The sequence below is a fragment of the Antennarius striatus genome, chromosome 6 (assembly GCF_040054535.1).
Source record: "Antennarius striatus isolate MH-2024 chromosome 6, ASM4005453v1, whole genome shotgun sequence".
NCBI lineage: Eukaryota > Metazoa > Chordata > Actinopteri > Lophiiformes > Antennariidae > Antennarius > Antennarius striatus.
Window position 1 is genome coordinate 24,210,763 of NC_090781.1, and position 121,896 is coordinate 24,332,658.

General features: G+C 41.0%; 3 protein-coding genes and 1 non-coding gene across 7 annotated transcripts; 1 reads left to right on the forward strand and 3 right to left on the reverse strand.

The window, feature by feature from the left end:
- Positions 1-2,529: 2,529 nt before the first annotated feature.
- On the reverse strand, positions 2,530-2,601 carry trnad-guc (transfer RNA aspartic acid (anticodon GUC)). The gene has a single exon. It is a non-coding gene; the product is annotated as a tRNA-Asp (tRNA).
- A 42,270-nt stretch (positions 2,602-44,871) lies between these two features.
- Positions 44,872-89,178, reverse strand: zgc:153039. Of its 2 annotated transcripts, none has more exons than XM_068317202.1 (14): positions 89,090-89,178; positions 88,692-88,923; positions 84,827-84,961; positions 83,986-84,123; positions 83,569-83,889; positions 82,144-82,251; positions 81,934-82,045; positions 68,305-68,462; positions 67,020-67,102; positions 62,800-62,924; positions 54,495-54,687; positions 49,905-50,079; positions 48,675-48,821; positions 44,872-48,258 (listed from the first exon to the last, which is right to left on the reverse strand). In XM_068317202.1, the coding sequence occupies exons 2-14, from the start codon at positions 88,909-88,911 to the stop codon at positions 47,321-47,323; spliced, it is 2,853 nt and encodes a 950-aa protein (XP_068173303.1). In that variant the 5' UTR covers positions 88,912-88,923; positions 89,090-89,178; the 3' UTR covers positions 44,872-47,320. The 2 variants fall into 2 exon arrangements, with proteins under 2 accessions (XP_068173303.1, XP_068173304.1); XM_068317203.1 differs by having other exon boundaries at positions 88,692-88,919; positions 89,090-89,167.
- Positions 89,179-89,396: 218 nt separating this feature from the next.
- thpo (thrombopoietin) lies at positions 89,397-94,716 on the reverse strand. 3 transcript variants are annotated; one of them, XM_068317887.1, is made up of 5 exons: positions 94,511-94,716; positions 93,900-94,045; positions 93,703-93,789; positions 92,072-92,236; positions 89,397-91,355 (listed from the first exon to the last, which is right to left on the reverse strand). In XM_068317887.1, the coding sequence occupies exons 1-5, from the start codon at positions 94,521-94,523 to the stop codon at positions 91,206-91,208; spliced, it is 561 nt and encodes a 186-aa protein (XP_068173988.1). In that variant the 5' UTR covers positions 94,524-94,716; the 3' UTR covers positions 89,397-91,205. The 3 variants fall into 3 exon arrangements, with proteins under 3 accessions (XP_068173988.1, XP_068173987.1, XP_068173986.1); XM_068317886.1 differs by lacking the exon at positions 94,511-94,716 and having other exon boundaries at positions 93,912-94,094; XM_068317885.1 differs by lacking the exon at positions 94,511-94,716 and having other exon boundaries at positions 93,900-94,094.
- An 11,800-nt stretch (positions 94,717-106,516) lies between these two features.
- Positions 106,517-121,557, forward strand: chrd (chordin). The gene is made up of 21 exons (XM_068318114.1): positions 106,517-106,911; positions 108,325-108,428; positions 108,522-108,648; positions 110,312-110,464; positions 110,728-110,845; positions 111,310-111,397; positions 112,247-112,388; positions 112,692-112,829; positions 112,939-113,021; positions 114,418-114,565; positions 115,805-115,911; positions 116,658-116,937; positions 117,073-117,314; positions 117,406-117,519; positions 118,444-118,632; positions 118,727-118,820; positions 118,964-119,020; positions 119,232-119,335; positions 119,567-119,830; positions 120,377-120,470; positions 120,625-121,557. The coding sequence occupies exons 1-21, from the start codon at positions 106,770-106,772 to the stop codon at positions 120,690-120,692; spliced, it is 2,856 nt and encodes a 951-aa protein (XP_068174215.1). The 5' UTR covers positions 106,517-106,769; the 3' UTR covers positions 120,693-121,557.
- The last annotated feature ends 339 nt before the right edge of the window (positions 121,558-121,896 follow it).

Here is a 121,896-nt window from a genome sequence, read left to right on the forward strand (position 1 = left end):
CCGAGCCCCGGGTCCCAGCAAAGGTGTGGGGAGGTGGGTGGGAAATTAAAAAAAAAAAAGTATCAGGGATATGGTAGAACCGAAAGACCCAAAGAGAGACTGAACGAATTGGAGGAAATGGTAGGAAATTGTAGAAAGAAAAAAAAATCACAGGGGGGAGGAGAGGGGAGACGAGGACGGCACAAAGGTAGAAGAGACGGAGTGAGGCGGTGAGGGAGTGATAACAAGGGAGGGATCACTGGGGATGTATCCTCATGCTAGGATGGATTGAAAGAGTAAATAGAGGTTAAGGAGGGATAAACTGAGAGATAGCAGCTTGTTCTGAGGACAGACAGAAAGATTTGGAGCATCGCGAGGTAAATAAAATAGCGGCGTGTCACCGAGAAGAGGAGGGTAAGAGAATTAATGTGGAAAAGATTGGAGAGAATGCAGTGTGAAGAAAGAGATGGGAACTGGAGAATGGGAGGGAGGAAAATGTGTGAGAAGAGGAAGAGACTGAGGAGAATCACCGGGTGTGTGAAAATGGGGGGGGGGGGGGGGCAAGAGAACGAAGGAAGCAAGTGTGACTGATTCGGCCGAGGCGGCGGTAAAAGATTCTTCTAATACAGAGGGAGGGGGTGAGGAGATCGGAGGGAAGAGGCCTGAAGGATGCACTCTGTTCTGAAGAAGGGAGGGAGATCCAAAGTTGAAAAAGTGATGGGGGGTGCGGTGGGGGAGACATTTCCCCAGGTTGGATTTTGCGTTTCCTCTTCCTTCCTCTCTTGTTTGAAACCGGCTAAATCTTCCTTTTTCTATTCCTTCCTCCACCCCAATTACGTTTCCATTTTCACATCTTCCCCCTCCGCGATCTTAAATTCCCTTCATCTTACCTCTCTCTCTAATTTTGTCATCTTGCCTTTTTTTCTGCTCCAACCTGCAAGAAAAAGAAAAAAATCACCGGAATGAGAAAAGACACCTTGAAAGCAAGAATGTCTCTTCAATAAAACACAATGATCAAAGAGAGGAGAAGGAGGGACTCCGGTCCAGACGTTTTAACTGTAAAGCATGTTGCATCAATTCATAACCTCAAGGGACTGCTTGCCAGTAGAGCACTTAAGGAACCACCCCCCCCCCCCCACACACACACACACTCCCTTCCCCCTAACGCCACTTATCTTATCATGCCACCCTCACCTTGTCGCTAACAGCGACTCCAACAAAACATTTACCGAAAGAAGGAAGCAAAGTGCTACCTGTTGCAACACAAAGATCAGAATCAACCTTTTTTAGGGTGGTGGCAGTTTGCACTCCCCTCCACTTCCTCCCCCATGCTAACTTTTTCCCCCCACATACTTCCCCTTCCTCTTCCTCTTCCTCTTCCTCTTCCTCCTGTCCAGACCGGCCTTGGCCCAGCGCCCAGGAACAAGTGCTGTCTGGCTGGTTGGAAGACAAACTACCCAATCCTGGCTGGGAGCAGATAGACACTGAGGAGAGGGGAAGGGGGTAAAAACAGGAGCGTCTGAGACGCAGGGGTACTTTCAAAGCGAGTTGAGGTAACGCATGTTAGGGCATTGATTTGCAATTCCAATGAAGCTTGCTTATAGTGAATTATACACTGACTCACTCTGACTAAAGTGTGCATAAATAATGACACCCAGATATGTTCCGTAATGGCTGGTCTGACGCTAACACAGTTAGTGGGGCTGTCCTCCATCAAACAACATGAAGCATTATCTGAAGGGATTAATGGGGGCTTCAGAATGCAGTGGAGGCGTCCACACATCTCCGGCTGTAGCACCGTGTTATGACCCCCGAGAGCCGATGGTGGGCCCCCTCCTGCTCACGGGACTGAAAACGTCCATCAGCAATTGGCCCGTCAATAATTAATCTGAATGCAAGATAATCCGTAAAGAAACTGTTTGCAGATGACATCATCAAAATGAGTCAGACGATGATGTGATAGATAGATAGATAGATAGATAGATAGATAGATAGATAGATAGATAGATAGATAGATAGATAGATAGATAGATAGATAGATAGATAGATAGATAGATAGATAGATAGATAGATAGACAGACAGACAGACAGACAGACAGACAGACAGACAGACAGACAGACAGACAGACAGACAGACAGACAGACAGACAGACAGACAGACAGACAGACAGACAGACAGACAGATAGATAGATAGATAGATAGGGACAGATAGAGATAGAGATATATAGAGAGATAGATAGAAATGCATAGAGATAGAGATAAAGATAGAGATATAGAGGTATCGATAGACCTAGAGATAGATAGAGATAGAGATATACATAGATAGATACAGAGACAGATAGTGATAGATAGAGATAGACAGAGATAGAGAGGGAGATAGATATATATAGAGAGAGAGATATAGAGAGATAGAGATAGATAAATAGAGATAGATACAGCTATATATATATATAGAGAGAGAGATTGAGATATAGAGATATACGTAAATAGATAGATGGAGATATAGACACATAATTGATCCCTGATAAAATTTCGTGAGAAGATAATTCCTCCCCGTCGGGGAATCGAACCCCAGTCTCCCGCGTGACAGGCGGGGATACTCACCACTATACTAACGAGGAGTTGATCAGGTGGGACTCAGGAGTTCATCAGATCATAGATCGATTCCCAGATGATCAATACTGGCATTCTAGCACATCCTATCCGCATGCAGACAGCACCTTTGTGTGGATTACATTCACCACACTGTTATTCACCTGAAATGGAAATTTCTTTTCCAGGAAATGCAATAGAGGCTCAGAAATGAAGTGGCATAAAGCAAATCTAACTTCCTGTGACTCTGCTCTGATGCATTTAATAGGTGTGAGTATGAAAGACAGAATTCTCCAATCGCATTATGTCAAAAACCTGAAATCAGTGCCAACTCATTGCAGTAAACGCGGGAGGATCCAAAGCACAGGCTTTGTTGTTCGATAAAATATTACTTCCTCTTTTGCTCTCATAATTATTACAACCACTAAAGGGCTTTATTACCTGAACGTCAACTTATTTCGTTTTTGGCAACTTCCTGAAATGACTCATACCGTTGTCCTTGAGAGGACGCTGGTAGGTTTGCAGCCGCAGAAAAATAAAGGTAAATGTGTGTTAGCTGAGTTTGTGTGTGTGTGTGTGTGTGTGTGTGTGTGTGTGTGTGTGTGTGTGTGTGTGTGTTTCTACCTTTTCATATCACTGTAAATTCACAAACTAGGTTTTGAACTAACTAACTAACTAGGTTTTTAAAATAACTAGTTTTTGTACTGACTAACCCACTAGGTTTTAAACAAACTAGTTTTGGAACAAACTAGGTTTTGAACTAACTCACTGGGTTTTGACCTAACTAGGTTTTAAACTAACTACTTTTTAAACTAACTAACTAGGTTTTGAAATTAACTAAGTTTTGTAATAACTAACTAGGTTTTAAAATAATTTGTTTCTGAACTGACTAACTAACCCATTAAGTTTTGAACAAATGAAATCATAAACTAGGATTTGAACTAACTCACTTGGTTCTGAACTAACTAGGTTTTGAATTATTACTTAACACAAACATTGTATTTATATTTATATTTGTTATTTAATTATTATTTATGTTTATTGTTTATGTTCACACCATTTACATTTACATTGTATGTTTTATACTTTATGTGCTTTCAATTGCCCCTCAGGGACTAATAAAGTTTTTTGAATTTGAATTGAATTCAGGATTCAGTCCACATCAAGTTTTATATTATGTTTCTGGTCATACTGGATAGCTTTTGCCTCATTAAGTAAAATCATCATTTAAAATGTACATTTTTTCCTGTTTACTCAGTTATTTTTGTTTTGACTTTAACACAGTTAGTTTGAAAAATTGTATTTTTTGTATTCGTACTTCCATGAAAAAAACCAAATCATGACTGTGTTTATGCAGCCATATTTCCTGCAGTGGAAACATGGCCCTTCTTGGCAGAGGTAAAGATCTATTTTCTTTCCTCCAATGGACTGAGCATATTCATTGAGGAAAAAACAAATAAAACCTTATTCAACTCTCTTCACACGTTAATACCGTCAAGTGCTGTGTGTTGGCTGAGCGCTGAGCGCCAGCCAGCCAATGTCTTAGCTTGCAGTGTTAATGTGAGAGTAATCGCCTCTATTCACAGTGGTGCTGCATGCGAGCAGGCATGTGTTGTTAACAGGCCCCTATGGAGAAGGAGCCAAAGATTAACGTGGTGAAGGCTTGTTGTACACAAAGACAGCCGTGCAGCTACACAACAGAACGAGTGGCTTTCCACTCGTCTACCGGATGCCCAGCCAGTCGGGAAGATTCACACAAGAGGAAGAGAAGGGATGATCTCTGGTGGAAGCAAAGGAGGATTAAGTGTAAGAATGAGAATAATAGTGGCAGAGTAACGACAGGTGGGAGGAATCTGGGTATAGTAGCACCTGAACATCCAACATCAGGGCAATATGAAGGATGAAGGGACTGTAAGAACAGATGGAGACAGCGCTGATGGATGGACGGCACAAAGTGACACCATCAGTCAACAAATTAACGGGCCGTGATGAGCAGTGTGTTAACACTGGGCTGTGTTTGCTGCCAACAATCAGCTCAGCCGTGTTTGTTTTTGTCACGGAGTGGACGCTGATGAGAGGACAGGGAATGAGACGACGGAGGAGTGAGATAAACCGTAGGAAGGTCAACAGGAAGGTAGATCGTAGCGTTAAAGTGTACATAATTTAAAATTCTGGTTGGGTTGGAGATCAGCCGTTGACTTCCAGGCACCAAAGGCAAAAAGGATATCATTTATTGATCACAGTTGTTCATTCATTCTTTTGTTTGTTCATTAATTCCTTAAATTTCATACGTCACATATTTCCTTGGTGCTTTCTAGACGGATATCTTTATAGTTTTACAATTCCCATGGTCTCTATATATTTATTACCCCATTGTACATACCTATTTATATTGTACATATCTGTTCATTGAGTATTTTAGTGTGAGTGCTGGTTTTTGCTCTTTGCACACTGCATGTCCTTTTTGTGCACCAATACTGCTTTACGTGCCTTCAATTGCCCCTTTAGGACAAATTTTTGAATTTAATTTTCTTAGAAATAATTTAAAATACTGTCAATATCATTTTTTCAACATATAAGATATAATTCCTCTGTTGTATTAGGATACAAAATGATCAGATACGACAGTGGACAGTTTGTTCTGTAGGAGAGTTTTTTTTTTTTTTTATCTGAGGTGTGGATGAATATTAATACCGGCGCCTCTATAGGAAGAGATAGACCATAAAGGACTGATTCTACTGATCACACTCACCCTGCATACTTATCACAACCCTTTTATAAACAATCATGTGCGTAGATAACCATTTATCTACTTCACAAACTTACAGGAGGAGAGAGGAAGGAAGTTCTTTTACCATCCTGGACTTATTGGTGGTGGATCTACGCAATCGGCTTAATGATAGTATTTTTTCCATCGTGACTCTCCGTAAGTCATCCTGGCTATTTGTCTACTTCCTTCTACCCCTGATTGAGCCATTAAAGCAGCCAAGTCAGCTGATTAATATACTGAGTGTGTCAGGGCTCAATTGATTCATTGCAGTAAATGATTTGATGAGGGGTCAGTCCACAGATCGCCCCCCGACTAACATGAAGCTAATGTCAAATGACAACAGAATCCAGCTAAACGCTAAGACAGCCTCAGTCTTCAAGGTCAGACGAGTGAGTCGGTCCCGGGGGGTGGGGGGAGGTGTGTGTGTGGGGGGGGGGGCAAACATCCAGGTGGGTTCTAGTGAGGGAGAAGATTCTTTTTCCTTAAAAAAAAGAAGAGAAAAAATATTTAATTAATTAAAAAATGATTTAATCTGTGAGAGATTATTTCTTGCAACCATGGATTTTACAGGGTGGACGTTACCTGTATATCTGTGAAAATACACTGATGGAGGGTTGTTTTTTTTAAATTTGTTTGGTCAATTTGCCTATAAGAAAATTCCACTCAGTGGGACGTTCAATGAAAAGACAATTAAAGTATTTTCCACACTATAAGACGCACCTAAAAGCCTAGAATTTTCTCAAAAAACCAACAGTGCGCCTTATTAATCCAGTGGGCCTTCTTTGTGAAAAAAGTAGGCCATTTATTGAAGGTGCACTTTCTAATCAGATGCACTTTATAATCCAGTGCGCCTTATATTTGAAAGGGGTTTAAAATAGGTCATTCATTGAAGGTGCGCCTTAGCGCGGAAAACAGTGTAGGCTTTTTCTCAATATTTACTGTGGTTGTTGTTGTCAGAAATAAATTTTCCCAGGATAAACATCTTGAGACGTGTCATCTGATCAGAATGAACACCCACTGACATGGAAAACAGAACAGGACAAGGCATAATAATATGAAACGTGACATTTACTACATTCCATACATAGAGGCCTTAAAGAGCATCAGATTGGCTTCTTAATGAAGAATCTGATGCATGAGAAACATTTTCCAAATGCATCGAGAAATAAATTGATGGCAATGAAACTGATGTCTTTTGTAATGAAGAACGCGTCCTGTTGAGAGATCTTTAAAATGTAAGTTACTCAAACAGGTATGGTTGATATTTGTTCAGATATATTTTAAAATGTGGATTAACAACTAGGTGGTAGATTTCAAAGATTTGAGGATTTCTCTTTTCTTTATTCCATGAACATTAATATATTTGTACATGTAAAAAAAAACAACAACTATTTTCTTCTAAATTATAGCCCTTTTAATGTTAAAGGTGGGCTTTTAGTGGGTGTATTTTGGGAGAAGTGATATTTGCAGTTTTTTTTTTGAAGCTTTGCTTGTTTTCTGCTTACATAAAAGCAATCAATGAGCCGAAAGTGGGAGGCAAAAAATGGAGATTGCACGTAGACGAGAAAATGTGATAACCTTTAAATTGCAGTGATTTAGGGAAGCGTGTATAAAGACACAACTCAACACGCTAAAGCCTTCAATTTCTCCAGTCCGCGGCCCCCATGCCGGCCCATCGCTCTCCAACCGAGCTGTAACTTCAATCTTCTCGAGTGCGACTCTACTTGGGGAGGTCTGAGAGTACAGCCAGAATCCTCACAGAGGGAAATAACATCAACTAAATGACTGAATAATTGAATGACCAAATGAAACAGCCCTTGCGCTGCTGAGCCGATCGATAGTCTCCACCTTTCGCCATTAGGTATTCTCTGCTCGCCCTCCATCCCTTTGCCGTCTGCGCTTTCTCTCCTTCTTTCTTTTGTCTCTCGATCCATTTATTTCTCTCCCATCCTTATCTCTCTCTTGGTATATGTCATTTTGTCTCTTTCCTTTTATCTCCTCCTTCCCCCGTTCTGCTGTCTCACTCTTTATCCCTTCTTTCTCATCTCTCACTGTCCTTTCTTGCTCTCCCTCCCTCCATTCAAGTCTCTGCTTGCTTTCTCTTTCTTTTTCTATAAACCCTTTAAATCCTCCTGTCTTCATCTCCAGTAGTAATCTTTTCCTCTTCCTTCCTTTCCCTCCTCTCTTTTCAGCAGATGACATTCTGTTGTCTTCAATATTTATTCTGCCTCCATTGAGGATACAACAAACCCGATATGTCACGTCAATATTAGACTTTTATTTTAAAAAATGACTTTGCCGAGTCAGCGTGGTCACCCTCGTCATTGGAAATGATGTGCTTTGATTTATGATTCATTCATTTTGGAGTTTAAAAAAAACAAACAACTCAGTATAATTGACTCTGTTGTGACAGAAACTACTGCTCAGAAACTGACAAGAACAAAGCTTTGTGGGGATCGAAAGTAGCTGCGGAATAAACAGCACATTACGCCTAAATTCAAAGGTATTGATATCAGCCGTAACGTATTAGGCTAGTTTTAATATTTATACACCTGTGCACTGTAAAAACTGCAGTCTCCCCTAACCCCCCCCCTCCCCGTCCATTCATTCCTGTCACAATCCAGCCTTGTAAATATGATGGAGGCCCGCATCAGAGATCCCATCTCGGGAGGCGGCGGTGGAGTCAGTCGGGCAGAAAGACACTGCTGGATTTCACAAAAAGAGGTTAACAGGTGAACGCGGAGGAGGGAAGAGAGATGGGAAATTGATGAGCGCTGGTGTTTTTGTGTGCTGCCACTCCGAGTGTGTGACCTCAGTCAAGCTTCGTGAGCATCTTCATGTATCTACCTGATCAGATGAATAGTGGCCACTGAAGCACGGGATCCCAACCGGCTTTATGGGTACAGTTTCTATTTGTGTGTGTGTGTGTGTGTGTGTGTGTGTGTGTGTGTGTGTGTGTGTGTGTGTGTGTGTGTGTGTGTGTGTGTGTGTGTGTGTGTGTGGTCCTGGGCCAGGATTAAAAAATGTTTTTCCAGACACAATTTAAGTGCGGACTGATCCTTACCTGGTTGGTGTTCAGATTTAAGTTAAGGGTCACAGATGCGGAAGTTTTTTTGCGTTTTGAAGGTAGACCGATGGCACACTGTGTTTGGGGGGGGGGATAGTTGTTGTGTTTGGGGGTGTCGTCTGGACCAGACATAAGAGATTATTCACTTGATGACGCATCAACAGGTCTGGTCCAAAACCACTGCTTTCTATGGCTGGACTGTTCACTGTGGCTCAAACCCAGTTGCTTTTAGATTGTTTGATGTAATTTATTACTTCTACCAATGAGATGGTGAGGATTTCACATCATCACTGATGTTTGCCTGATTATCTGAATGATATTTAGAAAGGTTGTGGAGTTTGATGACATTTTGTGTAGGAAGCGGTCTCCAATAATATTAATTTGGGGATTTAAAATCTAGTTTATATTTTGAGAGGATCAATATATAATATATATATATATATATATATATATATATATATATATATATATATATATATATAAGGTTACATGATGATCCAGGTGGACATCTAATCTGTATTATTTCACTATTATGAAATAATAGAGATTCAGAGAGATTCCATGCATTTATGAAAGAGACAGAAGATTAACCTGGATCCATCCTTTCGCCCATTTCTTCCTTCACAACCCTGAATATTGATAGAATTTCCAAAACACCAACAATTGTTAGGGGTTTTTACGTTGCCTGAAAACTATTTTCAGACTGTTCAGGTTTTAGCAACGCGCTGTTGGTAGAGTTTTACGCCCTCTGGGTGATTTCTACTTTGTACAAAAGCGACTGGCGACAAATTTAGCAATTTATTCAGGATAAAGAGCAAAAAAGTGAAAAATAAATTCAAACTTATTGTGTTGTGAATCACTCTGAATGCTTCTAAGTGGAAAGCCGGAGTAGGAGTTTGCTTGTGGAAGGTTGCTATGGTTACGCAGAAGCAAGCCCTGAAGCTATCTCTTTACTGGAGCTTGTAAATATCTTAGTAGATCATTTGACCTCCTCTTTTTACTCTTTAACTCTTTCACACTGGATCTGTTCTCGGTTCGGGTTCAAGAGCGTTAAAAATTTAAATAGTTCATTTAATCTTTTAAATACATAATAATAGGTTGTTTAGTCCTCTACCTCACTTTGTAGATTGTTTTTCACTTCCTAAACATAGTTCCTGCTGTGGGTTCATGATGAGTCTATGAATATAGAAATTAATTTATCCACTTTTTATATGGAAAACGATTTAGCAGAACTATGAAAGACCCTCATTATTCACTCTTTAGCTCTATATTGAGTTAAATGCTAGCATGAATAAATTAATTGAAATGAAAATTCATTTATACACACATAGTACATGTGAAATTCACTGGTTTTACAGCACATCGGCCTGCTGCACTTATCAATAAGATACTTAACTCTTCACTTGCTGTATATCAACAGGATGGAAGACAACCAACGAAGGATGGATGTCTTAGATTTGGGACAGTGGACATTTAATTCCCTGCATTCTGATGCATTTTTATGCATCTATTTCCATCGTCCACTGCTACCCCAACAATGAATGTAAAAAAAAAAAAAAAAAAAGCAGCTCATAGCTCCACCAAGCCCACTCCTCTATGAATTAATGATGTGATTTCATGCAAATCTGCATATATGCATAATCATCAACCTGCCACACACACCCAAAATGGATTATTTAATATTCATTATTTATATTTATCCATTTGGAGACGCACAGCGTGGACATTTCACGCCTCTATACTGACCCGCTTACGCTGCAGAGGCTGCCGATTACAATATGAGGAGCAGCTAAGGCTTTTCAGGTGGTTTCAGGATTGCAAATTGCATGGATTTATAGTTTTTAGAATTATCACACACTGAATCGTCTTCGCCTCATATGCGGACATCCTCCTCCCGGGGTCGAAGGCGCATCAGTAAAACCATGTGTGCATTCATTTCCTGTATGAAATGGCTGCATTCAGTCCTACATTATTACAAACTATGATAACCTGGTTATGGGTGCATCCGTTGCGTTCCTCCCCTCACCTTTTCTTTTCTCATCGAATCCTCTTCTTAGTGGTGGAATTGCAAGATGCAGTGAAGTTAGTGTCAAATATTAATACTGATTTAGTAGAACTGATCTCTTCAAATTACACATGACCTTTTGGAGACGGACCTAACTCTGACTCACCTTCAGAATAGAAAGCTTTTTTGCATTATTCCTGCAAATTAAAGACTTTCTTAAAAATTTACAACTACATTTTCAGATAATTTCAGAATTTTTTCCTCTTAAAATAACTTATTTCTTAAGTTTCAGTCTTTGAATTTACTCTTGAATCCTTCCCAACTTTGTACTTTATTACACACAATGACCTGCTGCTGTCTTGAAGGCTCCATGCCGTGAAGGGCCTTGTTGATTTTCCATCACGGATGTATAACAAGGCTTTCACACATAATGGCAGTCCTGTTCATCGTTTATGTGTAGAGTGATTGGCATGTGTTTAGAGAGCCTCTGTGCTCTGGGTTAAAGTGCAGGTGACATAAGGACTTTTTTTTTAACTTTTATTTGGAAGGTTTTCTCTGCTACAGACCTCAGGTCGCTCGTCTCCTGCCACACTTTTATTTTTTTTAATCCACATGTGTATGGATAATAAAAATGAGCTACAAACCTCCCCAGGGCAGTTTGGGTTCTCCATCATGTCACTGCACCAAAACCAATCGTCCCATGATAATTGAACTATTGTAATAGCACTCATTGACCATGAAAACCTGCCTCTGGCATTTGGAATCAATACCAGAGATTTAAAAGTGTAATTAATTTATTCACCTAGATTATGATATATTATACAAACACGAGGTCAATCTCTGCAGGCCCGACGTCCACCCAAATTTTAAATCCATTCATAAATATTTGTGATTTTCTAGTGTGGAAAAAAAAAGACTTGGTCTCACCTTGACATTGTGATAAAAAGACAAAACATGTTTATTTTTATGTATTTCACTCATTTTTTATTTGTTGCTACTTAAAATGGTGAAGACCGATCACAAGAACATGTTTGGCAACCGTTCAGTCGTGACTCTTCTGATTCTTTTTGCCCATTATTTCGGTACTCACACACACACACACACACACACACACACACACACACACACACACACACACACACACACACACACACACACACACACACACACAAACAAAACAAATCTACATGGAGTGTTGTAATTAGTGACCCACATCTTATCCTGTTTGACTACAATCACTTTGACTTGTAAAAAAAAAAAAAAAAAATCACTTTAGATGTGCGTGGGTGTAAAACTTGAGTCTTTTAAAAGTCAGATGTAGTCTTCTGAGAGTCTTTTCAAAGTTATGGAAAGGTGGGCAGAACATGAGGTAAAGACTGTGCAGCTGGGAGCGGATTAAACTCGTGTTTATCTGAAAAAAAGTTTCCCGTTTTACCTGCAAAAGTTCATGCATTTTGTGTTTTCCTCACTAAATCCGGTGAGTCATCAACTCACCAAAAGGATCAAACCAGGTGACACAATAAATAATACAGTTTCCCAGCTGCCAATCTTCACAGCGGCTGTTATGTTTGTTGATGATAATTATACCCGTGTTTCCAAACTAATGTGGTAATGGCTTATTACCTCCATTTTCTCTCCGTTTGTCTGATGAGTGGGATATCTCACACACTTTAAAATGGATTTGCATTAAATTTGGTTTATTGGTGGGTCAAAGGGCAGGAAGCTGTTTGCTGGAAAGTGTCTGCATACACTAGCGGTGTGGACACACCTTCTCATCCAGTAGTTTATCTTTAGTTTTATTACTTAATATATTGTTTTTATAAACTGAAGACATTTAAACTATCAAGTCAGATATTTAGAATCAGGTAGCAAACAAAAAAGTGAAAGAACTCTCCATGTTTCATATTTTTGATTCCACTGATGACATCTTTACAAATCCTTGGCCTCCTCTCACTGAGCCTCATGAGGTAGTGACCTAAAAAAAAACGGTTTCCACTTCACAGATGTGTGGATTTTCTTACTCTCTTAATGAAGTTGTGACCATCGGTTGTGTTGTGCTGAAGTCAGGTTGGTTACACAGTTGACAGCCCTATTTGACAAAATGTTAGAATCCAATATTGGGCATCAACTGCTCAGCTAGTAAAGAGGAACGACAATCCATCGTTCCTTTAGGAACTGAAGGTCAGTCAGTCTGGAAAAAACTTTGAATTTATTCCAAAGTGCAGCTGCAAAAACCATCAACGACAAAACTGCCCCAGGAACGGAAGACCAAGGGTTGTCTCTGCTGATGAAGAGAAGTTCATCCGAGTCACCAGCATCAGAAATCTCTCCATCAACTGTTCATAGACTGTATAAATGAGGCCTTAATGGTCAAACAGCTGCTAAGAAACCCCTACCAAGGTAAAGCAACACACAGAAGAGATTTCATTGGGCCAAGAAACACAAGGAATTGACATTAGACCAATAGAAATCCAAGTAAAGGGTGGCTATGTGGAAGAATCGTGTGTGTGTGTGTGTGTGTGTGTGTGTGTGTGTGTGTGTGTGTGTGTGTGTGTGTGTGTGTATGTTCTCATTTTATACCAATGTCTCCAGTTTGTTCTTTCAAGCCCAACTTGTTATGTTGAATAAAAATGAAATCATCACACCTGCATTCATTTATTTTATCACCACAGGAAGTAGACAGTAACAGTAGATGGTAACAAAAAAAAGAAAAGAATCTGTTTTTTAATCATGAACAATTTCCTGGTGTAGATGGAAATAAAGAATGGAGAGACTGAGCGAGTATGGTTTAACTTGTCCTCTATAAAATCAAAATAATGGGCTGAAAGATGCTAAAACAGTCACCAGATGAGAATGAAAATAAGCTTAATTGCAGTTGGTGTTATTTTATTTCGGTTTTCCATAATTAAGATGAAAATATTGACACGTTTAGTTTAAAAATATCCACCAGTGTTTAATGAAAATCTGTTCATTTCAGAAAACTGAAATGTGGACTCTTATTTTAATGTCCTGCCCAACACAGATAGTTAGCTTCTATCCATATGACAAATGTAAATCTTTTTCAGTCAGCTTCAGCCAAATCTTTAATAACATATGGCAAAACCTGTTTTCAGCCTGAGTTGGAGTGGAGTTTGCCATGTGTGTGTTTTAACCTCCATCGTCAAGTAACCGATTGCTTCTAGTCGTATCCAACAAAATAACAAAGAAACCCAACTGGACTACTTTTTTTTTTTTTTTTCAAGGTTCCAAGAGGTTTTGGCCTCTCAAGAGGCATTTTCACATAAGTGTCTTTTCTTTCCTCCTCTCTCAAACCATCTGTTCTTTTTGTCAAGAACGTGATTTTAAACTGGGAGTCATCACAACTCCACATCGATATGCGTAGAACGTCCACACTAAAAGTAAAGTGGAAGAAAACCAGAGCCCTCATATTATGAAGCCCCCCCCCCAAAAAAGAAAAAAAAATCAGCAAAGAAGTCATGAAAAAAAAACAGCATTACATCCATAGGAAAAGAAGGACAGGTGCAACAATATTGTCATCCCATATGTGGCCGGATTATCTGAGAAGCCATGAAGGATTTTCTCCAAGCGCAGCATCCCACTGCACTTCAAACCCTGTAACACCATCACACAAAAATTGGTTCACCCAAAGGATTAAAATCCCAAATACGAGCTCGGTAATGTTGTCTGTGCAGTTCAATGACCTGCAAATAAAGGGAAACCAAACAACCGCTCTACAAACGCATGTCGCATCGCAGGAGAGCAGCTCAAGGAGAAGGGAACACTCCTGAAGATGGCGCCGCTCACAGGATGGAAAGAACAAGGTTTGAGAGGAGAAAAGGAGCATTTACATCAAGATGGATCATCCATCCCTAAATGTTCTTCCGATAGCCAACCTTGACGTCCTTGTGTTGCTGGGCTCCTCCAACGTTCACACCATCAATCATGTGACACCAACACTTCACGTAATGGTCGGGTAGGTAAAGAAACCACTTGTGACCTCAAAGACCCGCAGCAGCGTCGGAAAGGTCAACGGGCATAATGGCTGTCATGGTCCAACGACCTCCTCCAGATGAAGTACCTGGAAGCCCCCTGAAGTACCCCCCTCACCCCTCCCATCCGACCCCGGTGGGTGAAGAGCCCAGTCACTGACTGCAGCAAAATGTATGTGGTGGTGGTGTCATATAGACTACAATACAATACAATACTTCATATTGCCATCATACACAGTGTACAGCAAAATTTAAAGATGAGTTTTTGATGAAAAACACAGGTACAAAAACACAACAGGTACAAGAAACAAGGAAATTATTGTTCCGTTTTTTTACCCAATGGAAAGGACAACCTGGTGTGTCAAATACATTACTCAGAAAGTCCACTTTTATTTATTCTCCTTTCTCAAAAGCAGCAGTAACAGTTGAAATAGTGGAACTAGCAGCAGGTAAGACAGCTGAATGCTTGAGAAGTGCAATATTTCACCTATATGCAAAACATCACAATAATAACTAAGCAACAATGATATAAAACATAGCACCCCTCAATATAAAATACAATAAACAAAAGCATGAATTAGATTAAAATATATAATTTAATTTATCTAATAAATTTCTCCTAGACAAAATCCAAATCTAAATTATAATTCATCAACAAGTCAATGCAAGGGTTGAATTCACTCTGTCAACAACAGAGACTACAACTCCCATGATGCCTGGTGGCAAACAAGGAAGTACAGTAGAGAGTTAAAACTCAACAAACATCTATAAAACTGAAGAAAACAAACACTGATGGATACAAACACACACATCCAGGTTTCACCTTTATATCACACAGCTGAGGCAGGTTGATCAACGTTTAACTTTACCAGACTCTCTTATAATTCTACCAAAGCATTCTGTCATCATGTCATCTGCAACTTATACCAGCAAGAACCGCATGTAAGCAGACAGGCGTCAACAAACAACATGCAACATGACGCAGACAAACAGTGACATGCAAGGACTCACCAACTGGCTGCAGACCGGCTCGAAACTGAGTTGAGTTCATCTGCTTCCTTATGACAGGTCACAGAGGTCACATGACTCCCAGCACACCTCCCTCCTAAAGACACACTGCTGACCAGAACATTGAATTACCTGAAAACAATGTGTAATGCAAACAAAACTACACAAATAACACAGATAACAAAAAACATAATAATATTTATATCATTTTCTTGTTTCCCTCTTAAAATAATTACCTCGGTTATTATTTACTGAAAATTATTTTTGGCTAAATCATCTCCTCGTGATGCTGACCATCATCAGTTAAACAGATCGAGCCATTCTACCCCTTTAGTATAATTCCCTTATGCATGTGTGTACGAACAAATGACAGGACACAACAAATTTGCTGCTGTAAATTTAATTTACAGTAGACTTTCTCACTAAAATTATAACTTGATGATTCTGTTTTTTATTGGAGGTTCCTTTTAGGGACGTTCAAAAATGCGAATATTTGATGACGCAGGAATGAAACAAAGTTGGAAAGAAATGTCAAAAAATTGATATCAGTTACTTTTGCGCCGTCCTGCTTGTCATAAAGACTCTTATATACTTTTACTCACTTACTAGATGCAGTGAAAATATACAACTTTATCCATGAGGACAGGGAAGAGTATTACTGAACAGAAATTGGATCCACATATGCATCAAGTTTAAAGAGTAAGGATATTTGTATTTGGTCTGGTCTTTATTTTACCCACCCAGCTATCAGTGTGGTTTTAGTTGAATTAATCGTGTGATTGATGGATCTCATGGTAAGAAACTGCAGCCACTGAGTTTTGGTCCTCCTGTTTTCTCCCCTGCTTTTCTGTCACCCTCCAGATGCATAAATTGTAAATTAGAAACCCACTTCCTCCTTCCAGGATGCTGTCCCTCTTCATCCTCCTAATAGGAGAGGTGGTTGCCACCTCTACTCAACGTCTGCTTTGGAGGAAATCGTTTTCAGTTGCAAAAGCGCAACTCACTCAGATGATGATGTCACGGAATGCATCTGAAAGGATGCTATGGGGTTGGGGGGGAGGGGGGGGATTCTTTACAAAAAATAAAAATAAAAAAGAAGTTTTGGAGATGTTGAGAAAAGATCCTGAAATCTAATCAGGAAAGGATGCAGCTCAGTACGCAGCTGTCATTCAAGATGAATCAGGAGAGCGTCTCACTACCCATTTGATGTCCTGTCTAGACACACACACACACACACACACACACACACACACACACACACACACACACACACAGTTAACCATAATCTCTTTGTTCAGTGACAGATGAATCCTGCCTGACATATCAGGTATTACTTCACTGTAATACAATGATATATATCCACAAATATCATATAAGCAGCGTGATTGTTTTCTGTATTTACAGTAGAGTTTGCTGTAACTCTGAAGTTCTATGTGAAGAAACGGGACAGCAGGATGCATTCGAGGATCGATAGAAATCAGGAAACTCTTCCCACACCTGCAGGTTCTTTGAACAAATTTCTTTTACTAACAAGCTGGACATGAAATAAAATCCATGTGAGCTCCTCACACGGGCTGTCAACATGACTGACATGAGTTCTGAGCTGACGAGGAGGAGAGGCAGCAGCAAAAACAATATTTAAGGGAATCCATCGAGATTTTCTTCCTCCACTTCGACAGAAATGCACATTTGTCTTCCTCAAAGCAGCTATAATAAATATTAATCTATTACGATGAGGGAAATAATAAATAGAGCACACAGTCCATCTGAAGAACCAATATTATGTCCACACCTTTAACTCATTCTAATTCGCAGCTCAAAACCTGAGAGCTTGTAAGATGTCTGAGGCACGCTTGGTTATGACAGGTGGAGTAGAGACGCCTGGAGCGTAATTATTAATAAGTCATTAAGCTCAAAAATGTATTTGAACCCATGTATCTCCAATTTTTTCTCTCTTTTTTTTTCCAAATGAAGGAATTGTAATGAGGCTTCTGCTGAGTTTAATGATGAGCTGATCATTTGACAGAAATGAAGAAATAATAGAGGGTCACGTCACCAAACGGGATCGGATGGGGGGGGCCCTTTCTGGGGGCCCCGAGCAGATGATTACACTACTAATGCATCACATCCCATTAATAGACCGAAAACAATTCATTTTAAATGATTTTGCAAATGGCTTCTTGTAATGGAGCTAATCTTATGTCCAAACTCACCTGCAGAGTTCCAGACGGACGTATCCGTATTCGACCTCTCATAGTCGGGTCCTAATTGCGGCTCCGGATCAGCAGAGGAACAGGCAGCCAGGCAATCATCCAGCTGGCCAGCCAGGCAGCAGGGGGAGCCCTGCTCCTCACAGACACTGATTTATTGGACAATTTCACAGCAGTGTCCGCGGTAATGGGACAGGATAAATGGCTGACCCCTCAGACGCAGAGATGACTCCTGGGGAAGAGTCAAAGTGTCCCGTGCTGTACGTGTGTGTGTGTGTGTGTGTGTGTGTGTGTGTGTGTGTGTGTGTGTGTGTGTGTGTGTGTGTGTGTGTGTGTGTGTGTGTGTGTGTGTGGTCGTGTCAGCGCTTCATCCCTGACATCATCTGTGCTTTATTTCTCCTTACTCACTCTCAGTGTGGGGTCTCATCTCTTTGACTGTTGTTATTACTTTCTATATCTCCTATTGCACCATCTCCACTGGCAAACACACACACACACACACACACACACACACACACACACACACACACACACACACACACACACACACACACACTCCTCTCCCTCCACTATCCTGTTATGACTAATTGACTCTTAGCCTGTGTCCTCCTTTACCCCCCCCCACCCGTCCTCCTGACCTCTAAGTTTGTGTCTTTCTTTGAACACAACTGTTGTGTTTGTCATCACTTTTTCTCCCGTCCCTTATCTTTTCCCTCTTTCCTGTGTGTGTGTGTATACGTGTGTGTATACGTGTGTGTGTGCGTGTGTGTGTTTGTGCGTGTGTTTTAAGCCCTCAGTCCTGCCTGTAGGATATTTTCTCTATACAGTATATTCTTGTTTCAGTTTTCCATCCCTCTGTATGAGAGAAGTTTAAATTGATCCCTCTTCACTGTTGAAGTTGTTTACTTGTTTATCAGTAGGATCACACAAAAACACAGTTCCACTCATGAATGCGAGGGACTTGTAATCGGTAAAGTGATCGCTCCACACAAGTGGCCCCTCTTTGACTCGGCCCCTCTTTGACTCGGCCCCTCTTTGACTCGGAAACACAACACAGAGAGGATGAAATCACTCGAAGCAAACACAACAGTCACACACTCCCGCAGCAATCTGGAAACGGAATTCTTTTCTGCTGGAGATCAGATCAGATGTCTGGTGAAAAGTACGATTGTTCAGCACGATGGATCAAAATATATGAACAAACAATGGATAAGATCTACAAACCAGCAATAAACTATTTGTGAATATGCAACACATTGAACTGAAACTAATAAAAAGTGGATATATAAGAGGCCAAAATGAGGTCACCCACCTCAAGAACCTATGGAGCGTTTTTGAGGTTTTAAATTAGCATTTTGCTCATTTAAATCCTGAGAAATGACCAAACCTCATGTTTCTCATGTATCTAACAAATGAAAATAGTGAGAAAAACATCCTGAGAGAGAAAAAGAGAAAAACATTTACCCTCCTAAAGGGTTTTAAAGAACTTTACATGAATATTTGTTTGTGAACGACGTGACTGAACATTCCTGCGTTCCTGATTCCAGAGTTCATATTGAAGTTTCCACTATAAAAACTAAAGGCAAGACTCCACTGATTTAATGTGATAATTTATGGGATAATTTACATCACCATGGTAACAGAGTAATGACCAACCAACCACTTTGGCAAAAAACATTTTCTTTTCTTGTCTCACCCACAGGTCCAAGATTATAATTAAACCTTTATATAATTCAACAATTAAAAGTTAGTCTCATCAACATATTTTGTATTCTTAGATAAAAAGTCTGTGTAATATAATATAATATAATATAATATAATATAATATAATATAATATAATATAATATAATATAATATAATATAATATAATATAATATAATATAATATAATAAAAAATAAATTCTTGACTCTGACTCCAGACTCCTCTACTGGGTGTTTGTCCTCTATCCTACCTTTGTCCTTCTCCTCCTCATATCTCCGTTGACCTGGACCGCATTTCCTTTTCTGGGGAGATAATGGACCAAAAACCACTTTTCAAAACCACACTAAGGCAGGGGCAAGCCCGTAAACAAACACGTATCGCCTTCCTCCATCTTTTTTACTATCAGCTAATTGTTAGGGAAGTCTTTTCCACACTGATGTGGGGGTACACACCAGAGTTTGTCCTCCTGAACCTCTTTCAAATCGTCATTAATCATAACTTTCTTTCCAGTTTTTAGTTTTTCAGCGCTCCGATTGTTTTTCTTGGCTATTCATTTTTTATTCCCGAGGCATCAGTGACCTATAAAGTGATCCTCCATTTATCGGAGGATAAGTCCCTATCAACTCCCATCATTCCATCCAACAACATTTCGTATTATCTGTTTTCTTTGGTTTTTAAAAAAAAATCTGCTCAACAGTCCTAGAAAATCATCTTCCAGCTCAGGAGAAATCTTGTGTAACGTCACACAAATACAGTAACACCGATGTTTATTGACAGATAAACATTGCAACACAACAGATATAATAGAAGGAACACAAACTCCTCCACCTTTACCTTTGACCCCATTCGTTCCAGTCATCCATCTCCATTCTCTTCCCATAACTCCCACACACACACATCTCCTCTTCCATCTCCATTTACTTTCTCCCCATTGTCGCTTTAACTTCTTCCACCCCCCCCCACTCCCTTTTCATTTTCACTCCTTACCATCTATGCATCCTTGTCTCCCCCCCTCCCTTTATTCATCCATCTATCCATCCAGCCCCCCCCCACCCACCCTTTAATACTTCCTCCGTTTGCTCTTTCTTTTTTATCGAAGTCTCAGAGACCCCCCCAGGCCTCTTTCCTCTGTTACTGAGGGTGTATTCATGCTTGGCTTACAGCAGCAGTTTACTTTAGTTTGTCCAAGAAGCGAGGTTCTTCCAAGTTTGCGCTTGAGGAAACGCTGTCTGGGGTTTTTATCAGTCATCGCTGTGACCCTTAAAAACACAACACACACACACACACACACACACACACACAGTGGAAGCCCCCCTGAACAGGGACCGCAGTCGTATTGAAACCACAGAAGCTGGACGGAAAGCTTTTGGCGCACTTCCAGAGTAACCAGAGGCGCTGAAAAAAAACCGTAAAAGGTTATAATGAGACATTGTTCTGTGGAGGTTCTTAAGATTTTACGTTCCTGCTGCTTGGAAGAAGAACAGAAACAACCAAAAAACAGCACAAAGTCAGATCTGATCCACATTTATTCTTTACACACACACTCTGTAAGTTTTACAGACTGCAAAAATCATATATATATATATAATATTTCCATCTTAAACAAATTTCCTCTCTTTGTTTCAGATGGTCACAGGTGTTGATTCAACTTTTGTCGTTTTACAGCCCAGTGTTTCCGTGCTTGGCTAACGTTATCTCCAAGCGACAACCTCCGGGGCTGAGAAATGAAGCCAATGCAGAGCTGCCAAAAAAACTGCAGTTGCTCAAATGGTCATTTAAGTCTGGCTCCAGAAGCCAGTCAATCCCTATAGATGCTCTTTATTAAAACGCCAGCAGCAAAAGTAAACATGTTTGCAGCCCCTCTTTTATATATATATAAATATGTTTTGGCTCTCTTTGGATATTTTACTGTTTATAACATGTAAATAGAGATGAATTATAATTACCAGTTAAGGGCGGGGCCCCTCTTAGTGACTTTGTTAACAGAAATTATAAGAAGAAGTCTAGGATTTAAGATATTTTTGGTTTCATATTTAGAATACTTTGTATTTCATACATTGGTATATTTTCCTGATAATTTATCTTCTGAATCTGTCAGTTACCTTTAAGATCCTCCTGACATTTGTTTTATTAATTTATTCTCTCTAAATTTCGGTGGATAATTGATGGAAAGGTTCAGTCGTAAAAAACACATACAGACATCATACTACTTCTCTTTTAGGCTGTCGCTCTCACTCATAAAGTACACATTACTGTCAAAATGTGTGGATTCAGGTGGTTTTTATAACCCTACATCTACTAGAGGGGAAATAAAAGATGAAAAATGGGGGGTTTAAAACTGAAAGATAGTGTTTTAGATTCGACTTCCTTAACTAAATAAACCAAAATTGACTGAATTACACAAAAATGTGTCGTGATAAATAAACACGTTTGACTTTGGGAATGCACATTTACAAAAGAATGTAACTACAAGACATTTTGGAGGTATATATATCATTAATGTACAGGTAAGTTATTTTGCAGGTATCTGAATTTGCATGTTTCACATCCTGTTGTTCCTGCAGTTCAGACTCTACTTCACTCGATTCCACTCAGTTTTGGCGTCAGATACTTTTCCACAGGTCATTTTACTAGCTGATAATACTGCTAGTAAAATTTTAATCAAGTGCCACATCAGTATAAGGGCCAGATGTAACTTATAAATGTAACTAAATGTCACTCAATGTAACGTAAAATAAATGTAACTACTCCTTAATGTTAAATAAATGAATTTATTACTTATTCAAGTTACAAGCATTATAGTTACACAGAAAAAAATGTTTGTTCCTCTGTTCTAACATGAATCCTTTTAATTTGTCAGGTTATTAAACCCACAGAACTCCATCAATCAAGGATCAAACTATCAATCAATAAAGAAAATTAACATCAAACACAAGTTAGGACATTAACTTTGTTCAAAACGGTTTTGTCAAAGTTAAAATGGGATTCATTACTGCATTGTGGGAAATGTAGTTTTGGTCAATGCACACTTTTGACCTACTTATTTTTAGACACTCTGACCTTTTATGCTCTCGCGGGCCACATTAAATGATGTGGAGGGCCACATTTGGCCCCCGGGGCCTTGAGTTTGACACGTGCTCTAGAGTGTAGCTGGTCATCACATTAAAATCTTCAACATGACACACACCTGTTGCTCTTTGTCGTGATCCTCCCATCATCTATCAGCTGCACCTCTCATATTTATTAGCTGCAATTATAATAACGTTAAAACACGCTTTTATTGATTATGTGGAATGTTTTGGGTTTGCAAGGTGTCTCCAATCAGTGATGTGTGTATTTGACATAACCTTTTAGAACCGAGACAGATTTTTCTTTGTAGCTTCAGCAGAGGTGGAAGGTACTTTTACCCAATTTAAAAAAAAAAAAAAAAAAAAGGTGAGCCAGTACTGAAAAAACAGTTTAACTTTCAGGTGTGTAACATTATTAATGCTCCATGAGGATCCATCAGGGCGCCATCGAGGCGCTGGGACCCCCGGTAACGCGGCGCTTTGTCTGATCCAAATTAATCTGACTGCAAAACGTCTGAAAACACTCCGACCCGCCGCGCCTCCAGCATCCTCTGGCCTCTCAGCCCCAGACACACACACACATTACCCCCCCCCCACCACCACCACCACCACCACACTCAGCATTAATTCACTGTGACTGCGCCTAGAGCTGCCACCCTACAGATGCATGAGACACACACACACACACACACACACACACACACACAAGTCTTTATGACACCGCTTTGAGTGGAAATGAAAAAAGACACCCTCGGGTTTTATGGACTTTACATATGGACTATACCTCTGGTCTCAGATGTGCAGACTGGTGGGGGGGATGACTTTTCCACATGTTTCCTCTAGAACGGGTCTGAATAGGAATCAGCAGCAGCGGGAGATGATGTTGACATTATACGCTCACGCTCCCTGCTTCTTCTTTTTTTTCCCTGACATTCATATCATACAGGTCACATGTTCACGCCCACACCTGAGTGGAAAAACACATGTCATTTATTTCACACGCATATAGACGCACACACGAGGTCCAGACTGCATCCCTTAAGTGCAGAGGAGAGTCTGACTGATGGACTAAACTTTAACAGATACTCAAACGCTGATCTGCTTTCCCTCACACACACAGACACACACACACACACACACGCTTGCATAAGTGCATTGACCGCAGTCTTTCACAGCAGAATGATATCTTTTCCTCTCTGGATGTGTGATCTTTGCTCCTCTGATGGGGCTGGAGAAACAGGTCTGGTCCATAACACTCACCATATGTCTCCTGGAAACCACCAAGAACAAAACAAAGTCATCAACAATCCGTCAGGTGGGGGGGCAGACTGAACTCTTTTCACTCCCAGATGACCTCAGATTCATTCTAGCCGCGGTTTTATCGACTTAAAGATTCCTAAAACCCTTTTCAACTCCGGACGCAAACGAGAAATTTATTCGTGCAATGAAGTCCAGACTCATAAATACACATTATTGAGACCTTTTGAAAAGTATGACTGCTATTACTTATTTATCATGATCCACTGTTACATTATCAAAAAGTCAGTCTGGTCACAGCTCTGATGCATATGATGGACTTTTTTTAAAAGAAAAACACATATTCATAGAAGAATCAATCAGCGTTTCACTTTTGAGTTGATTGAAAAGACGTGAGTGTTCTCACTCTGCCTATCAATCACGCTTCGATCAAACGCTATCCTTTAATTTGCTTCGCCCACACGCTGTAGAAAATGTGTGTGAATACTTTTTCTTATTACAGGTAAACCTCAGGTAAACTTTTTATTTTTCCTTGTATTTTATTTGAAAACCAACGAATAATCGAGAGCGACGTAACTCAAAAGTCGTGGTTTAATGTAAATGTCTAATCAAAATTAACATAAAATGACAGTCACAGATTTTGCAGTGCACAAATTCATAATAGCCGACAATATGGTGAAGAAAATCAAGCAGGTTTGACGGAACTGTGAATTTTTCTCTTCCATCACTGATTCTGTTCAGTTCTTTTTTTGACTCTAAAGTTTCACTTGTGGGTTTTTAACAAAAGAGAAATTCATTCATTCATTTTCTGTCGGGGGTGGGGGGGTGTAACCTACCTCAGCTGAATTTGCGCATAAGATGGGTACACCCTACACAGGTCACCAGGTTATCATAGGGCTACATAGAAAGAAAAGGAACAATCCACACTCATACTTATGTCTGTTCCAAAATCACCAGTTCAACCAGACTACATGCTTTTGACAGTGGTGGTGGGTGGGGGGGGGATCCGGGGGTAATGGTGCTCCCCACTGCTCCACCAAGTGGCCCCTGAAGAAAAGATTCATTAGGAGTAAATTGTTCTATTAGTTGCTTAACAAGAATAATCCATTAAAATATTTTCTTTTTCTTTTTCTTTTTCTTTTTTTTTTCAACATGGGAATAACATTTATGATTAAATCTTGCCGTCAAATGGAGCAGAGCAAACGGCCTTACAAAGCAGTTTGATTCATTTTCTAATTAAATTAATTGAACGTGCAACTGATCAGGTGCAGGTGGCTGCCGTCGAGTTAAAACGAGCAGTTTACGAGCGATTGTGTGCGGTCGGGAGAGCCGCGACTCGGGGAAAAAAGGAACAATGATGAGAATTCATTTTTTAAAATTTCATTACATAAAGCACTGAAAGTTACTCAAGACCTCCAGTGATTGAACTGTGTTTGTTTTATCAGACCCTCGACTGCGACAGCAGCAAATGTGTCAGCTCGCCCAGAAATTGAGATAAATCAAATTCTCCTTGAGTATTCAAAATGTTTTCAACTTTTTCTTTGTGCTTGATCTGCCAAGGCATTAAATCCAAGCTGAGTCACTCTACTGTGTCTTAATTAAGGAGACCACTTTGGAGATTTATTCTTGAGACCAATTACGGCATCTATGACTCTACGGTGGAATCAATCAGTGCTGGTAATATGACATCATAAGTGACTAAGCAACTCTCCTGAATGACATTATGGCAGCAATGAAAAGAAATGTCTTTAGATGAGCGGCAGGCTGGAGGCCAGACAGACGATGGAGTCCGGTTATTTCTTGGTATTGAAATTTGGTTGAAGTTAAGATATAAATGCACTCTAACAAAATGATATCATAAAACATGTTATATGTTATATCATTTTAGTATGTAACTCCATTCTAAATCTAATGTCAAGCATGTTGGAGGGAGATAACTATGCAATATTAACTTTTTTTTTTTGCTGCTCCAGCAACGCCGTTCTGCACCATCCGACTGATTCAACACAACTGCCTCATTAAGTCGTAGATGGATCGCCATGAAATCTGATTCATGCACTCACTGAACCCTGATCAATTCAATTTACCAATGCATTTTCAATGGAGAACTCATTCTTGGTAGATGAGTCCGATTTGAAAGTGGAACATGAAATCTCTCAGGCAGAACTCTGTCCGAAACAACTTTATAATCCAAAAAAGTAATCAAGACCAAGATGCAGTTTGCTTTGGACTATTTGCTTTCCTGTAAGCGAACACATTGAGGCTCACATATAACAATGATCAGCTAAATGCTAACGTTGTAAACCTGGAGGGATAATCCCAGAGGAAGAACCTCAGAATCGTCGACTTAACCCCCATCCCGTGAAAGTCTTTCACGAGTACCTGACTGGAAATGTGACGTCCAGTATCAAAACCCTTAATCGGATATTCTCTGCTTTCATACATTCATCATCTGAGGGCCAGGTGAAATGAAACACAAGTCATCTGAAGCAGACCTGGCACACATTAGTGAAGATTAAAGCACCGCCTTTCTGAAGCGACCGACACAAAGGGAGACGCGACAAAAGCTTTAAACCTTTGGCTCCACAGCCGGAATGACAAGGAGTGGATTTCAGTCACACAACGGGGGGGGGGGCATCTCTGTGACCTCCACATTTTTTACAACTGACAAAGGATTAGTCATTGGAGGAGGGAAGGGATTGGCTCACTAGATAGAACCCAAAATGACATGATGCCCTAAAAAAACATTTTTCTCAGCTCCGACTTACATTTTCCTTCCTATTTCAGTTTAATTTTCCTTCTAGCCCGCCAGTATAATTCAGAAGTATGGTGAAGTTTCAATTAATTTTTTTTTTTTTTTGTAAATGTCAGTCTTAACCCACGATTCATTCTGCGTTTATTAGTTGATCCCGTTTTGTTTGTTCTTTTGCTGGGCGGTTGCAATTCTGTGGGATGTGATGGCAAAAAAAATTCAAGCTCCAGGGATGTAAATGGCAGCAGGTGTTAAGTTTGGATTACTGGGACGAAGGTTTAGTTCACTTTTTTTTTAACTTTATTATAGTGTTTCTTCGTCCCATCTTGCACATGTATGATGCACTTCTTTATCTCTTGCAGCTGGAAGTGATGGACGACTTCAATGTGGTGGACAAACAGACCTGCACAGAGCTGCTTCTTATCCTCTTACTCACCCATTGACGCAGTCCTTCTCCATTCTATAGGGTCATCAACTGTCCTGTGATGTTCCTGTTATCTGACCTTTCAATACCGGCCGTTTAATTGAAATCCACACACCTTGGAGCTGGAAGCTGCCAGCGATGTCCTCTGTTGAGCAGCTACTTGCAACAACTTCAGCAACAAGAATGATGCTGCTCATGTCAGGGACTCAATTTTATAGCTCTCTAAAGGGAAAAAAAGTAATCATTATAATTGATGATGAAACCGATGACCTTCAGGAGGAAGAGCAAGGACTAATTGTAATCTAGTGCTGTATTGTACAAGCTAGGATTGCTATTGCAGGACCTGTCAGCAGATTCAGGTGAACAAACCAACTTAGTTCTAAGGCTTGTTAAAAACCACCTTTGCAATGGGAGATGACCTTTGGAGTCAATTTTAGGTGCCCGATATGTATATTAATACATTTTAGAGACGTTCTGGTTCCAGTTTTTAAAATGCACAATTGTTAATCTTTCACAGGAACTCAATGTACTTTGTGTTTGGATTTTGCGTAATGTCGTAAGTCAGATTGTTTAACGTTCAAGAGGGTCTCATCTCCGTGACTGAGATTAAAAAAATTATTCTAACTTTTACAAAAAAACAATATGCTGTAATAATAATTCTTCTGTTTTAAATTTCTTTAAAACAGATTTGGGAGAAAAAAAAAATTTATGTAACACATGATCTGCATCCAATTTTAAGATTCAACAAACATGTGTGTTAAAAAAAATTATATATTTGTTCCCAACTGGTCAACGGTTAGATGTATTTTCCCATTTTGTTCATGTAGGTTATTCCCCTTCGTGGGCTTGTACAAGCAGCCATGAGATAATTTCTCTTTTATAAATTTGACGAATTATTATTATTATTATTATTATTATTATTATTATTATTATTATTATTATTATTATGTGTTGTTGATTTCTTTGTTCTGTTGTCATTGCTTTATGACTCTAATAAAAAAAATGTACAAAAAAATTATATACACCATTCTTGAACTTTTCATACCTTAATATAAGTAACCATGTATTTTCCAAAGCTATAAAGCTAATGGAAAACTCCCATGAAATATATTTTACTGTACAAATAACTGTGTGTGGATACTGAAAATGTAAGTGGCCCCTCTGTGGAAAATGTGGCCCCTGAGTTGCTTAAAACCCAGGATTATGGTGACTTTACTCCACCAGCAGACTTAAATTAGAAAGGTGAAGTTTCCATTGGCAACCGTCTACTTTTGCTGAATCACAAGTTTTAAATGCCAAGTTTATCATTAACATTAATTAGCACCAAGCTTCACCGATGTCCAAACAGAGGTTGTCTTGTTCCTACATTTCCCTAGGGATCAATAAAGTATTTATCTTTCTCGTTCTCTCTAATAATGATGAATTGATCTGATTGGCCAAAGGTCAGAAAAACACCAAAACATTTAGAGCAAAATCTCAAATCTCGTTTCTTCCCACGGCTTCACAAATTAAAATCCTCACTCCTCTAGAACCTGAATGACATTCTGTTAATGAATTAATTGTAAGTGAACTCCAATCAGTCCTCAAGTCAAGTGCGGATGCTCGTCTAGAAGTGCACGTTTACTTCTTGCACTTGAATTGAAATGCATCTTGGGTAACTGTGGAGCAGAGATTAACATGACCTGCTGTGAATTATGGGGAAGGACCATAACTCTTGGAATGATGACTTTCCTGACACTCCTCCAGGCTGTGTGACTAAACAGAGATGATTTTAAGCATTTTAGAGGGTTGCATGCAAGAAATAAATAAAATAAATGAACGGAATTAGATTTAAGAAAACAAATAAATCTTCGTTGACTGCGGCACCATTTAATTCCATATCATTCCGGTAATGTGACTGAACTAAAAGCCAAATTGATGGATCACACTGTTGAACGCAAAAACCTCTTATTTACAATATGTCACTCGTGCTGTATTTACAGTTAGAACAACAAACTTTGTATTTAACCTGATGACTCTGCATTTTTACAGTAAATCACTGGAAGTTGGAAAGGGCTCATAAAAACATTTTCAAACACATTTTTTTCACTTGAAGGTCATACACACAAAATCCAAGACGTAAGATTTTATCTGCTGTCAAGTGACGACAACAACACACATTTTTCCACCTGCTGCTGCACCATTTAATGTATATGCAAATGTATTTATGCATAAATAGATATAAAATCTTATTCCATAGGTGCCCTGTTGTTCAGGACTACCAATCTGAAATTATGGAATCTGTCTCTAAGGTTGAAACTGTAGCAGTTACATATTGATGAGAAGTGGATCAATAATCTAGTAATCAGTTTAGTTTAATATCTCTTAAACATATGTCTGGTTGATTGATATAAGGTTTGCATTTTCTTATTTTTTTTGTATTTTTTTCTTGTATGGACAAAGTGATTTGGAAAATGTCTCTTTTCGTGTCTTTTAAAACTTCTATAGTCAAACTCACCATTTGTCAGATGCATTATTTTAAATGCACTGTGCATCTCCTGCCACTAGGGGCGTCATAATACTAAAAACAAAACACATTAAGCAAAGGATCATGGGAGTTGTCCTCATAGTTAAATGCTTATAATAATCAACCTGAGCACTACACAACAAAATATACAATAAAAATATAGGCGTTATAGGTACATTTTATTGTACATATTACCTCTTCCACCCCAGGATAAATTTAATTTAACTGCTGAATCAGCTGAATTTAAAAGCGATCAGGTTATTATTGGGTGCATCAGACTTTTAAGTGCTTTTATATCTAATTGTCCCTTAAATGTGTGGTCGAGCCTGCATGAAACCAGTTCCAGTCTGCGATGTGGCCCAGTAGTGAAGGGTGGGGGTGTTGGTGGGGGGGGGGGATCCCCAGGGGGGTGATGGAGGTCCTTGACATAAAAGGTCTCCACTCACAAGGAACGCCTAAGCGCGACCGCAGCATCATTAACGGAGGTTTGGCCTGATGAAGGAGCGAAGCGAGCAGGAAACGGGGCTGAAGCTGAAGGCAGGTGGAAGAAGGAGGGCTGAAGTGAGGAATGGATACCCCCCCACCCACCCACACACACACTTCACGGCGCTGAAGGAGATTGGTGTTTGTTTGGGTGAACCGACTGAACTGAACTTATGGAGGAAACACTTCTGCACAGATTCCACAGCAGCGACTTTATAGCCGGGACATTATCATGCAGGAGCTGTGATTGAGGGCCGTTCCAGCCTGTGGCATCATGTCAGTGAGTGTGGGAGATGATTGGATGCACTTGTGCATGCTTCGCCATAAAGCAGGCAAGCATTGTGATTGGCTGAACAAATAGCCATTGGAGAATTAATCAAAGTGTAGCCGTACTCCCGAATGCTTTGCAAGACAAACAAAAACCGTTCCCACTCCCTCCGCTGCTGTTCTTCTCATCTTGTATTCCCTCTTCTCCTTCTTCCTTCCTCTTAAAAACACTGGCACAGATCTCAGCCAAAACTAATCGTTTTTTATTCATGCTTTTAGCAGGCCTGCAAAAAAAAAAAAAAAAAAAAGTATTGGATTCCTTTAAGATGGAGCAGAAGGCACAGTTTAAAACGACATTATCCTTCCAACAACCTTCAATCAATTAAATTCACTATTGAGCAAATGAAAAATAAAAAAAAAAGGAGGGGAAAAATGCTACTAATGGGGCCTAAAGAGATTTGGCACCCACACAGACACACACATACACATAGCCACACACACACACACACACACACACACACACACACACACACACACACACACACACCCAGGTCCTCTAAAGTTTATGGAGATGGCCTCATACCACCTTAAGACTTGAAAACACACACATTTGCTGGTTGCAGAGGGCAGATGCTGGCGTTTGATTGTTACTCTGAGACGCTGTTAACACATTTGGAACCAGATTATCTGATGCCCCTTAATGTCTGACACACACACACACACACACACACACACACACACACACACACACACACACACACACACACACACACACACACACACACACACACACATTGGCTGAAAACCCAAAGCAAACTCCCTGTTAGAAGAGATCGTTTGAGGCTATGCAGAGTAAACAGCTGTTACCGCTTTGGACACTTTGCTGAATGGAACTCGCTGAGTGCCATCAGCCGGCAGAGAGCCTCACACACCAGACTCAGTGAATTCCGACACTTTTGAGAAGCGTGAACAAAGAATTTGCCGCCAGCAACAAGAGAGAAGAATCTAATCTCTCGCAGGAAAAACACTCACTTTGGTGGATTCCGGCGGGAACCAACAGGCTCTGCTACCTGTGTTTTGTACTAAATGTGATTAGGGCTTTGTGCTGACAGGTGACTGAATGTCTTGACTCACATCATTAAATCACATCCAGCTCTCCAGAGAGACTCCTCCATTCTTCTTCTTTGTTTCTTCACACACACTCCCTCCTCTTTGTTTCCCTTACAAATTAGATCTACTTTCTCTTTCATAGTTTAGATGGATTACAACGTCTCCTGAGCTGTAAATCTATTAATATTCACTTTGGAGACCCAAGGCTATAAAACAGAAAAGCCCCACACAGGGAACACACACATGATTGACGCTGGATGTGTGTGTTTGTTTTATGTGTCATCTTGAGACTGATAAAATTAGTCCACTGTGGTCACAGTCCTCAGATCAGGTAGAGAATAAAGAGAGGAGATGATGTTGTTCCAAGTTCACCAAGTTTTGGGGATAAAGAAGTGATTCCTGAACCAGATGTCTGCACTGGTAAAGACTGGAGAGGAGGATTGTGGGAAATCTTGGGAAGTGCACTTTAGTTTCATACAGGTAAACTCGTCATTAATCGGTTTGTAAAATGACGTACCGGTAAGTTGAATGAACTCGTCTCCATGCTAAACTGTAGATAACTATTCCCAGTGTTGTGTTGAATTTTTTTCACAAATGTAATTTAATAATATTTGGTTAATATGAATCTATTTGAAACTGACAAATAATTTAAAAAAATTTTTTTTAATATAGTACAGAAAAAAGGGTTAGTAAAAATATGAAAATATATGTTTTTATTCTGATTTATTGTACAGTAACATGATATTAGGTGTTTTTAACGGTTTACTAGTGATTTTATGATTCCAGTATTTGTGGCCGATATTCGTGTTCCAATATTTTACCTTCACATACATCGCATCTCCCCTCTGTGGATTATTATATTCAAGGTTGGGTGAGAAATCATTTGCTGAGATACATAGACACAGAAGGAGGAAAGCATTCCCGTTCAAATCATCTTTATTTGACGCAGAACCGACACTTCAGGCTTCTGTTCATGACTTCACCTGAATCTCTTTATATCGCAATTCATTTCAACATTGCAAAGCCTTTATGGGAGGTAGTACAGAGGGGTGACCCCCCACCACCACCACCACCACCACCACCATCACTACTACCCCCCACAGAGCGAGAACATTTACAGTACGACAAGAAAACATACAAATAATGCATACAAATACTATTTTATCAAAAGCACCTGGCTGATAGTTCAGCCGTACTCTCTACATCCGTGTGTGTGTGTGTGTGTGTGTGTGTGTGTGTGTGTGTGTGTGTGTGTGTGTGTGTGTGTGTGTGTGTGTGTGTGATTGAATGATGTTGTGCTCCTGACAGGAGAACTTTGTGCTTATCTGAAACAGCACATTGCCTTTCCCTCCCCCTCACTCACTGTCAGCGGATCAAGGGGGAGAGTTGGCGAATCATCGTGATTCCTTTCTTATTTGCTGAATCTGTTCATTTTCTATTCATTTGGAATTGCTAGTCCTTGATAAATGGTGAAATATCCTTTTTTTATATTATATGGCAAGAAAAGACAAAACAATCTGAAAGAACTATAACAAAAAGATGAATATATGATGAATATATGAATATATATGATTTATATGATTTAATCCAAAGCAGAATAATCTCGTTCTACCTTTTTTTGTTTCATAACAACAAACTGTGGGTTTGGATTCGTCATTTTTTGGGTGGAGCTGTAATTCCTACTCCAAAACCAGAGAGATATCCACTGGAACCACATCTACTGATGGGACGGGAAAATCAAAAGACTTCCCTAAATCTCAGGCACGCTGAGAATCAGCCCCCCCCCATTCACCCCGGGGTATTTATACCGAAGACAGAGTTCTCCAAAAAATCCTCTGGATCCCAGTTTAATATCTGACAATGTGGTTCTGTGATGGAACCAAGCAGAAAAATGCAGTCTTATTTGATTAAACTCATCTTAATCTTCACCACTTCATTGTTTGATTCGTTAAAAGTTATTTATTATAAGTTATTTTGAACTTCTGTAAATGTTGAATATGTTTAAGCGGTCCTTTATGATAAAGACAACTTCAGTAGAATGAATTTAATGTCTGGTGAGGTTTTAAAAGATTCGTCTTGCTCCTGGCAGCCTGTGTTGTCATGGTAATACATCAGCTCAACTTCGGGCAAAGCCAAAGATGAAACAGAGAACATGAGACAAAAGAGAAATGAAAGTGTAGAATGAAAGAAAACATCAGTGAAGCAGAAGAAAGCCGTTCAGAGGGTACAAACTAAAAGGGTTTGTCATCACAAATAAAGCCAAACGCACCAAAAACAGCCAATCGTGTGACGAGAGAGAGACATGAAAAGGTCAGGAGGAAGAGAAGCGATAGAACGGAGGGGTGAAAAGGTCATCATTATAAAGACAGCACAGGAAATATGGTATGAAGTGTATGAAGTGATGATGTGTGTCAGCGGGTTTCCTTCTAAATGAGACTGTGGCGCAGCGGAGTGAGGAAGACGAGGAGGCGACTCCTCCACCCATCCCTCCTTAGAGCGGATGAGACGGAGGCAAGAAAAAACAGAGAGGAAGAGGAGAGAAAAGTAGAAAAAGTTCAGTTTAAGGAGAGCAGAGGAGGAACAGACGGCACGATACGTGATGGAGAAAGATTGGGGAGGGAGGATGGGGGAAATGGAGGTGTGGTGAAACCTTTATCCGTGACCAATGAGGAAAGTCATGTGACATAATGTCCTGTTCTGATTTCTGACCCTGAATCTCGTTGAGTCTGATTTGATGCAGGAAAAACACTGAATAGTTTAATTTATAATTGTATAAAAGCTTCTCTTAACTAATCTCATCTTATCTTTCTTAACTTAACTTAACTTAACTTAACTTAACTTAACTTAACTTAACTTAACTTAACTTAACTTAACTTAACTTAACTTAACTTAACTTAACTTAACTTAACTTAACTCAACCTTAACTTATCTGATTGAAACGTTTGATTGAAATTCATCTTCCCTTTTCAACCTGTTCTGAGTGACTTTTATGTCTGTCTGGAGCTGGATTTTCATTCTGTGTCCAGTTTTCTCCTCGTCTTATCTGGTTTTTGTCGTCTCTCCACACCCCAGGGCAACACCAAGCCCTTTAGCCGCTAAACGCTTCACCATACTCGAGCACTAGTTGCTAATCTTATCTGTTAACTGGTGCAGATCAGAGCACGAAGTAAAAAAGTTGCTCCAAAGAAATATCTCAGGAACAAACTGGAAAACGTTTGTTGTCGTAATATTTTTGCAGAAAGAATAATAATTTGTAAAATATTGACTTCTGAGGGGGGGGTGGGGTTTGGATTTTAATGTATTTACATACATAGACACAGACAAGGGAGAGTGGAGCTGGGGGCGGGTCAGCCATAAACCAAAAACCACTCTCATCAAGAAAAACAGACTTACAACCTCATAAAGACAAGCCACATTCAATCACACGCGCTCAGCCCCCGCCCACCTCCACTCCTTCTATTTCATTTTCAGATTTTCTTTTTTTTTTCCACATCCCATCCAAAGTTTACTGACGTCTTTTCTGTGGTGTCTCCCCTGAAAAAAAAAAGAAAAGCGTCTCCTTTTTTTTTAACAACTCTCCATCTCTGTTCTGTTATCTGTTTCAACTCCATCTCTCTTTCGCTCTCATCTTTCACTTCCTGTCATTCATCCGTCCGTTCTCTCACCCACTCTGCCTTTCTTCTTCTCTCTCTGGTGTTTTTCATTAGAGGAGTAGGGGGGGGTGATTACTCCAGCATATGTGAGGGGTCTGTGAATCTATCATCACACGTCAGCCACACACACACACACACACACACACACACACACACACACACATATATGAGATGACGAAGCATAGAAAGGGAGCATTTCTTCACGCGTCCACACACTCCTCCTGGTCCCGTGAGACCTGAGCGGTGGTCGGCTTTACAAAGACGATTGATTTTCACAATAAAATGTAAGATGGCACACCTGTCAGTCAAGATGATGTTGGGGGGGGGGGCAAAGGTGACAGGAGATGTTGGAACTACAGCTCCTGAGAACCCCCCACATGGAGACAAACCCGGACTCCCACAGTCAAAGAAAAGAGACGTTCAGAAGCTGGTAATTGGAGCACGAAGATGAGTTTCATATCCCAGAATGCTTTTCTGGTGATTTATCCGTTGGTGAGACACACGGCAGTTCTCCTGGAAAATAAACTTGTTGTAAGAGCGACAAACCCCATCACCACAGAGCATTTTTATGAAAGTGCAAATGCGTAAATCTGTTTGAAAACGCTCAAATATATCCAGTAACGGTTTTTTTAAAAAATTTTTGCGGTGAATGATGATTTCTTCATAGCCTCCAGCGTGGAATTAAAAAAAAGAAAGTGTCATTTAGAAAAAGATAGTCTGTGTATAATTTGTGCTAAACAAGTTGGGAATTGTTTGAATTTCTGTCTCCATTTGGGGATTTGAGCGTTCACTCGACTCCCTTTGTCTTTCCGTTCTTTAGTTGGATTGGTTCTGAGGATTTTTGGAGGAACTCCACCAAGGATTGTAAAATAAATAGTCTGGCGTTAGCAGCTGTAAAAAAGTGGCAGAAGATGAGTTCTATCAGCGGGACTCCTTTGTTAGTCAGAGCTGCTGATTCGCGCTCTGATCTGCCACGTCTACAATTAAAACTTGGATGCATTTAGGGCATGTAAGAAGTTGATTTTGTGGAGAACTAAATAAAGACGCACTGACACAATCAGTCTGCTCCCCCTGTTAACCTGTCGGTGAACTGACGCGTCGACGCTGGATGTTTCTACCCAACAGTCAGGAATCTAAAAAAAGGAAGAACTAACTAGAAAGATTTTAAATATGCATATAAACACTACCATAAAATAGGATTTTGTGCAAAATATGGGCCCATCGTGTTGTGAGAAAACAGTAAGACGACTAAAGCCCGTAAAAGATCGAGGGGTTTTTTTTGGAGGTCATTGAGATAGAATCCCAAAATCTACGAATCAAACACTGACCAATCGATTATTCCAGAATTTGGAATATAATTTAACCCTGACACAGAATTTAAAAACCCTGCCAAGTTAACAACTTCTATCAGAAGTAGATGAAGTCGCAAACTTAAATGTTTTTAATTTACAAGAATGAACGAAAGGGAAGCTGTGGTTTTTGTTTTTTTATATCAGTCATGTGACTCCAGTCTCGACTTTAAACCGTTGCATGAGAAAATGGAAACTAAAACACCATGTGGTCAAATTTTCGTTTCTTTTATTAACTTTTATTGGGCGTCGTTCGGCTAAAGTAAATTTATTTCTGTGTTTTACCTTCCTTTTTACAGTTGTTTCACACAATCCATAAAAAAATGATTTCAGTAATGAAAGTAAAGACAGGGAACATTCCAAACATCCCATCCTCCATCCACCATAGGTTTAAAGAACAACGTCTTAAAATAAAGAAATAAAACCACTGATCTCATTATTTCCATGAGGCCAGATCAGCGATGAAGGCAGCTTCAGACTGGATGTCATCTTGTGTCTTTTGGGTATAAATCTATGTCATAAAAAAGCTTTTTGGTTTCCATGATATGAATATAAAATAAATCCTGCAGCAAAAAAAAAATATACTGCTCCTTTAAAGCCCCATGACGCACTGGCGATGCATCTGGGGTGTACCCCGCCTGTAGAAAAGGATGGATGGATGGATGGATGGATAGATGGGTGGATGGATGCTCCTTTAACGTACTTTGATCATCATAGTGGGTGGGCTTTAGTGTCTGATCAATAATCAATACATCCATGGGTGTGAGCTGGTGTTCGATGACTTCTGTGTGCTGCTGCTGTGATTGCAGGGAGCAGGATGCAGTGTGGCGTAAAGCCACCGCTTCATCCCGCACTTAATCACACGCTGCAGCTCGGAGTAAAGATCTAATCACACACACACACACACACACATACACACACACGACTGCATGAATGCTGATCATCTCACTAATGTGTTCATCAGGCTGCAAATATATGAACAAACAAAAGCACGGGGGATATTGGCACGTGTCTTTCAGAAACGGATGAGAAATTCCATCTTTTTCCACTTTAAGTAACATCAGATCACACACACACACACACACACACACACACACACACACACACACACACACACACACACACACACACACACAGAAAGAGAGAAACAGACACACACACACACACACACACACACTTTGTGATCTATCTCAATGCCACGCCTCAACAGATTCAATCAGAGGGGAGACTTTGTTTTTTTTTCCCCTATCTGTGGTTTTATTTTTCTACCCCCCTCTCTCTCTCCCTTAACCCACCAACCCACACACACGCACACACACACACGCACATACACACACACACACACACGCACACACACACACAAACAATATCTCTTTCATTTCTCGGTTGGAGCAAAATAACTTCAGTCTGAATGCTTCCACAGTCCTCGCTATAAAACTAAATTCAGATTTACAACCACACACACACACACACACACACACACACACACACACACACACGCAACAGTAAACTGATGTGTGTGATACGTACTCTCATTTACTGTGTGTCTCTATATACATTACTGTATATAGAGACCCTATAGTTGTTTGTGGGAATTAATTACAAGTGTGTGTTCACTCTGTTTGACCCTGAGAATTTATTCCACACCCACACCAATACGATGTCACACACTTACACACACACACACACACACACACACACACACACACACACAGTTTGAATGACACTGTGTGTCCCTCATCACGTCCGAACGTAAAAGAAGAGGTGATGCTGAGTTACAAACTGATGAATGAGTTTTTTTGTTGTTTGACAGCTGAATAAACATAAACATAATTAGATGCAACCTTCAGCTACCCAGCATTCAGTGGGAGGCTCGCGTCTGAACATTTGCTGCTCGAACATATGCAACTTGTTCAGTTTAAGTCCAACTGATTTTTTAGCAGCTAATTTAGTTTATTTTACCTCCATCAAATGTTTTTGGTGTTTTGTTTTTTTATTTATTTTAGTTTTTTTAAAACTGGACTATTAAAAACCAGTTAAACTAATATATTCATTTATTTACGTATTTATTTTGACAAGTGACAGTTTGTGGAGACCTTCATGGAGCCCCTGGGAGATGAAGATCGGTAGAATGAATAAAAAGGAGCTGCACCTCCGACCAGAAGGGGCGCTGTGAGGAGAGCTCCATTACACATTTGTTTAGAAAAAACAGGGCCATTGAAATGTGGCCACAATTTGTGTTCAGACTCAAATTTCAGGGGGGGGACTTAGCTGTCAGTCGGTTTTTGTGTCAGATTTGATGCTATTGGGATTAACGGTGTGTGATTTTTTGAAATTATTTAGTTAATCTATTTTTGTCTTAAACAGAAACAATAATTGGAAACAATCGCTCTGAGACAGAATTGAAAATCTAGCCCAAAAAAGAGCTGAAAGACTCTAAAATGCTTCATAGAACCAAGAGAACTTCCAGATTTTGGTGAATTTAATTTTAAATTGAATTACCAAAATAGAAGAATATCAGAGCTGCTGCAGATGAATATTTTTGTATTAAAAAAAGTGTTCCTTTCGTTGATCCATCCAGTGTTAACTGTCATGGGACGATCAGAACATCCACGTGTGAACCTTGACACTAATCGATCGCCGTTGATCAGCCTCCAGCTGTTCATCATACAGACAATTTTGATGAACCACACACTATTTAAACTCTGTCGCACGGTTTCTGTCGCAGGAACCCATTGCAGCGCCGTCTGACAGGTCAAGTCTGCTTTCTCTCTGCCATTCTGCCTCTTTTCATGACACAGAATGGAGAAATATCCACCATTCACAGGCTAAAGGAATAAATCATGCAGTTGGAGCGCTGAAATATGGCAGCTGATTGACTAATTAAAAAAAGGAAATCCCATTTTCTCGTCAACTTTTCATATCCCGGGACTGATTTGATACGCTTGATTCAATACCAAATTCCAAAATCTCACCTGAGGCAGCGGATATTGCCAAGTGTCTGAGTTGAAATCCATCTGTTAGTGTGAGAAAAGCGAGCCGGCTGCTGTCTGCCTCAGCAGAGCAGGTTGCACTTCAGACTTAAGCAGATGCTAAAACTAAATTAAGATGTCTTATCTTATTTCTGCTTGCTCCTCAACTCCTGAGCCCTGATGGCTGCATCCCAGTCGCTCCCCTCTCATCCTCCACCTCCTTCTATTAAGTTATGTTGACTTCTCTTTTCTCTTCCTCCTGTATAAACTCTGTGACACAGGAGGATAAAGAGTGTTTCAAGTGTCAGTCTAAGTCTGTGGTTCACTCAACAAACACACACGGATGGATTAATGCCAGACATCACTTTTTTCTTTTTTAAGTGACTTTTTGTTCCATTTCTACTAATTAGACTCATTTTGTGAACTTAATTTATTTATTTATTTATTTATTTATTTATTTTTGCAAAGTAACCGTGTGATTAATGAGATCTGAAGAGAGCAGGGCCGACGGATGATGCCATCATCAGGACCGCTTCTGATTGGACGACAGATTTTTGCTTTTATGTTGTCAATGATGTCAGATATTATCTATCATTATATTTATTTTACAAACACAGCAGCTCAAAAATGATTTTACTGCAGCCGGCATTGGGTTAACATAATTCCATCAGACGTGTTGAAGTTAGTAACGTCTTGATTCAGACAAAAACGTTGACCTAAAGTGAACGTCCACATTACTGGATTCATTGACTTAAGGCGTCAGCTGATGAGGAAGTCATCTGTTCTGTTCATGATAAGAGTCAGAAATCGAACCCCCCACCAGCAGCAGCACCCCCCCCCCCTCAAGTTCAGCATCATCTTTCACTGAGATGTTTCACGTCTGACATCATAAAAACCCGAGTCATGAATAAAATCATACCTGCTGAGGGAGGTTATCACAGTGAGGGACAAGACTGAGACTTGTTTCTCCTGCCCAATTTATTTATTGAGTCCATTATTAAGATTTGTTGGTCAACACACACACACACACACACACACACACACACAAACACACACACACACACACACACACACACACACACACACACACACACACACACACACACACACACACACACACACACACACACACACACCTTCTAATGTTTAAACCAAAGTCTACATGAGTCCAACCCCAGTGGAAAACCTTCTGACAGGAGCTCACCGCTGCTCCAGACTCGAGACTGAAAACAATATATTTTACTGGCTCCTACCAGAAAACAAAGGTTTTTATTGGCTGTCTAGATGAAAAACAGCCAATCTAAGTGAAATAAAAGGGGATAGATCAAATCTAGATAAAAAGAAGAAAAAAACCCAATATGAACTTTTTCTTTTACATTCAGGAATCGCACTTTGGTACGGGACGTTATTAAGAACATACTTTATTCTGAAGAACGACTGTATCAACTGTTCACACCATGTATTAAACCACAAATGACGTATTTCTCAGTTAAAAACTCGTGTTAAATTGTCTTCCATCTGATGTATTTCTGACTCCTTCCGCTGATAAATCATTCATTTTCTTTATTGTCCATTAGAAGAGCCACACAGACATGTGGAGGGTTGTTCGACCTTGCTGGAGGAATGCCCTCCGCTGACTGCGATCGTGCTGAAATATGTATTTGAATAACATTTTATGATAGAATTTGACAGTAGTTACTTCATAATGGGAAGGAGAGGTTATTGATCGCTGTCACTGTTGTTCTCCAGGCACCTAAAAAAGCCATTAATAGAAATAAAATAGCCATTAATACGTCTATTTGAGGTGGTCCTGGCCTCAGGCGTTTATTTTTTGGGGGCCCTGCTCATCTGCTGAGGGCCCCGAGCACCTCCACTATTTTTTCTAAATGACTTTAAGTTGCCTTTCAACTTCTAGAATCTGATCAATCATGCAAACCAATGATCATTTAAGTAAAAGCTTGCAATTAACTTCCGTGACATTTTATTTAACGTTTAATGAATGCATCCACATGCATTGGGTGTGTGTGCACGCGTGTGTGTTTCTGTGTGTGTGTGTGTGTGTGTGAATGGACCCCGTGGGTGTGTTTTGCAGTAACACTCCATTACTTGTCCATTTTCTCTGCACGACTGGCTCGAGCATTCCACATCATAATGTGCTAATTACCACCGTAAACACACAAAGACAAACACTGCTAACCACTTAGAGCGCTAATACCCCCCTGAGCCGCGGCCCTTCGTCCTGCTCCTCCACCCCCCCCCCGACCCTGTGAGGAGACAATGTCTGTTTGTTCCCCAATAACAAAAAGGATGACCACGCTCAGAAAAGGAGGAGTAGAGGTAGAGAGGAAGAGGTGACCTCATCTTCATCGCTGAATGGACGAGGACATTCAGCGATGAAGATGAGGAAAGGAGAAGGCAGGAGGTGACAGGAGGTGAAGAAAGAGGAGGAGGAGGGCAGATAATGACGAGCATCCCGGACCGAAGTGGAACCGAGATGAGATCCGTCTCGTCTTTCTTTTGTTCATCTCTGCTCTGATTACAGAGAGCTGATATTATTTAAGCAGCCTGAATAAAGACACAAAAGACGAAACTGATCAGTTCATTCCGCCTGAGCTCCTGAGGGAGAAAACTATTAAGTAAAAAGTTCTCCAAATGTATGGATACATGAATGCGCTGTAAAAAAGTGTTTCTGAAGAGAAAATGACGTTCCTGAGTGGAGATTTATTGATTTATCATAATTATAACCTCCATTGTTCTACATCAAGCATCTATAATATCTCATAGTTATATTTACCACCATCAAGAAGAGGAGGAGGAGGTCTGAGGGAGATTATTTCTGGTGTCATCTGGAGAAGAAGAACAGTTCTGAATGCATATGGAAGTTTTGTTCTAGACGCAACAGGAAAATGTTCAAAATGTTTTTCTTTTTGCAGTTTAGACGAAAATATTACAGATAAAAATATAATTAAATAGAAAATGCTTTCAGACCTCCACATGAAAAAAACCCACAGATCGTCCACGTCTGCATCTCAGGAAGTAAAACAATGAAGGTTTGGATGTCAATCCAGACACGTTTATCCACGCCTGGATAATTAAATGAGTGTCCAGGGGCTGGAAAAGGCAGCTTTGACGTCTGTATTTATTTACCTAATGCCTCCACATTAATGCTGCCGTGATCCACTGATGTCGCCACACTCACATCCTCTGGGGAAAAGAAAAAAAAAGACCACAGCAAAGTGGAAACGTGTGAGAACAAGAGGAAGGGGGAATTATACTGAAAATGTAGAAGTGAAAAGAGAAAAAAAGAGCAACAGCTTGGTGGAGGAACGCTGAAGTGAGAACGGGCTTTGGAACGGAACACGAACAGCGTGTTTGCTTAACCTGTCGGAATGACTTCAAATTAATACACTGTCGAGTCTGCCATGGCAACAGCTGCGATTCTATCCCAGCATTCACTGCTCCTGAGTAAAATGACCACAAACACACATCAAGGATTCCTTTACTGTAACCTCAGAACTAAAGGATGCAAAGAAGGATGCAAGTGAAGGACACACAGGAATAGGATGGGCAGAGATGCACACACACATTGATAAGCATCCAGTGGCCTCCCATCTTCACACACCTTAACCTGGTGGTCCAACATGTGTGTGAAACTAATGAATATCACTGCAGCAGCGGTCAAACTTCATACAGAATAAGGAATGAGGTGCGCTCCTCCACCTGCGGCTCTGAGGGTACATTCTACATATTCAAGAGCGCACAGGAAAAAAAGTCGACATGGAGCACAGCCAGACTCCCCACACACACATAAACACACACACACACACACACTGCTGCTAGAGTAAAAAGTATGCTAATGTGTTTGTGTGTGTATCTGCTTACTTTACACGTGGTTCTGTTCAGCTGCAGACACGCTGCTCGGGTCCCATGAGGACCTTCAGAGGCTCCTCTGAGAGTTAAGAAAGTAAAAATCATGTCCTGGGAGCTCAAGGAAGACAAAGGTCTTAGAAGAATTTGGCAATAAGGAAACTAGAAAACGCTTTCCTGCTGTTTTGTTGTCGGTAATGGACAACATGGATGCGTTAACTGTGAAGTGGCACGCAGCTGAAAACACACCGCAGGATGCAGCTGCAGCGAAGAAGCATCTAGGATTCATTAGTAATCAGACTGACTGGTGTATTACTCCATGAATGTCCTTGTTCTGTAATCCGGATGAGCACTGACACACACACACACACACACACAAACACACACACTCTTAATATTGGGATGCAAACATGACCTGCAGGAAAAGCCAGAGGTCTGTTTGGCCTCTGCAAACCTTAACTGGTTGATGGATCTGAGCGTCAGCGTGGCTAAACTGTACCCCCCCGCCACCCACCCCCCAAGATCCGTCTCACAAGTTGTGTAAATGTGTGTGTCGTGTAAAATTAAGTGGGTCTGAAGATGCAGAGAAGGAGATGAAATGGAAAGTGTGGTTGAAATGATGATGAAGTGGGTTCTCCCACCGGCGCGCCCGTTGGTTGGAGCTGTGACACCCAGTGGAAGTGACAAGGCGGCGATAAGTTTCCTCTGATCGGGCGGGGGGGGGGGTGTTCATGACAGAGCAGACTCTCAGGCAAACACACACACACACACACTCAGACATGATGGTCTCCATTTTTGATTTAGTGACACACACATTTGGGACGCCTGTAGGTGACTAGTTCATCTTCTCCACCCTCTTGTCATGTCCAGGATCTCTGACGTGTTCAGCATCAAACGTGTTTGATGACAACTTAAGAGTCACGTGTTTTTGTTTGTCACACAAATTATACAAATTAGAAGCAATTTATGACAATTTTTTAGATGAGATGTTTTTAACAAAATATTATATTTAACTGGAAATTTATCAATTCTGATCCGTTGGTCTCCGATCACGTGGAATAAGAGGCGGTTTGTCAATTTTTTTATAATTTTTGTTTAATTTTACAACCAATAATTAAAATTACCATAATATTACCATTTATGCCAGTTAATCCAGCACAGGACTCCGTTCTACAAACGTTGCTTAATAGTGAGGAATCATTAATTCAACATTTATATTTATATGTGAATCTGTTTACATGTTTTATCTGTTTTCTTGGGTCTGTGTTGGAACTGTTCAAGGTGTTAATCTGTCTCCAGGATTGAGACTAACTTCTTGTCACAGAAGTACTTAAGAAAAGTCCACAAAAATATATAGAAGAGCTCGTCCTGAACTCATTACACACACACACACACACACACACACACACCAAATCCTCTCAGAGCCCACTCCTTCCCCTCAGTGATAAATGTCAGCTTTCCTCCTCCGGAGCAGATATCGATGGTTATTCGGGCTTATTTTTCCAATCTGTTGTTCACCTCAGAGCGGACATGGAATCCATTTCTGCCTGGTTGGTGACAAAGGTGACTGTAGGACAAGGTAATTTTGCTGGCCGGCACCCTCTAGTATCTATCTGTCGGAGCTGCTGAGCTATCTCAGCCTTTATTTCTAAAGTGTACCTCAAACAAACAAGTGCAGAAGACAAAAAAAAAAAAAAACAAGCTCTGAGACGCACAAACTGGTTTTCAGCTCAAATGAAACAAAGTCCAGACGCGATTATGTTTGATCTGGATATCACAAAGCATTTCCCGAGTAAGAACATGAGAAAAAAACTTTTATAAATGTAATTTCATCATGAATTCAGTCAGGAATATATTTATTAAAAGATTTCAAGAGGAAATCAAACATTACATTTCACTTCTTCCCTAAAAAAGGACTCTGCAGGGATTGTTTGCAAATCCACGACAGCAACTCCAAGACAAAGAAGAAATGGGCGCCAACGGTTTGTTAGTGACCAAACAAGAGGTCGTCATGGAGACACAGAGGTCATAGTGGTCCATGAGGAGTCACCAGACCTTCATCAGACCAGGACCTCAAAGGTGACGCGGTGGCATCGCCGTCTTACAGATAAGCGGAATAAATAAAAACACGACACACCTTCTGTCAAGTCAAAACACTTCAGCCCTTTTGTTATTACCAGTGTACAGGATGCAATATTTTGTACCCCCAGGATGAGGAAGGCATATCATGAATATCAATTCATTTGAAAGTTTGTCCAATTACAGGAAACATTCTTGACACCATAAAGCTTTGAGAACCCAGTTTTGTGCTGAATCATCAGATCTGCTTTAGTTTGGTTTGGAGGATTTTATCTGAATGTAACCGAGTTAAAGCGGGACGTTTAGAAAACAGACGCAGCTGTCTTGTCAGTTTTTTTGACTGGAAAACGTTCAAGAAGATGAAATCGCCCCAAGAAATCCAGTGGAACACTCTAGTGATATTTGGTTAGAAGCCATTTTTCCACTTATAACCAAATATCTACTTGAATCACCTTTCCAAACTCAAATCTGTAAGGATTCTGAATATTAAAAACACCTATATATTATGGTGAATACACGTGGAATAATAGTAATAATAATGTGTACCAGAGTGACATAAATAAGTGGACAGTGTTACCATACCTTGTGTGGATGTAAAAGCTTCTGATGTCATGAATTTTGCTGCTCAATAAACTTACAGATCATTTCATTTGACATCCTGGAAAATAAATATTGCAACCAGCGAGTGTGTTTTGACGGGACGTCATACAGACTGGAATAAACTGCTCTTCTAGCACCCTGTGTGTTGGTATCAACATGTTTGATGGACACCGTTCAGGAAACATTCATGTTTCTTCATACATCATTAATACTCCGGATTAAGGCCGACTGTGTAGAATAGATCAAAACATTATGAAAACTTCAATACAGATGTTTGTCCAACAATATGATTACTAGTGAGGAAACACTTTTTTTGCGAGTACCTAAAATACATAAAAATTAATGTTCTGAATAATCACAGTGGGTATTGGTAATGTAAACATGACAAGAGCTGTACACCAAACATTTTGTCAGAGGAAGAACAAAAGTGCATTTGGAAAAAACAGGAATGTCATCCTGAGGTCCCATTAATTGTGGAATAAACCTCAACGGTTCCATAAAAGCACCAGAGATATTATTGTTTAACTGGATCCTTCGTTTCAAGCTGTTAAAATGGAAAAAGCAGATTTCTTGCAAACGGCGACTGAGACGTGAAGCAGGTCCAACTCCGTCTGGGATGGAATGAGTTCAAATCGCGTCTCCTTTTGATTCAGAGACATATGGAATGATCGTTTGAAAGGATTTTGAGCAGCGGGAACATGAAGGATTCCAAGGAAATAAAAAATAAAAGGGTTTCTCTAGAATGCGTCAGGAATGAGAGCCAGATAATAAATCAGTTCTGTACCAACATCACAACATGTGCATGGAAACACAATCAAGCCCAAGGCAAATTAATTCCAACATTTCACAGATTTCTCACTGCTTGTTAGAAAAGTAAAAGGTCCTGTTGTGCTTCTTCTCCACCGCTCATCAAAAAGGAGAAGTTTGTCTGATGTAAACCTGAATATATTTGGTTTAAATACGTCCTCATTCTTGCTTTATTATCATTATTATTGTTATTGTTCTTTAGACGAGCAGAGCTCTTCATTTAAAAGCGAAACTTCTTACAAAAAAAGTTCAAAAATATTCATTCAAGAACATCTGGGGGAAGTTAAGAAAAACACACCAATTTCAGATTTCTCCAAAGTTATTATCAGGATTATCAGGAATCGCTCAACCTCAGATTAAAAAGTGTAGTGGGGAATCTAAAGTATCCTGAGCTGCATCCTCCTGTGGATTACTGGAGTGTTCAAAGTTAAAAAAACGGAAGCGTTGGATTAAAAATATTTCAAGTTTCTACTTCTTCTAACCGGTTTGCTGGTCAGGTTGTGTATTTTTGTCTAAAAGCAGTTCAGTTTATTTTAAATTCAACCCCAGCGGACTCCTTTTAGAGATACGATCAGAACACCACAACTATTAGCTGAAAATAATCCATGTTATATTTTCTAAAAATCGATCGATCCTCTGGACTTTCCTCATCGTATCTTCAAAATGTAAAAAAAATGATTGAGCAGCGATTTTTCTGGCTGTTTTCTCGTCATCAGTCTGTTTGCGGGGCGACTGTTTCCACACCTACAGACCGAACTGTTCAGCTCTGCAACAAGACAGAAGTGGGGGGGGGGGATGTCGATCAAATGTCAGTAGTGATCACCGGTGTGACCCCGTGGATTAGCAGCGTGGGGCCCAGGTCCTTAGTCAGCATCTCCAGTTGTGCCAGATAAGTGCTGTAGCGGCGGGTGTCGGCCGGAGGGCGGGGCAGGTACAGGAAGCGCACGGTGGGGGCGGGTCGGGCCGATTCCAGGATCAGCTTATTGACGGCTGACAGGTAGTCGTTGGACAGGCGCGTGGTGTTGCTGGGGAAGCTGTTGACGTAATCTTCCTCGTCCTCCTCCATCATCTTCCTCTCTTCCATCCCGCCGGGGGGGGGCTGTGTGGATTTGTTCTTGCTCCACACGCCCTGGCGCTGCCAGTGGAGTGTAACCTGCTTGTCCCAGGGCACGGGGTAGATCTGCGCTTTGATCCTCAACTCCTTCAGCAGCTGACCCAGCTTCTCCTCCGTGCCCCTCAAGCTCCGCCCTTCCTCCACGCACAGGAAGAGGCGGAGCTTGGTCTTGCGCCACGCCCTCACCATGTTGAGGATGCAGGCCAGCTGCAGCAGGAAGAGGGAGCAGGTGTCGACGTAGCTGCTGCTGTCGGGGCGCAGGAGGTTGACGGGCCACACGTCCACGTACACGGCCCCCTTCCCCGGGGAGGGGGCGGGCGGCGAGAGGACCCGTGTCCGGTCAAAGCCGTCAAAGTACCGCGCCAGCACCACGTTCTTCAGCATCTTCATGGCGTCGGCGATGATGGCGACGTACTCCTGCGGTCCGAGAGCCTTCCCATCGTCCCGTTGGTCGTTGAACTCCCGCAGAGGAGCGAAGTGGAAGAGAGGGGGGTGTTGTTCCAAGTCCTGGGAGGGGTCGATCTGGTGCGTGCACTGGATGGTGGTCAGAGACGGATCCATCAGTTTGTCGTTCGGGAGACAGTCGTCGTAGAATCCAAGAACGAGGGTGTTGGGACGCATCCCGCCTGGGGAGGGGACGAGGGAGGGAAGAGTTAGACGCCAATTCTTTTAACTATTTCAGCATGATGGTAGTTTTTTTTATGTTAAATGAAGGCTAGAAGATTGGTTATTTCATTTATGTTAAATGAAGGCTAGAAGATTGGTTATTTCATCAAGCACAAATAAAAAACAAATGCAAATATTGGCTTGACAACTGAAAAGGAACCAAAAAGAGATGAGATAAAGAACGTTGATGAAAAAGAGAAGATGCTTGAGTGACAGCAGATGGATGTCCACAAGGAAAAACTAAAAAAGACAAAGTTTAGCTAATTTAAAAAATAGAACAGCATGACTCCAAAGAGAAATATTACTCGTCTGGCTTTGGAAATGTCACAGAAAAGTTGATTTGCTGTTCTGATTGGTTACAGGTGGTGACACTGACCCAATCCAGAGATGAAGAGGAGATGCTGGATTCCATGACGCACAGAATCGGCCAATGTCAAGTTGACAAACGCCTTGATGTTCAGCTGGTCCACCAGAGACAACCAGGAGTCGTACTGGGACTGCAGAGGGTCGGATGGCAGCGTATCTGATGGGGGGGGTGGAAACGTGAGAAATAAAGCTGACGCTTCAAAAACATATCAGAATTGAGAAAAAGGTTAAAGGTAAAGAAGGCCTGAAACAACTGATGTCCAAGTTAAAGGAGAGATGATCAATATGACTGACATCAATGTGTTTCTGGTGGGGAAAGAGCTTCAGGGACATGTCCTGTTTAGTTTTAGCCTCAAACCTCCAGTGAAAGAAAGTAAAAGTGTGTGTGTGTGTGTGTGTGTGTGTGTGTGCGCGCGAAATAAAAACTGCTGTAGATGAGCCGATGTCAGGGATAAAGGTCTAGTATCTCACTGAGAAAGAGGGAACCGTTTATTGTTATTTTCCTGAATAAGAGCAGCGCAAATAAAACAACTCATCTGTAGGTCACAAAAAAATTCTTCAGCAGCTCCAGTCCAATTTGATAGCTCAGAATAAGACTATGCTTGTTTAGACAAGAGATGGTGCATCATTCATGCGCTCCAGATGACTTGACTGCTCATATGAGGAAAAACTGATTTTATTCAGAATACTTGAACCTAAGGATCTGTAAAGTAAATGGAATATTTCATTAGGATAGCCAAACACAGTCAAGAGATTCGGGTTCTGTGTAAACGTGCTCCTGGCTTTTTCTTTCAGATGTTTACAACATTTTTCTGACTTCTTCAAACAAATTTTTTTGCATCTTCTGAGTACGAGACAAAAATGGACTGTTAGAGAAAAAAAAAAGATGTAATTAAGCTACGCATGAATGACAAAACTAATGCTGTGTTCCACGTAGGCGTTGATTAAATAAGGGTGAAGAAAGTGTAGATTAACTTTAAATAATCACCTGCTATTAACTGTGCTTATACTTTTATTCTTTTTAGTCTATCATAAGTAAAAAAATAAACTGCTAATTAAGAAATGTCCAGAATGCATCAGGAATTTGACGTTAGCGTTATTATTAGTGTTTGCTAATGTTTCTATTTATATATCATCGGCGAGAAATTAACAGGTTGTAAAAATGTGTCACATAAAAGTGGATTATATATTTAGTACATGTATTTAGTACAGTTTCTAGATGCGATTTCTTGGTGCTTACCCAGATCTCCCAGCTGGACGTGTCCCAGGACGTAGAGGCCGCTCTTCTTGATGTCATTGATGAAGGTGATGAGGCCCACGCTGCTGCGCGGGTTGGACACCATCAGCAGGATCTGAGGCCTCCAGAATTTGACGTGGTCCTTCCTCACATCCAGCATCAGGAGGTACTTACGCACCTGGAAGAAACGGGAGGTGACGGGGGGAGAGAGCCGTTATCGGGAAGTTTGTTTACTGGGCTGAGAGTCTATACCCACTGGAGATGATGACATTCAGAGAGCAGCGGGTAGAAACGGAGACGTCTCTGCAGATCATCTGAGACTGAGGCTTCAGCTTTAATCACACAAAAACCCACTCGCTGAAATTAATTTCCGCAGGCAATATAAACTTACACACATATGCTTGTAAAAGTTGCAAAGATCTCACATAACTTTTATTTATTTTTTTACTTTTCTCTTAGAGATTCGAGATGTGACATTCAAAATGCTTCAGGGTTTTAATTAGGCAGGTAGAAAAGTATACATTTCCAACCTGATCGCTAATGTTTTTCATGTCTGACTGAGGATGTATGCAGAAAGGGGAAGTAACTTTTATGGATCATTAGAATCTTACCATTTCACATGAGAGTTTCTGCAACCACATGTAATAAGGCGTACGTATAATGAATGCCGCCGCTTGTAATTTCTTATGCAGTGAAAATAAATCATTTAAACGCTTTAAAAACAACAACCCTAATGAGTTGACCTGATGTAGAAACAGGGAGAGCCTACGCTGCTCAGTGTTACCAGGATTCCTGCTTTCCTCCCTTCCTCTTCTCCAATTAGTCGCTCTTGTTTTCACTCTGTCACACACCTTTACCTGATTGCCTTCACATGTAACCCCCCCCTCACTACCATCACCGCCTCCGCATGGGGCAGCAGTTCTGTTCATGTTTGTAGTAATCTTGGGTTTTTGTTGCTGTATTTCTGTTAAACTGTTACTGTTCTGTTAAATCCAGTAAATATATGCATGATTCATTGAATTTGCTGAATTCTCATCTACGTACCTTTATGTTTTGATTAAAAAAAAATAAAATCCCTGATCCGGATCATCTAATTCAGGGGCGTCAAACTCATTTTCACCGAGGGGCCACATCAGCACAACGGCTGTCCTCAAAGGGGCCAGATGTAACTAATAAATGTAACTAAATATAACTCAATATAAAAGAAATGCAACTATTCCTTAATATTAAATAACTAAATTTATTACTTGTTCAAGTTATAAACATTACAGTTACGCAGAAAAATGTTTCTCTGTTCTAACAAATCCTTTTAATTTGTCAGGTTATTAAACCCACAGAACTCCATCAATCAGGGATCAAAATATCAATCAATAAAGAAAAATAACATCAAACACAAGTTAGGACGTTAACTTTGTTCACGTTTTTATCAGTTAAAATGGGCTTATTATTGCATTGTGGGAAATCTGGTTTTTAGTCATAGCACATTTTTGACCTCTAATGCTCTTGCGGGCCACATGGCATGATGTGGCGGCCCACAATTTGGTCCCCGGGCCTTGGGTTTGACACATGTGACCTAATCTAATGGCCTCTAGGATGAGCTGGGATTCATGTATGGTGAAACTTTCATGAAAATGTTTGCATTAGTTTTTGCATAATCCTGCCAAAAATCCGATAGCCTCCTTAGAAAGAAGATAATTATAAGAGTCAAACTATTATGAGAACATTTCTTTACGGTGCAGCGACATAAGGAGTTAACTGCAGTGGGCTTCATCTACATGTTGTGTTTAAGTGTGTTAGTCTCAGAAGTTTTACAATGCAGACTTAATGTTAGCACAGTAAATGGACTATACTATTGCACACAGCAGATTGACCAATTAAAAAAACTTCACACTACAAAGGCAACATTCACACATATACAAAACTACTTAAGGAGGTTGAAAGACCTTTGTGTGTGGTTGTGTGTGTGTGTGTGTGTGTGTGTTAGAAACAAATCAAACCTCATTTAATATCCAAATGAAGGTACGTTTTATATGAACCTGTGTGTATATGTTTGCACACGCGTGTCAATCCCACAATCCATCTGTGATTGCTAATGGGTGTAAATTTCACTGCTAGTGTACATCAGTATTATAATGCATGCTATAACACAACCATCATTAGGATTCTGAATGTGTGTTAATGAGGTGGCATCAAGGTACCATTATGGAAAAGGTAACCAAGTGGAACCGACCATTAGAGCTCCAACTACAGTCCAGGAGCAGCGATTAGCTCTCAGGCTATACCTTCATTGGAATTAATGACCATCACGCCGGCGGCGACACGTCCGCCATGTTAACGCCTCTGCTGACGCTCTCCTGTAGAGACGAAGTGGGACTTTAAAGGATCATTCAGTGTTTGTTTTTTTTATTTCATGGCTTTTTGCACGAGCATTTCAGGTCATCACCTTCCTTTTAGACAGAGAGGAGAGACTTTTCTTGGTTCACATTCCCCTCCAGAATGATTCTAAATACTAAATGAGTCACTTGAAAACTCTTTCTGGATGTGTTTGATAAACTTGAGCTCACAGAAGTTTTAGGGGAAATGAAAGCAGTGACAGTTTCCGTGTCGCAGCTCCTTTGGGATTCCGCCTGATGGGAATTGAAGACACTAATGACCGTTTGTTTTTTTGTCAGGACGACTTCAGCTCCATGGTCCCCAAGCTGGCTGAACACGCGTGTCGCTTCAGCCATCCATCAAACGTGAAGATGCAACAGTTTCCCCAACATTATTACGGTCGTAATCATCATAACCGATGACATTCTCACGTCCGCCAATCGCTGGAGAAGGAAAAAATAAAAAAAAATAGTCCCAGAGGCGCAGTCCGAGATCCTCCACTCATCTGATCATCTGTCTCTCTTTATCTCTCCGTTCTTACGTCTTCTCATTCATCAGGCTATCATCACTTCTGTCGCTCCGCTCTCATCTATCATTTAGTTTCTCAATCAGTCACCCCCCCCCCGCTTTTTTTCCCTGCAAATATTCTGTCACCATCTTTCCCTCTTGTGATACCATCACAATTCCTAGTCTGTGTCATTGTCTTTGTTCTCTTTTTCTACTCTACACCGTTTCCAGCTGCCTGTTATCTCTCAGTCTGGGGGCTTTTTGGGGGGGTTTTTTTGCTGCAAGCTGCAGTTTCTCCCATCTCTGCTTCAATGTCACCCAGTTGGCCCCCGGCCAGCCACGATACTGTTAGCTGGTGCAGGAGAGGAAAGATGAATGCATGTTAAAGACATGTACATGCACACGCTTTGGCCGCCGTTAGGCCTATTAGTGTAATCACCAGGAGGAGCCCAGTTTTAAAGGTGCGTTTGTAGAAGGAGTAAAAACCTCGACAGTTACAGCCTCGCTTCTTGGCAATGAAATTACATTAATAATTAGTCTTTCAGCGTGATAAATGAACGGCAAATGAAAAACATTTACTGTAATACGCAACCTGATAGACCTATTTATTGGTCCTGCTACGTGCAGATTACAATGTCACACCACGCTGCGGTCGATCCGCGTCTTTCAGATCATTTTTCGTTCCTCTTTGTGGACATTTTGTCATGAAAATCCCGCTCTGATATTCTGATTAGTTCGTCTTCACTTTCATTTTTAAATATTTATACTGGCATCTCTATAGAGACATGCAAGAAAACAAGAACAACCCGGTTTAGGTCAAGGCTGCAGACACATTAAGAAATACTCAGCTGAAATACATCTTAATCTTCACACTGATCGAACAATCAATCGTTTGATCAGAGGAAAAACAAATCAGTTTGTAAGTAATCATCCCAAAAGTTTGGTTTCCTAGTGCTGGTCTGAGTGTTTGTGACTCACAGCTTCTGTCTCAGTCTGAGATGAATCGTCCAGGAGGAGATGAACAGAATGCAGGAAGGACGAGGAAGAAAAGCTCAATAACTTTAGTGGCTGTAATGATGTTCTTCCTCCTGACAAGTTGCTGGCAAACTCTGCCACCCCCCCCCCCCCCCCCCGTGACCAGAACCCCCCGTCCCACAGCCTTGGCAACAGTCATTCTCGGCAACGGGCCCTCCTGGCAGAGGTGCCCCCTCTCCTTGAGAGCAACAGGCTTTTCCTGATAGAGGACATGGAGAGCTGGACGATGTAAAGCTGTGTGTGTGTGTGTGTGTGTGTGTGTGTGTGTGTGTGTGTGTGTGCGTGCGTGCATTGTGTCTGGTAAACCAGATATAAATGTGATGGATAGCTGCTGTTGGAATGGTAAGGAAGTGTGTGTAAGCGATCGAGAGACAATCTGTGTGTATGTGTGTGCGTGCTTGTTTGCTAAATGCGGAGGGCTTGGTCGAGGGAGGGGCAGTAGAGATCAGTCTGTGTGTGTGTGTGTGTGTGTGTGTGTGTGTGTGTGTGTGTGTGTGTGTGTGTGTGTGTGTGTATGCCTCTATAAACCTGATAGAAGATTGCTTGGCAGGGGTACAGGCTCTTGTAAAGCTGAGAGGATGAGATTTTAGTTGCTCTAGTAATGACAATGCAGTACCGTGTGTGTGTGTGTGTGTGTGTGTGTGTGTGTGTGTGTGTGTGTGTGTGTGTGTGTCATACCTGGTGGAAAATGAGAGCCTGGCTGATGTAGCCCCAGCTGGAGGTGGGACTGAGGTAGTGAATCAGCAGCAGCAGCAGCAGCATGAAGGCGATGCTGGCCGAGGCGTAGATGGCGTTGATCAGGAACATCATGATGGCGCATCCCACAATGCCGAGCGCACAGGTGTGCCAGGTGAAGTACCGAAAGGTGGGCCTGTGTGTGAGGACGGGAGGAACACATGTCAGCCGCTCATCAATAAGTCAATAATATTAGATGAATCCACGTTTTAATATTTAATATTTCACTAACATTGCATTAAATCCTTCCCTTGCGGTAAAAGTTCTGTTTAATACTTAAAATGTTCTCTCGGTCTGAAATTACAACAGTATTCACTGGGCTATTAAATAATTTATTCAACTTTATCAATAAATTTATCTAAAATTTATCAATAAATCTGTGTGTGGAGACAAACCTGGAGTTAGCGTTAGCCTCATCATACTTAAATTTCATTCATAATGTTCCTTAAATCTTCCACCTGACCTGAAGCGTGAGGTTCTCCCCTGCCAGTTGGATTAAATGAAACTTGAGATTCTGCCCATTAAAATGTTTCACTTTAAAAACTAGAGACCATGAAGTACAGAAACGCAGTGAGAGTCTGAACTTCCACCAACACAGATGTTTGAAATCAGTTGCTAAACTCGTGAAAAAAATTTCATTTACTTTGGCTTTTGCAGGAGTATCAGTGTCACCTGATCGTCTTAATCCCCTCCCCTCTAAAGACTTATGCACCCTGAAAGAAATAATATTCTTTAGGAGACTTTCAGGACACCTGATACCTGCGTTAGAAATATGTGGAATAAACAGATAAATACCTCAGACTGGTCTGTTTCTGCTGAGACTGTCATTGTTGTTCCCTCCACTCGCTTTAACTGAACTCTGGTCATTTTAGACGTAATTACCGCCGTGCCGTTAAGCAAACCTTCTTTGGGTTCGTACCATCCAAGGCTCAAGTCGGAACTAATTGTTTGGCTTCTGAACTAGTGATTATTTTTTATAAGAGTCCCCTCTTGCTTTACGGTTTATCATTTTCTGCTTCCCTCCGGCGTCCCACACCACGACAGGAAGTTGAATTCTAATTAACAGCGTGTGGGGGCAGCTTAAAGTCGTCCACACAGACAGACGTAGTAGAGACACACACCTCAGCTGTAAGAACAGGGCGACTCTGGTTGAACTATAAATTTGGTAAGGCAAACAAAAAACTTTTTAATTAATTTTTTTCCCCCCATTATTTTAAACTTGAGTAATGAAATTTGAGCCACGGCTTCACTGAAATAGTCAAGTTGTACAAGAAGGTCAACAACAAACTACAATGTCACTGTTTAATTAGTGCTGGGACCAAAAAAAGAACAAAGACCGCTATAGATAATAAACTGCAGATTAAAATTGACGTCTAAATGTTTGTGTGCATGAGCTTGAATCCTAATATGAATGAATTAGTCGTACCTGTTGAAATACACTCGCGTGTGTGCATGTGTGTGTGTGTCTGTGCCTGGAAATTAAAGCAGTCGGGGAGTCAAGAGCCACCAAGGGGATGAAATCACTCATCATGTAATTGACCCCAATTTCCTTTCTCTATCTGCAGCAATGTGGCTAAATAGTGATTAAAATAGTCCCAGCTGTAATCACACTTCGGCCTGCATCGGTAAAATAACAGATTGAGATTATTTAAGAGGTGGGAAAGAAACTGGCCGTTATGAACATTCAATTAAAAAAAGGAGAGAAAGGGACGGACTGACAGACGGATATCTCCATCATTGGCCTTCCTCTTTAAGTTGACTTTATGATGGGGGGACAAAGAAAGGGAGAACGACTTGTTAAAGGTCAAAAAGGAGCAAATATTAGTCTGAATCACAGGATTCTTGAGGAAATATCTAAATACACCCTTTTTAAAAAAATCTGTGTTAACGTCATGGCTCTATGGACGGCAATTTTACAGATTCACTGCAGGTCAAAGTTCTCATTTATTTGTCGGATTGGTATAAACTCATTTGTGGCAATAACTTTGGTGTGTCTCGGATAATATGAGTTTAGTGCTGATTGGTAAATGTTATTAAAATCATGCCCATGATAAACACGAGTGAAACTTCACCAAAACACCCGAGTCTCTGCCCGTCTGCACACGTCCAGATAAACACAACGTGGGCCAGGAAACAGCATTTGGACAAAAATAACTTGATAGTTTGCTGATATTCCTGAAATGTGTAATTACCTGAAGAACAGAGATACTGATGTATCTGGTTTAGATCACTACAGATAGTTTTTCACCGCAGTTGAGCTATTTTTACTTCTTAAAAAAAAGAGTGGACAGAACTCGTCATGATGCTGAAGTTGTCGTTTTGGAAAAATATAAAACTTGATCCTCGGTGCTTCTACCCATTTTGTTTCCCAGCTCCATGCATTTTACAGGACACAGGAAGTCCTCGCTTTCACAAATAAATGGAAATTCTTCCAACGATATTAAGCTGCCACATAGAAGAAAAAATATTCAGATCCCTGATGAAGATGGAAGATCGACTGAAACAGAAACACAACTTTTTTTGTTTCTCACTATTTACTTGAAGGTCAGTGTAATGGGTTTTGTTCGACATCTTTAGTTCTGTGGCGTTTAAATGTTGAGTTTAGATCAGACCCAAAATGATACCATAGAATTTGAGTCTGGGGACACAGATGTCCTTAAAACTGTGTTGATGTAGCTTCTAATGTGGCAGAACAATAAAGATATGATATGAAAATCAGTGTTGCACAACCGCTTTGGTGGGGACATCATTTTATCATTTGTCAATATAATGAAAATAGTTAGTAATGAAGTCAAATGAACTTAAACTGTATCAACATGCATCCTACAAGCTCAACATTTAAAAATTCTGATATTATCCTATAATCTATTATGTCCAGCTAATGCATTTAGACACGCAGGAAACTTCAGATCAAAGATCTGACAGATTTCAAGATGGATCTTAAATCGACAATCCTCCATCGGAACAAAACGATCACTCTGGAGAAGGTTATGAATTTAACTTAGAATAAAAGACACTGCTTTGTGACAACTTGGTTGGAAGCCTGACATGGGTTGCTCCTGGCACTGGTCCGTGACCCTGAAGCACCAGTTGCTGCTGGGAGACCTTCTACCTTTAAACTTTGCTTGTATTTCTTCTTGACTTCTTCACGTCGCCCCTGGAGAAGCTCTCAGTTATCCCATCTTATCTCTCTTCATTCCATCGCAGCGAGAGGGTGTAATTACACTAAAAGCTCCCCCCACCACACCCACCCATCTCTTTTGTCTCTACGGTCCCCCTCTATACAATCACCTCCCGCTCACCCCTCTTGTTCTGCAGCGACTGATCTCATTTAGCCGACGCAGCAAAACACACTCCGATATGATCGCCACCAATCAAGTCCTTGGGGATATTAAGGAGAACGTGAGAGCAATGAAGATGGAAGGAAGACACCCAGCGTTTCATCTTTCTACCCCCCCCCCAAACCCCCCCTCCCGCCCCAAACGTAGCGGGACAGCGAGGAGATGCTGAAGATGTCTGAAGAGGTCAGATGGTGGGGGAGACGTTACGTCACTCAGTGTCCCAAAATGAACGTTAGTGGAGACTAGGAAGCATTTTAAAGAAACCGCTCTGAAACGTAGGGAACCGTTGGAAGCTGGACGCGTCAGGTAAAGTCAGGTAGATGATGATGTCACTCAGCGTGACTCGAGTTCAATAGAACGGCGTCACAGGATCCTGTTAGCCGATAAACCAACATTATCAGGGAGTCCTGTGGTGAAAATGAGAGTTATTATGGGAGTGCAATTTCTCCACAGTCAATGCTGTCATCATTCTTTAGCATGTGTGTCGCTGAATGAATGCTTTTTCTTTAGTTTAACTTCTCCAGTGAGTCAAGTTTGACTCTTTTCTGGATCTGAGGTTGAGCAAACGTTCAGTTTAACCTCAAAGATGAAGATCTTTACTCTTAATATGTTGACTCAAAGAAATGTTCAGTGCACATACAGGCAAATGTTGCATTTACACTCTACTCACTGATGATTGGCTGTCACTGGACATTATATTCTAGTTATAGTTCAAATTCCTTACAAACACAAAAAAGTGTCCTCTGAGATATTAATTATAAAAGCAGAACTTGCAGCAACATAATATTAATGTGATCACTTAAATATGTGTATGTAAATTTAAATCAATAATATCTTTAAGTTGGATCACCTTGGAAAAATGTGATCCAACGTAATTAAATCCTTTTCAGAAATGAAAACACAATGTTTCTGTCAATATTCAAATAATGAGACATCTTTTGTCACTGATTCTAAAAGTCTATATCCATCCACCCTGGGTTTCATTACATTAACTATTCAAGTTATAGACGGTTTTATTCTAGACACAAAAGGACACGAGCAATCCAAGTTGATATGAAGAAACGAGAATGAACACATGATGATCTCACAAAGACCTCTGAAGACCTCAACACGACCCAAAGTTCTGAATCTGTTGTTTGACCTGAGGCTGAGGATAATTATCAAGTCCTAGCCCTCCATTAACTGGTAATGATTCTACTGTCTGTCATACATTCAGACACAGTTGATGATCCATCTGGATTTTTACACACCCCAATCTGTCAAAGCACTCTGACTCATATTTGGATGAATGACAGGTCCTGCAGAGGACAAAGCTTTTGTTTTTGGATCTATTGGCTCAGCTGGACAATTTGCAAATTCTTATAAAGACAATTAGAAAACAGAATGCTTCAATAAGTACAAAGAGTCAATTATCAATAGGCAGATACAGATTCTACTCAAAAACAAATTCTCATCACTAAACAGTTTGGTTTTAGTTATTCGGTCTAACTTATAACCATTTGATTTGTTTTGATCTGCTTTCTTTTTGTTCAATCTAGTGCTCAACTTATAAAACCAACATTTCCTGTGTTCATTTCAAATTAAAAGCCTTGTATTAAGATTTAAACGGTGGGGTGTCTCGTTTCTTCAACAAGGATTCTGCCTTTTCAAGTTGCTCTAGGTGGATGTCTGGACATTTTTAAATGAATTTGCTGTCAGCAATCAGAAAAAAAGGGAAAACACTGAATGTCAGACCTGCTAATTGGCCGATCACCAACATGGGAATGTTTTTCTGTTAAGCTTCCAGTAGTTGTTTTGCAGTTTTCTGCAGCCCTCCACCAAATGAAGGTCACCGCCTTCAACATCCTCTGGCGTAGGACTTTTGGTTTTACCGTGACTACTGCAATACTGTGGAGATATATATAGGGTTCATGTGAGTGTGTGTGTGTGTTCATGCGTGTGTAAGCCACAAGGTCCAAGCGTCCATGCTGCATCGAAAAACAGAACATAGAGCACCCCCCCCCCCCCTGAGGAACGCTACACACAGCTGCAGCCACCACTGATAAAGCTGCAGCCAATAGAATCACAAAGAACACACAGATACAACTGTGCACACACACACAAAAAAAATTGAGGAAAGTACTCAAAAGGAACCACATGCACAAACAATCCCAGACAAAGATGGATTCCATGATTGACCAAAAAAAAAAAAAAAAGAAAAATCACAGAATGCGACTTGGATCTCAGTCAAGCATCGTCTCCACATCACACTTCGTCTCTCCTACTGCAGACGTTCGTTATTTGCGATCAGGCACACGAGCACACACACACACACACACACACACACGAGCACACACATACACACACACACACACACTAAACAAGCAGACACTTTTTCCGCTTCATCATAATTTCAATCCCTCTCCTCCAACACAAACAGCAAATTCAAGAGAAAGTAACATATTTCTGCTAAATTAGTTATGTTAATTACAGAGCAGTTCTCAGGGGTGGGGGAGGGGGGGGATGGCGCTAAATGGCTTTTAATTCTTTTTGCCTGGAAAGAGAGATGGGAGAGAGCCAGAGTGGAAGAACCACAGAGAATGAGCAAAAAGAAAAAACTAAACCAATAAATACACAAACAACTACGGTTAAAATGCGCTCCAGCGCAGCAACAATGACTTACAGGAATTAAGAACTCAAGGGAAAGAGAATGGAGCCCCAAAGCAGGCAGCAGGCCAGAGAACAGGAAGTCTTATCAGCTCCAGGGCCCCCCCCCCAGTCCAGAGGGACAGGAAAGACCGGCACGGAGGAAAAAAAAGTTTGGTGGGTAACTTTGTGTCCTGTAGCCTTTGCCAGAAGTCAAACAGCGATAAGGCAAACGGACGCAAACACGGACGGAACCAGAAGAACCATGAAGAGAGTTTTGTGCAGTTCTCATCACGCAATCACAAATAGTTCACTACTGTAACGCCACAGACGCACGCTGTATGACGTACTCAGAAATCAAGGTCTGTTCTTAAGATAAATAGGACAACCTTGCTTTTTTTTAAAAATAAAAGCGTTTTTCCTTTTATTCACATCATCTCATCTGAACAAAAGTACAGGAAGTGCACCTTTTTTTTTCCCGGTCCTCCAAGTGTTGTCAAGACAGATCAGAGCTAAAAAGCAGAAGTTCTATTTAAATGCACAGAAGCGAGCCTTGAGAACTGAATCTGAGGACGGTCTACATATCAACCATTATTTATGGAACCATCATCCATTCTGTCACCATCGCTGTGAAAATGCTCCAAAATATACTGAATACAGCGAAGCGTACTCCAGTGGCCGTATGTGAAACATCCCAGTATTAGAAAATATAAAACGCATCCTTTCATTGTACCCTAAATGAAAGTGAACTTTGATTTTACCGTTTTTGTATCTGAATAGAACATTTTCATTTTGTATTTTTACATTTCATTATGCTACCTCTCCGTAATCAGACAGACAGGATGAGATGATGAAGTCTTTATAATGTTCAGTGAACTTTATTCAAGCTCTCTCCGTGTGTTCAGACCATTTTCACACGTGTATGTAAATAAAATAGTTTTAATTAGTGTATTTTAGTTCAAAAGACTCAAAAAGGTCAGTCGCTAACAGTTTGGATCAAGGTCATCTTACAATATCGAGTAACGGTAATGACATTAATGTTTCGGATTTAAATACTCGCCGCGCTACAAGGTCACAAAGACATTATTACAGGCAAAAGAACAGTAATTAGAGTGAAAACAAACCACATAAAGAGAAAATGACTGAGACACTGATGATATTCAGGGTTTATAACGGCGAGATCACGGTCACTTTAATAAACTAATGCAGGTATAATTAAGGAATTATTCATCCAAATTGCTCTATTATCACATACGGTTGCTTCATCTGCACAAATAAATCACAAAAGAGTCAGCATGTAAACAGAGCGACCTTTCCAAATACCTCAGCATGAACCAGATAAAGACTTAAGTTGTTTTTAGTCATTAACAATAAATCAAACTGCTACTCCAGAAGAGAATTTAAAAAATAAAATCTACATTTATATTCCATATGCAATTACTGTATTCATTTTAATCCACTGATCACATCTTAATCTCAGCTGAATGTTGAGATGTTCATACTGTCAGAACCTCTACACTGATTTTAACTAGACTTGCCAGATGGTGAAGCGGGAACCTGCAAATGTTCTTAAAAATGTCTTAGGACTCATTTTTAGCTCTCACCGCAGCGCCACACACACCGGATGCATCGCTGCAGGCAACCTGTCATAACAATAAAGTAGAGTTTAAATAGTTTCTCCTCTCTTTAACAAATAAAATCAGCAGTTATTACAGTCAAATGTCTTTTACAACCACTGGAGTTAATGTCTTTAAAAAGACAATATAGTTTATTGAATGTAGGTGTACTACGTTAAATTAAAATAAATAAAAGACTGAAAATTTTATGTTTGACACTATAATGATGTAATTATCAAGTAATCCATCATCACCCTCTTCATCCCTGGGTTATGATTTTGTGGTGTGATAATGGCCACAAGTACCTTTATAAATCAGGACGATTTCAAGTATCTTATGAATACAAGAGCAAACACAGATTTACAAACAGGAATTTAAACCTATAAGCACCTCCTGTTTCATCAGCATCGAGATGCATCCCGCGAAAACTCACAAAAAAAATCTTTATTGTCCGTCTCCAGTGTGGGGTCATAAGCTCTGCCCAGTTTTATGTCTTTTAATTAGTCTACTGTCACCAAAACGGCATCCAGCTGGCAAACAACCACTTCTCCACACATAAACAATGTTAGACGTATTAAAAAAAAAAATTTAGTGAGGAAAAAGCATCTGAAAGTCAGTCTGACAGTTAAACTGTTCACATGTGTTAAGAAAGTAACACCTGAATACCTGAAATTGGGTGCAGACGCCCATTCCAGAGCCAGGCAGGCCACGTCCACAGCAGCGTACACCAACAGGAAGAAAATGGTCACAATGCTGGCGATGGTGTTGAGCTTCCCCGAAAACAAGACCAGCTAGAAATTACAAAAGAAAAGAGTCAATTTAATCAGAACTGGGACAAAGTGCCGCAAAAGTATTGGAAGTCAAAGGTGTTCATTTGAGTCCCTGAAAGTTTACCTCTCATCTATATTTCTACTTTTTTTTTTTTTTTAATTACCCGAATTCACTAAATAAAAGCATTTGGATCTAAAGGCTCCATTTAAAACTCTTTAGAACTGTTAGAATTGGCTGTTTGCAGTCATATTAATTTGTTTAATCTCCAAACAAGATGGTTTATAGAAGGTTCAGAGTTCTGACATGTCACCGATTCAGGTTTGGACGTTGGACTGTGGCGTAATAACCAGAACTATTCTGGTATCACGGCGAGGCTGACCTTTAATGTGTTGGATAGAGGATTTTAAGACTACATAATTTCATCTCAATAGGTATTTTTGTGACCTTTCGTCAAAGTGCATGTAAAAATCAGTTCAGATAATTAAAGCTCATCCTGGAGAGAACGTGGACAACGTGTGAAAACTCAAGAACCAGTTGTTTTTGTGACATCGGCTTCAAGAGAGTGGGATGGGTCGCCTGAACACATCACAGGCTGCAGCTTTCAATACAAAAACATATGTCACTGAATTAAAAATGCAAATTCTATGAGTAGAGATTTTAGTGTTAGCAAGGTGCAGAGGTTGTGGACATCATTCCGGTCGAGGATCCCCAGGCAATCGGCCATTGGTCCATTTCGGTCCCAGAGCACCTTTATTAAGATTTTCCTCTGCTAGATACGATTATCTTTCTGCACTCTCGCTGGAAGGTGACAGCAAGGACAGATTTGACAAACATCTAGGGAGCGAGCCGCTGATAAAATTAATTTGTTCTCCATTTTTCTAGGGACCGGTGAAGGGCCGTAAGTGGTCCCAAGGCTAAATTATGGGGGTCAGTGATTAAGGGTAATCTTCACTTTGAATTAAGATGGTAACTTGGCTGCTGCTCAGCTGCATGCACTCAACTCTAAGCTACAGAAGCAACGTGACAAGAGTCATGTAGAAATATCTGTCTGATTCAGGAGGGGAGTCTTCCATCCAATAATGATGGTGCACGAACGTTCTCTGACTGAGAAGTAGTAGGGAGCCTAATAGAGTACAGAAATGAGGACCCCACTCCTCAGTTACCTTCACTGACGTCAAAATGTATGAATATGGGTGTGTGTAATTACAGAGTTACCAAGAATAAAAGGATCAAGACTGGGTTATGTTTCATCTGTATACATACAGTCAAAGTAATATTTTTATACTTTAAAGCTCTTTTTGCCGGGGGGTGAAACCAGTTATTCTAAAACACAAATCTAAAATCTGGTTACATCATGAAGCCGTTTATGCGATGTTAGCATCAAGTGGTTGATTTACATAAGGCAGATAGAGAGGATCTGCTAAAATAAAGATGCAACCTTACGGTTTTAATCAGCTGTTGCAGTTACGTATTCATTATTACATTGTTTAAACCAACACATATAAGAAAGAACAGGATAAACTGTCATATATAAAGCTACTCATCAACTATAAGCAACAATTATCAATTATTCTGTTGGGCATAAACACCTTCAATTGCAACACATAAAATGTTCCTGTTTCACATACAAATCCTTACTTTTTATGTTGACACATCCAATCGTTCGTTCAGCCACATCATTACATCTTCTGCACTGAATGGAACTAAATCTGTAGGTGTTTTATCAACAAATGTACTTTCTTTATCTCTTCAAGCGGCTGTGATTGCGTAGAACTAGTAGCACCTCGACTCCTGTGCTGTACCCACACAGTACACACCCCTTGCTTCCCGGTTATCATACATTTTATGATTTGCCGTTGAGAAACTCGGCTGCAGTCGGAGTGCATTATCTTCAGCTCAAGGGCATAACATTAGTATTAATGGAGGAGGGACTGCAGCAACTCTGATCACCAAGTATGTGACTGTAAAGCAGGAGTAAACTGGGGAGGAGAGAGAAGAGGCGATCATGATAGGGAATTCATTAATGATGTCAGAATATTGACAGGTGATCAGAAGGAGAATGCAGAGGAGGAAAAGATGAGATGGAAAAAAGAAAAAGGAGGGATGACAGAAAAAAAAGGTGAATAAAGTGAGCATTTGTGACCCCTGGCAGTCAGAGTCAGTGGGTAATTCTCCAGCGCTTCCCCGGGGATCGGACTACCACTGCATTAATTAGACATTAACTTGGATAAGCATGGACACCTGCTGACACACCGGAAAGTGTGTGTGGGTAAGGTGTGTGTGTGTGTGTGTGTGTGTGTGTGTGTGTGTGTGTGCGTGCATGCACGTCCATGCATACATTAAATCTGTCCCAGCTGTGTTTTTGTGTGGCAAATTCAAAGACCTTTTTTTTTATTAGCAAGCAGTACGCATAAATTGCCATAAATTTGACTGAAATAAGAGGTTCACACAGACGTTTTCATTAAAGAGGAAGACGTGAGGGGAAGCAGCTGAGTAATGCCACCTCCTTTTCAGAAATATCTAAGACTTAGTGGGAAGAATTTGACAAAGAGTTTGCTTAAATGTCTGTTTAACTTTGGGAGGAAGACAAAATATGACAAATGAAGGCAGCTAATATTTAAGTGTTCTTTGATTAAAGCCCAAAAATAAACATTTAAAATCAAGCCAGCTTTAAGGAAAAAGTACAGTTAACGGTTTGCCAAGGCAGGCTTGTTGATCACGCTTTGTTAAAATGTGTTTTCACAAAAAGAAAGAAAATTATTATCCAGTGCGGAAATTAATCGAATTAAATTAATCATAAAACTTATACTAAAATATTTGCAATTGCTGCAATCGCAGGATTGTGAGCTCTTGAAGGCATGGAATAAATCTGACTTGCATGTGTGCAACTTTAATGCACGTGACCCTGCAGTCTGCTCGTTTCCCCTCTGCTTAAAAGTCCAATATGAGAAAGACTTTGATCATATCTCCCCCCTACTCTTCCTTTTCTTTTCAATCCCGCTGTGAGTGTTTGAGGCGAGATTACAATCAGACTTTTGTCATCAGTGAATCATTCAAATGGCAGAGGAAGAGGCAGCGAGAAAGAGGACAAGAGAGTCAATGATCTCTGATGGCGATGGTGGCGCAGCTAACGATTGCCACCTAACTGCTCCTCCTAGACTTCTGTCTGAAGAGCGGCAGAGATGAGAAGAAGAGAAAGACGGGGGCAGGGACTGAAAATAATGACAAACCATTCAGCCTTCAACACTCACCTCTGATAATGATAAGACAGTCAGGCCTATTTACTCTTATGATTCCCACTTTGAGTCGCTTCTCTTACCCTCATTCCTTCTGCCAATATTTTCTCCTCAGTCTGAATTGACTGCTTTCCCGTACTTACAAAAAAAACAAGTGAGGCAACAAAAAACCCTTACAGGAAGATTTTTTTTGCTCTCTTGGTCAAGGGAAAAAAATAGTGAATGAAATAGAATTCATTCTGACTGGTTAAAGATATTCACTATATCAGCCAGGAAGGACAGATTCTAACCTGAGGAATTTAAGATAGATTTGCTTAAAATTTGATATTCAAGGGAAATACTTGAATTGAGAATAACTTTTCTATTAAGCTACATTATTAGAACCAGATTACTTACTATAATAAGAATCAGTTTAATAAGAAGCTATTAAATAGTAACATCTAATTGAAACATCTTTTCATAGAATTCCCATAGCTTCCAAGGTTCAGCTGAAAACTGGATTATGTTTGTGGCACTAAATGGAATTGATCCGTCATCTTTCTGACGCATGAACTGTACAAGGTCATGTTTTTGTTTCAAACAAACCTACAGCATCACAGAGCATCAACACTTAGAAACAGTCTATCAATGAAAATATATCTAAATGACTAAGACCAGAGAGAATGCAATGTTTTTGGTGCAATCACAAAATAACACCTTTATGCCTGGATGTGACATACATTAGCGTAAAAAAGTTCCCATTTGGAAGTAATCAAGTATTAGGAATTGTTTCTGAGGTGATTCCTACTCTGGTGACATTTGTGTGGGATTTCACTTCTGAGAAACACTGCCAATGACTTTCATTAAACGTCTTCATTCTTTATTTTTATCTCCACTGACCTGCACCAGGAACCAGGTCATGATCACTGAGACCCAGGGGTTACCGCTGTGAGACGTCCTCTTAGCTGGACCCAGAACCTTTCCTTCAAGGACGACAAGAGATGAAAATAAGAACTTGGGTAGATTTTAGAGATGAGCATGAAGAATGCATCTTTCAGCAACCAAAAAAATGATGCATTAAGAAAGGTTCTTATTGAAAAGGTTCCTTGACAACCCCATTGGTCAGCAGCATTCATGTGACAATGTTTGAAGCTGTGTGATGCTTCCACCAGACACACTGGTCTGTTCTGATCTAGTTCAGAGGCTGAAACGTTGTCTGAAACATTTCATTTGATGTCTGCTCTGCTAGAATATAATCTTTTACCTTGACTTTCTTAAATACTTTCAGGGTAAAACTCACGTCACTTACTAGTACTGCTTCAACATTACCGCATAACTGAAACGCATCAGAATGTTATCCTATAAAATTTATGATTTAAAGAAAAGCATTAGGTGGGTAGATTTTACAATGTGAGATTTCATCACATCCCGATTCTTGCTAACAAAACCATCAATGTCACAAAGATAACTTTTAAATTCCAGTTTTGTAGTGTAAAAAAACTAATGATTGACAGGTTGTCACTCACGGTTTGATCACTTCCACTGGTCTTTCTCAAGAAAACGTTTCACCATTATCTAACCTATTAGTATGCCATTTAAGCATCATGAACAACAGTAGCAAGATAACTAAATACTGTCAAATTAAATTGAAAATTAAAATTAAATTTAAAAGTCACACAGAAAATTAGCTTCATCCTACATCTTCTGAGAATAAAATCCTGTTAGAACACAATGTGTTCCTTTATCTGTTTCATTTTCTTATACTTCATATTGTTTCCAAAAGAAAAAAAAAAAATCACACACACCAGATCATGGAAATGACATCATCAGCCCAGCTTTGGAGAACAGGCAGCAACTCTAATGTTAGTGCCATTTTGAACAGAACATATATATATATAATTAACTACAAAATGAGTCAAGAATAAAGAGCAAGGGAGAGTGAGCAAGACAGCGAGGGAGTCAAACTAAGACGACACATTATTTAATACCTTATATGGTCGTTTAGTTTCCTGTAAAATCATTTACATACAGCTTCTGGATTTTTCATATCTGACATTTGATGATGACATTTGGACTGAATAGCCCTGCAGCTCTCTCGTTCGGTGGTAGTTTGGATGTCCACAGAGACCAAACAGCATTCAAACCTACAAAACATGCCCGTCTCGACTCTGGCTGTCGGACCTACCAAACAAGTCGTCCCTGGCCAGGGCGTAGAGGATCCGTGACGCTCCGATGAGGTTGCTCATGGCGGCAGAGAGCGTCGAGGAGTAAACGCCGATGGTGACGAAGGGATTCCAGATGTTGATGTCTCTAAGGAAACTGTAATCCCTCTGAAGCAGGACTCTGGAAAAGTTGAAAGAATGTCAGGGCTTAGTTTAAGTTGGGTTCTGTCCTTCATGAAGAAGTTCAACCAAAACGGCTCACGTTTAAAGTTCATGTCTTCTTTAGTTTAACTTTATAACTGCAATATTTGAATTTTATTTTTCAAGGTGAAGATGTCCTCTGGATGGATCGTAATCGCTGAGCCACCATGTCAACAGCTCCATCTCCATTACAGCTGACTCATTACCCTCTGCTGATGAAGATCATGTGATACAGCTGAAAGCTCCCGGGAAGATATTAAGTGTACGATGAGTAGGGTTTGTTCTGCCAAACAAAGTTCAGCGTTGATTCAAGTGATTTATAGTAAGAATTCAAAGACTATTTTACTCAAAGATTGAACTTTAGCTGTGGTCAAGAAAACAAAGGTTTGATTTTTTTTTTTTTTTTTTTTAGAAATTCGGTCACTTTAGCAGCATTTTATTTTATTTTTACTTTCCTATAATTCTAAATAACTAAGAATAAATAACAATCATAAGAAAAAAAATATATACAAAATGGGATCGATTGTTACTGATAAAGTCATGTTGGACTGCAGAGAATCATTTGTATGTTTAACTGTCGACCGGATGGGTCGTTTGTCAGGATTACATAAAAATAATTCCTGAAGTTTAAAGTTAGAGGAAACACATCAGCTTTTTTTAATACACTCTTTAATGTTGTTTAAATATGTATAAAATAATGAAATCTCCCAAAAAAAGGACAGGAGAGCTAGTGGGAAAGTTCAGTCTTAAATGCATTTCAACCAGTGTCAGCCACACAAATACACTAAAGCTCAAATCTGAGGGTGCAAAAACACCCCAAATACTTTTTCTCATGCTGTCCAGTATTTCTATACCAAGTTTAAAAAGAAACAGAAGTCCAAATATAGGCGATATATCTATTTTCCACTTGTATCATCGTCACCCAGAAAACTTCAATATCCTCGCTGTGGCTGTAGAGATAAACCCTACATCATCTTCATTCATATAAGATCAAAATCAAGCGCTCCAAACCGGGGGTGGGGGGTGGGAGTGTCACTTCACACATTTATTTTGTGTCCAATGAAAAAGTAAAGGATTAAAGAAGTCATCACTGCCAGGGTACCCAATGATGAGGTCAAATATTCCTGTGTGTGTTTGTGTGTGTGACACTAGATACAGTATGAGGTATGAGATCAGGGGACAAAAACCTCAGCAGGGTGTGTGATTGAGACCTGCTAACCCCCCCCCCAAAAAAAAAAAACCACCACCACACCTCTTCAATACAACAGCCAGAGATGGGGATTAGAGTGCAAAGTGTTTCTCAATCGTTTTGTGTTTCAATACAGACACACAAAATCAATCCATTTCCTTCCCTCATCACTCCCCCCCCACAACAATGTTTTTAAGACACTCAGTCTTGTAGCTTTCTGTCTCACTTCGCCCCATCTCGTTTTATGTCTACTTACCCCAGTCCGTCCTCGCTCTGTTTGCTTCTCTTTCCCCTCAACTCGCTTCCTTCTCTTGTAATTAAAAAGTAGAACCACGTTTTCTTTCAGCTCCAGTGAATTTAATACTCATATTATCACGGCTCTGTAAGTATTGTTCATTCCACCCACAGATCTCAACATGCTATTATTTACACGTGTAGATAGAGAGGCGTGCAGCAAGTGAACATAGACCTGCGTAAACATATATAGTGATCCATCCAGGGGCGTACGGCTGGGTGCACACAGACGTTTGCATTACAGCAAATCTAACAGACCAAGAAGTTAACTTTATGCAAATTAGGACATGCCAACTGCCTTTTGTGTTGTGTGAGTGTGTGTGTGTGTGTGTGTGTGTGTGTGTGTGTGTGTGTGTGTGGTCGGTATTGTGGAAAAACTTTATGAAGCATTGTTTTTATGAGTCTTGGATATATGATACAAAAAAAACAATCTAATGGTTTAATGTGCAGGAAAAAAAATTTTTTGCAGCAAACTATAAAAAGGAGACCCAACACACACAAAAAAATGGTGCCGTGTGTGTGATGGAATTCAAGAAGCAGTGTTTGCTGTGTGTGTGTGTGTGTGTGTGTGTGTGTGTGTGTGTGTGTGTGTGTGTGTGTGTGTGCGTGCAACAGGGTTGAGTAACGATGAGGGTCAAAACTTACAGGCTGATTATTAATTTTCTCTGACGTGCAGCGGCAGCAAAATAAATCTGGAAAAGCTTGACATTTCCAAACTGGCTTTCAAAAACAAAGCCGCCACAAACTGGGTGACAGCGATGACAAATTGTGTGTGTGTGTGTGTGTGTGTGTGTGTGTGTGAGAGAGTGAATTTACCAGAGAAAAAGAGTGGCTGTTTATGTGTTGGATCATAATCCAATGAACCCATGTATGTGCTCTGTTTCATCTTTTTTTTTTTTTTGCTATGTTTTGTGTTCATTACCCAGACTGCATTGCTTGTGGTACTATCAGTGCAAGTGTGTGTGGGGCCTGGAAAATAAGTATTGATCAGATCATCAAGCTGAAATGAGTTCTGCCATCCAAATAAAGAGAACAAAGGCGGGAGGATGCAAGTGACAGATTAAAAGGAGCTCGTTCAGAGATGGGGGTGGGGGGGGGGACAAAGCTAAAGGACTAAAAAGGAGCCCAGAGAGATCAACGGCTGATTGTTCTTGGGCCAATTGTTCCGCGTCCTCATCAGCTCATTTGTTTACCACGTTTATTCCTGCCCTCATTTGTGCATTCATGGAAATTCATCTTTTAATCCATCAGTTGGTGTGGTCGTGCTTCTGATAATTAGCCAGAGGTTTAGTCGAATGTTATGGATTAATTATCAGACATTTTTCCAAAGTGTGATGCAAAACCAAAAGCTCTTAGGGGGCGGCGAGGGGGAGAACGTGAGTTTAGACTACAACCGTGTCACCAACCTCAGCACATACGGTGTTATTTCTGCTTGTTCATCTCAGCTCTCAGATGGAGAGTTCACCCCCCTACCCCCACCCCTCCCATCAGGACTGGCGTAACGACTCAGGATCATCTCGTTTAATGATCCTGAAGAAATGGATGTTGGGTCGGGATCGCGGCTGACGACTGGGATGGCTCCAGCTCATGGGAAACATCAGCGTTACGCTCACCGCCTGATTATTAGGCTATTTGTGTCTCTGCAATACGGACCTGATGGTCCTGGAAGTCAATACTATGACTACAATTCAATGGTCAGTCCTCTTAAGAGTGTCTCCATTAACATTATGTGAATAGCCTTTTTACTATATCTGTAGTTTGTGATACTTCCCATGCAAACAAAGGCAGGCGTGATCACTTTAATTAAAAGTTGATATCCTGCACACAGTTATCCGGTGCTCTAAAATAATTTAAATGATTTTTTTTCCATGCATACAGTTGCCTATGAAATTTTGATTCCCCCCCAGTCCAACAAAAGTAAAACGTTCTCAAAGCGAAGAGGAGGCGGTTTGATTTGAGTGCAGGTTGTCGAAACATTTACTTTAATCAATTCTCCGTTTGTAGTCACACCCACTCTGCAGAATGAAGTTTATGCGCTTGTTTCATTTCATTTTGCTTAACAACCCTTTTCAAAAGGTGTTTCATTGTACTCTTCATATATTTTATCCTTTCCATTGATCAGCAACAAGCTATTTGTCAGGTGTGTTCTAGGTTTGTCTACCACTGGTGAAATTGAGGTTTACCTGGTTCTGATGGTGTTGTGTTGTTCTGAGGAAGTCTTTTAGATGTCTGAAGAAATGTTTTCTGGGAATTTATGTTTAAAAAGTGCAGTTATTTCAAAACTTGCATCCAATTTCAACCTGATCTGATCAGGGTCATGAAACTTATCTGAACTGCACCATCCAAGACGTTTCCCAGAACAGACTTCTAGCAGATTCAATAAAATGAACCTCAACTCTGAGATCACTGCTAAACTTCAAGTCAAAATGTTCCCAAGTCAGAATCTCAGTTCAACTCTGGCATGTAAAATATTCACTTCTCAATTTTCTGTTGAGAACATAAGAAAAACCAACAAAAACAAAGATTTCATTGGTCTTGTTGAACTTTTCTCATCAAGCTACTTCTGGAAGCGATCTTCACAGGAGATGATGGGACACGCCTTCATGGGACGTTTTTCATTAAGTTTCAATTTCCTGGCCCAGATAACCCTGATAGTGTCACTGTGACATACCCAGGGTTACTATTTCAAATCTTTAAAACACCCCTCCAGAACACCTGGAGACTCCATATAATGATTTTTGCATGTGACACTGGGATCACATCCATGTGGAGCACCAGTTCTCATGAGAGTGAAGCAGCTGGATTATACCCACAAGTCTACGTGCTGCTGTGTTGGAGTTCTCCCTGGGTAATGAAAGGGTCACCTTCATGTGAGTGTGTGTGTGTCACGGTAGAGAAGGTTCTGATTGCTTTGTGGACTTAAGCAATGAAAAACAGTTGAGTATTTGAATTCTGCATCTCTGGGTGGCATTCAGACCAGGATTCCAACAAAAGACCATTTCATCTGGAGGGGACTTCCATATCCACGTGGTTAACCAGAGAGAAACCTGATGGGGTGTAGTTGGAGGTAACTGAATGTTGAGTGGTGCTTTGTTATTGGAAGTCTGTTCTTGTCATGGGTTGGCCATAAACACCATGTTTGAGCAAGAAGAGAGTCATTATTGTATTTGGTGTCAAATCATCAGACCTACCAGTGTTTGTGTGGGACAGTGTGGGGGGGGGGGGGGGTAAAGGGGACTAGAACTGTCAACTAATCAGAACCTGGTGGCTTGTTGGATCAGATCAGGGGGGAGATGCTGCCAGACAAACCTGGCAAACTCAAATGAGAATGGCAGAGAAGTTTATCAATGTCAACTTATTTTTCTGGGGGATTAAAATGAAACCAAAATGGTTTTCACGTCTTGAACACCCTGCACAGTCTCCAGGTCCCATGATATAACCATGGATTAGACTGGTGGGCACAGAGATTATGTAGCTTGATAATCCAAGACTTACTCCAGTCTTAAAAGCAAATTTTTGATCCCTGTTAATAAAATAAAGGCTAAATTTGAACTTTGAATTGCTTCTGTTTTTACAAAAGAACTAAGCCATGCAACACCACAGGAAAAAGACAAAACTAAAGACGGCTGCCTTTAGCAGTGGAATCTAATGTGTTCACCTTGATCAGTACGTTACTGTACTCTGAGATACAGGGACATAAAAAGGCAGCAATGTAAAATGTATACAGAATGTAAAGGGGAGAAGTGTTGTGAGAGCCAGAGAGGGAGCAGCAGAGTTAAGTGCTCTCAAGAGAGCAGACCGTGGTTAGGGATTATTAAATGGGATCAATAACTAACAAGGCTTCTCTGCGCGCGCGCACACACACACACACACACACACACACACACACACACATTCTCTCTCCCCCACCATCCTCAGTCTCTAACCTCCCCTCTTCTCCCAATTCTTCACATACACTCTGCATGTCTCGGATTTTACAGAGCCTGTCTCGCCGTTCACATTTAAAAATGTTTATCACATTTCTCCAGACGCTCTCATCTTGTTTTACAGCCGCTCTACATTTCAACATTTCCAATTTTCAGTCAATTTCTTCTGTCGTTTCTTTGCACCAGCTTCCAATCCTTAGCCGCTGTTTTGTGGAGCTCCACCATTTGCCAACATTGGTTTCAATAAGGGGTCAACCACACAGAATGGCAACAGATCCATTTGTATAAGCTTGCTGTCCAGATATTTGTTTTGTTTTTGTTCTATTTTTTATTGTATTTCATTCTATTTTTATTAATGTATTAACCTATTTTAGTATAATCATGCTCTTAAAAGTAAATGTCAACTAGATTCTTGATTAGAAAATCTTTCCACCAAGGACGTAATTAGTACTCGGCGTAAAACTCAAGTTAAAAACTCGCGTCAAAAAAATACAGATCAAAGAAAGCAATTAGAAATAATTCAAGATTAAAATGTTTTGCCATAAATAAACTCAAGTTATGATCTTTAAAGACATCAATGTCTAAATGTCAGACAAGCTTTGTGATTTTCTAAGTTGTGTTCCGTTCAGACATTTGATTTAGTTCTAGTTCTTACATTTGAATGTTTTAGCCAAAATATTATCATACAGCAGGTGTCACCAAGAAATTCAAGAAGTAAAACCATCGAAACAAACTTGTGGATTGTATTTATATTATTATAAGGCCATTAATTTCTACATTAAGACAGCCAGATGGGAGGCTTTGGCAGGCCAGATGTGGACTTCCATCTGTTGTAGAACAGACAGTAAACCCCAGACATGAGACCATCCTTCATTAACAAACACAACCCAGACCTCACATCAGGACTTCTGCTCAGTGGTTTGAAGATCTGATGAAAAATGTCTCTTATTGCTTCCTGTAGCTGATAGGTGAGGTATTTATCAAACCGCCGTATTATTCATGGTCTACACTAAGTGTCTGCCAGACATTCTAAATAAAGCTTAATATATAAACCAGCGTCACCCAAACCATCTCCTCTCTCTCCTCTGTTGCTCTTCATTCCTGTGTCACCTCCTCCAATCTCAGCAGCCTGGACATGTTGTTGAAGACTGGGCCTTTACTGCCGCTGTTTTTTTTTTTTTTTTACACCTCGACTCAAAACAGGGGTACAGCAGTGAGGAAGAGAAGAGGCGAAAGTGAGAGCAATCTCTGCAGTGGTGAGATAGGAGGTGAGCAACAAAAGGAGGGAACATGGCTGTGTGGATGGATGGATGAATGATAGACAAGGCGGGAAGGGGAGAGAGAAGAGGGAAAGCAAGCATGCTGCTGTGAGGTGATAGTGCCAAGACAAAAATGAGCACGGGGGGGGGGGGACAGGGGCAACAGAAGCTGATGAGAGAAGGGATGCTGTATCCTACAATAACTTGGCAACAGTTTGAACAAGGATGGAGAGAAAGAAGGAAAGTGATGACAGACAGGTGTAAGGTGACACAAGGTTCCTCAATCCTTTCTGCCAGAAAAAACAAGAATGAGAGGAAAAAATTACATGAAAGAAAAGAAAAAGGAAATGTATTCTTGAGTTTTTATAATGATGGTGCAAAGTAAAGGCAACTAAGTCTTTCAGCTTTTCCTGGAATTTAAATTTAAAAAAAAAAGCTTTCTTTTAGCGTTAAATGTCAAGAACATGAGTTCAATACTTTAAGCTGCAATTTAATAAATAACTGCTGTCAAAGTAGACACCATTTTATTAGACATTATGGTTTCTGTATTCTGTTTCTTCTGTACGATAGGTGGTTTGTAGTGGTGTTGCTAGGGAACCAGAGGATTACAGGAAGTCAATCCCAAAAAAGTAATTGAGGCACATAACTCCTTATTAAACCACGTCTTCATTTTGGTTGTTCAGTTTTTTATACTAATTACACAAAAACGACATAACAGCTATTAGTTAGAATAGAGCGCTTCAGGAGCAATGGTGGCGCTGATGTGTCAACACATTCTACAAGCCTGTTGGCTGTACAGCACCTAACAGTAATATTTTATTCATAATTTGCATAAGATAAAAAAAAAATTCCAGGTCATGTTAACATACCTTTAGGGGATGGAGACTATATGAGTTTCATGACAAGATGAGACAAGTGTTTCAAAATCTGTCTTGAAATTGAGTTCTAAGACATAAAAAGGTTCAGAATTTCTTTTTTTATCTCAATTGTGCACAAACTAAAGCTGTGAAGGCAACAACACACCACACACTACCTCCTCACATGACCTTTCTCACGTGAGCTCCTGGAGGAGCAGATGTCGATAAATTTTGTGGTGCAACCACTTGCTTACAGTGAGAAAAATCAAAAGCAGAAGAAGAGGAATGTTTGTCTGTTCTTCAGTGAGAACAGGTGGTGAGATATTGAGTTTCTGTCAGCAATAGCATGTCAGCTAACATCAGGCTCAAGCCTCACCAGTGTTAACAGACACTGGAAGCGCCTTCAGCCGCTGCAGAACATCTCATTACCTGTTGAGGATAACTGATGTAATCATCCAGACTAACGTGGAAATATTAAACATGTCTGACGTTGAAATTTAATGTTAGAACAGCGCTTACTACTCAGTTTTTTTTTAATCAGTGAGCTGATAATATTAAAAAAATGGTAACTGATTTACATTTACAAATTAAAACCCTTTTCAGATTAGAAAGTTGTTTTAGTTAACTAAAGCAGGACTGAAGATTAAAAATGAATCCAATAGTGACCAAAAGTCATTAGAAAGGTAACCAGAGTGAGGTGTGAAACGAGATAGAATACAGAACATGGAAAAAGTGTGGGCAACAAGACTAGAGGCAACAGAAAGACAATGTTATTGAGTGGATGGAGAGAAAAAAGAAAAGTGTGTGAAAAAAGATGAAGCTCTTTTGGGGGGGTGGGGGGTGAGAGGAATTAGACACAGCATGTGCATATGTTGTAGTGAGGGACTACAGAAGTGAGGGATGCTGTCACTTCGGGGAGGGGGGGGTGCAGATTGCACACACATTGACAAGGCTGCACGTCAGAGATAGCACAACAAAAGGAGGCCTGGCAGATTTGAATTAATGTAATTATCAAGTCACTTATTAATGCAATAGCTTCTATGAATGTGCATCAGCCGGCGGGTCACAGACACAAAGTGATGCGAGACACGTGAGCATCGTGAAAAGAGCACAATGTGAAACCAGCTTGAAAAAAAAAAAAAATCACTCCTACAGATACATAATAAAAGTGTGGACCAATAGGAATCCTCTGCTGTGTTATGTAAGGAATTAAATATTCACACACACGCTACTAAAACAGGTTGATGAAGTAGCAACAGGCCAATCTGTTATGGTTGGCCGGCTGGTCACATGGGGTTAATAGATTCCCCTCGGCCTTCACCGCCATCAGCCACGACCCTCTTACCACAGCGGCACATAGTCAGCGATAATCTCTAAACAGACGAGATGCGGGGGTCGCTCTATTAACGGTGACCCGGAAAAACTGGCCTACAGCTTCCACATTCAAATGAGCGGCATTTGTTTTTGCAGCGCTAATATCTTTGAGGCAGAAACATGCACAAGGCTGTTAAAAACACACACACACACACATCAGCTCCAGGGATCTCATTGTGGAGTGGGTGTAAAATCTATAACCATCCATAACAAAGTTGCATTACATGGTTGGAATGCTTCAGAAAACACACTTAAAATGTGTGATGGAAAGTTAAGTGTGTGTAAAATACTGTCAAAATTCTTCAAGCTGGAAGAATCAGAAGCGGAATCATTCCGTGATTCCAGGAATCTTTAATGGAGGGAGGAAAAGCGACTTCAGCTCAGTGTCAAGCAGCTGATCTGTGGTAATGAAACCCATGCAGAAACACACCTGACACAGGTGAGCAGTTCCGAAGGAGCTTCTCCGTTATTTTCTTCTTTGCTCTCCTGACATTCACTTAAAAATACAATCTTAGACAATTTTCCTGATTTTTTTGATGCAAAACTACAATGTGAAGAGAGCCGCAACTTATATCAAACTTTTGTTGCTCTAAATGCTTCAATAAAAAAAAGGAATGGCTGACTGGTGGGAGAGCGTGACTGCCACCTGCTGGACACGTCACACAACTGCTGAGTTTTTCTTCTGTCATTTTTGTGGTATCAGTGGAAACATGCTTTAAAATGGATTTTTAGTATTCTAACCCCATTAGCATCAATGGCAGATATTTTTCTATGGAAATGCAAACTGTAAATCTTTGTTTACTTGAACTTTTCTCATTAAGTATAACTCCTTCATAATGATGCTACTATATGCAAAAAAAAAAAAAAAAGTAAAGTCTCAAGCTACAATTAGAGTATTTTAAATAAATATTAGAAGAAATGAAGGTGAAGGGAATATTATTTAAGCATCGTTTCTTTGAGTTGACATGATCTGCTTCTTCACCTGTTTGGATGTTCATAGATCATCATTACAAACAGAAAAAAATAGAAAGTATTTCTCTGTGCTTGTGTTCCATTTCTAGGAACTACATTCTTCCCTGACATTAATGAAAGATGACTTTTGGCGCTCTGGGTTTGTTTCTTTCTACACTGATCACCTAATTTTAAAGTCACTTAACACATTGTTTTCATATTACTATGCAGATATCTGTGTAACTTCAACAAAAAAGGCTTTCTTTGAGCAGCTTTCACCACAAATTGCTTCATTTCAAAATTCATTTGCAAACGGTAAATGATGTGATTTAAGCTCTCGTGTCTTGACTAAAATGGATCTTTTTTTTTTTAATTTTTACAGCGACAACTTCATGTTGATGTTAAATTGATGCTGGGCAGAAAATACAAACTGAAATAAGCTGCAGCACAAAGCTTACAAACCAACAGGGCATAGCGGAAAGTTGAAATAGATGACTCAGCGTGGGTCGTGTCACGACTACTATTGGAGCTCTTACCTCCTGATGGTGGCTGCTGGCCAGCCAGCTGCTGGATTCTTGTGGGCTGGGTGTCTAATATTGTCTGGTGACTTATCAAACTGCACAGCCAGAGCATTGTTTAAATCTGGGGAAGTGAAGGACGTAACTTCCACCTCCTGATAATTTACTGCGTGGAAAGAACCGTTTGTGTGGCACAAACAAGAAGAACCAGCAATTTATAAATGGTTTGTTGCTTCTTGTTTTCTTGATAAACAATGCAATGAGAGAAATGAGAGCACAGTAAGGAAATTCTGCACCGGTGAGGAATTTACAAGATTTCATAAGTTGTGTTTTCCAGGAGGAAGATCATCAGTTCTGGTCAGCCTCAATAAACCAGGTGGAGCTTGATAAGATACGAGAGGGACAGATGAGGCAGACAAGACAGCAATAAAACGGGATTCTATGGCAGGTTTCACGTCCTCCTCTGTTCCTTTAACACACTGTCCGTTACACGAGATAGTTTCCAAAGAAGTCTTACAGGGATGGATCTTTTTATACACACACACACGCACACAGCTGACAGATCTCAAACTACATCGTTTTCCTTCAGTGACCCAAACATGACAACCTCTGGACCTACAATACATCTAGTTCACTATGAGATGACATTGATAAATTTAGAGGGTTTTCTAATAAATAGACATCGATCAGGTGGAGGACACGGACCTGTGTGTCTGAAAGCAGCTGATATAAATCAGGTGTTCATGTGTACACAATAGAGTAGTCACTCTTTCCCTATGGATGGATACGACATCAGTGAGACCAGGTCTCGTCGTATCCATCCACCAACACGTGGTAAAGAACATCAGTGAGACCGTATCTCGTTCTTTCCCACGTGTTGGTGGATGGATACAACATCAGTGAGACCAGGTCTCGTTCTTTACCACGTGTTGGTGGATGGATACGACATCAGTGAGACCAGGTCTCGTTCTTTACCACGTGTTGGTGGATGGATACGACATCAGTGAGACCGGATCTCGTTCTCATTGGAGGAGTAAAGACGTAGCTTGTGTGTTTGTGACTTTTACATTATCAGTCTTTATCATTGTTTATGTAACTTGAACATAATTAATTATACACAGGTTAAGTCTGCCTATTGATTCATCAATTTTTATTTTTATTTTTTTCATAAATTAAGGGTTTGGGGCTTTTTTTTATACCTGGAACGGATTAAAATGATTTTATTTTAAACAGGAAAATGTTTGACTTAGGATTTCAGTCACGGAACGGATTAAATTCATATCGAGGCTCTACTGTATCTCATGTTCGCACAGGTGAGGTATTAAATGCATACTAGGTTGTATGCACAAGTTGTTGCGTCTTGATTCACTTTAAATACGTATTTACTTCTGTAAATGTGTGATTTACTGGACAGATCTGTGTCATCACCACTGAAGACGGGCGAGTTCGAGCCTTCGGCAAAAAGCTGAAACAAATCTATTATCTGACAGTTAATCCGATTCTAAATGTTCTGGATGTGTGGATCACAACAGTGTGTACTGATTAGCATTTTGGTGATAGAGCTCATATCATTGTTATTTTTCTTTTTGTATTGACCGTGAGCAGGGATATTTATGGTGAACCGGGAGTCGTGCATTTTCCTCCAGTCGCACACGGAGGCACAAGGAAACTTATTTGTTGTTCCAAGGAGTTGTTCCAGCCTGTCCTTTGATAAATAAGGAACAGACCCTTACGACTGATTCAATACACAGCAGCAGCAGCAGATTCCTGACTGTGACCAAAACACATTTTTACTGGTATAATTGATGCAGCCTTCAGCTTTCAATCACAAACCTTTTTTACAAGTAGGAAATTTATATCTTCAATCCCTGGAAAACATATGTAAGCATACTCTATATTTATAGGTGATCCTGGGGGGCAGAGATAGAGAAGCAGGAAGTGTGTCGAGACAGTTTATTACCAGTCAGTCTCTTATCAGTGAGCGTATGCGGTAGGTGGACGGAGAGAGGACAGTGCGGCTGGGGGTGAATGATGGCTATATTGATCTCCAATGCTCTCACCAGCCCGTTCATGTCAGTTTAGCACCTTGGCAACACTGGCTTTAGAGCCCCATCAATACTGAACTTTGGCACTCAGCAAAGACAGAGAGAGACAGATGGGAGATAGAGAGGGAGGGGGAATAAATAGAAATAAATATCAAGAACAAAGTCAAGGGTAACGCTTTCCTGCTGTAAGGAAGGCCACAAGCACACTTAAAGGAATATTTTAAACCAGGTATTCATTATCTACATGTGTATAGCAATTACTGTGAGATATTTTATATAAGTATCATACAGTAACAAGAGTCTAGTCGTATGAATAATCTAAGGGCTTGACGTCCCACTGGTCATCCCTGCATCCCTTCCGATATTTTGTCGACTTTCTTTAGGGTCTGCTGAACTTGCTCCGACTGATAATCTGACACCTCGTGTTGCACAACGTTCATTCTGAGGAGACGGTTTTCAAATTGTTCTCCTCTGATGCTCCATTTCTGTTTGGTGAAGCAGAAAATTAACTCGTTTGCATTATCTGATAGTGGCTGAGTATTGGATTTTTATGTTATATCTATTACGACAGCGCAGCTCTTAAAACCCACAGGTTTAATTACCTTGTTCGGATCTGTGTGGATTCATGTTCGACTGCTTTTTGTTTGTATGCAGATGTAAAAGGTATGACTGAGTGCCTTGAAATAAAGACCGGACAATGAGTAAAGTGACCGCTCATGAGGGTCTGGGCCTCCATCCACACCACAGAGCGATGCTCATCCATGTTTTAATGACATAAGCTGCAATATGTCAGTTTTTATTGGCTCATTTAGTATCACCTGTGCTAAAATGTTGACTAAACATCAAATCTATCAACACTTTTCTTTCCATGCAGGCGACATTGTTGGAAAATCTGTATTTTGGCCAGAAGCAGCTCTAGAAATGAAAGCGTTGAATAAGGTGGAGTTCTGTGTTCTGAGCATCTGACAACAGGTGGAAGGAAAACATCAGTGTGTGGAGTGTGTGGATCTGTGTGTGTGTGGAGTGTGTTTTACTAACCGGTCACAGGAGCAGGCCACCAGGAGGCTGAGCAGGTTATAGATGATGAAGGTGAAGATGACGGCTGTAATGGTTCCACGGGGGATGGAGTAACTGGGATTCTTCAATTCGCCTGATGGACAGGGAGGTTCATTAGGAGTTCAGACACACACACACACACACACACACACACACACACACACACACACACACACACACAGTCTCACCTACCTGACATGTTGGAACCAGCCATGATCCCGGTGCAACCGTTAAACATGACGGCGAACACAGTGGCAAAGGTCATCATAGTGTTGGTTGTGTAGTCCACAGTGTAGTCGGCTGTTGGGGGGGGGGGCAGGTTGGTTAGTGAAGCGGTGCATCAACCAGAACATCTGATGAGCCACAAGTTTGGATCCACTCAGTTCAAGGAGGAGTTTGGATTTTTTTAACTCATGAAGTTAAACAAAGAAAACAGCAGTTCAGTCAGTAAAGAACTCACCATTGTAAGATCTACTAAAACAACCCATTAAAACATAATTATCAGACCTACCCAGAAAACATTCAATGTTTTTCTTGTAATTTTGTGATTTTAATCTGGATTTCACAATGTTTCACGTAAAATTAAATTTGCTTGGCCTATGTATGGTCAGCTTGTGGGATTATTCACAGCCTGGCTGTGTAATAGGGCTCACATGTGCCTGACTGCAGTGAGAAGCATTAGCTTAGTGGTCATGTGCTCCGATACACAACACAGGGCTACAGAAGATCTTTACACACTGGTGGCATGAACGTTTGCATATCTGTGCAGGATTTTATTTTGCAGTTTGCATGACTTTTTTTTCTTAGCATGTCAATTAACTTGTTGAACACATGAATAAAAAGCGTAGATCTGTTTTCCTTTACTTCAAAAAATAAAGTGAAAAAGCGATCATTACTCCAACTGGGGTATGAAAAAGATGAATTCACTATATTACATATTTCAATAGCTAGACTTTCTTACCTTCATGATACAGAAATGGATCTGTTGTGTTGTTTTTTAGTGTTCTACTTCTGTTATCACTGTGTTTATCAGAAATATCTGACCTTTAGTACCCTTGTTGCCTCATTAAAAAGAAACCCACCAAACATTACTTCACACGTTTGTCTTTGTTGAGTCGTGTGTAACCTGCAACCCGGACTGGGTTCTGAATTAGCACATGAAACGGAGCAGAAGGCTGGCTCATATGACGGGGTTAAAATGGGCGGAATGTGCCGTGTTATCCTTCATCACGTTTTATAATCGATGAAAACCTGGTCACAGCATGCCTCCCCCACCCCCATCCAGTCACTAACACACTTCCTCTTGCTTCCTGATCTCTGAACTATTTATTGGTTTACGTTGAGCAGACTCTCTACTTAACAGAGGTCAACTCATTCATTCAAGTCCTGCATTTTCAGCTGACTTTTTTTGATCAGACACCGTTTTCAGCAAGGGCAAAGCATGACATGCAAGGGGGGGCACCGCCCTCTTTTGTGTCTGGGTCAAACAACGATTTCCCCCAACCCCAAGAAGCAACATGGGTATCCTTTTTACATCCTTTTTACTTTTAAGAGATAGATCATTGTTAAATCATCAGACGAGGCTGACACTCAACAGATAAATATCATTCTCCTCACCCCAAAGGTTTCCTAGCAGTGTGTCCAACTTGAAACCGGTGAAGTTGGCCGTGGTTGGAAACGTGGGTTCCGTCCTGTTGCTCACCGGGTTGACGGAACCGGGCAGGTTGATGGTGCGAGGGGCTACGGCGAAGAAGCTGATGAAGATGGTGCCCAGGACAAACATGACCACCACGAAGATGAGGAAGGTGGCCTTAGCATAGATGTGGGCTCCCACCAAGCAGACCAGCAAGCAGAGCAGGGCGATGGCTGTGGCGTACAGTAGGGACCACCAGTAGCCCGATGGCAGGACCTGGTAAGAAGAGTGGATCAGAGTCGGGTCTGGAAGGAAATGGGACAAGGGGACATTCGTCAGTGTCTGTGCATCATTTACAGAATGTTCACATCTCTTTTGTTGTAGCACGAAACTAAACTCACCCTCAGGCACCCCAAAGGTGGCCACGATGGCTTCTACTAGACCCAGCACGTAAAGAGCGCTGCCACACACGTTGGCCAAGAAGAACATGATGCCCATGCTGCCACCGAACTCGGGCCCCAGCGCTCGGCTTATCATGTCTGAATGGAGGTCAAGTCAGAGTTCACGTTCACGACCAACAATAAAATAGCTGCGTTTCAGTCATTCTCAGATTGCATTCGAAGACCTTGACATCAGTAAGATTTAAATCGCTTTCCTGCTGAGTGTGAGACAAGAGGACGCCGCTGCTGCTAAGAGATGGAAGCAGCGACATCGACACCCAGGAACTGGTTTAATAAAATGGGTGAACTGTTAGCGTAGCCAAGTACAAACTTAATATTATTCGATATATTCGATATTTAATTAGTGGGCTTTACAGGATATGGTTGAATGTTTTTAACTTTTGGCTCTGGATTGTAGTTTCTTATTTGGCAGATGGTTATGAGTGTGGTATTCTCATCCAAATCTCAGAGATGGTGATCATATTTCCCAAAAGGGCAAATTATTCATCAGGCTAAAGCTACTTAATGCGCTCTTTTATTTTTACTATTTGAACAGTCACAAGATGTTCCTTTATTTGTCCCAAAAATAAATTGTTTTCCTTGACGGAACCTCCTTAAGGGATAAAAAAAGTTATACTCTACAAGGGGAAATTCAAAGTCCATAAAGTCTTATCAAGCTCTCTAGTACTACGTGGACTCTGGACCGGGTCTGATGTGTTAACGTCTCAGAGCTCATTCAGCTTCGCCAACAATAGAGTGAAGACATCGTGAGCGCTGACACCGTTCCATATGAGGAGGATACAGTAGGCTCCCCCAGCATCCAGCGCTCCGTTGGTGGAAATGGCACACACCGACAAGACGGTCATAGAGATGATGAAGTAGGCCACCCCGTACATGGCGATGGCTTGGTACAGTCCAGACTGTCCAACCACAAACCCTAGGAAGGCAAAATACAAAGAGTCTGATCAGCAGAAAGTTTCACAGTCACATCAATGAGGAAGAAGTCACTATTAGAGAAAGAACGCCAGCACTGAGCTCACATTCCAGGAAGTTACAATCACTCAGGTCTGGTTTCCTTTCCCTGTATCATCAAGGTAACGACTGCAGTTGTAATGAAAGGTAGCACAAAACGGTTGTTTTTTCTTTTTTAAATATAATTACTACTATTACTAGTAGCGGCAGCAGGACATCCACTCATGTCATTAAGTGCATGTCAGCGGCGCTCTTTGTGCTGACAGCAAATTTAGTTTCTTCATCTTTTATTGATAATACCAATAATAAATAAATGTTCATGACATCCCCACCAGATTTTGCAGGGTAGCATACTGTAAAACCACTAACTGCTGTACCAATAGTGTTCAACACTATTTTACAATTACGTATAATAAATAGTATTTTACTATTTTTGAATAAAAACGAAATCCAAACTCCTGGTTATGAACATAAATGTATGAAATATCCACAAACCAACACGATGTTTGTTTTAAAATGCGTGGAATCACCGTGGAAACGTTTAGCATCGTCAATACAAACCAAATGGATACAATGATTAGATCACAAGGAGTCAGTAAGACTGAGCATGTGTTACAGTGTGTCTGTGTGTGTGTGTGTGTGTGTGTGTGTGTGTGTGTGTGTGTGTGTGTGTGTGTGTGTGTGTGTGTGTGTGTGTGTGTGTGTGTTATAACATTAGCCAAATGACAAACGGTTTTATGCAACAGGTTATTATACATCACACAGCAAACAGCTAAGGTTAATGATAATTACATCAATAGTAAACTGAAATCAGTGTCTTGCTCCACTATCAGTGTTCACCTCTGGTCTCAGTTCACTAAAGGTAAACAGTTCTGCTCATCTATTGAGCCAAATCACAAGATTAGGTGAATATCAGGGCAGCAGTTTCTGCATAGTTAGGGAAAACGCTGGATGTTGTAACCATAGCAATGCTAAATAGGAAAAACGATTGAATTTTATATTAATCTATACTCAAAGTTAACGTGTACTAAGGTCTCAAGAAAAGCAGGACATCGGTATGACGACAGGGTACGATGTTTTTGGCATATTGTATGAAAAAGAAAAGTTAGCAGCGGCTAAGAAAGAAAATTATTGCAGTATTATTGTGTTTATTATTCTTTGGCTCATGGTAAACCATCAGACGGCGAAGCTGCTGCTTCTGTTACACACGGTTCTGCTGCTGGCAGAACGTCTGCACATTATCTGAACGCTCACACTGGAATGGCTCTACTCAGCCAATGATTTGTTGGGGGTAAATATGGAGCGGCAGTGAGGGAAGGGGGTCTTTGTTGTCCAACTATTGCTTCATCGCTATGAACTGTTTCAAACTCAGAGCTGACAATGAATGATGAACAAAAACAGAAGCAAAAGTGTTAATGTAGCACACATCCAGAACATCAACGTGTGCAGGAACCAGAAACAAGCTGAAGAACAACTCTGTCTCCTCTGGTGAAGAAAAAGCTGTTAGACTGTCTGTTAACATCTACGTCCAGAGGAGTTGATGCTGAGCAGCTCTAAGCAATAGCTGCTTGGAACTGTTGAAAATCTCACAAATCTCATGTGTGTATAATCACAGTGAAGGAAAGGATGCATTTCCATTTAGCACCCACACAGGCCTCACTTTTCACTACAGTCAGATCTGATTATACACACAGTTAGGCAAGCTGAATTCCTAGGAATTCCTTTTTGAACAAATACAGCGCTCTCAGTCGATCCATAATGTTCATAGAACTAAAACCTGAGGCTTAGATAATGTTTAACTTAGTTTTGCTTCCTCAGGCTCAATGTGATGGAGTTCTGTATAAAAATATCATGGCCTTCTTGAAGGATGTATACTTTTTCCTCTACCAGTGCTTCAAGTATCTTCAACAGATTGACAGTATGTTTGGGAGTTGTGTTTAAGTCCATTGACCCAAAAAGGTCCAAATAGCTCATCATTGAATATAAGCAGGCTAAACTAGTACCCCTCCTCCATCTTGCTGGCATCTAACAGGAAGTGGAACTCTGTGCCCAGTAGCGGTCCAACCGCAGGCCAAACAATCTGGTCCATCAGGAGACTCATTTCATAATTTTTTTTTTTTAAATCTCATCTTCAGATGAGTCTTGACCTGGTTTTCACATATCTGAGCATTTATATATAATTAATTATACACAGGTAAAATATGAATGTCTATCGGTTGATAAAAATGTTTTCTTTTCATGATTTTAGGGGGTTTGGGACTTTTTTGCAAGGCTAGAGCAGATTAAAAGGATTGAAGTTATTTTAAATGGGGGAGATTTATTTGAGTTGAGTTGTTTGACTTACGAGCTCAGTCACGCAATGAATTAAACTCAATTTTCTTGCTTTTAACCGCCATAATAATTAAGTTTGAAAGGTGTTAGGACTCTACATTATGAAAAACATGAATGCCAAGCGGACTGGCATGTTAACATGCGAGAATAGCGGTCTTATGTCTTACAAAGACTCACTATGCATGCTCATGTGAGGCTGTGAATGTGCGTATACTCTGCAGCTGACATCTCATGACATGGAGGGAGCAAGAGTGGGTGGGGGGCAAATGAGGGAGGGGTACAAGTCAGAAGAAGGTATAACAGGGGAGACACACGCAAAGAAGCTTAAGAGTAAATAGTAAATTGCTTTTTAATGTCTTTATGTGAAATTGTGGTACAAACTTCCCACCTGGAGACAAGGATCAAGACTGCAGCTATTTTATTCGTAATATTATAGATTGTTATGAAAAACACATTATCCCTTTGAAAGAAGTTGGTAATGAGTCTCATATGAACTTCTTGTGTAAAAGAAATGAGTAAATCCTACTTATTACACTTTCAAGGAACTATTACAAATCAATTTCGGAGAGCTGAAATATGAAAAGCCTCAATTTCTGAATCTACGCCAGACTGAAAGCCATTAAATTGGTGGAACCCACAAGAAATTGGTTCAGAAATGTTCAAGATCACATGTTAGCTGTGGAAAAAGCCTTTGTTGAGTTTTGGAACAACTTTTCAAACTAAGATATAAATAATTCAAATTACAATCTACTTCCAATGTATTCTTTCCCGATAAATAAAAAGGAAATTCTCCCCCACCGAGCGAGGATAAATGCTGCAGCATAATGCAAATTTTAATTATAATTTAATGCATACACTAGCTCAGCATATAATTACTCATTCAAGATAAATGTGGGTGCTTTAAAATCAGATCTCAGAAAAAAAGTTTGCATTTATCAAAACTAGTATTAGGAAACATGAGCCTGTTACAGTTAACCTTAAAGGATAAAAGACCGAACCTCTAATCAATAGGTTAGGATGAGGAATCAATGGAGGAAAAACAACCAAGATCAATATATTTAGATTGATTGATCATCTCTACTTCTGTGTCATCAAGTTTTACCGATTTAATCAGCTGATCAGCCAATTGAATTGGTTTATTATTACTATATCTTAATACAAGAAGGCATTCAAGTTGGATGACTGGTATCTGTGCCGAATTCTCAAAAAGACTCATGTGGAGCTCAAAGTAAAGTAAAATATCATGAAAGTCACGTGAAACGCACAAAAAAAATTAAAACACTTATTTTTGAATGGGGCCTGGCGGAGCCCCCCAAGTGTAACCCTGAGATGAAGGGAATCGGGTCACCACGGTGGACACTCACCGATCCGGAGGAACACCACCACGCTGAACATGGACAGCAGGGTGGGGATGATCACCCCGAAGAAGATGGACAGCTTCTTCGGCTGCGACTGCTGGTTCGACTTCAGCCTGGAGCTTCCCAGGCGCTGCTCCTGGGCCTTCCCCGCCGGACCGGACCGCATCTCGGTCTCACTGACGCTGGTGGCGAGGCGGTAGTGGAGGAGTGGGGTTCTCTCCGTCATGGTGAAACCTGCCTTTGGAGAAGTTCATCAAATGGAAAGAAAGGGTTTCAGAGATGAATGTCAACACTGGGAGCTGTCAGTGTCGTCGAATAACTAGTTAATACTAGTCGAATAACTAGTTAATACTAGAATAAAATGCTTTTCGTTGTAGATTATTAAAAAAAAAACAACTTCATACCTAAAAACCCGCCACGCAAAATTTAAAACTATCTTAAAACTAGACGAGCCAGGTGTCGCCGCTGTGTGTAATCATTTCTAATAGGGAGTGAGATGTCATGTGACGTAGAGGCAAACTTAAGTATTAACGCTCACAGATACTGTTTCCGGTTAAGACTTTCAGTATAAAAGCAGGAAACAGCTACTGTATGTATGTTTTGGACGCTCGCGAGATAGTCCAAAATAAACTTAGAAATAAAGAGATAAAGCCACCAAAACGAAACATTTGTCACGCAAAAAATAATGCAAAAATGTTTAGGTTCAAATAATTACTTTATTCAGCGCCATTCACATGTATTGAATTCTTCCTGGATGAATTGCAGCACATTTCAGGTTACAGTAATTGATTTAATAACTACTAGACAGGCTGATGAAAGCTCAAGTGAAACCAAGCTTAAAGGTGGATTAACAATGATATACAGTATAATAAACATAAACAAAAGCTCTAAAGTTCTTAACGCCAACACACTTGCGTGTCATGTTAATATGAAACATTTAAATCACAAAATAAGGTAAAAATGCGAATATACAGAAAACAGCTGAGGAAGTAGCCTATTCTGAGTCAAATCAACCAGAAAAGTCGACTTTAAAGACTCATTAAGAAACAAAACTGCTTTGAAGTTAAATCGGATTTTTTTCAAAATCTTATTTTGAAAAGAATTCGTGTGGTTTCCGGGGTTGTCTATTCTTTTTTACTTGTCTTGACAACAATGCGTCGTTCCCAGCTTGTTGATTTCGATCATGTGACCAGACTCTGAGCCAATTAGAACACTGATTTCGTCCTGCTACCTGCTGATAGAGACGTCAAACCCGTCAAACTTGGTGAACTTCTGATTGATTATTGAAAAAAGAAGCTCGATATCAGCTGACTCCCATTATTAAATAGGAATAGAAGAAAACATCACATGCATCCAATGTAGGTTTATTATTTTTGATGCGTTAGACTGCTATCAAACACCAACACACGAATATAATAGGAAGGATTTGGCAACAACTCCAACTTGCACGGTTTAAAACTACAAACACAATGTAATGTAGGAGGAAATGCCAAAGTCAACCAAATACGCTCTTCCTCTTCTTTCACTTCTGCATTCTCATGATAATTCAACACATACTCACAACTGGGCATTAAAATTCAAAGGTTTAAACTGGTTTGGGATAAAGGTGATTCATAAAGAATAGAGAAACAGTGCAATAGCCCAATCACTTCCAAGTCATCCATAACAAATAAATAATACATTTACACACATTGCAGGTCAGTATGTCTTTTTCTAGACACTAGAGAATTACACATCACAGGAAAAAATACTGCAGCATGATCCATAAATATTCTACACATATGTTTTAAAAAACTAAATGCATACATATCTAACATATCTATACTAGTAATGTAGACCTAAACATTGTGCATACACGACATACAAGCAGGCACGCATATATTCAGAAATAATTAGATTTTGCACAAATAACTACAAACAAATTTGCTGCATTTGTTGTGGCATACAAAAAATTTCCTGTTTTAAAAATCCAAACAGTTGACAGTCATATTATGTTTGCATTTAGGACACTGCTGGCTGTTTCTGCATCATTTTTTTGAAGATCTCCCTCACTTTATTTTCTGTTTTGAGAAGATTTTTGAGAAGATCAGTATCAGTCTCTTCTTGCATGCCAGGGATGAAACTGTCCTGACTTTTAAACCCATTTGCCAGATCATTACTGACATCACCATAGAGCACCTCTCCTATCAGACCTATAGAGGGCGCTAGAGTAGCAGCAATTTTCCATTGTTAACTGCGCTTGGTTCATTCTAACACCAGGAATGTGATTTAAAAAGTGCTTTTCTTAACTCAGTCAGATGTACAGACATAGAAACACATGGATACAGGGCGTCCAAAATGTTTCCAGACAAGATTAACATCCACTTTAATGACCTCCAACATCTTCAGGTGCAAAGTTCCACTCACTCCTTGCATCCTGTTGCATCTGGGCTCAGTTTGCAGGAAACACAGCGCAGCAGTGCAGATAAGCTGCTTCCCAGAGGGTCCATTACTGTGCAGTTACTGTGCAGTTGTCCTGTGTTATGCTCTGCAGATACCATCTTGGAGATCGATAGCAAGGCGCTCTAGTTTTCCCTTGAGTAACATCCTGAACAGTTCCAGGACTTTGTTCAGGCTAGTTTGGCTGGAGCACCTCTGGACTGTCGAGTCAGGTGGCATGACCTGGTCCTCCTGTTAAGAAGTACAATTATTACAGCAAACACTCGAGGCTTCGACTGAGGCCTTCTTAAAAACAAATTCAGACTCTACAAATTTAACACTACTAATTATCTTTATTGTTAGAATGAGATTAGAAAGTTTTTGGTCTCAAAATTGGGCATGAACGTTGTTTTTCCTTTTTGAAGACCAGGATGTGACCCAAGAAACAATCCATTCGATTATTTGGTGATTATTAACAGTAAAGAACAAGCTACACCTCCACTTGTCCTAACAAGAGATGACACCAGTCTTGTTTGGAGGTGAGCTCCATTACGGGTTTGTTTAGAAAAGGAAGGTGCATAAAAATGGGAATTGAAATGTGGCCACAATTTTTTCTTTTAAAGGATTAATATGAGAAACTTTATGTGGAAACTGAGCCACATTGGTGGAGACTCTTTGCAGACTCTGAGTGCCATCTATTTACTGGTGAGAAAATAATTGTGGTTTAATCAGACTTTCCACCAGTATAAATAATTGGCATTGGCATTGTGGAATTGTTGGCTTGGAATTGTACTAATTCTTTAGTTTTTATAATACCAATAAACACAATTTGAAATGTACTTGGTTATCCTTGGACCTTTTTGTACATTTATGTATAATTTTCTTAAACTGATTTCCAATAAATTACCAGAAAGTCTAATACATTAGCGTACGGTTTTTTTTGAGGCATTCATAAAAATGTTTCTCACCTGTATCTGAAGCCTGCTGACGATAGCCAGGTAATTTGAGATGTGATGTCCCACTTCCCTCAACCGTGACGTCTGACACTGCAATCTGGTCTCATTCATCACTCTCAGAACTCCATCCTGAAACATCTGGAGGCTCCCAACCACCTCTTCACGCTTCTGCTGAAGCTGGACAAAAAGCCACACAAACTCTCACAGTCTGAAACAATGAAACTTATTCTTCTTATAATTTATTGTCAGTTATTAATATTTAACGTGACAGTCTTGAGTTGTCTGTCAGAAACAGACATTTTAAGTCTCTACAGGTCACCAGAAGTTTGCTCTGAACGTTTTAACAGTAGTTATCATTATGGGTGTGTTTGAATTCCAGTTTTTAAAATGAAGTATGATTGCCTGTTATAAGAAGAGTGGGGAAATGACTCTTATATAGATTATTTTAATGTCTGAGTAATATGAATGGAATGGGCAGCTGTGCACAACACACATAAGAAAACTCAACATGACGATGATAAATGTAGACAGCTTTCAGAAATATGGAGGCAAATGTCAAATCACAGCTGGATGGATGGATGTCACTGACCCGTCTCCACATCCTCATTCAAGACGTGTCCATCAGACGCCCCCAGACGTCCCTTCCTCTCTCCATCACCCCACTTCTCACATCCAACTACTCATCTGTCCTCCTCTAATTCCACTCTCCCTCATCAGACACACACATATTTAACATAGACTCTACCGGTTCATTCATGTTCCTCTTAGCATGTTGAGCAACGTCTGAACCTAAAATTCAATTAAAGCAGTCATAGATTGTTCTACCAGGAAATGTTTGGGGGGGGGGGGGTTTATTTGAGAAGAAATCATAATGATATTGGTGATCCACAGCATCTTCACTGCTCGGTGGCCAGAATTAATTATCAGAGGTTCATCTATGAAGTTTTACCTCATGTCAAATTTTATATTTTAAGAAATGTTTTCAAACGTTTGTCATCAAGCGCCATCATCATTATTGATCATCAGCATATATGTCAAACTAAACATTGTAAATACTTCAAATAAAACAATCAAATGATTTTAAAAAGTGTGTTAGCCTCCTATCATTAACAATAGCCTCAAAGAACCAGCACGACTGCAGACCAGCTGCTGCTTGAAGGGCGACACAAAAAAAGACAACACAGAAGAAGTCACGCAGTTTATCCACAACAGTTTCCCTCAACATTGTTGTTCAAATTCAGACAAAGTGTATTTGTATGAAAATTTTTACACATTCAAATGTGACAAAAATGCAAGAAAACCAACAAATTTTGACGCATCAAGTTTGCACACAAAGAAAAAGGTTATCATGACCTCCCTGGAGATTCTGAGCTTGATTTTTTATTTATTTTACACATATATTTAACCTCTTCTGGCCCCAACATAAATAAATAATCATCTTTAAGTATGTTGCATATCAGAAAATGTACTTCTAGAACAAAATGTCCGTAAACTCCATTACTATACTGTAAAAAGAGATTCTGAAAAGTTTCTCCTCCTCATTCATCCGACGTGAACTGTGACAAAATGCTGAGCAGCTGCTTGATTCTTGCATAATTTCCTTATTAGAATGTGTGTTGGGACATCAGTCAGGTAGTACTCACAGTTTTATTTGCCCATTCTGCCACATGAATCCAAACACACGGTATCTGCACAGGAGAGGACAGCAGATCTGAGCCCACGCAGTCCGCCTGAAGACACGTACAACGATTTAAAGCAAACACGCATGAATAGAAGATCATACTGACCTCATCCCACCACAGACTGTTTCTGAAATATGTTTACTTTTGTAAAATAATACATGATTCTTCACCGTGTCTTTCTTCAGCCCCTCAATCTTATTTCCCATATTTTTCCTGGCTTGAGAGTTGCACCAAAAGTCAGCAGGTCTGGCCTGGATTTCAGGCAGATGAGAGGAAATCACTCCTATCAGCAGTAGCAGGAGTCCTGGGGGGGGGCACAGTGGAGATGACTGATGAACTGCCATCAAGCTCCCCTTTTCTGCTGTAGCAATAAATAGCTTAGATTTCCCCCCTCTTTTATTGCCTTGGCTCCAAATCCTGAGGAATTAATGAGGAGGAACCCCCCTGGGTTTCATCCTGACAAATAGGACAAAATCCGTTCCTGTTCCCGATCACACAATTCAACTTTGACACTTAGAACTGATTAAATAACAAGTTGTGTGGAAAAAAGTCGTACATGACTCACTCTGAGCTCGCAGTGAGGAGTTTGGAATCTCCTAATGATCTGACACAGCCTTAACATTATCAACATTATGTAAGATTCATTCTGTTTAATATCCATGTGACATATTTACACCATTATTAAGTATGAATAAACCACAGCGATACCAGATCCCCTCCTTTGTAAATATGATTTGTAATTTAATCCCAATTCAAGCTGTCCACTTACTGCTATAAGCCATAACCCACTCCTCGATGCATGGTGTCACTCAGCTGTGGTCCGTAAACCTGCATCCTTTCATTCCTTTCAGCTTCATAAAAACGACCTCAGAAGGGAAACTTCAGGAGTAATCCCATTTTCCATGCCTCAACGCGTGAGTCAAAGTTCCCTGGTTTTGGCACCATGTTGCTGTCTCTTTGGAGAAGTGACGACAGTGACTCACATCAAACCCAAACCAGACTATGACTTTAGAGCACGCAGGCTTCATATTTGATTTAGTGAAAAGTTAATGTTTGACTCTGGATCCTCAAATGCAAACAAGACAAGAGAGGCACCACATAGAAGCAGATGGTACTAACCCAGTTATTATATGATGACACAATCATGTCGGACTAACATGTTTCTACACCTCTAGATAAGAGGAATTATTATAAATGCAACACTGAGAAAGACAAGAGAGTAAAACAAAAATCACATGACCTCAAATGTCACAACAGGAAAGAAGTCTAATTTGGCAATTTTTTACTTTGACATAACCAACATCCAGCGACATTAAGGTGGGCTGGCAGAAATAATGGGTGGGAAACTTTTACAATAACAAGCCTCGAGGTCGGACTAGCAGCTTAGAAGCTCAATTCAGTAAGAAAATAATATTTAGAAAATAATAAAATAGTTTTATTTCATTCTAAACTAAACAGGTGGCAAAGAAAAGCACATTGAAAAGGATTGACTTAAAAATACAACTTTATTTCATATTTTAAAATGAATGGAGTGTTTAATGCAAATGCAAAAACTGCTTTATGAACAGGCAGCAAAGCATGTACAGTATAATTGTTTTATAACTGCATTTACAGCTAAGTTTAGTGGGCCGGATTTTAAAACCAAGTGGGCCGTATGTGGCCCGCGGGCCGTTCTTTGCCTATGCCTGAGATAAACCCATTAGCTGAGCAAAATAAATAAATTTTCTCTTTTCGATTATTGCATTGACCCTGATTCTAGATTCTTTTATGCAGTAAGGTGTGTACCCCCCACTCCCAACCTCCCCCTGTCCCCACAATAACCTCAGACATGACCCCCATATTGTCAGCGAGACGAGAGGACAATAAGTGTGTGTGTGTGTGTGCGTGTGTGCGCACATTATCCCACAGCTGTGTGTCTCAATGGAAAGAGAGCCATCGCTATGGCAACACCAAGCAATGAGTACCTTTTTAAAAGGCCTCTCTCCACCACTCTCTCTCTCCCTCTCATCCGCTCCCAGGCCCGTCTCCACACGAGCCTCAAGAGTCTGCAGGCAGGCAGAGAGGCTGACGCCACAGGAACCTATGTGGATGTTCAACAGTGTCCTTTGATTATCGCTAAAGTGGAATATTTCCTCCCGATTGAACATCTTAACGATTTTCTGAACAGAGAGATGCCCTTTTTCTGTAAGGATGGATTGCTGATGCTTTTATTCTGACGGAGGCCCCGCTTCCTGAAGATGATGCCTGCATACACTCCCAGAATTCACCTCTGTCTGGGAAATCAATAGAAAAGTGGATTTTTGTTTCACTATAATGGAATTTAACCTTTATTGTGGAGGTAGAGACATTTTCTTTGCTGACTTCAGAATGTCTTTTATAGAATTTATCTGATCGTCAGTAATGGCGATGAGGACTTCTCATCCTTTGAGGAGACTCAGGGAGCAGAAGCTTCTAGATGTGAGAACAGGAAGGGAGGGAAACGATGGAGATGTCTTGCAGCACTTCTCCCGCTGTCCATCTTGCAATCAGGAGTGTGACGTCATCCTGATCCTGCCGTGTTCTCACACCATGTGTGTTCAATGTGTAGCAGCTGGAGAGACGCAACATTCAGGTGAACCTCGTCACCGTAGCGTCCGTCGACCCGTGTGTTCTGCTCTGTGCCCGGAATGCCGAGATCCTGTCGAGCTGCCGTGCTGGGATTGGTCGACCGTCACCTCCTGTCTTCCAAAGCATCCCTCCATCGATCCTGCATGTGTCAGCAGGGAGGAAACATCTGAGGATCATCTCCAACGGGTGAACGATCCAAACCAGAGAGTGCATTTATACTTAATCATGCAATAAGGGAAGTGAACTACATAGCCTAAAAACAATCATTACAATCTTTAATTGATTTTAGTTTATTGTAAATCTTAGAAAATTAAAAATACAGACACAAATTATCAGTTTTTCACAATATGACAAACAGAAAATGTCACAATTGCAAGACTAATCTTAAATACCACCGAAGGCAAATACAGATATAAAAAAAACTTTACTTCAATAATCTTTTCCTCATAATCTCCTTCAGTCGCCCTCTTCATCAGGATATTTCTGAATTAACACTCATCAGACTGATTTGCATGCATGTTCCTCTGGATAATATCACAGCATCCTTTGTTTCTTCTTCCTACCATCCCTGTTTCATTCAGAACACACGCTGCTGGGACATTACTACACATCGCTCTATGTATGGTGAGTAGATGTACGTAGACACATCTAGGGACACATCTTAAACTTAATCTCAATAATGAACACAGGACCCTGTTTGCCCTCTGCTTCAGGCTCCAACATCGCCAGTACCTCAGTATCACCAGTGGATGACGCTGTAGACCTGCAAGAGGAGGAGATGGAGCGGTCCGTTTTTGGTCAGGAATGGTCCACGTTTTTAGAAATGCACCACTTTTCAAAAGTTTGAAATCAAATTTTGTGTGTCTGAGACAAAATACTGTTCAATGATTCGAACACGCTGACAACTGACAGAGAAAATACAAGTTAAAATCAGGGTTAAATATGAATATATGAAATCACCTCCTGGAAGAAATAGAAAGACGGCATTGGAACGTGTTGGAATTAACAGTAGGGAGAGTTAATATTTCATTTCCTGTTTTATACGCCTGTTGTTTTGCTATTGCACTTGTGGCTTTGTTATGTTGAGATGAAGAAGCAGAAACCTCTTCTATCTAGATAGATAGAGTGTTGTGTTTGAAGCTGTTGCAGCTTTAAATACAGAAAAAAATTGTAAATCTTCACAATAAAGTCATGACTTTAAATTTGAAAACTGACACAATACCACCAATTTTTTGGGACTTGACCTTTCTTAGAACAAATCTGAATTGAAAGAGACGTTTCTATTGGTGAACATGATTTGGACTGACAAATCATGGATTAAATATGTTAAATCTAAAGGCAAAGTCAGCAGCAAAGGCCTCAGTGGTGTGTTATGGAATTAATGTCCAAAGTATTTAGATCCCAGTGACATAGTTAGTGAACAGTTATGATCAAGGCGGCTTTAACTGGACTGGAAAACACAACTTTTTCCCAGTCGGGACATATTTGAAGTGTAAATAATACTGACTTATGTCAGAATCTTTAATCCCGACTCGTTCTAACCCCAGCTCCTGACATGCTAACACTTGGGTTAGGGTTACGGACACAAATCAGTTTTTATTGGAGGCACATTAAAGCCTGATGTGGATTTTGTGCATCGATGGGACGCTTAAAGGCCTGAAAAAGATTTAGTTTGTGTGTGAGGCTGGTCTGGTTTTTTACTGTTACGCAGCTTTGAAGGAAAGAACATCACACCAGACAACAGGTGATTCCAATCTCTTGAACAGTTGTGCGGGTTTACGCTCGAATAAAATGATTCATGTGCAGATTAAGGATTTAAAAAGCCTCAAATGTTCTCTCCTTTCATCCCTCCGTCTTTTCTGGTCTGTGTTAGGACTGTGTTTTGCTCTGGATCCTTTAAACGTTCCTCCATCGCTTCATCTCTCCAAGTCGTCCCTCACCATCACCTACCAAGGAGGCGGCCCTCCTGGACCGCCTCCAGCAGGCGAGGTCAGAAGATCGGTGACCTCCGACCCCGTGGTTCTACCCCAGGTCTGTGGTGATGTTGTGATTGCTCGAGGACAGTATTACTGGGAGGTTGACGTCTGTAACAGCTCTAACTATATGATCGGTGAGAAATGACTTTGCTGCTTTTTGTTTCCAGAATGATGAGTCAGCAGATCAAGCTTGTTTACATACACAGTCACATGTAAAGACAAATACTCGTGTCATTGGACAGGCGGTATTAACTCTACTGTTCAGACTGCATCAAAGTTGTTGGATTATTTACAGGCATGATTTATTTTCTTGGCATTTTAATGAAGTCATGCGGTATTTTATTATCTGGAACAGGCATTTAACTTTATATCTGTCGTTACGGCATGAGTAGAAACACATTTTCTTTTCTGTCAAAAATGAATAACAGCCACTTGACCTTTTTTACAAATAAATAAATTGATTTATGCAGTTCAAAAACCTCTAAAACGTCCTAGATAGGAGTGGTTGGAAATGCATGTAATAAATTTATTTTGTTTATTTTTTTAATGATCAGATTGACGTTAATAAATGTCTGTTTTAGTAGCTGAAGCAGTGACATCTATCTATCTATCTATCTATCTGTCTGTCTGTCTGTCTGTCTGTCTGTCTGTCTGTCTGTCTGTCTGTCTGTCTGTCTGTCTGTCTGTCTGTCTGTCTGTCTGTCTGTCTATCTATCTATCTATCTATCTATCTATCTATCTATCTATCTATCTATCTATCTATCTATCTATCTATCTATCTATATTTTACCCAATCTGTTAAGAAGAACTACTTTTCCAGCATGCTTACTTTCATTAATTAACCCTAAATACAAAATATAGTTGAAGGGAATACCACCCAACCATTGGCTGTTGGAATTTCTATTGTTGTTGCAACTATAAGAAAACCTGCTGAGATATTTTAACCTGTACCATAGTGGTACAGGTTAAAACCAACCAACCAAACAACCAACCAACCAACCCCTGATCCAAACCCATGATGTTAGTGTAGCTGAGACAACTCTGGTCCTTGGCCAAATAGAACAAAATGAAAGAATCAGACATGATGTACAATGGCTGCACACTTTATAATGTGGAGCTTTAAAGTTCAATAACCTTCTGATTTTTTGTTGATCTTGCGAACCACATGCATTCTGGGACTGCCAGCTAGAGATCCATGTGAGGCTGTCTGGCCGGTGGTTGTTGCATTGGCTCATGTGCTCAACCAATCAACACACTCTTATGTCACTCAAGCTTTTATTGTGTTTGGTGGGTCCCCAGTTTGAAACAGCAGCTAATCAAGTTCCTAAAGACTGAGTACTAAGAACAAAAACTGCTCCTAATTCTTCTAGTGTGGATACAATGGAAAGGGGGCTCTTAGAAATATGCAGAGTTTCCTCCAGTCCAGAAACACCTCATTGTTCTCAGAGAGTATTAAATATCACTTCTTTCTCTTTCAGGTGTGAGGTCATCGGACGGTTCTGGCGGCTGGTGGTTCCAAAGGCGGGGTCTGTCTTTTAGTATCGTATATGATGGGAGCCAGGAGCCTCTGTACACCATCCCGCCTCAGATCAAAACTCTTGGGGTGTTCTTGAACATCGGTGGGGGTGTGCTCAGCTTCTACAACCCCCTGACCCAGGAGCACCTAGCCACACTGCCTACCCACTTCCACCCCGCTGGAGTGCTACCAGCCCTGGGCTTGGGCCAGGGCAGACTGAGGTTGCGAAGCGGCCTCCCCCCTCCTCAGTATGTGTTCCTCAGTAGGGACTCAGCCTACAGGACCCCTCGTGGGCCCTGTGTAGGTCAGTGGCGCCAGCAGACTCCCTTCCAGTCAGTCAGGAAGGTGATACAGAAGTTTGAACGACTGGCCTTGTCGGACTTCGACTCCGGCTTTGTGTTGAGTTCTCAATCGTCATGCTCCACCTTGACCTCTCTTCCAGATCTGGCAATTCCTGGGAAGTTTCCCTCCAGACAAGGGGAACAGGAAACAGGAGTAGACTAATCGAAGCATATGAAACTCATCAGTTGGGCTTTTTCAGAAACACACCCACCTCTTTTCTTGATCTTTGGATGTCATTTGAAAGGCTAATTTTTCATCTCGAAGGACTTTTGGCTAGCTCTTGTCACTCTCTGCGTGACCCCAGACCAGCAATAGACTCTCTCCCCAGGACACAGTCCTTTCTCCCAAGCAAACAACCCCCCACTGGTTTAGGAGTGGACCAGAAAGGCTTCTGTATTGTGAGGTGTGAGGAAAGGGTGGGCTTTAGCAGCAGGACTCCATGATATGTGTGACGGTTGTCCAACGGTAGGAGGGTCCTACAGTAATAGTCTTCCTCCATGTGTGTGTGTGTGTGTGTGGGGACACAGCGCTATATCCTGGGTATGTGTGTTTGTACTGCACACATTTCCCCGTGTGTGAGCCAGAGGGAACAATGTACAGGTGACGCCAGGCGCGAGTACAGCAACGCCGGCGGTGTCAGAGCATTGAGGACAGGTGGTAACATTCGTTTATCCCACGGCCGGCCCTTCGATAGGACAGTAGGGCTGCCCTTTCCTGACCCTTTGAAATCCACAGGACTCCGAAACACTTCAAAAGGGCTGAGAGTGAGCGGGAGAGCAGGGAAGGAGAAAGAGAAAACAGCATGCATGAATTAAAGACAGCAGGTGACCTGGTCAAAAAAAGGGAGAAATGAGCTGAGAGAGGGATTCCCATTGGCTTTCATGCTAAGAGGCTTTGAATAGATCAACAAGACTCACCATCTGAGAACTTCATTTGACGTAGAATTGAGCTGCAGAGGCCACTTTACATTCAAAGTTGGGTTCATATGTATAATACCTCCAGTGGTAAAGACTTTTGAGCTTGTCTTGAATCTCATCTTTGGTTTTGCCCAACCCTTGTTTGGCAAGTCAGACAAAATTTGAATGATTTTGGCAAAAGACATTGTGAACATATGAAATTTACCTCATTTCCTCTTCCATCCTCATTTTCTCAATCCCCATTTGTAGCAGACTATTTATACGTGACATATTCATCTTTGGCTACTTGACTCGTGCTTAAGTAATGCAGGCCATATTGAAGATTTCTTGCCACACCTTCTCCTGTGTGACTTCTGGGTGGTGTCATTTTCAAGTAGTCATTCTGTAGATTAGATATAGCACTAAAAGATGAGTAAATGTGGATTTAGGCCAGTTCTACATTCATAAGCATCATTAGAAATTGACAGTCACACTCTAGATTAACCAATGAGTCAAAGGTAGTCTTGTCAGACTGCCGCCTCTCTGATCGCTCATAGGATGACTGTGTTGCCGACGTTAAACGGTGGAGGTATTTACCACGCGACTTAACCATGCGTGTGCCTGACCACTTGCATTGGCGCAGCTTTCACTGCAGATCTATGACCCATAAAGTGTGTGGAAGCAATTTGACTCTTGTAAAGAGAAATGAGAGAGGCGTGGTGCAGATTACAAAGGGTTTGTAGGAGAGAGGGGGAGTTTGCCAGGAAGGATGCTTGAGACTTGAAACGTGTTGTGCCATGTGTTCATGTTTGGCAGCGTCTGCTGAAGGCAGTCTGGCTGTCTAAAAATGAACTACATGGGTGCAGCAGTGATAGTATATGTGCTGAAGCAGTTTGAGAGGCTATCTGTGGAATATTTTCATGTCATACTTAAAGATATTTATTCATGCTTTGTGCCATAATTCTCTTATTTATATGTATTTTTGTATTTTAATGAGTTTTCTTCACTCTTCTATGTAGATTCATTGCTTCTGTGTTAATATCTTACCTTGTGAGAAAAGAATTTAATCAACTTGTTGCCGTGCTCTGTATTTATTTGAAATATGTGGTTAGCAGTTTGCTTTTATGACTTAAAAATGTGTACTTCGCTGAGTATTTCCATTTTGTCCTACTTTCCAGGCAAAGGAAGTTTTTCCTTTGACTATAAAATGGTTTGTTGCATTCTTTTTATTTTTATTTTGCCAAGTGGTTACACAAAAGTAATAGCAGATAGAGCGTACTCTGGGTTTTAGCAGGATTGAATGACATATAAAATTTTAAATGATTTTTGAAATTAATACTTGCTAAATACCAGTTAGCAAGTATTAGATGGGCTGTGGAAAGAAGCTGGAGATCCAAAAACCACACACATTGAGGGAGAACATGCAGAATCGTATCAACAAGATTAGCAGGTTTAATACCACAGTAAAACCTATTTAATCAAATCATGCATGTATATTCTCTGTAATCTATTTATCCAATAATTATGGACCAGCTGTAAAATAAAATAAAATGAGAATATTATTACAACCTCATGCATAGATCTTAATGCATCAACAAAGCACCCAATTATATTATAGATACAGAAGCATGATGATTCTGATAGGCTCATTGTCTGACAAATAAGAATAAAAACAATTTTAAATGTGAATTTTGCAATCATGGAGTTTGTTTTTTTTTAAATGTTTTATCTTAAGCAAAAGATCCATACAGTTGCTAAGACTTTGCATTTCTTAAATGTGTCTGACTGTGTCTCCTTCAAAATAAAATAAAATCTTAAATTTGCACCAACGCTTTTTTTTTCTCTCTCCATCTTTTTCATTTACAAATAACAAATGATGGAGACCTCACCATCACATCTCCCCGAGGTGTCAAAGTAAATCCAACACAACCCCACAACAACTCCACTCAGTGGCAACATTTGGAGTTTGGCCCTGTAATTATCCCCAGTCATTATCGTCACACTCTCAATCATGGATGCTGGTGTGAACAGAAGTAACGTCACTTTTCCTCTCAAGTTTCGACTGTGTCTGCAAATCGATTCCGTTTGTATGAATAAACATCGACTCTGCAAGACTCCTCCATTTGCACATTGAGTGAGGAAAGACCCATTCCCCCTTTTCCGTCTCAGGCAGCGGCATAAAAATAGCTTTACAGCTGAGCGCGCCGCCTCCTGTTACCATCATTATCAGCATCAACATAACAGTGGCTGTAAACGCGTCCTCTGTGATGCGTTTACGGCCTGCTCTGTGGTACATCCTGCTTCTAAATGACATGTAGAGGGAGGAATCTTTTACATGAAGACTACAGCTCCTGTGTGTGGATGGAGGGGGGGGGCAGCTTTCTTCACACAGATCCTTTTCCACCATCCCTAACTGGACTCCGTGATACAAGGACCTGAATTGCGCGCATGACTTAGGAATGCGCTATTACACCCAAAGAGTGCATCATGGTTTATTTAAACATTAGTCAGAAGTAATTGTGGTCGTTAAGCTGCATTAAAGGGAGATTATTATGGGGTGTTATTAGGGGAGAGACGTACTGTACATCTACCCAGACTGGCTCCTCTGATTATTTGCGCGTCTCTGTCCGACCAGCAAACCGGACGCGGTGCGTTATGCACGATGTATCAGACACCATATTGGGGGGGTGGGGGTGTGGGTGTGTGTGTGGGGGGGGTGATGCTGTTAAACAACCCGCGTTTCTGACCTGCGAGCCGACGCGTCTGACAAACAAGTGCAAATACACACACATGTCCGATAATGGATCCATCCAGCGGCACCATTGCAATTATGGATGATTTACAGGCGGCGACCCCCCCCTCCCTCAACACTCACGGGCGCAGGCCCTCACCCCCCCCCCCCCCCCCCCCCACGGACGAAAACAGATTTCGATAATGTCCTTGTAATGAAGTCACATTTGGGTCTGGCGGTGTGTGTGTGTGTGTGTGTGTGTGTGTGTGTGTGTGTGTGTGTGTGTGTGTGTGTGTGTGTGTGTGTGTGTGTGTGTGTGTGTGTGTGTGTGTGTGTGTGTGTGTGTGTGTGTGTGTGTGTGTGTGTGTTTCGGTCCTGTTTCACAAGAGCTCGGACTTGGAGCGAGACTTTTAAAAGTCTGGTTCTCATTGAGTTCTGGTCGCAAACGTCAATCCGGTTTTCAAGGTATCCCTAACGTTTCGTGACGTGGCAGAGATGACGCCATAGTTCATTCTAACTTTTTTCTTTTTTTTTACAAGATTGGAACGCAGTGATTGAGATGCTCAGAATCAATCAAATCTGAGTGTTGTTGTTTTTTTCATTCGAATAAAACCTGCAAATAATAGACTGATGGATAAAATGGTACTAAAATATGTTTCTCATTCAATTCCGTGGTAATATAAACTTTAATCTAATATTTATCAAGTTTTTTTTTAAGACATTATGTTCTTTATGAGCCTCGTCATGACACTGGAGTTGGAAAATCACGCACAATTACAATTCCTTCTTGCCAATGACATTTTGCGCATGATCAAAACGCAATTATTTTGTCGTTTTCACTTATTCACACTTTAACAATCAGACTTAAAGCCGGATTTTTTCCCCCTCCGATGAAAAGACTGATTGCAGATGAAGGTGGTGAGTTTAATACACGTCTGGAGAGACGACTTGTCTTTCATACAATGTCATCAAAGTTTCTCCCTGCATGCGCCAGACGTCACCAATACACAACCCGGCGCGGTGATGGCACCAGTGGGGCTGAGTGGAGTGGGTTCTGCTCATTCCACACCGCTTAATTAATCACCGACTGCAGCAGAAGAAAAGATTCGCTTATCACCCTATGATGCAGAGCAAACAGACCATCATCGAGGAGGATTGGGGTGAGTGGAAACGGGGGCGTGAATCTCCACACCACGATGGAAGTGCCTCCCACAGTCCACATAATGCCACGCATGCATCAGGTTTGCAAGATTGCGCTCGCACCTTGTTCTCCATGCGCTTTTGGAGTTAGATTTAGTTAGATTTGGCACCTTCCTTTTTTGTATTCGTGGCTAAATAGTAAGCAGATATCCAGAAATAATAAAATAAAATGAAATGAAATTAAATTAAATGAAATGAAATGCACATTGTTGTCCCTCTTTGGGAAATATTTATAATTGTGAAGCAATATTTTGATCATATTCCCTCCTAGAAGGGATCATAGCACAATCGAACAAAAGCCACAATCGATCAATCATTTTCTCACAGTACTCCAATAAATTTGACCTTTTAACCCTGAAATTAATCACCCATAAATCCATCACAGAGCATTTGTCCCTCTATGCTTAACTTTTGCTCCTCTGTTCTGGTTTTTTTTTAATGGAAACGTTTCCCCAGATCCAAATCCGCCCTTTATAAATTTCACTAGTTGTTGTTGTGAAGCTGCACAGTGACTTTTGAAAGCTGTTGGTTTGAATAGTTTTGGGCACCTGTAGCCATGCCTGAGAGCAGACATACAGTATAACCACAGTCATAATAAGTGTGCCATGAGGTACAGTTTGAGGTCTGCAGGAGGACAGGAGGTAGCAGAGGGCCACGAGGTATTCTAGCTATTTTCATTTGTTTCTGTTAAGTCACTTAAGTCGGAGCTCCGAGAACACTTGAAAAAATAGACAGTGCAGCCTGCCACACACACACACACACACACACACACACACACACACACACACACACACACACACACACACACACACACACACACACACACACACACACACACACACACACACACACACATTCCTTACTGTACATGATCTGGAGATTCACACTTTCTCTCCACAGGAATGCTGATGCAGAGTGGAGGCAGTAGAAACATTACAGGAGGCCAAATGACTTAAGGGAAAAATAAAATGAGCTTAAAATAATAATATATTAACAATAATAATGATTTTTTTTGTTTACTGATACCTAACTTGGTAAACATTTAGTTTAATATCTGATAAAACAGATAAATAGGAAAAGCTTCCTTAGAATAATACCTGTAATCAGAGATAAACAGCTACTAACTCTCCTGTTAACTCCATCAGTCATCCTTTAGAATACTATTTGATTCACAAGACAGAAGGGAACTTCAATGGGAAGTCATTTCCATGATGAAATTATCAGAGCTATGCAAATGAGTCCACAAATCGTTCACTTACAGTTTACATCTATTATTTGTTGTAAAGAAAGAAAAAAAAAGTGTTAATGAGGTTTCAAACGCAGCGCGTTTTTCAGATCTCAACCCTTTAATGAATTGATAAAGACTTCGATTCCCCCTTTCAACACCCCCCCCACCCACCCATCCCATCACCCCTCCACCCATCATCTCTCCACCTCCTCCTCCTCCTCCCGGCCGGTGGCTGCTTGGAGCTGTCAGGGAAGCAGGCTATAAAAGAGAAAGGGACGGGGCTCCGAGGAGGTTGTTGGTGCTGTGGGGAAAACAAACGGTACAGCTGCGAGAGAGAGAGAGAAAAGGAGCTGTCTGTGGAAAAACCACGGGTGGTTTCAGAGAGGAGACTCAGGACGGGCAGCCAGTGAGACCTCCACGAGAGGAGCGGAGATCTGGAGTGGGTTATTATTCGCTCAAAGGCGGCTGAGGCCACATAAACTGCGCGCTATCGGAAGTTTTCAGGAAGGAGAGACGACAGAGACGTTTTGGGATGCTCGTCCCCAGCGCGCTGCGCGCCGTGCTGTGCGTCCTGAGCTGCGCGTCGCTCCACGCTCAAGCGGCCTCACGGCTCAAGACCCCCACGCTGCCCATCCAGTCAGAGAGAGACCCGCTGCCCTCCAAAGGCTTGTCAGGTAAGAAAAGCAGCGGATTTAAACACATTCAAGGTTTTAAGAGGATATTTTTCTATTTATATCCAACAGAGTTGTGCGTTATTCGTCGGAAAATTCATCCAAACGCACGAAAAAGTCAAATGAAGGCTGTAACTCGATATAAACATTGCACCTCTTTGCAGTTATTATGTTATTACAGTTATAGTTAGTCATTTGAATGACGTGAACACTCTATATTTTTCTTAAATAATCATAATAAATTACGTTTTGGTTGTGCGTCATTCCAGCGGGGTCAGGCCCTGACCTGAGGTCAGACCCCCTTTCACCCCCGCTGTATTGACCTGAAATAGAGACTGCATACAAATTTAGGTAATGAAATTAATTAAGGTAACATTCCATTCAGTTTAGCAGAGCCTTCCCGAGACAACACTTTAATGTGGGATGAAAAGAACTGCCTTCTTAGCTTACCCCAGTGTAATGGCATGTCTTTTTGGTAAATTTCCATATTTCCTCTGATTTTCCTGAGCTAGTTGAAGTGTAAACAAGCGGCAAACATCTGAGTCATAACCACAGTGACTTGCCTTTTGATTCATGTGTGAAAGTCCCCACGTTCAAAGCTCACCGCGGCTTTCATACGGTAACCACACGGGAGCACAGAACTGTGGGAACTCCACGCTCATCGCCGCCTTGAACGTCTCATTCTGCTGTGGAAAATTGTAATCAATCGACTTTCCATTACAAGTATTGGCTTTTCTCAGATGATGTATTTGAGCAGAGCGAAAAAATGGCAAGCAAGAGCGAGCTGCTTTTTAACTGGGCTGTTTAGAAAAGAGTAATGTGAACCATGTTTGTAGCTTTGGACGGAACAGGGACACGGGTTCTAGTGACCCCCTTCACCTTTGAGCGAAGGCTTTTTTGGTTTCTGCATTGTTCAGCTGATTCAGATGTAAACACAACGTCAGCCTCTGCAGCCTCGTAGAAGAGACTTAAAACCAAACTTTTCCATGTGAAATAAGTGCTGTGATAAACTTTAATACATATAAAGTGTGTAAAGATCTCCTTTTCACACGTTGCATATTGGTTCTTACCCCTTATTGATTAACATGCATGTTTGTTGCATGTTTTTAAATACAATTCTTTTTAACAATTGTCCTCCTATGTCATGCATCGTCCTGTGAAGTCATGAAGATTCGTGGATCATTATGATGAAGTCCTGAATTCCAAAACCCATCATGCACCTGGGCAGTTTCGGTTGAATTCAACATGTCTGGGCAATGATTTATTTGTTGAATCTCACTGATTCACAAATTCCTTGCATTTTGACAGTTTCTTGCTCCTAAATTTTTGCAATTCGCATGATATCCTCAAAAAAATTTAAATTTTTAGCCCTCCCCCTTAATAAAGTCTAGTGATCACATGACGTTTGTGTTCCAGGATGCTCCTTCGGAGGCAGATTTTACTCCCTGGAGGATTCGTGGCACCCGGATCTGGGCGACCCCTTTGGCGTCATGCACTGCGTCCAGTGCCATTGTGAAACGGTGAGTTTCATCCGTCGTCAAGGAAACAGAATTCATCGCTTGCACATGTGACGAGATGATTGACATCTGGTGGTTCCCCCCCCCCTCTGGCAGCAAAAGAGCCGTCGTGGCAAAGTGTTTGGGAAAGTAAACTGTAAGAATATCAAGCAGGACTGTCCCACCCTGGACTGCGACGAGCCCGTCCTGCTCCCGGGACACTGCTGTAAATCGTGCCCCAGAGGTAATCATCCACCGACCCGCTTTCTTTCCACTCCTACCTGTCCTGCATGTGTAAATAGTGAGCGGATAAAACCATATAAAGCACACCTTGTTGTTAAATTGACCGATTGTTCCCCTCGGTGTTTTTCTTCCTCTTTGTTTCATTCTTATTGCCCCCCCCCTCTCCTCCCATCTTTTATACCTCCATCTCCACCCATTGTGCTCCTTTGTTCCTTTGTTCCGTCCACCCGGTCAACTAGTTAATCATTGCTAGATGCAGTGATCAGGTCCATCGATTTTCCATTCAGCTGCGTGAAGTGTGCGTCTCCACCTGCACCTCAAAGAGCCCCCCCCCCATCACTGGAAGCTCATTCATACGAGCCGCTTGTCCACACACTGCTGGATAAATAGTTATTAGAGAATTAGAGCTCTGCTGCACGTGTGCATACACACACACACACACACACACACACACACACACACTGCTGACACACACACGGCTGACACACACACGCACACACTCCCAGTCTTCATGTTACGCTCTTATTAAACCAATTGACTGTTTTTCTATCCTGTTTGTCTGGTAATGGAATGGAAAGTAAAGGTAAAGCCTGTATGGACAACACCGTGTGTGTGTGTGTGTGTGTGTGTGTGTGTGTGTGTGTGTGTGTGTTTGTATGTTTGTGTTGTGGTCAAGTTTTAAGGAAAAGGTTGAGTGTGTTTGTCTTAGTTTTGGCGCTGCAACAGCTCATATGTTTGTGTAAGTGATGGAAAGCGGTGTGTGTGTGTGTGTGTGTGTGTGTGTGTGTGTGTGTGTGTGTGTGTGTGTGTGTGTGTGTGTGTGTGTGTGTGTGTGTGTGTGTGTGTGATGTGGTGCACCTGAGGATACAGAATAAGTGTGGAGAAGTGAGAGTGACATTACCCAGAAGGCCTAGAGCGTGCCCAGTGGAGCAGAGCCATGAGGGCCCGAGGGAAGAATGATGAGTTTTGATGAGTTTGATGAGTGTGTGTGTGTGTGTGTGTGTGTGTGTGTGTGTGTGTGTGTGTGTGTGTATGTGTGTGTGTCTGTGTGTGTCACAAGGAAAGAAAACAGACAGCCTCGGCCAATTTCCTCAGAAAACTGCTGTTTAGTAAGTAGCATTTGGGTGAATGAGCATTGCCATGTGTGTGTGTGTGTGTGTGTGTGTGTGTGTGTGTGTGTGTAGTTGGTGCTGAGATCACACAGTAGTATCACTCCCAGTTATCCTCCAGCTGTGAGCGCCCCTGGAGCAGAAGTGATGACGACGTGTCAAATATACTTTCATACAAATTGATGTTTTTTGACATTTTTGACATCCAAATTGTTGTTGCTCTTTTTTTCCTCTAGTTTCCCCGTGTGTTTAACAGCCCTTTTTTTTGTCAAACTGTGTGTGGCTGCTGATCTCACATCCATTTTTTAAAAAAAATTCCTGATGAAGTGAACCATAGAGAACAGCTGATGGTTTTTCTTTGAAAGTTATAAAATTCAGAATTTTCATGCTCCTTCATACTCATGTTTCAAAATGTAAAGATATGAAATATGTTTTTATTGGTTAACAGTTTCTTGACATCCATATCCACTATCAAACTCTGCACATATAATGTTCTACAGCTTTAACACAAATCCCATCACTGAACTCTTCTTCGCTTCCTGTTTCTCTCCACAGGTGTGGATGACAAGAAGCAGACAGACGCCGTCCTGGACAGCTTTGATTATTACCTGGAGAAGGGCAAAGAGAAGGAGGATGACCTCCACAAATCTTACAACGACCGGTCCTACCTGACCTCTGAGGAGGTCGGCCCCGGGGAGAGTCGCACTGGTGAGTAGGAGTCGCCCTGGATGGATGTGAACAGACCACCAGGATACTTTCTGTTCCACGTGCAAATGTCATTAAGTTAAATAAGAAAGGTGTGGAATAAAACCCCCTGCTGCACGCTATATAACCCCTTTATGCTGCTTTGTCTGAATTAAAAGTTTATTTCGCTCAATCTACTTCCAATATATTTATTTTTGGTGAAAAGTTATTCGTTCCCCACACATAAAAACAGCAAACATTTATTTTACGTCCTGCGTTCTTTTCAGACTTCGTGGCGGTGCTGACAGGAGCGACGGACTCGTGGCTTTCCAGCTCCAACGGCGTCGCCAGAGCTCGTTTCTCTCTGACCAGATCCAGCCTGGCGTTCTCCATCACGTACCTGAGGTGAGGTTCACGGCGCGTCCAAAAAGGGATGAAATGTCCCCGTCTTTGAGCGTTTAGCGGCTGTGGCGTTCTTCTTTTTCTGATGAGCTTCAGAAGCATCGCTGTCCATCCGGTCCACATCTCCAAAATGTTTCCTGCAAGCAGCAAATACAGTATTGTCCGCCCTATAAGGCACAACTAAAAGCCTATAATTTTTGTCATGAACCTACAGTGCACCTTATATAGGAAATAAATTATAAAATAAACAATTTGTTAAAGGTGCACCTTATAATCCAGTGCACCTTATACAGTATATGAAATAAATAATAAACTAAATAATTCATTAAAGGTACGCCTTATAGTGTGGAAAATACCATAATAAAAAAATGAAATTTGAGCAGCAAATTCCAAAATGTTGAAAACATAATCAATCCGTAAAAATCAGACTGAAGTGAGGATAAATATCTGTCTGCTTTCCTATCCAGAATGGGTCGCCCCAGTAAAATGATCTTACTGGGTTCAGATGGGACCACGGCTTTCGAGTACACAGTCCCCAAAGGACAGTCAGGCATGGTAAGACATCACATAAATATGATATTGTTTTAGTTTTCTAATTAAATGTGTTTGTGTTTGTCCTGAATTGGATAGAAATTCTGTTATGAAGAACTCTCGCTGCATGACTCTTGGACTCGATTCTTTTCCTCTCATTACTCATTTGATTGCAACAAACTGTAAACACACACAGATATACACAAATACGCCGACACTTTATTGAGTGAAACACACATTCTGCAACAGGGAGAAGCCCCCATCGGATCAGAGGTAGGCAAGGGTTAAATAAAAAGGGCATATTGGTCCCAAAGAATCAGGAAAATTGATGTGTTGTTGTGAGAGAAGAAACAGGACACACGTCCAGGTCTCGTCCAATCGCTGCTCATCGTTTACAGCCAAGATCCACATATCTCCTCATTCTATTTCAGACCCAAACACCCCCTCAAAACGGGACCCAAGTTATTATTTTTAGATAAATGTCAGTGTCAAGCACCCGGAGGACCTCAGAGAAAACACTCCAGCAAAAAAAAAAAAAAAGAGGCCGGTCGGGGGGAGTTAGCGGGGGCCAAAAAACATTTGGAAAAAGAATTTTTCACATGTTACATCACTGCTTAGCGGTGGGATCGAGACCATCATTTATGAAAAAATAGGAGATCGGGCCTGAAGTGACAGTTCTGGGGTGTCGGCACGCCGCCACATATCTCCCCGTCTCTTTTTATGTCGAAAGGTTGATGCGTTTAGCAGATGGGTCGTCTGGTGATCTGCAACACTTTGATAACCTTGTCTGTCTTTGTGTGTGTGTGTGTGTGTGTGTGTGTGTGTGTGTGTGTGTGTGTGTGTGTGTGTGTGTGTGTGTGTGTGTGTGTGTAGCTCTGCGGGGTATGGACCAACCTGCCTAAACCTCTAATACGACAGCTACAGTCTGAGCAGATGCGCATCAGCATGTCGACGTCATCGGGCGGGAGAGAGGAAGTGGAGGGCAAGATCATCAAACACCGCGCTCTGTTCGCTGGTACGTCCGCACGTGGGAAATTCGAGCGCTGTGATGGCTCCTATTTTATTTACGATTCTATTACAAGACAAAGCGTGTTCCTTTTGTCTTTTGCGTTTCAGTACACAATAAACCCAATATTTACAAAGCAGTGAAACTGTATATGTTCTCATGCAAGCGTAAAAAGCCTCGCATGGATTAACGTGGCTGCAAAGAGTGGGCTCTGTTTACAGATGAGTATTCTAATAGATTAAGTGAATGCAGACTCTCAGTATGGTGATGTGTGTGTCTCTTTTTGGGGTTTTTTTGGGGTTCTTTTTGCAGAGACGTTCAGTTCCATGCTGACTTCAGGGGAGGACCATCCAGGCATGGGAGGCATCGCCATGCTGACGCTGAGCGACACGGAGAACAACCTCCACTTCATTCTCATCCTTCAGGGTCTGATCAAACACACAAGTGGAGGTGAGAAGAATTTTTTATTTTTTTTAAAAAAGAAGAGACTAGGAAAATATACTAAATCCATTTTATGTAGTTCTTTTTATTGATGGAAAAAATGCTGTTTTTTACCCAGAACCCCTTCAGCTGCCCATCAGAGTCCAGCTGTTGTACCGGCAGCACATCCTGAGAGAGATCCGAGCCAACATCACCTCTCATGTGAGTGATAACACACATTCACCACATGGGGTGACAAACATTTAAAGTTCTGTATCTGCTAAATATAGTCCCCCCCCCCATAACAATCCATTAACAAAAACCAATACTGTGTGAAATCAGTGGGAGTTTTATGGAGAGGTTCCACAGTCTCTGGGAGGACTGCAGCCGTTTTGAGTCGGGAGCTCAAAACACGGCAACACTCTCACACTGGAAGACGGATGCGGTGATGTCGCCCACATCCTCACGCCGTCTGATCAAAGCTCCACAAGTGTCACGAGAAGAAAAATAAAAAGGAGAGGCTGTAGGAGGAAAAAAGAGGAGCTCCTGCAGGAGACAGATGTTAGCGAGGGATGAGAGATGGAGGACAGAAGGGCGAACGGGGGAGGAGGAGGATGGGACTGCACACACACACACACACACACACACACACACACACACACTTCTCACACATGTGAGTGGTTAGTGGTTCTGTGGCCCGAGATGGGGAGGAAGAGGAGTGATGAAAAGTGGGTCTGTTTTGAATTCAACCCAGAATTGCGCGACGGTCCCTCTGTGGAACATGTATGAATCACTTGAGCTCATCGGCCGTCGCAAAACCCCTCAGAGCGCCCTAAGGTTGGATGCTGAAACCCAAACCAGCGATTTTCTGCTTCGATTTATTTATTTCTAAAGCAATTATCTGATTTTTTTTTTTTTTTCACACGAGTCATCATGACGGCGTTAACCGCTCTTTTGATTTACTCCAAATATTTCCTGTTTTCATCTCACTTCCATCCTTTTCCATCTCCTCGATCCGGTCCCCTTCCGCAGGCCTTGCTCTGTTTTTTTGGCAGCTCGCTTGCAGCGATTTATGATGCATGTATATTTATATTGAACCGAGGCCCTGAGGTCATAAAAGTAACATTTCTTCAACGCGCTCGTACATCTGTCCGTTTAATCTCACATTTCTCTTCATTCTGGTGAAATACCCCCTTTTTTTTCTGCCTCCCCTGAAACGTGTCGAGGCAATGCGAGCCATATTTTCTGAAAAAAAAAAAAAAAAAGAAAAGAAAAAGGGTTTAAGTGTCTACCTCTGAGTGGGGGTAATTTCATATCATGTGTTTTTAATTCACGGCTTGTGTCCTTAATGGCTTCTGATTTTGTCGTCGCTGAATGAAAAGAACATTTTTGCTGATCCTGGCGTCTGTTTTCTTCTCAATTTGGAAACATCTCAGCCGTCAGTATTTCATCTGAAGACGTTTTGTCACCCTGGTAACATGTACTAACATCATGTCAACAAGGCCTTCACGTTTTAAATATGACAAGTCTTATTTTTGGCCCTGAAGAGACATTTGTTTCTACTGGAATATTCTTGTATTTATCCACTTGTTTTCCTAAACGTTTCAACATTTTGCAGGATCCAGACTTCGCCGAGGTGCTGACAGACCTGAATAGCCGTGAGCTGTTTTGGTTATCTCGTGGTCAACTGGAAATTGCCGTGGCAACCGAGGGTCAGGATCCCAGGAAAATCTCTGGTTTCATCACCGGCAGGAAATCTTGTGACAGTAAGTGTCCCTCCTACAACTGAACACCTTTCCACAGGTGAAACGCAAATATCTGCCTCCATCCATCCCAGAGCAGCAAACACAAGGCTGTAAAAAAATGTGTGGCCTCCCGCGTGTGGCTGTTTTTGTCATTCCGTAAATACGCCGCCCCATCTTTCTTTCTGTCTGCATCCTTTCAAGTTTTTGCTTTATGGGGAAAACCGTGTTTACAGACCTTCTGTTGGACTTCTGTGTGTGTTTTTCTGAGAGACACAAAGAGACACAAGCCTCTTTAGGAATGTAGTGAACAGTCCAAACGATCTGAAGCCATTCAAAGCATGCACACATGTTCTTTCCTCGCCGTACACACTTGAAACGTGATCATCAAGGTTTTCGATCGCTTCGAAAAACTTCTTTAAAGAGGCTTTTTGTCGCTGCTCCTGCACAAATCTGTGCATGCAAAACAACAAATATGCATGAAAAGGTTGTTGTTGTTGTTTTAAGTCACAGTCTGCTGGACCTGACTCTCGATGTTGGTGTTCCAGTGCTGTGACTAACAGCTTGACGTTATGCGTGAAGAATTCAAACCAATTCATTCCTTTCTCCCACCCACACCCCCAATTCCTCCTCTTGTGTACCGCTCTCCTTCTTTCATTCTTTCATTCTTTCAATCTTCAGTCTTTGCCGTCGTTCTTCCTGGCATTTCCCTGAACTTTTTCCTCATCCTTTCCCCTTCACTCATTCCCTCCTGTCCGCTCTCTAAGCCTGCTGCCGCATTCAGCAGGAGTTACCTCATTCTGAGGCTTAACCTTGGGTGGGTTTTGAATGTGTGAGTGTGTGTGTGTGTGTGTCTGTCACACACTTTTAACATATGTTTATGTCACATGCTCAGTCACACAACTACACAAGCGGGACGCCTTCTGATTATCGGATCAATGGGATCCATCCTCTCCGTGACTCTTTCTCTTTTTAAACAAATGACTTTATGTATTTTTGTGTCTGCAGGGTTGTAGAACCTGAGGGAAATGTAATTCAGCCCTCGTTCGCTCTGTTTCATGCAACCAGCAGATTATAACAAGACAGGAATCATTGCCTCATCTCGCAGGCCGTCAGGCTCTTTCATAGCTTTAAGGGAGGGAAACTCCACGGGGAAAATTTGTGGGTTTTTTAGACAAGACATTGGAGCAGGAATGCGCTCGGTGCTCCAAAGTGCATTTTTTGATACGAATCTGTCTTTTTTTTTTTTTTTGTCTGGCGCAGCGATTCAGAGCGTCATGTCCAGCGGTGATGCATTGACCCCGGGGAAGACGGGAGGTGTGGGATCTTCCATCTTCTACCTGCATGATAACGGCACGCTGGACTACCAGGTACACGAAAGCTGAGAGTTTTGGTATGGTGCAGTTAAACACAAAAAAGAGTTTTTTCTATAACTTCTTTATGTTGTTTATTATATTATAGCAAAAAACAATAAGTTGCACGTATACAAAGTTGTGATTTAATGTTTTTCCATCTCCTACTTGCATGATAACGGCACTCTGGACTACCAGGTACACGAAACCTGCAACTTTTAATATGGTGCAGTTAAACACAAAAGATATTTTTTTTCTCTAACTTCTTTATGTAGTTTATTATATCATAGCAAAAAACAATAAGTTGCACTTCTACAAAGTTTTTTATTTGTTCTGGTGGTTTACATTTTCTGAAAAATCGATGCACTAGTAAATCTTCAGTCCAAAAATGGGGTTTTTTTTGACTGTTTTATGGGTTCTCTCCCACACAGAAATGATTCAAAATGGTCTAAACAAAAGATAAACCGGACCAGAACACATTAAAAACCTTTATTACTCACCTTCCTTTTTTCATTTCCCTTAAAGCAGCTCAACTCAGGTCAAACCGAACCACAACACAGATGTGTTTCATAGAATATATAAAATAGATAATAATGTGTCTGATGTGATTTTCGGCAATAACGCTGTAAGCCAATTTTTACGATTACAAATAATGCCTCCAATTTTCATGAAAGGGTTTCACAGAACGCCCATTAAAAAGTTGCACACCAGGCTGTTATTAGTGTGAAAACTTAATCCCCCTAACCTTTATTGCCCTCTTCCAGGTCCAGATCGCAGGACTCACCAGCGAATTTGTTGGCCTGACGATCGAGTTGAAGCCGCGGCGGCGGAACAAGCGCTCCGTGCTGTACGACCTGACACCGGAGTACGATAAGGCCAGCGGCCGGGCGATGGGCAGCTGGAGCCGCCTGGAGGCTCGACACATCCACATGCTGCTGCAGAACGAGCTGTTCATCAACGTGGCCACGCTGCACAACCAGGAGGGGGAGCTGAGAGGGCAGATCAGGACCCTGCCCAACAGCGGCCTGGAGGCGCCCAGACACGGTACGAACTGGAACCCAAACAGGAAGTGGTGCTCGTAAAAAAAAAAAAAAAAAAACTACATGGAAACACACAGAAATGCTTCCTAAGAAAAACTTTGACACATCATCAAGACGGGTTTTGTTTTTTTTCTTTCAGAATTACCCGTCCCTCTGGCCGGCCAGTTTGTGTCTCCACCAGTAAGAACCGGAATCTCCGGCCATGCCTGGGTGTTAGTGGACAAACAGTGTCACCTGCATTATGAAATCATCCTGGCGGGGCTCAGTAAGTCGGACGACCTCACCGTGAACGCTCACCTCCACGGACTGGCTGAGATCGGGGAACTGGACGACAGCAGCACGACTCACAAGAGGCTGCTGACGGGGTTCTACGGGTCTCAGGTGCATTAGTGTTCACATGTGTGCTAGTTAGGTTCACATGTGTCCACAATCACACCCACACACACACACTCACACTCTCCTCCTCCACAAGGCTCAGGGGATTCTTAAGGACCTCAGTGTTGAATTACTGCGACACCTGGACCAGGGAACGGCTTTCATCCAGGTCAGCACCAAGATGAACCCCCGAGGAGAAATAAGAGGACGGGTAAGGTCAAGACGGCACTTTTCATTAATATTAGAAGTCAGATTTAGCTTAGATCACGAGTCAAACTCAAGGCCCGGGGGCAAAATGTGGCCCGGGTCATCATTTTATGTGGCCCGCGAGAACTAAAAAGGTCAGAGTGACCGAGAATAAATAGGTCAAAAGTGTGCTCTGAACAAAAACTACATTTCCCACAATGCAGTAATTAAGCTTATTTTAACTTTGACCAAAAACGAGGTTAATGTCTTTATTTTCTTAATTCTCTTGGATAGTTTGATCCTTGATTGATGGAGTTCTGACAAATTAAAAGGATTTTAAGTTAGAACAAAAGATAATCAAAAATCTTTTTTTTTTCTGTGTAACTGTAATGTTTGTAACTTGAATAAGTAATAAATTCAGTTGTTTAACATTAAGGAGTAGTTACATTTAGTTACATTACATTTAGTTACATTTATAAGTTACATCTGGCCCTTTGAGGACACGATGCTGATGAGGCCCTCGGTGAAAATGAGTTTGGCTTTGACAGATGGATAAATATAAAACAAGGGTAACCGTTGGCGTCCATCTGAGGGGCGAAGTGTTTGTGTTATCACACACTGAGCGTTCACCAACACACACATAAACACGTGCTTTTATGTGACGTCCGCCTGGAGACACTTGAGCTCCAAAACAAAAGTTTCACTGTGGTCTACGATCACACACACACTCACACAAACCTATAGCTGGGCTTGATGAGTGTTTTTCTGCTGCAAGGTACTTAAACGATGACACACACACACACACCACACATGAAGAGGGTCCAACTGTGTTAATAGCACACAGCACCATAAACACACGTCTGCTCAGGAGCACAGACACGTTTCACAAGCCAGTCGCCTCACGTCTCACCTCTAATCTCATCCCGACCTCCTGTTTCCTTCTCTCCAGGTCCACGTGTCCAACAACTGTGAGTTTGGAACCAGAGGCGAGGAGGAAGAGGAGCTGGACGACCTGACGACGAAGAACCCAGACGAGCTGAAGAAGGACCCCCACACCTGCTTCTTCGAGAACCAACACCACGCTCACGGCTCCCACTGGACCCCCAACTACGACAAGTGTTTCTCCTGCAGCTGCCAGGTGAGGATGAACGTTAGATGCGTTCGAAGCCGGGTCGCTGCTCCATGCACGTGTAAATCATTTCCTTTCCTGTTGTTCTGCCTTGTTTCTGCAGAAGCGAACCGTGATCTGCGACCCGGTCATCTGTCCCGTGTTGACCTGCTCCAGAACCGTTCAGCCGGACGACAAGTGCTGCCCGATCTGCGACGGTGAGAAGAACTGAATGATGTTTTGCAGCTCCATCCGGTGCTTGTTAGCCTGCAGATTTTTGTCATTATGGTGCATTTCCACACCAGTCATGAGATATAATTATATTTTCACATCTCCATCTCTTCTTTTTTTTCCTGCTCAGAGCGGCGGGAACCCAAGGACATGAAAGCCCCGGAGACGGTGGAGGAACATCTTGAGGGTAGAAACAACCGCGACTATCCAAAGCTTCAACAAAAAAAAACTTTAATTCTTCTGTTTTTTTTCTTCTTGTGCTGCATCTTTTCTTTTCTGCATGCCATGATGCTGCACTTCTTTCATCGATTTTCCATCCGTCCCACAGCAAAGGCTTTCAGACTGTCCTCAGTAACCTCCTCCTCCTCCTCTTCCTCCTCGTCTGTTCTTCCTCTCAGGTTGTTACTTTGAAGGAGACCAGAAGATGCATGCTCCGGGAACCACATGGCATCCCTTTGTACCGCCCTTTGGCTACATAAAATGCGCCGTCTGCACATGCAAGGTAAATAGACATAAATAAACTCGCTCACATCTGGCTGGATTTTTACTTTCCAAAAAACACTTAATGGATCATTTATCTCAAAAAGAAACTTGAGTCATAAATGAGATTTTTTTTTCCTCCTGCTTCACCTTGGAGAATGTTCAGATTCTTTTTTTTTTTTTTTACAAATATTTTTTGTTATTTTTGACCAGAAAATAACCACAAAAAAAAATTTTTTTTTATCCACCTCAGGGGTCTTCAGGTGAGGTCCACTGCGAGAAGGTGACGTGTCCGGTGTTGACCTGCAGTCACCCCGTCAGACGGAATCCCTCAGATTGCTGCAAGGTGTGTCCCGAGGAGGAGCGGGCCCCCGAGGGCCTGGAGCACAGTGACATGATGCAGGCCGACGGGCCCCGGCACTGCAAGTTCGGCAAGAACTTTTACCAGAACAGCGACAACTGGCATCCCTGGGTACCGGTGGTGGGGGAGATGAAATGCATCAACTGCTGGTGTGATGTGAGTAACAGCAGAGCGTCGGTCCAGATGTGGATAATAGGAGGGATTGTGTTACAGAACCATGTGAACGGTTATTTACACACTTGTAGGAGAGATTAATTTATTACTCAGAAAGAGCTGTGAATTATCCTGTTTTGGTGTCTTTCGTTCTGTTGTTTTGGTTTTTACAGCCCACAGCTTTACGGTTTTGGGGTTTTTGGTTTTTGTTTTTTTTTTTACTCTCGCCGCTCTCATCCAAAAAAAGTTTCCAGATGCTGAGGCTGGCGTTTCTCTGAAGTGAACACAACTGTCCCATTTCACGCTGAACACTTTGGCAGCTTTTTTAATTTAATTTTTGAATCCTGTATGTCTTCAATCTTCAAGTTAATATTAACTCAGACGAGCTGAGCTCAACTTTTGGGATGCATGAGTATCGTTTCCCATCTTCCCATCCTTGGCGGGTCACATTCCGGTCATACCTCCTCGTCTTCGTCACCCCCTTTGCCTCTTGAATTTGACCTCTTTTTTTCCACCACCTTCCATGTTTTTTGTCTCGGTCTCCTGCAGCACGGTGTGACTAAGTGTCAGAGGAAGCAGTGTCCTGTTCTGACCTGCTCCAACCTCAGCCGCCAACAGGGAGCCTGTTGCCCCGGATGCCTCGGTGAGCAAGCGATGCACAAAAACCGCATTGTTTCACAAGGATGATGGAAAAATCAAAACCACGTTATGACAATTCAAAAGCTGCTTCTGATTTTTTTAGAGATTAACCCGATATGTCTCCTTGGATCTTGAAGAGATTTTTCTGTTGACTGTAGATTCTGCAGAGGAAGACGACCTGACGATGATGAAGGCTCCAAATCGAAGGCGAAACGCGAGACACTGAAGGAGCCACGCTTAAGAACAACACCAGACCCTCTCTATGGACCTCAGCCCAGAGCTGCACACTGGGTCTCCCCCCTCCTCACCTAACCTCACCTCACCCCCCATCACCTCACCCCACCCACCTTTTTTTAACAGCATCAGGATTGTAATGGACAGAGCAGAGACTCAACGGAGTGAAGGGACGGAGTTACCAAGAGAACCAAGCAGACTTTACAAACCTGATGCCTTCATCGTCTTGCCTTCCGTTTTGCTGGAATATTTCTATTTTATTTTATTTTTTTTGCTCGTTTCGTTTCCTTTTTTTTTTTTTTTTTTTAAAGACAGAAGGTGTAGATGCACAAACTTTGTCTCAAAAGTTGGTTGTATTTCACTGACGGCCTTCCTTTTTGAAATAAAACCACCGCTAATGGAATTTTCACTGCTCTCACTGGACAGAGAGGAAAGTGTCCTTTAAAATGTGCGAGTGTGTGTGTGTGTATGTGTGTGTGTGTTTGGATATGTGTGTGTGTGTGTGAATTTCTGATTAATCAGCAATATTGAAACGGCAAACTTCCTGACGAGCAAGACAGGGTTAAAAATAAATAAAAGTGAAAACCCGGAACGGGTTTTCTTCCCCGTCGGCAGCTTTTATGAGTCGTGTGATTCTACTTCTGCTCATTATCGGTCGTGTCGGCTTCAGGGTCATCAGCAGAGCTTTTGTGTCATAATTCCTTCCTGATGATCTCACTGCTTCTCTGCTTCAAGATGTTTCCTGCTGCTCGCTCCAAGTCGTATTTTATGTTTTTTATATTGGTGTTTTACGATTATGAAGCAGGTTTTGTATTTATTGAATGGTGTGGCGACATAAAACAAACATTTAAAAAAAAGGGAAATCCTGTGTGTGTGTGTCGTTTTTGACGCCAGTCAGCTTTCTTACTTTGATATTGTTCCTCTTTGTCTGACTGATACTTTACTTTCCCGTCGTTGTTTTCTCCTCCTGTCCCTTTTGGCCTCTCTTTCCTCACAAGGTCTCACATCTGGAGCAGCGATTACAGAAGGATGACCTTAATCCTGTGCTTTCTTTCTCTCGTTTTTTAACTCTGTGCCTCTCTAACGACTCCCGTCATCATTGCTGTGATTTTTTTCTCCTCCATCATGCATTCCTGTGTGTTTTCTGCCAATCTGCCACTTCCTGTGGTCTTCATGCACCAGATACAACATCCTTT

What these genes read in the sequence shown, in the direction of transcription:
- zgc:153039 (XM_068317202.1), bottom strand. Translation starts at nt 88,911, where the DNA reads ATGACGGAGAGAACCCCACTCCTCCACTACCGCCTCGCCACCAGCGTC. An exon ending in CACCTTTGGGGTGCCTGAGG is followed by an intron (nt 83,890 to 83,985) that starts GTGAGTTTAGTT and finishes ATTTCCTTCCAG; the next exon opens with ACCCGACTCTGATCCACTCT. An exon ending in TGACCTGGTTCCTGGTGCAG is followed by an intron (nt 62,925 to 67,019) that starts GTCAGTGGAGAT and finishes TGTAATTTCTAG; the next exon opens with CTGGTCTTGTTTTCGGGGAA.
- thpo (XM_068317885.1), bottom strand. Translation starts at nt 94,085, where the DNA reads ATGGCAGTTCATCAGTCATCTCCACTGTGCCCCCCCCCAGGACTCCTG. An exon ending in AAGACACGGTGAAGAATCAT is followed by an intron (nt 93,790 to 93,899) that starts GTATTATTTTAC and finishes ACGTGTCTTCAG; the next exon opens with GCGGACTGCGTGGGCTCAGA. An exon ending in CAGAATGGGCAAATAAAACT is followed by an intron (nt 92,237 to 93,702) that starts GTGAGTACTACC and finishes CTTTTTGTCCAG; the next exon opens with CTTCAGCAGAAGCGTGAAGA.
- chrd (XM_068318114.1), top strand. Translation starts at nt 106,770, where the DNA reads ATGCTCGTCCCCAGCGCGCTGCGCGCCGTGCTGTGCGTCCTGAGCTGC. An exon ending in TCCAGTGCCATTGTGAAACG is followed by an intron (nt 108,429 to 108,521) that starts GTGAGTTTCATC and finishes CCCCTCTGGCAG; the next exon opens with CAAAAGAGCCGTCGTGGCAA. An exon ending in GAGCCAACATCACCTCTCAT is followed by an intron (nt 113,022 to 114,417) that starts GTGAGTGATAAC and finishes AACATTTTGCAG; the next exon opens with GATCCAGACTTCGCCGAGGT.